The 126,626-nt window shown below is 35.8% G+C and overlaps 15 protein-coding genes and 1 non-coding gene across 25 annotated transcripts; 8 read left to right on the top strand and 8 right to left on the bottom strand.

Moving 5' to 3' along the window:
- Positions 1 to 5,455: 5,455 nt before the first annotated feature.
- Positions 5,456 to 7,144, bottom strand: LOC113773146 (transcription factor RAX2-like). Its single transcript, XM_027317702.1, has 3 exons — positions 7,009 to 7,144; positions 6,741 to 6,870; positions 5,456 to 6,284 (listed from the first exon to the last, which is right to left on the bottom strand). The coding sequence occupies exons 1-3, from the start codon at positions 7,142 to 7,144 to the stop codon at positions 5,456 to 5,458; spliced, it is 1,095 nt and encodes a 364-aa protein (XP_027173503.1).
- Positions 7,145 to 23,103: 15,959 nt separating this feature from the next.
- Positions 23,104 to 26,596, top strand: LOC113750007 (alpha-L-fucosidase 1). The gene is made up of 3 exons (XM_027293912.1): positions 23,104 to 23,903; positions 24,566 to 24,802; positions 25,703 to 26,596. Exons 1-3 carry the CDS (start codon positions 23,281 to 23,283, stop codon positions 26,454 to 26,456), a joined length of 1,614 nt encoding a protein of 537 aa, XP_027149713.1. The 5' UTR covers positions 23,104 to 23,280; the 3' UTR covers positions 26,457 to 26,596.
- Positions 26,597 to 26,839: 243 nt separating this feature from the next.
- LOC113773940 (protein N-lysine methyltransferase METTL21A) lies at positions 26,840 to 32,519 on the bottom strand. 5 transcript variants are annotated; one of them, XM_027318556.1, is made up of 11 exons: positions 32,415 to 32,519; positions 31,514 to 31,548; positions 30,149 to 30,215; positions 29,581 to 29,646; positions 29,248 to 29,341; positions 29,041 to 29,157; positions 28,716 to 28,816; positions 28,362 to 28,436; positions 28,175 to 28,267; positions 27,402 to 27,726; positions 26,840 to 27,315 (listed from the first exon to the last, which is right to left on the bottom strand). In XM_027318556.1, exons 2-10 carry the CDS (start codon positions 31,525 to 31,527, stop codon positions 27,412 to 27,414), a joined length of 942 nt encoding a protein of 313 aa, XP_027174357.1. In that variant the 5' UTR covers positions 31,528 to 31,548; positions 32,415 to 32,519; the 3' UTR covers positions 26,840 to 27,315; positions 27,402 to 27,411. The 5 variants fall into 5 exon arrangements, with proteins under 5 accessions (XP_027174357.1, XP_027174443.1, XP_027174483.1 ...); XM_027318642.1 differs by having other exon boundaries at positions 26,840 to 27,311; XM_027318682.1 differs by having other exon boundaries at positions 26,840 to 27,277.
- A 713-nt stretch (positions 32,520 to 33,232) lies between these two features.
- LOC113748984 lies at positions 33,233 to 34,881 on the top strand. The gene is made up of 3 exons (XM_027292601.1): positions 33,233 to 33,574; positions 33,742 to 33,862; positions 34,604 to 34,881. Exons 1-3 carry the CDS (start codon positions 33,290 to 33,292, stop codon positions 34,774 to 34,776), a joined length of 579 nt encoding a protein of 192 aa, XP_027148402.1. The 5' UTR covers positions 33,233 to 33,289; the 3' UTR covers positions 34,777 to 34,881.
- An 881-nt stretch (positions 34,882 to 35,762) lies between these two features.
- Positions 35,763 to 38,894, bottom strand: LOC113765440 (serine carboxypeptidase-like). Its single transcript, XM_027309654.1, has 8 exons — positions 38,566 to 38,894; positions 37,845 to 38,016; positions 37,424 to 37,543; positions 37,188 to 37,331; positions 36,956 to 37,106; positions 36,602 to 36,690; positions 36,240 to 36,498; positions 35,763 to 36,136 (listed from the first exon to the last, which is right to left on the bottom strand). The coding sequence occupies exons 1-8, from the start codon at positions 38,892 to 38,894 to the stop codon at positions 35,916 to 35,918; spliced, it is 1,485 nt and encodes a 494-aa protein (XP_027165455.1). The 3' UTR covers positions 35,763 to 35,915.
- A 1,229-nt stretch (positions 38,895 to 40,123) lies between these two features.
- Positions 40,124 to 43,711, bottom strand: LOC113765356 (serine carboxypeptidase-like). The gene is made up of 8 exons (XM_027309539.1): positions 43,319 to 43,711; positions 42,130 to 42,298; positions 41,754 to 41,873; positions 41,415 to 41,558; positions 41,177 to 41,327; positions 40,958 to 41,046; positions 40,597 to 40,855; positions 40,124 to 40,498 (listed from the first exon to the last, which is right to left on the bottom strand). The coding sequence occupies exons 1-8, from the start codon at positions 43,660 to 43,662 to the stop codon at positions 40,278 to 40,280; spliced, it is 1,497 nt and encodes a 498-aa protein (XP_027165340.1). The 5' UTR covers positions 43,663 to 43,711; the 3' UTR covers positions 40,124 to 40,277.
- Positions 43,712 to 46,037: 2,326 nt separating this feature from the next.
- Positions 46,038 to 50,422, bottom strand: LOC113764049 (serine carboxypeptidase-like). Its single transcript, XM_027308088.1, has 8 exons — positions 50,037 to 50,422; positions 49,260 to 49,428; positions 48,571 to 48,690; positions 48,036 to 48,179; positions 47,799 to 47,949; positions 46,985 to 47,073; positions 46,619 to 46,877; positions 46,038 to 46,530 (listed from the first exon to the last, which is right to left on the bottom strand). The coding sequence occupies exons 1-8, from the start codon at positions 50,372 to 50,374 to the stop codon at positions 46,274 to 46,276; spliced, it is 1,527 nt and encodes a 508-aa protein (XP_027163889.1). The 5' UTR covers positions 50,375 to 50,422; the 3' UTR covers positions 46,038 to 46,273.
- Positions 50,423 to 54,514: 4,092 nt separating this feature from the next.
- LOC113764058 (vacuolar protein sorting-associated protein 24 homolog 1) lies at positions 54,515 to 59,058 on the bottom strand. Its single transcript, XM_027308099.1, has 6 exons — positions 58,721 to 59,058; positions 58,528 to 58,604; positions 56,782 to 56,884; positions 55,633 to 55,754; positions 54,994 to 55,179; positions 54,515 to 54,893 (listed from the first exon to the last, which is right to left on the bottom strand). The coding sequence occupies exons 1-6, from the start codon at positions 58,830 to 58,832 to the stop codon at positions 54,834 to 54,836; spliced, it is 660 nt and encodes a 219-aa protein (XP_027163900.1). The 5' UTR covers positions 58,833 to 59,058; the 3' UTR covers positions 54,515 to 54,833.
- A 2,763-nt stretch (positions 59,059 to 61,821) lies between these two features.
- Positions 61,822 to 71,573, top strand: LOC113764064 (probable xyloglucan endotransglucosylase/hydrolase protein 32). Its single transcript, XM_027308111.1, has 5 exons — positions 61,822 to 61,837; positions 69,477 to 69,680; positions 69,810 to 69,910; positions 70,000 to 70,217; positions 70,971 to 71,573. The coding sequence occupies exons 2-5, from the start codon at positions 69,479 to 69,481 to the stop codon at positions 71,329 to 71,331; spliced, it is 882 nt and encodes a 293-aa protein (XP_027163912.1). The 5' UTR covers positions 61,822 to 61,837; positions 69,477 to 69,478; the 3' UTR covers positions 71,332 to 71,573.
- A 3,669-nt stretch (positions 71,574 to 75,242) lies between these two features.
- On the top strand, positions 75,243 to 75,334 carry TRNAY-GUA. Its single transcript is given in 2 exon segments — positions 75,243 to 75,279; positions 75,299 to 75,334. It is a non-coding gene; the product is annotated as a tRNA-Tyr (tRNA).
- A 2,870-nt stretch (positions 75,335 to 78,204) lies between these two features.
- LOC113762996 (probable glucuronoxylan glucuronosyltransferase IRX7) lies at positions 78,205 to 80,769 on the bottom strand. Its single transcript, XM_027306673.1, has 4 exons — positions 79,975 to 80,769; positions 79,510 to 79,871; positions 79,145 to 79,395; positions 78,205 to 79,039 (listed from the first exon to the last, which is right to left on the bottom strand). The coding sequence occupies exons 1-4, from the start codon at positions 80,288 to 80,290 to the stop codon at positions 78,574 to 78,576; spliced, it is 1,395 nt and encodes a 464-aa protein (XP_027162474.1). The 5' UTR covers positions 80,291 to 80,769; the 3' UTR covers positions 78,205 to 78,573.
- Positions 80,770 to 94,778: 14,009 nt separating this feature from the next.
- On the top strand, positions 94,779 to 97,095 carry LOC113777140 (protein NUCLEAR FUSION DEFECTIVE 4). The gene has a single exon (XM_027322184.1). The coding sequence runs from the start codon at positions 94,979 to 94,981 to the stop codon at positions 96,758 to 96,760; it is 1,782 nt and encodes a 593-aa protein (XP_027177985.1). The 5' UTR covers positions 94,779 to 94,978; the 3' UTR covers positions 96,761 to 97,095.
- A 1,186-nt stretch (positions 97,096 to 98,281) lies between these two features.
- On the bottom strand, positions 98,282 to 102,235 carry LOC113761906 (signal recognition particle receptor subunit beta-like). Of its 2 annotated transcripts, none has more exons than XM_027305086.1 (7): positions 101,994 to 102,235; positions 101,659 to 101,816; positions 100,234 to 100,316; positions 100,044 to 100,130; positions 99,416 to 99,564; positions 99,194 to 99,325; positions 98,282 to 98,876 (listed from the first exon to the last, which is right to left on the bottom strand). In XM_027305086.1, exons 2-7 carry the CDS (start codon positions 101,804 to 101,806, stop codon positions 98,687 to 98,689), a joined length of 789 nt encoding a protein of 262 aa, XP_027160887.1. In that variant the 5' UTR covers positions 101,807 to 101,816; positions 101,994 to 102,235; the 3' UTR covers positions 98,282 to 98,686. The 2 variants fall into 2 exon arrangements, with proteins under 2 accessions (XP_027160887.1, XP_027160897.1); XM_027305096.1 differs by having other exon boundaries at positions 101,659 to 101,813.
- Positions 102,236 to 104,455: 2,220 nt separating this feature from the next.
- LOC113752315 lies at positions 104,456 to 110,361 on the top strand. Of its 5 annotated transcripts, none has more exons than XM_027296454.1 (13): positions 104,456 to 104,702; positions 104,816 to 105,002; positions 105,381 to 105,443; positions 105,549 to 105,654; positions 105,848 to 105,952; positions 106,034 to 106,110; positions 106,222 to 106,351; positions 107,245 to 107,317; positions 107,428 to 107,619; positions 108,590 to 108,710; positions 109,393 to 109,617; positions 109,690 to 109,742; positions 109,885 to 110,361. In XM_027296454.1, the coding sequence occupies exons 1-12, from the start codon at positions 104,626 to 104,628 to the stop codon at positions 109,735 to 109,737; spliced, it is 1,404 nt and encodes a 467-aa protein (XP_027152255.1). In that variant the 5' UTR covers positions 104,456 to 104,625; the 3' UTR covers positions 109,738 to 109,742; positions 109,885 to 110,361. The 5 variants fall into 5 exon arrangements, with proteins under 5 accessions (XP_027152255.1, XP_027152242.1, XP_027152249.1 ...); XM_027296441.1 differs by having other exon boundaries at positions 109,850 to 110,361; XM_027296448.1 differs by having other exon boundaries at positions 109,690 to 109,765.
- A 1,328-nt stretch (positions 110,362 to 111,689) lies between these two features.
- Positions 111,690 to 114,171, top strand: LOC113782690 (shugoshin-1-like). Its single transcript, XM_027328579.1, has 8 exons — positions 111,690 to 112,035; positions 112,131 to 112,168; positions 112,254 to 112,362; positions 112,465 to 112,488; positions 112,573 to 112,641; positions 113,368 to 113,446; positions 113,533 to 113,596; positions 113,838 to 114,171. Exons 1-8 carry the CDS (start codon positions 111,874 to 111,876, stop codon positions 114,133 to 114,135), a joined length of 843 nt encoding a protein of 280 aa, XP_027184380.1. The 5' UTR covers positions 111,690 to 111,873; the 3' UTR covers positions 114,136 to 114,171.
- A 9,458-nt stretch (positions 114,172 to 123,629) lies between these two features.
- Positions 123,630 to 125,317, top strand: LOC113778091 (protein enabled homolog). Its single transcript, XM_027323366.1, has 2 exons — positions 123,630 to 124,089; positions 124,177 to 125,317. Exons 1-2 carry the CDS (start codon positions 124,036 to 124,038, stop codon positions 124,960 to 124,962), a joined length of 840 nt encoding a protein of 279 aa, XP_027179167.1. The 5' UTR covers positions 123,630 to 124,035; the 3' UTR covers positions 124,963 to 125,317.
- Positions 125,318 to 126,626: the final 1,309 nt, after the last annotated feature.

Here is a 126,626-nt window from a genome sequence, read left to right as displayed (position 1 = left end):
ATACAAAGCCAAAAAAACTAGTACTACCTGACTTCTCACTTGCCCTTTTGGAAGGTCTCTTTGCCTTTTCAGTTGTAGCCAACAAAAGAAAAAGGAAAGAGATACAACGGAGGATTCCTCGATGTAGTAGCAGTACTAATGTTCAGAGGAAATGGTCCATGTGATCCTACTAGTATTCAATTCACTTGAAGAAAGAGATCTAAGAAGAATCCTACATTTCTATTAAAATATGAATGGCCAGAAGCTGAAGCTTCAGGGATATGTAGGAAATTTTATGCTTGTTTCTTTAGGCAAACTTGTAAAGTTATTATCCGTCGGGCCCTTTTTTTTTTTTGGTTAAAAAAAATTCAATGTCAAGACAGCATATCATTATCCAAAGGGAAAACTGTTAATGAATATTTTGGATTTTAATATTTACATACTTCAGGTGCCAGTCAGTAAGGTTCCATACTTTTTGACCTTTCTCACAATTTCAGTCGAAAAGACTTTCCTAGAAAAGAAGCTCTTCCCTTCCCCACAGCCACAGCTAAAAGACAAGCAACGGGATTAAACAACTAAGACTATAGCTGGCAAATGGCAATAGCAGCAGCAGCAGCCCACTAATTTACCCTTAGGAGGAGGACCATTGTACATTTTTGTTTGTGTCTTGCGCTCTCTAGAGCTCATTTGGGCTGTCAACACGTGTATTATTATTGTTATTAACTTATTATTATTATTATTTTCCCTCTCCTTTTTTTTTCGATGAATAATATAAAATGGGTTGCAAAGTTGCAATTGTTTAAAGAATTAAGAAAAGACACGCTAGTATGATAATTAACGTTTGGAGAATAAGATGTACAGATCTTTATAAGGTGAACTTTTCCTCAACAAGAAGAAGGTCGTACTATTAAACTCCAACGTTGATAGCTAGTTTGGCTTTGGGAAACCCAGACATAAACATGGGTGTGTTGCAATCTGACCAAGTGGGTTGGCAGGCACCTAAACTGTGGGAACTTCAGTAGGTCTTTCTTCTATAGTGTAAAATCTAGGATTTAGACATGTTACAAGTTGAGTTGGGACTTTCAAATGTACGTTCAACGAATAATACTTCTGTTTGCATTGCTATTTTATAAAATTTTTAGCGGTAAAAAAAATATACTGTAAGAATTTGATTTTGACACGAAAAAATCAGCAAGCTTCTAGATGACAAGTGACAATGCGAGGGAGTTCTTGTATTATATTTACAGTTTTGTTTTAATAATGGGAAACGTTGTGCACGGAGAAGAGATGCTGATGATCTTAAATTTTTCAATCCTCTCGACTTCTGCCTTTACTATCATAGATAGAAGAAGACTAATGATCACATTTACTACCACAAAGATTAGAAATCACAGAAACAAATATCAGGAAATTGTTTTGGCATTTCCATGATTTGTCTATAAGATCTTGGCATCGAAATTTACTTTTCAGTTTAACCCTTTAAACAAGTTGCAGTCGGGCATTCAATCTTGGTAGAGTACAAGTTACTTGAGCATTTGCACATGGAAAAGTTGGGACTCCATTCATATTAATCAAATATCTGCAGGTGGCAGTGGCAGGGGAGGAGGAACTGACGTCAGATGTTGTGGTCGTGTAATTTTGGACCATTTGGGCTTCTTCCCAACGAGGATTCTGATCACTTTGGCACAAAATCAATTGAAGATGTCTGTATCTTTTTATCATTATCTGTTGTTTGCTCACATTTAGGATTTTGACGTTTTAAGACTTGAAGTCATTGTCTCATTAATAAAGCTTGCATTTCTTTTTTTACTTTTTGATCAATAAGCTTGTTGCTGCTTTACTTCTTACTAGTCCTCACCCATGCCAAAATACTTCCTCTCCTCAGAGTTAGTATAATCTTTCTTCTAATTAATTGAATTTTCATCTAGTCTCAATCTCTCTAGTACTTTTACAATATTGGTCTCATTACTAATGGAATACATATAAATGTATTCAGCAACAAAGTAGGATTCCTTACACCATTTTATGTGTTTTATTAGTTAACACTTGACGTAGGTTATGAGTATCCAACACCTTGGAACAAATTGATACAAGACAACTCAGATGACTTTTAAGGGCTTCAAATTGAGAGCATACTTGCAAGAACATTAAAAAAGGAAAAAAAAAAAAGAAGAAGGAAAGAATGAATTTAACTCGAAACAAACTTCAAATTGAGAGCATACATGAAATGATATTCACCAACAACCCAACTCATATAATTTTTGTTTGTTTATTGAATTTTTTTTATAAAAGACATAATTTTATTGGCATGAATCTACACTAATGCTAGAAAATGCATCAATATGTCACGGGTGTATATAGATATGAAAATCATAAGGTTCTAAAATTTTTTCAGCCCATATGAATTGCTGTAACTTAAAGATCTATGCATGTTTTCTAATAGTAAGATCTAATTAAAAAAAATTATTTCAAGGTCAAAATGAAATTTAGATTTGACATGAGAAATTTAGATTTGTGAAATCAGATATGTAAAATCTCAGTTCCTGTACAAAAAAAATGATAGAAAAAAAACTCTCACAAAAAAATATTAAAAGACAACAAAATTTTCACTAGAAGAATTCAAGAATTCAGGAGGAAAAAACCCTCACTAAAGAATTCTAGGTCAGAAAAACTCTTAGCGACACCCTAAGAGAGACTTTATTCCAACAAATGAAAAAGAAAGTAGAGAGAGAGAGTGTGTGTGTGTTGTTGCTATGGGAAAAGACCAGATAAATCTAATCTCTCTCTTAGGGAGAGTCGGAGAAATTTTTGGTTGGAGGAATTTTTAATGAGAACGAGAAGAGAATTAGCATTAGAGAGAGGTTGAAGGGTAACAAAATTTTGTTTATGGGATTGAGTGTGTGAGTTTCGGTAATTGATGGTGAGATTCAAAGCCTATATATAATCCAAAAAAAGGCTAAACAATCACGTATTTTCTGGAGTGAAAACTGTAAATTTCTGTAGTGTTGTATCGAGCAGTTGCAATCGTACCAACACCCACCCCCAAAAGAAGAAAGAGGGGAAAAAAAAAAAACAAGAATCTGCTTCTTTTTTTAATTCTCTCACTCACCGCTAATTTTGAAGTTTCTCTAATGAGACAACTATGAATGTCTCTGACCACAAAAAATCTGGTCATTTTCTGATCAATCCAAAAACATCTCTTGTTTTCAGGTCATGTCGCGTGGTCAAACCAGAACCTTAAATCAATTTAAAGAAAGTAAAATCTTGTCTAATTTTATCAAAGACCCGTCTCCTATAAGTAAAGGAAGAAGAAAATAAAAGAAATTCTTCCTATACACTTCTGCCTAACATATAACTCGCCTACTCAAACACTCAAACTCGAAAAACTAGAGGCTCGAGCCGATCGAACGTGCGTGTTATGTGGAAATGGATAATTGGACCATGCAGATTTGCTTGGTCAAGGACGTATCTTGTAACATCAGCAACTTTCACTTCTATTTCCCTTCTTTCATATCCGTTTTTTAGTATTCATCACCTTTCACTATTCTTGTTGGTGCCTCGACTGAAAACTATTTAGGTAACTGTTCACTTGCTTGAATTTGACAAGAAAAAAAAAGTTAATAAACCTCGAGACAAACTGAAACCCATAAATTGCTACATAACCATTAATTGCACATCTGATATTAGCTGGAGAAATAATGGGAGCTTACGAATTTGCTAAAAGTAACAAAACCGTCCAATTCGCTCCTTTTCTCTGACAGTAAAATATGCATATATCATCAAAAAAAGAAAAAAAAAGGTTAGTTGTAAAGTGCAGGAGCGGTGCAGAAGTTAAGATTGACAGTCCTAATTAGCTGGCCAACATATTATTGTCAATTTGAACTTTCTGGCTTCTTCTTCTAAAGAGATTCAACACCGCAGTCCAATTACGGACTTCTCAAATGCATGTTCCTAGTAAAAGAAAAGTCTACTTCGATAACTGTTTTGGGCACTAGAAAGTCAAGCGAAATAAATGCACAACTTTCTTGATGCAAACATGAACACAAATTTTCGAATATGATTGGCACTTTTCGAGTATTTAGCTTGACTGACTTGCCTTTTAGTCAAGAAGAAATTGCAAAAATTATAGGGAGGGTAGGGGTTTACTTTAATTTGTCTAACAAGAAATCATTAATTGTCCCTAAAATAGATAATTATCCAACTGGGAATGTGTGGCTAGACCAATGTTTAGCTTACCTAAGCTGATAATGCTAAACAAGGGTCAACTCTATTTGGGACCCCCATTTGGTTGATGATCACAAAAACAATGGTCAATGATCAACCAATCAACCCAATCGGCAATTTCCAAGTCTTAATCCTTTGGGACCATGTAATTAGCTGTGGCCGACTGCTTGGTTCCGTTCCGTGATCTGCGTGGGAATCAACAACAGCAATCTTTGTTCCAAATTTGTTTATTGGGATTGCTTTTGGATTATTCATAAAAATTCACATGCACGTACAGAGGTAGATGCCTGTTCCACAACATTTTATGTATTATATTTGTATATGCGAGACTAGAGATTTAAAAATTGAGAGACTGGTCATTTTCTGTTCCAAAATAGAAGTAGTATTTGAAGTATATTATTGTTACAAAGGACCTATTATTTTCTTATTTAGTCTGGTTCTGACTCTTTCAAACAACATTTTTCTAATGGACTAAACGAGTATATATATACCTAAAAGGCGGTACGTTTATATAATTTTGTATTAGCAATTCTTGCAACCATTACAGTCTTACGCAACGCAGGTTCTTTCTATAAAGTATAAACCAAAGCAAGGTTGAAAATAAATTAAAATAAAAGATAAATGTGCTTCTTTTTTTTTTTTTGGAGGAACCAGAGTGCCTCAATTATGAACAAAAACCACACAAAAGAAGAAAAAGAAAGACTCAAAAAATGATTTGACAGCATGAAGATATTTACGGATAAACTACAACGACTACTATTTGTTTCAGTGAGGGATCACTGTTGCATGGTGGATTGTTACTAGAATAATGATGACAATTTCTCTCATGCTGCTGCTAGTGCTAGAAACATAAAGGGCAACATTTATGTCTGAGTTCTGACTGGATGTGGGGGGTTGTTGTTTTTGCAGTAGGATTAGTAGCAGTGATGTTTGAGGAGAAACCGTACAAACACAAACACATCATCAATACCCAAAAAGCAATGCACAAAAAGAAAGGCTTTGCCCCCGTACTGTCAAAAAAGAAATAGAACTTTTTTTTTTCCATTGATTTCCATCAATACACACAAACCCCAATAAACTCAACTCAAACAAGTCTCATCTGAATCATATTCATCTCTGCTCTGCCTCCAACCACGCAATACCCCGCCACAAACCCCAACCCTCCCATCACATTCCTTCAAATCTTACTGATGGTACTTGTACTACTGCTAATACTTACACCGTTCAGATTCTTTTTTATCAATAGTTGTGATCAGTAGTTGTAGTAGTACATAGCCTCCCTACTCTCATGTGTCTTGTTTTCATCATTGAAAAACAAGCTCATGTTACTAGAGCTAATCAGTTGCTTAACTTCCTCAAGATCATACTGGAGTTGAGTTGTACTAGTACTGTTTCCACAAAGCACTACACTTGGCTTCTGATCATGATCATTACCTCTTCCATCACCCCATGTAGTTGAACTGATTTGATTTCCATAGTCAACCATGAATTTTTGGTTTTCTTGATGATGATGATGATCATAACCGTTAGTACTGTTAGACAAATTGTAACCCTGATGAAGACTACCACCGTTCATATGCTCTTGTTTGATCTCCTTTCCATAGCTGATCTGGCTGCAACTTCCATCAGATGATGAACAACTTGCTTGATCAGTACCTCCAAAGATTAGCATATTATCCTTTCCAGGGTAAAACTGCATGGGACTAATCAAACCCTCTTGATTGTGCCCTTGAAGATAAGAATGATGATTAGCAGCAGTAATAGTAGCCATAGGATTAACGTTGTTGTTGTTGCCGTTGAACAGCAGATTTGGCTGGACTGAGGGAAAGGATTCAAAGCCTGTGAGACATGACTTTGCTGAGGTCGAATAATAAGGGCTGCAATCATTATATAGTTGAGACAGGCTAGAAAAAGCTTGAGATTGTGGTGATGAAGTTGTATGAAGAGAATTTGAAAATGGGGGTAGTTTTCTTGGGTCTAATGGAATCATCCCCATGAGCTTCTTCTTCAGCTTGGTATTCCAGTAGTTCTTGATATCATTATCTGTCCTTCCTGGCAACTGTGCAGCTATAATTGACCACCTGTATAATTATTAAATGTTCTTTAGAAACTATTTCGACAGGAAATTTTCAAGATAAGTTTCTCATCAGAAAAAAACACTGAACTTTTCATCTATAGTTGTTAACAAACAAGCATTGCTATCTAGTGGACTTCAGCTTGGCACGCATGCACAAGAATTGTCCAAAAATGGTAGAATCTTTTGACACTTTGCAATTGAAATATCATAACTAGTAGTAAGTTAGTAATATCTATTCCGAGTACATTTTTCTTTCCTTTTCCTTCTCTTTTCCTCTATTGGGTTCTTATTTTTTCTATTTTTGGTTGGACTTTACTGTTCTTCTGTCATGAGAACAGTTAACAATTTAGGAAAACATAGGAAGGATTTGGATCAAATGGGACAGCCTTAGGTTGACAAAATAGTTGCTCAAAACAGCAAATTTTCGTGAGGGGTGGTGATAGTAGATTTAGATGCCTACCTGCTTCCAATGCTTGCATACAAACTGCAGATTATTCTGTCTTCATCATCAGAAAATTCCCCATGTTTGATGTTTGGCCTAAGATAGTTAAGCCATCTCAACCTGCAGCTCTTCCCACATCTCTTCAAACCTGATCCAAAACCAAGCCAATCGCGTTCAGAAAATGTATCACAAACTACTAGACACCATTGACAATAACACACACAAAGTTTGAGGCATTTCCTTGACTATGTTCATATGAAGCTTGAGAATAATAATAAAATGTTACCAGCTTTTTGAGGAAGAGCAATCCAGTTGCCACCAGTCCCAAATTTCTCTATAAACTCCTTCAGCTTTGCATCTTCTTCAGGTGACCAGGGTCCCTTCTTCACGTTGGCCTTATCACAGCAAGGAGCCCTTCCCATCTCTCTCTCTTTCTTTTTGTTGATTCTATGTGTCTCTTGTCTCTCTCTCTTGTTTTCTTGTACTATTATATCTATTGCATCTCCTTTGGCTTCTTATGAGGAAGCTCCCTCTTCTCTTCCTTTCTTCTCTCTCTCTCTCTCTAAAAAACTGGACTCGGTATGATGTGGTCTTAGTGGCTTTTTATTGAGAGACTTGGGTTTACAACAGTTAAAAAAAGTGAATATTTTATAAAGGAATATATACAAGTCAAAAGGATAGGCCTGTTTAATCAAATTTCTCCGCCAAAGTATTGGTGAATTAGTAGCTGACGGAAGTTTCCACCTCTAAATAGTGAAACACTACATGCAACCTTGCTCAGTCTCTTCCTTTTGGTTCAAGAATCAAAGTCTTGCAAGTAGATCTAGAAAATTTAGCAGTATATAACAAACTGATAGAGATAGCTAGCCAGGTCAGTAAATTTTGACAATTTCCAATTGATAATATAATTTATCTTCTGTTAAGCACCTCTAAGGAAAAAGTCCCAAATCGATTCTTTAGAAGATCACTCAATCTCCATGCATAAAACCAAACATATACGTACGTCCTCAAAATTTATACTCCGAAAAGGAAATAAAAAATAAAATGACTGATTAGGGTTACTACTGTTTACCATATACATATATGGCGAAATCCACGCGCGGTCTGCATGTCAAATTTTTTTTTTTTTTTTTTTGAAAGTAACAAAAAATATTCAGTGATGAGGGAATTGGTCAGTTTGCATTGTGATGGATGAGAATGATCACCTTCCATGATACATCTATTAGATTCCAGGTAGCTAATGTTATTATTATGATCAGGTGATCAATTTGCATAGACTAATCAATGCCACCTTTGAACTGTCACCCTTGCACACGCCAGGCAAACCATTTTACTGGTCCTTGATCATTAATCTACCATGTCCTTCTCAACAAGTACCAACCAGCACCACCAGCTACCTAAGGTAATCTCACTCACCAACAAAAAGATCAGCTACAAATTTACATGTCACACTTACTTAACTTTCAACGTATACGTACGTACCCACTGATCAATCAATTCGATTCAAATCCAAAGAAGAGTTTTCCTTCTTGGTTTCATTTGAATCATGCATGCCCTGTTCTTCGCCATCATACCACTGATCTTTCCCAAAATGAAAATATTCAACCAATTCAATTCTCACCGCTTTGGAGGATACAAACTAGAGAGGAGTCGTTTTCAGGAGGCAAATTCTGGCGTTTGGTTCGTTACTATTTCGCTCCTTTGTAGAAAGTTGAAGCAGATAATGCATCAAGAAAGTCGTCGTTCCCAATTTATTCAAGACTTTTATGTAGCGAGCTGAAATGGTATAGTACTGGTGAGTAGAACCTTTGGACCAAATAATTTAAACTGGCAAGGCAGAGTAAAGTCCTCGGAGTTTGGCTGTGGAAGACATCGCCCGCGGACATGTCATTTTCATAAAATTTTAATTACTCAGTCACATAATTATAATATTATTAAATAGACGCCTTGATTAACTAGAACATATTAAGACCAAAGACCAACTAATTACGGCTAGCCCAATTTTCTCTGGCTTCACAACTGAATACTATAATTTAACGACCCCTAAGTGGTCATTGGACCTATAAATTATTACATCTCTAAGTGGTCATTCAGACCGTAGATTAATTTATGTATACCACGGTGTCATGTCTTGATTGGGGAAGATTAGCTGACTTGTCGACAAAGTGAAAATAAATTGAAGTGACAGATAAAATACTCATTGCATCGTAGGGTAAAATTCATGGCAAAGTACCATTAATTACTTTTAGCTGCACATGTTCCTGAAACACTTGCACCCTAGTATGTATTTGAAACATCAATGGCCATGTGGTTTCTCGAGAATTTTGAAGGTTGCTCGAGGATTAGGTTTCTTTATGCATTTTTTAGTTCGCTTCAAAAAATGAGAGAAAAATGATCGTATGGTGCTATAAATAATCTTTTTTTTTTATTTATTGATGATTTTTTTCGCACCATCATGGACATGGGAAATGAGGGAGAGGGAGGTTCTACCGGAAGAAATCAACATGAATCGCATTTTAAGTTATAATATGATTTGGGCCCGTAATTCTTGACTTAAGATGAGCTTTGTTCTGTAATTAAAAAGGTAAGCACACCTAGTTTATGTACCAAACCCTTCTAGTACTAGCTATATCCAGGACTTGAGGATCTGTTTAACCACTTTATGCATTATGAATTTAGAAAACCTTATCTAGAAATGTAGCCTTTTTCTATGCAATTATGAAAATGATCTCACTTGTGGCTCAGGATATTGGCTCATTTGAATAAACAAATCGAAATATTTTGATACTAAAACATCATGTATTGACCTTTGAGTTATTCGTATTCGAGAGAGAGATGTAGCTGCCTCGTGCTTAATATGGTATTTTCTCATTTTGGTGTCTGGTGGCTAGAAAACATGCTTTTTAATGCCCATATCTCTCTTTTTTCAATGCAAATGATTGTTTGCATTAAACCTTACTGTTGACCTTTCTGCTACAGCAACCACTATTCCTGCTTGCAATAGATTTTGTTAATTACTCATTGTTTGTCCTTGTGCTACGTACGTACCACAAGAAATCATATAGCAAACCAAAAAAAAAAAAAAATCTAATTAATCTTTGTACTGTTGTCCAGAAAGAACTGCTAACACTGGTAGTAGGCGTTTTGATGTTTAGTTTACTTCCAAAAATAATAATTTTTTTTTAAAAAAAAAGTAATGTTGCCTTTTAAGTAAATCAGTAGACTTTCATGGTTCTTGGGTTCAGATTCTGAACATTTCCTCAATTTGTCTTTAATAATAACCTTTACCAGTTCAAACATTTTCAGTGTTCGTTTCCTCAATAATGGAAGTTTTGAAGTGGACAAAATTTAAAAAATAAAAGTAAAAAACGATTGAATTGTCTTATTGCTCAGTCTAAAATCTAAATCACAAGCTGCTATTGACTTCACATGAATTATTGTTTACAACCAATTTACTTTCTGCAAATACTTTTGACATTGTGAAAACCTTTTACTTAAATATTCATTCAATGGGTCGGAAGTCGTAAACTGAGCTGTTGAACACTCATAAGCGATTATGCCATTGCTACGCTTGCACCCTATCCAGCAACTGAAAGTAACATCACCCTACCTTGTTGAATTCTACTGCATGTATTCTTTTCACGTTTGCTTTCTTCATTTCCATTTCCCTCTGCATTTTCGACGTGAAAGATTCGTTCAATTGTGGGTGGAGAAAATTAATTGATAGTGGGGTGGTCAAATTAACTACATACACAGTAATTGTTAATTAGCATCGATCATGAAAAAAAGCTACATTATTGTGGGATTAAAAATTTTTAAAAAAAAACATAAAAAGCAAAATGGGCATCAAATGAAACCCTCAACTTATCTTCTAGGAAAATTTTATTATGATGTCACAAATACAGCTAAACTCTAAGTATCTAGATGCTATGAACCTAAACATGATTTAGATTTCGCGACGTACATAAATAAGTGATTACAAGCCTTAAGTTGATAGACGAATGACTACTTAGGATTTCAAAAAGGAGATGAATTCATGGCACATCCTAATATGATTGTTTTTCTTTCTTCGTTTACTTTTCTGGTTTCTTGTATTGTTTACTATATATATATATATATTTGTTTCTTAATTACTAAGTTGCATTGCAACAAATGACATGTGTATGACAGTTAAAAAAAAAAAAGACATGTATGACAACGGTTTGAAGTACGTGTGTGAATGATCGGCCTATTTGAACACAAAAAGTTTAGTATAAGCTCCATAATTGTTCAAACTTTAGTTTAGGCTCTAAATGACTGGCGTGTGGTTTGAAAGCGTATGAAAATGAGAACATGCAATGAACAAGAGAAACTTTCAACAATATAAGGGAGGAACACAAAGAGAAATCACTTTTTTGTATTGGTAGACGTCCAAATCATAAAACAATAACAACGAAAGGGGTTTTCTTTGACTCTTAACAAGAAAAAGAAGCCACAGATCAAATATATTGGTCGTCTGTAATCCATATTTAAGTCATTAATTTTCTGTCTTTTCTTGTGAGACATCGAATCTCATATTTGAAAACCACATTATTAGAAAAGGTCCTCACAAGTCATATCTGTAACGCTCTAAATTATTGTGGATCGGATGAATAAGAAAATGAACCGAACAAGAGACAAGTGTCCTCATCGCCATTGACTCTTAGATGGCAAAGATGCGGACTTGTGATGCACTTTCTTCTATGACTTCTCAACGGTTGGCAAACTAAGATAGAAAAAAGTTCTTCTGCAGGCTGTATTTGTTTGATTACTTTAAGAAGGCTTTTATTAATTAACCAGCGAACGTAGAACTTACAACTTTGACAATGTTTTACCTTTGCACTTCTTTGTCTTACTCATACCTAACGCTTGATAGTTTTCAAAGTACTGAATTTCTTCATTTCCAAAAATATTTTCTGTTGGAAAAATCCTAAACATAATATATATAGTTTGCGCTTGGAGAAAATTGGCTTTGAGCCTTGAAATTGGTTTCTTTTGGGGGTAAAGTAAAATATATAGTTTATCATCTTGATTTATGTCATGATAAACTTTCATTGTCACTTGTCAGCATCAAAGTTTAGGCTGTATTCTGGTTAGCCTCTTTCTTGTAAAATGACTGACACCCACTGAAAATAAAGCTTTTGAGTTCTTGTTTTCTTGTGGAAAAAATTTGTTTGTCCCCCAAAGATTGATCTCCAACCCTTCCCTCGAACCACTTATTCGAGTATGGCGTTGTGCAATGAAGGGTTTCGTCCTAAATTGCAGATAATATAATGGATATTAACCTTTCTAAATTGGTAGTGTAAAGATTCTTCTCTAATTAAGAGTACCTTTAGTTGCATGCAACATATGCAACCTAATTAAACTAAATTTAAATTTAAAAAAAGTATGCGCCATCTATTTAGACTCAATAATATTTAAAAAAACAAAACTTTTCACACTCGCAAGGTTGGAAAGATTATTCAAATATAAATGCTTAGTATATTGCAAGAAATGATATCTGAACAAGATTGTTCCGTCGTTCCACCAGCAATATTTCATATGCACTTCATTCTTTGAAGAATGCGATTTCGTATGTATTCCAAGTAAAGGATGTGGAAGTTCTATCGAGCCTCCTCTTACGTTGTGGAAACGAAACCCCGTCCCAATTATTGGTGAAAGTAAAAAGTTTCAAGAAGTGACGCCTTCGTGTGATCCAGTTCTCACTTCTCATCGGGGCTGCTGCATCATCCAAATGTCCGAAGACTGGAGAAAGATTTTGTTTGAATTGAATGGAGAATTTGTAGAAGATTCTTTTGGATCGATTGGTGTTTTCTATTCCTGGAGGGAGGGTGAAGGCTTCATGGCATGTCACTATGAAAAATGTCGTGGCAGTGCTTAGCTCTCTTGCTTTCTGCCTCTCGCAAACAAATAGAGAAAATCCACTTCTAAACCCATGTGCAGTGGGTGGTAATAGATAGATCTGTCAATAATGTACCTCTAATAATACTTGTTACTTCTACAGTTAAGAGAAAATTGCAAACCCATAAAAGTATGCTCCTACAAGAAATTAAATACAGATAGTTTAGAATTAATTAGTTGTTAATATGCATAGTGATATATAGAATCAGAAATGATTATAGTTTTGGAAAAAATTCGTACGAATATATATATATTTTTTGTCTTGTTTGTTTAAATTGCAATACAGACTATAGTGGATGTTAACGATCGAATTACTATACTAATTAAGGGGCTCAGGTATTAACTAGTTCATGTTTATAAAGAGCTTTTAATTTTGACGTGCAGTAGTAACACTTCAGCCAACATATATACGCATAAAGGCATAAAGAACTATATCATTCATTATATTACTACTTGTTTAATGGGTTTGTGCAAAATTCGATATTGCTCTCAATAACTACTTGAAAAAGGAAAAAAAAAAATGATGTTTGAAGTTAAACGCTTTACATTATTATTTCATGTGGTGAAAGGTAATATTGTTGTCACAACTTAATTTCTATAAGCATGTTAAAACTTAAATAGAAATATGCATGCAGTATCTTATAGCACTTAGTTAAGCATGTCTATTGATTTATAAAACGTTTACAACTATGCTATCACTATGTAAATTAATGAGATAAGTGTTTTTTGTGTTTATTCTTCCCTTCTTCTTTTCGCACCCTCCTACATTTATAATTTGTATTAAAGATATCTCCCAATATACTCCAGCATTGTTTAACAATAAAGTCCACTTATACGCAGCGACTGAAAATTACTGACATTTTCTAAATGATAGACACAAACAAATGAATTTCTAAAATTAAAGAGGTAGGCATTTTCTATCTTTTAGTTTGTGTGTGTGCTTTAGTCGTATATCGCTTAATATAGAATTATTCTTGACGATATTCTTCATGCAATAAATTGCAGCTTAAGATGCTTAACCACTAAGTATAGTGCTTCACCAATTGGTGGCTCAATTAGAGAAGATTTCATAATATATAGTACAAGGATTATCATCCCTACTTATCCATTAAACGAGAGTTCATAATCTATATATCATCCCTACCCCTTTCTTTAAGAAAGATTTCCCAAGTCAGAGCTTGACCAATTGATTAAAGAATATAAGTTGAATAGTATTATTGTCTCTTTCCCATGAAAATTGCCGGGGTTGATAATTTCGCAATGTTAAACACAAAATCATGAGTAGCAAAATATGTGCACCGAGAAAAAGAAATACGTGACATTGAAAACAAACAAAGAAGCAAAGACAAGAAAGAAAATTGGGAAGAAAACAAGAAAAAGAGGACAAGGAAGAAGCATTAAAAAGTCAAGGTAAGTCTGGGACTGGGATTCGATGGGACAAGAGAGCTCCGCTGTCCGTGATGACGTCATAGGTTGCGTGTTGTTTCGGAGTTGAGGCCCCTCCCCCACATGTGCGCAATATTATGCTCTTCCCCGCCGGGAATATTTTCAATATCATCCCTACTTTTATTTTCGTACGGACCCAATTTTTATCTCTGGCCCAAACGTGTGACTATCACGCTCCGGGCCCCAGCCACAAAATTGAATCCTAGTTATATTTTTACATTTAGTTGTACATTTTTTTTAGAAGGAAAAATTACCAAATGCCAAAAAAAAAAAAGAGAGAGAGATATTTTAAACACAAATTGCATTTACCACTAAAGGATTTTTCGGTTCGTGGGCCATTGTAGAGGCGGCGATTCTGATTTCTGAGCTCAATTTGTTTGGGTGAATTTCACTCTTTATCCCTAAGATTTGTGCTAATTGCAAGAACCTCTTTTCTTGATTTATAATATCACGGGAGAATTGGTCACGAGAATTACAACTAAATCAACTCGCGTTCTTTCAAAATTTAAACCTTGAGATGGAAAATTTTTGTGTTTGGATTGTATTTTTCGTCATTTTTCATAGAAAAATTACTGTAGCGATTTGATATATGTGAGAGAAAAAGGTGATAAGGAAATGTGATTACGAAAAACGACAATATTTTCCGACGGAAACAAGCAATCCAAACATGGCCTTTATTTTTCAAAATTCTTTTAAAACTTCTCACACACATCAAAACCATCATCGTCCTTCTTCAATCGCATTTCTCTCCTTTCCTTCAATGGTTGGTGATATAGGAAAGATACTAATAGGATTACGAACATTTCCGCTAGCCTTAACAAAGAATTTTCTCCCTTAGTTTAACCCCATGTTGTCCCAATTTTGCACAATATGTTACGTCACACTCAACATCCCAACGACTTGAGGAAGGTTCATTTGGAAAACACTGTGCTACCAATACTTTTGTGGCTCAAAAAATTGCTAGTGAGAAAAACAAACTAGTCCCATGTGAGTGAGTCCCCATCGCGGATGGATAGTTGATATCGAATTTCACGGTCTTATAAAAAATAAGTAATCATAAACAACAGATAAGAGTAGTAAGACCAAGGCAGCAATTGAATTCAATTTCCATCAACGGATGTTTGTTGCTTTGATCACGATTCACGAGCCACAGTAGATCATCAAGTCCGATGTTGGAATTTGGAGGGATATGTGATATGAAATGATATGTTGTGTTAAACCAAGAAAATTGGCTCTCAAAACTGAAAGGTCAATCTGCAAATGCATACAATAACAGTAGTAATAATGAGGAGGTCCGATTAGTTGACTGGGGCTGGGGCTATTGGTGTTGAATTTTGAACGAATCAAATCAATCATATCAATCAATCCATTTCAATGATGTCTGAGTCTGATCAAGTTGGTGGATTTTTGGTTTCCTTTGAATATCGGAACCATTGTCAAGTGTCAACGGGTTATGGGTCGGGCGTCACATTTGCTGATCCATCTTTCAAGTCGTATATGAATATAATCGTGGAATACTTCTACTGGTAGACTCTATTATTACTCTCTTGCTAGTTAGTTGCTTGTGCACAATGGATATAAAAAAAAAACAAATCATGAGAATGGTAGTTTGGGTTCTAATAAGGCCTTGTTTGGATTATATTTTCTTAGATTTTTTGTAGAAAAATTACTGTAACGATTTGATATATGTAAGGAAAAAAGTAATAGAAAAATGTGACCACGGAAAACGACGCAATTTTTTGATAAAAAATGACAAAATGACTGTCCAAACGAGGCCTAATTTTACTACTACATCATAAATCCCATGGAAGAAAAGAAACCTCTCTTCCTTCATATATTAACCAGAGGACCATTTTCTTTCCACTTTTTCTGAATAGAATTTCCTTTATAATAATGATGGTTGTAATCTAGGAGTAATATCTTGATCTAATTGTATTAGTATTCATTCATTTATCCGATATGTAGCATAAAGTGCATGTATTCTATTTTCGTGTAAAATTTGACATTTTCGATGCCTGCTGTGTTTGACATTCTAAAAGATCCGATCTTGATTCGTTTACAAAATTGTTGTGCATATCCAAAGAGGATTTAATCATATACCCATCAAGTTTATCAATAAGTCGGACCTGATTCTCTCTCGACATATATATTTGATTCAAGACATGACACTCGACAAACTCACCCTAACACTCAATCGAGTATTTTTTTTTCCAAGCCTGGCTACATTTTTCTTTCTTGCTGTGGATGATTTATAATCAAATTTATCTCTATGTGAGAAAAACTTTGCTACATTTTAGTCGAGAGCTTCCAAACAAAGAATTGATGATTATCTTCCAGGGAGACCCCATCAGCAAAAAGAGAAAACGCCTAAAGACAAACAAAGTAAAGAGAAAAACACTAATGAGTCCAAGGGGTTCCACCAACACGTTCAAACTTCAAAGAAGTTGATGCTTTGCCCTGGTCCCTTTAACTCACGAGCAAATCTCACCCATTTTTTTTTAATATCTCGTCCAACCTGTTTCATGGGAGTTTATTATGTATTCTGTCTTCGTGCAAATTTTGACATTTGCATGCCTGTTGTATTTGACGTTCTAAAAGATCTGAACTTGATTGGTTCGCAAAATTCTAAAGCAGATACAAAGATCTGAACTTGATCATCACATATAAACCCTTAAAAGTTTATCATCAATATATCTATCTATCTATCTAGTTCAAGACATGACAATCGACAAATTCACCGAAAAACCCGTTGAGTATTTTTGCCAATCCTGATTAGAATTTTTATCACAATGTGAGAAACTTTAGCTACAGAGTTGTAGTAAAGAGCTTCCAAACAAAGGTCTTCGTTACTTTCCAGGGACCCCCCAACCTAAAAAGAGAAAACCTAAAGACAAAACAAAGGAAACAGAAAAACAAATGAGTCCAAAGGGTTCCACCAACATGTTCAAAGTTGTTGATCTTATGAAGACATACTTTGCTCTGGCCCCTTGACCTGCGAGCAAATCTCACACATTTTTGTTTGTTGAATATCTCATCCAACCTGTGTCATCCAATCTGTGTCATGGATGTTGATATGTATCTCTCAGTCAATTATTGACTCTCAATCACATAAAACGATTATTGGATCGTGATTCACGAACACAACATCGGTCGTGAAACGATTATCCCGTGGCGGTCATGTTTAGTGATAGACTTGTCCAAGAATCGCCATGCACATTTGATTGTTGAGTGGGAATTATTTTCTAGCCTCGTGCCAGGTTTTTCTTCCATCCCACTATGTGATCAAACAATCCCTCCAGTCTCATCTATAGACCTCGAAGGATATAAACGACAACCCTGACTTTAAATGCATGTGACTTTCTTTGATAATAATCAAAATGCACCCCGAATTTATGGAAAATAAAGCACCGTATATCTTCACCGAAGAATAGTTGCTTTGTGCCTTTACATTGCACAAACTAAGCTCTAATTATACTAGGCAAGGTAACCCCTCTATTTAATGATCATTCTTTAATTTTTTTTTTCCTTAAAAATCTCAATGCAACAATCATCACATCACACTTGTGACGTTTGCACTATGTTATTTACTGATCAAATTATTATTTTTTAATAAATTTTATATACACAGACTGACGATATATATATACATAGGATCAAATGCATGCTATACGTGCAGAACATAACATTCAACGTGCATCCAAATCTATCTATGTATACACTCACTTTATCCTTAGTTTGTACATCGCGCGAGTTTCTTTTGGTCCGACTCCAAACATGATGGGCTGCTAGTAAGTCAAAGGCAAAGGGCCGCTTCAGCTTGCTAATGGATCCAAGCTTCCCCGTTTTATGGGCCTAAGTGTGTTTGACTATTCGTGTATGTATTGTAAAGCTGGCCCAATAGCAATGATTCACTTGCCGTGCTTAACCTAGCTGTTCGAAGGATTTGGTATTTTCTATTAAAGATGTAAACGAGTCTAATCGAACAAATATCCTAGTGTTTAAATTTATTTAATTATTTTAATGAGTTTGAAATTTTATTTAAATTTAAATTGTTTATTTGTCGAATCGAGTTTAAACGAACTTTTTATCAATTTTTAATGTTATCAAATATAAAACTCTGTTCAAATTTAACTTGATTAGTTGGTGAACCAAACTCAAACAAACTCTTATCAAGTCGAGTTTGATTTGAGTATCGAGTAGTTAGATTCATCTTTCAGCCATATTTCCTACAATTGCTTTACAAGAAAATATTTAAATACATTCCACATGTGGAAAACATTCATCCATACTTGAAACATTGTATTGGTCAAGGAAAATATTGAAGTGACATATTTGAGTAGGCATATGTTTGAAGAGTAAGCAGGAAGTTAAAAAAAAAATGGAACAATATGCTCTCCTGCAATTTGAGTGGCATCAAAGTTAATTTGTTGTAAATAAGAACAAACACCATCTTGTTAGGCTAGTTATCATTACATTGGTCAAGCAAAATTTGGAAGTGCTAGACATATTTGAAGAGTTAGAAGTAACTCAAAAAAAAATTGGAACAACATGCTCTCATACAATTTGAGTTGTAACAAAGTTAACATGCCGTGTAAGAAAATGTACCACTTAAGAAAATGTACAATTTAATCTACCAACACCAAGATTATAAAGAAGCAAAGGAGCCCAATGAAATCTGCATATCTTGTGGGGAAATCATGAGATTTGAGTGTGCAATGCTTGAATCATAAGACCTAAACCTTGAATTTGATAATTGATTTGACATGATTGCAATACATTGTACATGATTACCACTTAATGATTTATAATGATGACAAACAAAAAAAAATCCTTATTTCCTACATCAAACTTTTGAACTCATTGCTCATAATGGATCCTAGTGAGGACATAAAGTCACTCTAGATGTTGGATTGAAGGTTCTAATACCTCCGCCAGCATAAAAAACTTTTGTGATCTCCTAGGTAGTGCCCTTGTCATTTCGATAAGGGGTAATTGTAGAAACCTCCTCTAAGGTTTTTACAATTGCACTCACCTCCTCTAAAATTTTAAAAATAGCACTAACTTCCCCTAACATGAATTTGGGGTACATAGTTGATGTAAGATAGGGTGAATTTACTTATATACCCTTAGAATTTAAGGTTGTTAGTAAACAAATTTGGGCCAAAAAAAAGGGCTTCAAGATAACTAATTAAACAAGATTAATGGTTATTTTTTCGCCTGATTAAACACTGTAAGTGCACTTACAAAATACTGTCATAAAATGGCGCTAATTGATGCTCCAATATGATGTTATTTTGTGATTGACAGCACTTGAGAGGACAATCTAAGTTGTATATTATCTACACAGAGAGAAGTAGAAGCAAGAAAAATGTATGGGAAAAAAACCTCTAAGCAAGACACTATAAGAGAATAAGTTCTAGTGATTTTGGTTGATCTCATTTTATCTTAAGCATTCATGAAACGGAAGGAGAAAAAAAAAACAGAAATCAAGCAAATCTAAGAATTTTTCGGTTAATAATTTGCGGGAATTAAAAGACAATAGGTAAACAATCCTTTATCATATTAAGTTAATACAAAAAGTTTCTTTAGTAAAGGAGAGTTTTTGGAGTTGGTTGTATACTTTATGTGTTTTAGAATCTCAGATTTTTTAAAGTATTTTCATTACTTCTTCTAGTTGTTGCTACTGTATTTGTTTTCTTTACTCTTGTATCCTCTTTGATTTCACTAACTGGTTTGAACTTTTAATATTTTTCATTATTTTACTAATACAACCTCACAAGAAACAAAAAAGGTACAACTGGAACAAAATTATTATCTCATTTCTCAAAAGATTTTTTTAATGTCATTTTCTCTGACATGGGTTGAATCTTCTATCAAAACCTTAAGTTCAAGGAAGATTAGTGCTATTTTCAAAATCTTAGGGGAGGTGAGTGCAACTACTAAAAACGTCAAGGGAGGTTTCTGCAATTATCCCTTTCTGAAATTATCGCTAAATGCATTAGTGTAGTGTAGAAGTTTATGTAGACTTAATTTTTTGGATCCTTCTGTTTTTTAAAAACTAATTTTTCAAATACTATAAAAATTTTTAAAAAGTACTATAAAAGATATTCTAAAAAGTAGTTTAATTTTTTTTATGTTTAAAAAATATCCTAAAATATATTTTAAAAATTCTACTACTCTTAAATATTTCAAAATATTTTCTAAAAATATCCCAAAATATGCTCTAAAAACTCTGTTACAGTAAAATTTTTCAAAAATATCCCAAAAAATAGCTAATTCAAACGAAGCCATAGTTTGTGATCCGTGTCAGTAGCAACGTTCACTGCGTTTTGATCCTCCCAACAGAAAAGTCATAGTGTAGTTTCAATTCCCAACAAATACGTGACCCCCTTTTTCCATTTAAATTAAGTGTATACTGAAGAAAAAATTGGCATATGATTGTAATTTACGTTGCCATCTCCTTCAATCAAAGAAAGATATTCAGGAGTTGGACCATTGGTTGATTCCTTAAAACTTGGGACCTTTGGTTATCAATAAAGCAGCTCAACATTGCACCTTCTGTTGTGGAGTTTCACCTGTTACAGTAACACTAGATCTTAGCCAAATTTGATTAAACAATTAGATTTATATTGTTTTCTAATATCTAGTGCAGTCAACCCCCTCTACTTGGTCTAATTGCCCAGAAACTGGTCTCCTTGCCTGGAAAATGATCAAGAATCCCCGCATCAACCCTGATGAACCTTCAATCCAAAAGCTCAAATTCAAATTCAAGCACCCCATTTTGTCAAAACCCCAACAAATTAGCATCCTCCACCTCCTAATTTTCACTCTTCTTCAATCCTCACCTTCACTAGCTTCCCTGCACCCAAAGCCGCCCCCACTCCCAATTCTCCCAATCCCAAGTGCACAGCAGCTCTCATGGCAGCTAACAGAAATGGCCCTGTTCCTGCACTTTGGAACCAACACTTTTACGGGCTCAGAATGGGGTACAGGCCATGTTGAATCAGTCTTTAATACTAAATTAGATGCCAAACAAAGTGGCAAAGATTTTGGCAAACCTGAAAGCACCATGATGGGTTCTGCCTCTGGCCTTCTGAGTATACTGATTATTCGGTTAAGTCTAGTCCTTGGAAGAATGGGAGTGGTGATGTTGTGGGGAGCTAGCTAGGCTCAAGAATTGCTGGAGTATTAGCTTGCATTTACAACTAATTGTTTTCTTGTTACACATAAAAGTTCTCTATAAAAATATGGAAATCTATCTTTCAAAATTTAAAATATAGCACTGAAAACCAACACATAATCTCATGAGTTATCTAAAACTTACCAGCAAAAAGGAGATGCGAAAAATTACATATGAAAAAATACCACTGAAAATTAGCATTATTCTCAATTTTGTGTGCGTAGGCACTGGTAATGCTTTACAAGACAAATTCCGCACCACAAATAGAACAATTTGGTGAAACCGAAAAGATCCGGGGGAACCTGTTGGAAACAATCTACTTGCTCAACTAAAATAGGAAATATACATATATATATATATATACTGTGTATAAATAAATAAATATAAAAATATAACAAACAAACAAACAAACAAAACCCCAAAAAATATAAACAATAAAAAATTAAACCATTATATCTCCTAAAATAAAATACTAAACACACGCACACACACATAATATATCGTATACCTATATATATATATTAATACAAAATTCAGTACAACTTTGAGTACCATAAAATAAGTCGCATAAACATCAAACAGTAAATATTTAAAAATTCTACTGTAAATTACAGTGATTAAACTCTATAATTTTCATGTGCAATCATTTCTATTTCTTATAAAAAAAAATTTATATGCATCACCTTACTTTCAATAATATCCATTTAGTACTAACCTATTAATATAAAATCTCTTAGCTCTCAAAATTAATACTATCCTTTACTTATTTAGATTTTATTAATTAAAAAAATACAGCTCCCATCTATTTCAATCACATTCATTCATAACTAAATCAATATCATCTTTACTTATAGAAAAAAAAACCTACTTAATGAATAAACACATATTTTACCAAGCTATAGTATCAAATTATTCCAAATTATTAATTTATCTCATCACACAACACCCAAACTATATCAAAATTGACCAAAAAATATCTATTATCCATTTATTTTTCAACAAACTTCCCATTCTTTTGTATCATTTCCATGGACTTTTCCACTGCAACAATGCACACTTACTCATCATAGCTATCCAAATTATGAAAATATCATCATCCTAGAATACATAAACTACCAACACCCAAAGTACAATAAATTATAACACTCTCAATGCAATTCTCCACCTAATTTTCCATCCTATCAACTTTAAAAAATTAATATATATTCCATTAATTTAAATAATATTTACTTATCACTAAATTAAAATAAAAAAACAAAAGTTTTTGAAACCAATATTATCCATCAAATCTGTAGATCGTATTAATTTTAAAAAACACAATACAAATCACATCAATTTTACTATATCTATTTATAAATAAATCAATCCAATATATCACTTCTCTATCCACTATTCCAACTCTATTATCATACAAGATACTCTAAATCTATGTTATTAAATAAATCTTACATTAGCCTAAGTGCACTCTCAAATTAGGATGTATATATAAAAAAAACACATGCTTTTTGCTTTCCTATTCATAATCTATTTCTTGCACAAACATCTTCTTCATAAATAAATGCTCTACATTTACATATACTATCTCATATTTGCTTAATCTACAATCACTACTATAATATTCAACAAAATAATAACCCTCTATTTATGATTCTTTCTACTTTATTTTATATTCCTCATCACTCTACAACACTATAATATGGGCACCCCGCGATAGCCGCGGGGTCCAATGCCTAGTATGATTGTAATTTACGTTGCCATCTCCTTCAATCAAAGAAAGATATTCAGGAGTTGGACCAATTGGTTGATTCCTTAAAACTTGGGACCTTTGGTTTATCAATAAAGCAGCTCAACATTGCACCGTCTGTTGTGGAGTTTCACCTGTTACAGTAACACGAGATCTTAGCCAAATTTGATTAAACAATTAGATTTATATATATTGTTTTCTAATATCTAGTGCAGTCAACCCCCTCTACTTGGTCTAATTGCCCAGAAACTGGTCTCCTTGCCTGGAAAATGATCAAGAATCCCCGCGCCAACCCTGATGAACCTTCAATCCAAAAGCTCAAATTCAAATTCAAGCGCCCCATTTTGTCAAAACCCCAACAAATTAGCATCCTCCACCTCCTAATTTTCACTCTTCTTCAATCCTCACCTTCACTAGCTTCCCTGCACCCAAAGCCGCCCCCACTCCCAATTCTCCCAATCCCAAGTGCACAGCAGCTCTCATGGCAGCTAACAGAAATGGCCCTGTTCCTGCACTTTGGAACCAACACTTTTACGGGCTCAGAATGGGGTACAGGCCATGTTGATCCATCAGTCTTTAATCCCACTAAATTAGATGCCACCCAATGGGTCAAAGTGGCCAAAGATTTTGGCTTTTCTAAAGTTATCCTGACTGCTAAGCACCATGATGGGTTCTGCCTCTGGCCTTCTGAGTATACTGATTATTCGGTTAAGTCTAGTCCTTGGAAGAATGGGAGTGGTGATGTTGTTGGGGAGCTAGCTGAGGCTGCAAGAATTGCTGGAGTGAAGTTGGGGCTTTATCTTTCTCCTTGGGATAGGCATGAGTCTTGTTATGGCAAGACTCTTGACTATAATGAGTATTATATGGGGCAAATGACTGAGCTCCTCACAAGGTATAAAGTCACTTCCTTTATGTGAGTACTTGTATTCTTTGTTACCGTTTTTCCGGGATTGTGCCACTTCTGGGTGTTGTTGCCTGCTGTGCGGGAGATATTGCGTGTGATTTTAATGCTGTTTTGGTATGTTATTTGGGTTATTACTGGATTTGTAAAGTTGGTTTTTTTACTTGATCAGCTGATGTTTAGACAATTATTGAAGCTATTTTTCCTCTTTGGTTCCCTTTTTCTGGTTGAATTTTTATCTTTTTCTTGGTGTGATTTAGGTTGATTAATGGGTATCGTTTTCAATATGCTAGTCCGGTGGAAGATGGGTGGGTCATTTATGCATAACATGGCATTCTGGTTATTTAGAAGTATTTTGTGCTCAAATAGGAGCTAATGCGAAATCATAGGGTAAACGTTTGCGTTATATCATTATCAACCTCATTAGCCACGAAGCAAACTATTTTATGGAAGAATTTTGTCTACTGGAGTGTAACAATTTCGGAGAGGAATTTGCACCTTTAGATAATGTCTACAGTTATAGGGATTGCAGTATGCATAACTCGATCTGAACTTGATATGGTTCTTTATAATTTAGACCATAGCTAAACTCCTTCCTCTTTTCTCTTTTTGTAATATCCCTGTTACTTTGGTTTACTGTAACCGAATTGCAGATATGGTGTGGTGGAAGAGGTTTGGTTAGATGGAGCAAAAGGTGAGGGGGAGAAGGATATGGAGTATTTCTTTGAAGATTGGTTTAGTCTTATTCATCAGCTACAGCCTAGAGCAGTCATTTTCTCAGATGCTGGGCCTGACACTAGGTGGGTGGGAGATGAGGGTGGTTATGCTGGGAATACTTGCTGGTCCCTCTTTAACTGCAGTGCTGCAAAGATTGGTGATACTGATCCAAAGTGAGTCCTATTGTTTTGATCTCACTCTGCATTTGATATTATGCTTACTTTGAAGCAACAAACCAAGTCTGTGCTCCCCTTTGGCCCCCGATCATTCCTTTTTATTTTTCCTTTCCCTTTTATTTCAACCAATTCATTTTTAAGCACTTGTGGTGCGTGTGCTGCCATTTGATTATCTGTTTCTCAGCTGATGATTGCTTAATCTTGCTTACGCTCAGTGGAATGAAAGTCTTTGTGCTGTGGCCTGTAGAAGAAGTTTAATTGGCTAATATTGCAGTTTCCGTGCAATTTTTTCCACCGTTAGATTTCATTTTAACAGAAAATTAAATATTTAAATTTGACATTTTGATATGTCTAAATAAAACCAACTGCATGCATCTAAGTTGGAGCCTCTTGATTTGTATTATTAAGCTTAGCGGCCTCATGTCTTCTGCCATATAATATAGAAGGTGCTGGCAAGTGACATGTGTTTCAGTTAGCTGTTCAAATTTTAGTGTAGAATGCATGCAATCGGGGTGTTTCCTCATCAACTTTGATTGGTATAGGATTTGAGGCTTTAGTTAAGGGGACTTGGAGTATATAATGGAGAGCTTTCAAAATGCATATGAAGGAATTTCCTGTCATCTTTTATTTATGAAGGATATGTTGTTATCTTGAATTTCCTGTTACTCTCACTAAAGTAACAATGCATCATGGTTTTAGGAACCAGCTTATAAAATTGAGATCTGGTTTGGAATAGCAATAGATGTCCCTCTAGTATCAGCAAACAACTAGATACAGTGTAGCAGGCAGCTAATACAAGTCATATATTTGAAACATTTCCATGCTGCGTTTTCTCAACTTTACCGATGCTTATTGGAACTTCAGTGGATATTTCACTGTCATGCACATGTACAACAGATATTCACAGGAGGGAGACCCCTTTGGCTGTGACTGGGTTCCTGCAGAGTGTGATGTATCAATCAGGCCTGGTTGGTTCTGGCATGCATCTGAAGTTCCAAAATCTGCCAGAACTCTTCTCGATTTGTACTACAAATCAGTTGGTAGAAACTGTCTTCTGTTGTTAAACGTACCCCCAAACTCTTCAGGCCTGATATCTGATGAGGATATTCAAGTCCTTCGGGAATTCAATGAGCTCCGAAGCTCCATATTTTCCAATAATCTAGCAGAAGGGGGTCTTCTTTCTGCCAGCAGTGTCCGAGGAGGTTTAGCAGGTACTAGGTTTGGCCCTCAGAATATCCTTGAGAAAGGTATCTTGTCTTACTGGGCTCCTGATAAGCAGCAAGCAAACTGGGTAATATATTTAGATTTTCAAGAACATGTTACTTTCAACGTCTTAGAAATTCAAGAGCCAATTCATATGGGGCAGCGGATTATCGAGTTCCATCTAGACATTTTAAATGAGAAAGGACAATGGCAGACGGTGATAGATGGCACGACTGTGGGATATCGAAGGCTGCTACAATTTTCTATAGTTGAATCCTATCACTTGAGGCTTGTTATAGACAAGTCTCGAGGAGACCCTCTGATTGCTTATGTGGGAATATATCTAGATTCATTTTCCATAGTAGGATATGCCACTCATAAAAGATCTAATTCTTTCTTCAATAAAGCACTCAAGCCCTTCAGCAAGCTAAAGCTATCCAGTTTCTAACTCTTTCCCTTTGTTTTGGCTTGCATTTGCTAGAATGTACAGGAGCTGATATTTTATCACTAAAAGCTGCTGTTAATTGTGTTGTATATCTATACTTTTGACAATTACTCAAGGAAATCTCATCTACTCTTGTGAAGTAATTCACTCTCTCTTTTTTTTCTTTGAGAAATAAACCAAGAGAAACCTGCATTAACTATTATTTGATCTCCTTTGGGAGCTTTTGGGAAGTCTTCTTCAGGGGCATAATTGAAAATGAACGCCTTTGGCGACTAATGCACATATTTTTGGTTTGTATATGAAGTAAAAGCTGAACTGAGACTGACTTATCGCTAGATTAATCTTGTGTCAGACATTTGAATGGGTAGCCAGGAGGAGGATCTTGATGCATCAACCAAAACACAGACAGCCCTCCAGACGCTCGTACCATATCAAGTAAAATAACAGAAGTTTAAACGAAAGGAAGTTTTGATAACTGTAAATGTAGCATTTACAGGAATAAGATCATATACTCATTAAGCATTAGCAGCCATAATAAGTAAGCATTCCAAACTCTCTTTTTTCACCATATATTGAACATTGAGGTAGATGCAGCCTACAGATGATTGACAAATGGTGAAGCATCATCACAAGGATGAGGAATCCAATTTGCTTAGGCCTGTTCATTGATAATGGCAAGTAATTGCAGAAACTTTTCCAGTTGCAGAAGCAAATCTAATGGCCTTGTGTTGGAGGTAATCCAGATATGGTAGCACGGAACAAGGTCCAGTGTCACAATTCAATAATCTATTGGAGCTCCATTCTTTCTTCATTGCTTTAGCAGTCTAATGAAGGAAAAAAAACACGCCATTTTAGGTGCTGCCTACAAAATAAAACAAATTCAACTTTTGGACTACAGTAAAGCTAAGGAAGAAACATGCTGTATAAACTTGGATTTTTGAAACAAACCTCATATCTTCTAGGATATTTTGATATCGCGAAGCAGCCGAGCAGCCATAGCACCATATCTTCTTGCTTCCCATTCACTAAGCTTTTTATCCTGGAGATCGGGAACTGGGACTATGCGTCCACTGGCATTTTCAACTTCAACCTCAGTCACCTCATCAACTCCACAACTAGCGTCGCAATCTTCATCTGATCCATTTTTAATTGGTCCAGTTTCAACCTCTTCAATTGGTTGATCAACACATTCTCTTGTGATTTTTGTTCTTTCTAAAGGCTTTAGGTTCATAATGTAAAGTTGTATACTTGGGTGTTGGTACTTATTGTCCATCTAAATGGAGAAAAACACGCCTTCGTCAGTATATGAGAATGGACAGTATTCTCTTTCAGGCATTAAGGTCACACGCTCAAACTGATTAGTCCTTTTTTTTAATTACCAAAAATGATCTTAAAAGGATTTCTAGGTACAAAATTAGAAAAACAGCTCATGATAAAGAGTCATCTTCAAGTTAGAAATCTGAAACCAAGAATTGCAAGGTCAGATTTTGATGATCCAGTAAAATTTCATAAGCCTATTTCTGGTTGCAAAATCACCCATTTTGAAATCTTCCTTGCCGGATTTTGATCTTGCTGACCAAATTTAATGCTTAAGCTTAATACTGATACGTCAACTGAAACCCATCAAGTACTAAATTCCAGCATACTCAATGACCACAGACAAAAAGAAACAGATAAGATCATAAAACGAGTAAACAATCATCCTAAAAGACAGGACATACCTTTGCTCTAGGGACAATTTTCACCTCAAAATTTCCCTTCCACATTTCCATCATTCTTTCATGGACATTTGTCGAACGAATTTCATATCCCAACTGAAAATGAAGTGGCAGCATGACTAACAAGTGAATTCATCACTCATAAGACAAATTGGCTTCTGAAAAAGAAAAGTACGAAAGATAACAATACCAAAATTGTGGTTTTTGGTCCAGACAACGCAAGGATAGTTTGTAAAAGTGGCTCCAAGAGATGCTCCGCATAAACCTTTATGAAAATTAGAGAACCTCCAATTATGCAGTTGAAAAACTAAAGCAAGATTGCAGTTACTCTTCTCCATTTACTCTGTAATGAACAGTAATGACATCTAGAGGAACAAAAGACATCCAGACGAAATGACGTAAAATGAGGGACGTCCAGAGAAACTGGAAAAAGTGAAAATAAAAACAACATCAAAATTTTTTTTCTTACGCAATTTGTTATCTCCAAAAACTCAAATTTAGCAAGAACAGTTGTCAGATGAACTTAATTTAGGACGAAACATACAACATCAGTGCCAATGATGTAGTCGAATGGCGGATCAACAGCCTTTATATGATCTTCATTACCCCAGTTCAGCTCTGCCACCCGGATGGAGCCAAAGGAATCTGCAAAATCCTGATTCAGATTAGGTCCAAGCATGACCTGTACCTTTTACATCAGAGACTTAAGCACCACTAGATTTCTATGAGATCTACAATGGGATGAAAAGAGTTAAGCAACTAAACTTTTGTTTTTTATTAAAATCAGAATGAGAAAGCACATAAACAGAAGTTCACAGAGAGACTAGAAGGATCACTTGAATGGTCCAAAGACCCAAAGGCGAGGGTACCTGATCCAGAATTCATCTGCACTATACTAGAAGTATTGCGTTCAACATTTCTGATAAGCAATGGTAGAACCTCAGTTTGATCAGTTGAAGTGACATCACATCCAAGTAATGCCATGCCTGGAGAAGGGAACCCACTTCAGACTATCAAGGGATAAGATATAAAAGTAATCTACACAATGAGAAAAATGGCAGGCAAAAGAAACTCACCAAACCCTGCAACTCCACAGCCTGCCCCAAGTTCAACCACGCGTTTTCCTCTCAGTTTAGATGGGGAAAACCTTCCCCTTCTACAATTTTTCTCCTGGATATCTCTAACTATTACATTCAGGTTTGCAAATACCAGCTTATTAATTGAATAAACCAACAAGTGGACTCATATCATGGTCAAATGGAACAAAAACCAGAAGAATATCAATAACGTTTTAGCTTTCATAACTACATTGCTGCAGCATTGTGGCTCAACATAACACTGTAAATTGAAATGCCATTGTACTTTGGCTATTCAGATAAGCAAGCAAGTGAAAGTGACATGAATATTACCAGAAATTTTGCGAATACCATTGATGCATCCCACACTGTGGTCCCTAAATGCTTGGAATTGGGATCCTACAACAATACAGACAATACTAAATCTGAAAATTAAGCTACCAAGATCCAGGAAAGTACATGAATGCTTTTGAAAAGAAATAGCAGTAGAATTGAAATAGTGAAAGCAAAAAGAGGTGCAAAATAGTTAAGGCACAATAAACTAATACTCAAAGGCAGAAACTTGACATAGGCTCTTGAACACTAAACAATCACTGCATACAATCCTCAAAAGTAAACCAAGGAAAACATAATTCAACCAATTGCACCTGTCTTAAAATAAAATATTAAGTTCCTCTATCTGTGGTAATAAATTCAGGAAAAACAAGTATTTCCAATTCCATTGAATTTTTGCATAAGAAGAACCGAATCAGATACAGTTCCAAAAATCAAGATTAAATTCTCAATTGAATTTAAAGACTCAAAATGACAAAAAGCACGTAAAGTTATAAGAGGAAATGACACGTTTGTGTATCTAGAATAACAAAACAAAAATTGCAACATTGTGTCAAGAATCTAGTACCTGAGAAAATTGAAGTTGGTGGCCAAGAACTTCAAATAAAATTGCTGAAGTATCTGGAGAATTTAGCCTATAACAGATAGTAAGTATTGTGTAAGCCTAATTATTTTGAAGATTAATACAATGGAAGGAAGAACACAAATAAAACCTCCATGTTCAAATCACATGAACAAAAAACAATTAGTCAGAAGTCAGAACCCAAAGGAATATACTTCACAAGCTGCTGACAGCATAACTTTTTACTTTTTTGGGATGACAAGCAATTAGATATGCTCAGGACTAGCTAAGAACGATCTATAAATTCTGACGGCAAAAGAATAAAAGCAGGAAATAGCATAGCGGAGAAGTCTAGGATACCAGACAAAATTGTGAATTTTTCAAAGTTCACTGACTGTTGCATGTTCTCTTGTTTGAAGGTATCAAATTCATCAAAATCAGTTTTCCTTTATTTTCATGTTCTATAGGTGCCACCTTTCATCATATAAGCTTATTGCAAAGCTCTTATCACATTTTGTTAGTTTTACAATGTTCAATACTTCAATACACTATGGGAGACCTGGCTTTATTGTTAAAATTTCCTTTCTGTGGCATAGTGTGGTAACCAGAAATCCAAATATAGTGTCAGGATTTTGCCTGCCACTTATAATCCTTTAAGTAGCATCTTTCAATCCATAATTACATAAAACCAAGAACCACAAATTTTCAGTTAAAGGTAATCCCTTGTCATGTTCCTTCAACTGTCATTGCTTCTCTCTTTCAGAGCATATAACTCACAGAGTACGTAATCCACCTCAAAGCAACTTAACAAGAACGGACCACTCAGTGAAGTTTTATTTCTATAACTGCAACACCAAATTCAATCCAATTTTAGAAATCTTAAGTAGTCCATGCTACTTAAAATGGAAAAAAAAAAGTTACTTAACTCAGTATTGCTAAATAGAAACGGCATTTAAATTTTTGAGGTCATTCTTCAAATAATAAGAAAACCTCGCACCCTGTAGATTTCATATCATTCTAGTCTGTCTTGAGTGCAAATGATTCAAGGCATGGAAGATTGCCCTAAAAGGGCAACAATGTGCCTTATCAATGCTAGATTATTTCACCTTAGAGTACTTTTCTTTAACCAATTGGATAAGCAAAATATCCTTTTCTTTGAAACTATTTGGAACTGAAGTGCAAAGCAAAAAGGAAATATGACTCCAATCTCATTGGACAACATCACCAGAACCTGATTGACTACCAATATTAAGAATTAAAGTCACACGAATCCCCATAAATGTGCATATTCAGATGATATTACACGTCACCATGAGAGGGTTGAAATAAAGAGACAAGTAATAACTCAACCAAGCATGATGACTGCTATACCTGTCAGGCTCCATGGACCGTCACCTGCGGCTTAGCTGAAACATAGAGAAGAAAAAAAATCAGATCAAATTGAGTTTCTGCCTTACATCCATGAGATTCCTGAGCAACCAAAGTTCCTTTTCCCTTAAAAAAAAAAAAGTGTTTGGTTTCCCAATTGGTTACTGATATTCACGTCTGCAGGACTGAACATCTCTGTTAGATGACTGCCGACATAAAGTTCCAACATTTCTTCTCCAAATTCCTTTGTCATAATCACAGTCTTCACAGAGGTAACAATGGGTACATCTATTGGCAGGGGATTGGAGGTTTCATGAGTCTTTCACAGCAACGACCAACAGCATTGAAAATTATGATCTTTGAGGAAGAAAAGTTCGATTAGAATAAAAAGGTCTGAAACTATGAAATCTTTGTTTGAGCTGAGTTGATGAAGTGCTTTATCATTCAACCAAACAATGGAAAAAAGCTAAAATTATTTTCAACTCTTGAAAATTACTAAATACTCTAAATCACTTTTATTTACTTGCACAACCCTGAAAAAGAAAAAGACTAAATACTTTGATCCAGAGAGAGAGAGAGAGAGAGAGAGAGAGAGAGAGAAACAGTATCCTGGCACCATAGAGATACTGAAGTTCTAAAAACATGTGTTGCAAGAAAAAAGAAAAGATTCATGTAGGATTGGTAGAATCCAGCACTGTTCTTCCGACAATGAGAAATAGATGCCAAATTCAAAACTGAGTTCAAGTATTCGCTCATCCCACTATTTAGATTCCAAAGAAATTCTTGTTTTTGCTGGAGAATTTAGGAAAGGATAAACGGGGTTCCCACTCGGGTTTCTCCAGAACTAATAGATGGCACCATTAAAAGGAAAAGTACATATTTATATACACAGATGCCAATATACCTAAGCTGATACTTTGAGTCTGTCTGCAGCTTTGCTTGCTTATTTTTCAACTTATCAGCGGCTGCCCTGATCAGAGGGAATGCAATAGCAACTCCCAAAAGGTTTTGTTATGCCTTCTTATCAGACCGAGGTCCCATCAGGCTTGGCACAATTACAATTACCTCTGACAAATACCTCTAAATTCTACTTCTTGCCCCTTCAATCATACTTTTTCTCCAATATCCACCTCCATACTTTAAGAAGTTTGAGCTGAAGCATTAATAGGACACCAGCTTTAATGTACTTCTAAAATTTGTCTGGCAAAAAAAAGAGGGCAACTTTTGTCTGGCAAAGTATAAATTATTATTGTGCATACTTTTAATCCATTGTAGATACATGTGAATTTATAGAGTTAATTGGGTTTTGAGCGGAGAAATCTAATATTTTGAGAGATATGCGTTTTTATTTTCGCTTTAATTGTGTTAAGCAACTCCTACTTAAGCTCATGCATTGTCTTATTAGTACAAAATTTATATTTTGTAAAAAAGCATTTAATTCAAGTGTGACTCAATCATTAGCTGTTTGATGTAAGTAACCTCCCTAATAATGCAAATTACCCTGCATTTGTTTTTCTGGGACACAATCGGACAGAATTATGGGAAAGGACCGGAGCACGAATTTAGGCAGCCAGCCACTAAAGTACTAAAAGCGTTTCAATCTGAAAAAAGCGTGTCCGCCAGAAGACAAACAAGAAATAAAAGCGGGAGCTAAGGCAGAGCAAGCGGAAATTTTCACTCGAGTCTTCTATTTCAAGTCCCAGGTGAAAACGGAGGGAACTTTTCAGTTTAGAACAACCTAAAAACTCTCCTAGTCATTTTCCTGCCTCCTGCGATAAAATGAGTTCTGAGTACCCAGTTAGCCAAACAAATCCTAGAAAAAGACCCATTACAGAAGTTGATGAGCCAACCACTCTAATCTGCACAGTAGTAGCCATTGATCACACCAATCTCTACTACAGAGTTTGCTCTGTTTGTGAGAAAACTCTCCCTGAAGCCACCCATAAGAATGCTACTATTAATCCTTGTTCTTCTTCAGCTTCTTTGCCTATTTGTAGATACTGCAACTTTAAGAATGCCTTTAATCCTGGTTCCTCTGGTTCCAAACGCCTCTTTAAAGTTCTTGTAAGTAATTCATTGGTTCAAGCTTTGTTCTTTTTCTGTTCGTATAATTGAAAAATGGGTACTTGAGAAAATGACCAAAAAAGGTGGGATTTTTGTTTTACTTTCTTTTTCACTGGAGTTTTTTGGACTAATGTGATACGGGTTCTTGGATGATTTGGATTTTGCAGATGTCTATAGCTACGGATACGAAGGTATTTGTGGTGGTAATGTTTGACAGGGCTGCGAGGGTTCTTTTTGGTTGCTCTGCTGATGAGTTTTTTGATTTTGCCAAGATTCACCCTTTTGCTGGTACTGTAAATTTTATCTCGCATTTTGTGCAATTAATATGCATAAGATTAACAATTTGTATTCTGAGCTCATACACGGAAGTAACTTGTTGAACCATGACTTTTATGCTTACATGAATCGTTTTCTGACTAGCTTTATGCCATCTTTTTCTTGTACTTGGCATTTTCAGCTTTTTTGCTACTTATGTTAAGAAGAGGGAATTTAGTTGAAACATGGCATCGTGTCATTCGACTCATTCCTAAACCCAAATTGTATATATTCCAATTAATGATTTAAAAACCTTGATTGGCTTTGCGAAGGTGTCATGATAAATTTTGTTTTCCTGATTAGCCAAACTGGAACCTATTTGTTATTTTCACAACAATTTCTGCAATTTAGTTGCCTAGTGAAGATCTTAGATGTTTGTACTGCAGCTCATGTGTGCAATGCCAGAAATTGAAAAAACACAGAGATATACCTTTCTTAGACGGTGGAATTCTATTCAAAATCTGGAAAATTGAAATGTTTTCAAGATTATTCTTCTCAATCACAGGTTATGAAGATAACCAGTTACTTCCATAAAGTGTCACATCTTACCTTTGTTTTTAAAAAAATGGTTATTGATCACTATAACTATGTGCATTTCTTTTAATTATGAAGCTTGCTTCCTGACTAGACAGTATACTCGCATATGTCATGATGCTCTAAAGAATTGAGCCGCTCTTTGTGACTCTTGTTGTTGACTGGGGTATCTTTGTGCAGCCACAACTGCAGGCAAGGTTCTTGAGGGTGAGATGTTAAGAGTGATGCTGTCAAAACCAAAGAATGGAAATGCACAGCATCTACGTGTTGCCTCAGTTGTTCCCTTACAGTCTAGTTTTCAGCCAGCAATTGTGACCTTGAGGAAACTGTATCAAGTAAGAGGTGGTTCTTAAGTACATCTGCCCCATTTGTATATGCTTCACCCATGGAGTGATTTTTAATTATTTTTCTTTTGGTATGCCACTTTGCTTTACATGAAATTTCTGGATTAACTTTCATTTTTGTTTCAAGTTAAAACAAAGTTTGTTGATGAATATGATCAGTTGATTGGAAAATTCTTTTAGGAAGGGAAAGAATGAGCAACTACCGGCTGCTCTTGATCTCTTTAAATTCAATGGCACTTCTAGGCAATGTGATTGGCTTTCTTTGAATTTAGTGATTCCCTGAATCTGTGGAGATGCTTAGTCTTGAAAGTGGCAAGAAGCGGGTCTCAGCAATCTTGCCCATTTGGGTGGATTGAGACACAGGATGATTATGAGTATTTGACAGTTGCACGTATCAGAAAATGTACAGTTGATGACTTGATGAATTGCCTGAAGGCTTTGAAGTTGAACTCTGGATAGCAGACTGGTTTAGGCTCTTAGGATATATCCAGAAAATGCGAAAATTGGCTTGCCTAGTGTAGAGCAGTCTAAACGATCTTTAAAAAAAATTCTTAATTACCAACTCGACTGATCTTCCATGTTATGCAACATCGGTATGTTGAAAAGTGTCAATGATGTTATAAGTGCTTTAGGGGCTGACAAGTATTGCAGTGACCGTAGGGCTTCCCTCTTGATGCATATGTTTGATTTTAATTTGAGGAATTAGTTAATGGCCGGATTATTCCTTTAGGAAGAGAAATCCATGAACGGCTTTATAATTACCATCACTCACAGAATGCCTATAGTCACCATTTATGTTTCCAAGCAGTAGTTTGTTTTATGTTTTGATTTCAGTAATTCTGAAGGTAGATCTGTTCCCTTTAACTCTATGCCTGTCTTGTTTTGGAATTCAACGTGGCATGACAAAGGCTAGTGGGTGAACATTGTATTTCAGTTTCCAAACAGTTATTGCTGCACATAATGGTAATTCTAAGCATCTTTTGGATGGATCTCTGTAAGATAACAACCAAAATCTCTTTGAATGTTTAAAGTAATGTTTAGATGTCATTTTGAAAATAAAAAGTGAAGACATTATGTATAAACTTTACATATTTTTTCAGCTCGTATGGGATAAATCACAATTTAAGTGCAGTTAACGTCCTTCTCTGTCAAAGCTTCCCTTTTATCCAGCTCTCTAACATTTCCAGTGCTGCTTGTGGCTGATCCATTGGGACCATGTGTCCAGCATTAAGTACCTTAAGAAAAGTAAGTGGACCATAGCCTTTTCGCACTCCTGCCTCGACACCATTTGTTGTAAATGAAGTATTAGGAGCAGCTAAATACGCTTTCTGACCAGACCATTCCATGGCCTGAACCCATCTTGAGTTTCCTGACCATGTTAGAACACAATGTTGTTAGTTGGCAGTTATCTTTACTGTCTCCCTTGCAATATGATAGTTAAATAATTCAGCTGAACACTAGATAAATCTTACCAAGCCAGTTGCATACTAGATCATACTCTCCTGCATACACAAGTAACTTGATTCCATCTTCGAGTAATGCTGGAACATCTACTTCAAGATTTCTCATCCAGTCATCAACCATTGCATCGTACACGGTTGAACTACATGAAACCCATTCAATGTGCCCAACACCTAGAGCTTCTCTCACTGTGTCCTGGTTCAGAAAATTCTCCACATTTGAAAAATCATAGCATAGTTGACCCTCACACTGCTTTCGGATGTCATAGTACTGCAGCTCGAAGATTAAAAGAAATCATGTCAGGAAATGAATCTGTGTGCACCTGTTTTTTGATACTTCTGTTATTGGAAAACTTAGGAAATTGCGTTCTTACATTTATATTTCCAGCACTACTCAATATATCATCGAATATTTCATTGCCCAGTTCATACGCCGTCTCACAAGAATCTGTGCCACTAGTGCCTGGCATTGAACTTCCAGTTAGTAAATAGAAACAACTGAGGAATGATCAGATTTTTTATCTTTTCCTTTTTTTTTTCTTTTTAGGAGGGAAGAGTTGGGGGGGGGGGGGGGGGGGGGGGTGATGGAGAACGGGATGGCAAAAGGGGTTTACGAAGATCATTCTTAGACCCCAAGAAATTTCTTTTTTATCTTCTTTCTTTACTCTCTTTTCGTTGGGATTGTGTTTTGGAGATATTAGGTCCAATGAATTGGGACTGATGATTACCGCAAGCTTCTATTGCCTCTTCGCACTCTGTGACGGACTCCTGCATGCCGTTGTAATATGATTGACTGATTAATTTATGTTCCAAAGCATAATCAGGCAATCCCTTGTACTGGATTAGTGGGTTTGTGAGTCCATTACCAATAGCGAAGCCCTGCTCAACCATGAATGAATTGTTAGAATCAAACAAAAATTAGTAAAATGCAGCTGAAAAAGTTTGCACTCAGAGGCACACCTTCAAGTTTATAAGGATTCCTTCTTTATTCTTGTTTCCTTGGTTAACTCGTCCAGCAAGAGCAGGAACATAATGCCCTGCATATGATTCTCCTGTTATGTAGAATTCATTCTTTGTATACTCAGGGTGCTTCCTAAAAAAGGCCTGTCAGAGAGGAATGTTCTTGTCAGTAGTAATACTGCACCATCACTATAGTTCCTACTTCGAGAAATACTACATCATTAGTAGAAGCCAACCTGGAGGAAGTCATACAGGTCATTGCTGACTCCTTTTTCGTCATGGCGAATATCATCGTTGCTGGAACTATAACTGAAGCCAGTGCCGGTTGGCTGGTCGACAAATATGATGTTTGATATCTGCAAAAGTTGCACTAAATTGTGAATGCAAGTGATTAACTAAAAAAATAAATCAGGATCCACAGAATGGACGTGCTGCGATGAGACATATGCCTGCGGAGGAGAAAAACAGTCCAGAAAGCAAGAAAAGTTAAAAATTGGACTACAAGTCATTTGGATATGTATGGATATTCTAGTATGTAATATCTGCAATTCAATCAATCAATTCTATTTACCCGTTTTGGTTTTGAAATGGAGAATAATGGGGCTAAATTCCAGACGAAAATGCGCAAAAAAAAAAAAAAATCCCACACCAGATTACCTTGTCCCAACCAAAATTATTCCACACAAGGGAGAGGCCATCAGTTATATGAAAAGGGCCGTTTTCATAGAAGAGAGCTAATTCACTGCTGCATCCCGGTCCTCCAGTCAGCCAGATGACAAGAGGGTCAGAGTTATTCTTCCTCCTCGATTCAAAGAAAAAGTAGAACATCCTGCGTGCAAATTAATTTTGGACAAGTTATTCGCATGTTGTAAGCACCAACTCAAGCGGTTATAGTTCGTACATTGAACATAATTAACTGAAGCCCTTAAGCTGATTCCCCCGCTCTTCCTGCTCTTTATAAAGATTAAATTGATCACCATCCATTTAATCTGATTTGTGCAAAGAATCCATTATATGCATGGCTAGCTAGTCTGCTACAGAAGTCCACTTCTTGATTATCAGGATCCCACTACTTCTACCCTCATGACTACGTATTTGACTACTTTTACCTTCAGGACTAAGAAGGTTGGTTGCTTTGGCTGCAATAAGATTTGTACCCAACAAAACTTCTTGTGCATGCGTGCTACTGTACTAGTGCCAACTATGTTCTCCTTTAACTGGAGATATCTACTGCAAATTTTATTGAGATTTTTTTAAAAAAAAATAAATATTTTCTTATAATGGAGTTTGGCAGGCTTGTTCCCGCAACATAATCAAAGAAGGAAAGTAAAGGGGAAAAAAATAGCGTGCAATGTGTTTCAACATCGGTAGTCTATACCTTGCTCCTACAGTGTGGGGAAGGTTAAAGTATCCAGCATGATGACCCAAATCTGCAACGCTGGGGTCAGGAGCACCAAGAATATTAAGCTTCAAAGGTTTTTCAACAATTCTTGAGTCATTTGCTGCAGCAAAATCATTCGCAACAATGTTAACGTCCTGCTTTGGATGCAAGTTAAATCCTCTAATGAGCCCTTTGGCTGGCGATACTCGAAATTTTGGCACTAAATAAGGGAGAGCTTTTTGATGGTTTCCTATTCTAGCTGAAAAAGTTGCAGGACCAAGGAGAAGTATGCAAAGGAGAAGAAGAGGAAGGAAAGCATTTGCCATTGTTGTTGATATGTACATGAAAATCTTAACTGATGGTATATATATAGCACTTATCAACAAACTAGTTGACGGGCTTCTCAGCGTCTTGCATGTCCCTTTCATTCCATCCGCGTTATACAAGAAAGAAGTCAATTAATTATGGAATGGACAAAGCAAAAATTTATTGTTCTTGCTGGCATATCAAACCAAGCATAAAAGGACAGGTTTCTATAAGTTTCTATATTATTGTTTAGCATTGTTTTGAAGTTAGTTTCTATCAAAGTTTCTATATTGTAATTTAGCTGTTATTTCTTTAATTCAATACTTCCACAAGAAACTCAGCAGTACTTTAGTCAAGTCAAGTCAAATTTTGAGTAATTTTATTGTTTAGAAATCAGTATTTTATAATTAGAAAATTTCTTGTGCTTGTAAGATTTGTTTACCAAGTCACTTAATCTATTATAAATAGGGAGTGTTAATATTATTATCTTTTGAGAACAGTGTAGGATTGAGAGCCTGTATAATTAATGATATATTGTTGTGGTGTTTTAAAATTTATGACCTCTTAGGGATTTATGGTGATTTTGTTTTTAGTTCTACAATTCTGAAAATGCAAAAAAAAAAAATAATAATAATAATTTTATTGTTAAATAAATTTTAACGACAGGATTGTTGGTCTGCTGGGCTGCTTATTCATGAATCAGGATGATGGTTATTGCATTCTTCCAACTTATTGAATTTTTTAAATTCTCAACTTAGCAGGCACGTAACAACATGGAGTGGTTATTATTAGAGGAACCAAAAACAAATTAGAAGTTTCCGCATTTTCTGTCGATAAAGCAGAAGCAGTAGCAGCTAGCAAGACAAACGGGAAGCAGTTCAGATTTGTTGTTACAACTTACAAGGCGTTCAGATGGAAGATTGTCAGCTGTCTGTTCAATTAGATTGAACAAATAGTAACGTCAACTCAACTTGATGGTTTAAGAAATCAAGACTCTGATTATGCCATCTAATTTTGATATAAATGGAAAGAAATTAGAATGAGAATCATCTTCGGGGCTTGATATTTTTGTTTCAATCGGGGAATGATTGGTTTTGGGCAGATTTCATTTCACTTGTGCCTCTCGGATTTTGGAACTCGACCTGATTGTATTGTCAAATTATTCTCATTTTGGTAAGAACCATGATCAGATTAACGTGAGTGGCGTACTTCCCTGTCTGAGTTTGGGGATCAGTAATGCATGCTGTCATGATCTTTATATCTATTTTTATATCTGCTTGACTTCCATTCCCAATTGCATAAATATATCAGTACAAAGATTGTGATGAAGCATTTCTGCTTGTGTTTCAGGTAATCCATCAACTAGTGTCTCGATGGAGAGCCCAGACTGAGCACTGGACCTTTCAGAGTTTGCCTTGTAGCCACCTCTGTATCATATCCAATGCCGCTTCTGGCTGATCCATGGGAACCAAGTGGCCAGCATTGTGTACTTTGAGAAAGATCAATGGTCCATACTTTTTTTGCAATCCTGCCTCCGAACCGTCTACTGTAAATGGAACAGTAGGAGCTGCTGAGTAATTCTTCTGTCCTGACCATTCCATAGCCTCAACCCATCTGGAGTTCCCTGCTCAATGTCAAAAAGCCATCATGTTTGTCGAATTAATTACTTCAATTCTTGGCCAAATCATATCGGCTAAATCATCGATGAATCTTGGAGCTTACCAAGCCAATTGCATATTAGATCATACTCCCCGGCGTAGACGAGCAAGTTGATTCCAGCCTCCAGCAATGCTGGAACGCCAACTTCAAGATTTCTCATGATGTCTGTGATCATCTCCTGATGCACCGTTGTACTGCAGGAAACGAATTCAATGTTTCCAACTCCTAGAGCACTTTTAACTGATTGCTGGCTCAAAAAATGCTCCACGTTTGAGAAATCATAGCATAGATCGCCCTCACATTCTTTTCTGATATCATAGTACTGCAAAGTTCAAAGATCAAAGCAATGACAGTTAGCTTTAGGCCCAAAGCCATGCCACTGATTCTTAATGATCTAAATAACAAAACAAATTTTCTTTCTCACATTTAAACCAAAGGCAATTGATAGTATGTCGTTGAAGATACTTTCACAAACTTGAAACGCAGTCACACAAGAATTTTCACCATTAGTGCCTGCCATAAGATTACAAATTCGATAACTTTGACACATAATGATTCAAAAACATTGGCATTGCTATGTCTTATTTTCTTGATACTATGCATCTAGAAAACTAATTAAGATGAACCAGAGGTTAGAAATTACCACAAGGTTTTAATGCCTTATCACAGTCTGCCACAGACTTCTGCAAGGTGTTGTAATCTGATTGAGAGATTACTTTCATATCCAAAGCATAATCGGGGTAAGCTTTGTACTGGATTCCTGGATTGGTAAGCCCATTACCAATTGCCAAACCCTGATCAATTATATGTATATTCTGCCAGTCAAATCCAAATCAAGGGCAAAGTTGGGTAGCTAAAATTTGATGAATTTTGGGACGCACCTTCAAGTTTATATAAGTTCCTTCTTTGTTTTTGTTTCCCTGTAGGACTCGGGAAGCAAGAGCAGGGATATAATGCCCTGCATACGATTCCCCCGTTATGTAGAAGTCGTTCTTGGCATATTCAGGATGCTGCTTGAAAAAGGCCTGTGATAGAGGAGCAATCATTCATATTAGTCCAATCTAGGCCATGATTTTTTGGTGCCAAATCACTGACTCATTATTGAACATAAATTTGAAATGGAAAGACAATTGCAAATGATAAAAATTCATTTTCGATTGGGAAATGTTTTACATCATTCAATTTCCAAGAAAAGCAGATAGAAATAAGAAGAACCCAACCTGCAAAAAATTGTATAGATCATTGCTGACACCAAATTCATCATGGCGAACGTCTTCCTCGCTTGAACTGTAACTAAAACCAGTCCCAGTTGGCTGGTCGACATATATGAGGTTTGATACCTGCCAAGACTTTCTACCATGAGAATATACAGCATGATCTTTTTTTTTTTGGGCTCTTTAATTGCCTATTCTGGCGTTACTTCGAAAATGCAATACCATTGTCATAGTCTTGTTCTGAGAACCAAAAGATTCTATGAAGAAGCTCCTCTAGATACATATATTTTCTAGACCAAGTTAACGACAATTCGTACATGAATAATATGATCAAAGAATTGGATAAAAATGAAAGGGTTAAGTGGAAGATAGGATCGAATACCTTGTCCCAACCAAAATTGTTCCAGACGAGGGAGAGGTTGTTTGCTATCTTGAAAGGGCCATTTTCATAAAACAATGCTAATTCACATCCACATCCTGGTCCTCCCGTCAACCAAATAACCACAGGATCAGTCTTATCCTTCCGCGATTCAAAGAAAAAGTAGAACATCCTGCAAACCAAATAACCATTATTAGTTTTGGAAGCTTCCCAGCAAATTTGCTTCTTTAATCCATCAAGTTGCTTAAACAATTGTTTGTACCGAATAGCACAACATGTACTGATATAATATTACATGTATTGGTCCTTTTTTTAAATTTAATTTTTCTGTCATGCAGAAAAAGGTAGCAATACAAACCATTTTGTGCTTATATGCAAATCTTCAAAAGTTCTTTTTTACATGCCAAATCAAATGATTGAAATGGCAGAAACTCAGTTGGTACATTGACAATTAATCCATTTTTTGTCAAAACATAGCTATGCTGGTCTAGTGGATCCATAGAGGGTAGCGTAGACGAACTGGCAAATATTTAGTCACGAGCCGAATTCTCGAGGGGGGACAAAAGACAATTAATTAATCAAAAGTGACTGATGTCAATAGTGCAAGAATGGAATATTATAATCCAATGATTAACGATTTTCTTTCCCTTGTAATATGAACCGATTTCAAAAATAAAATGCTTAATTAAGAACCCAATGTGGCCTAATACTATTTTATTGGACTAGAAAGAGACAGGTTCATAAAAGTGATAAAACTAAACATTTTAGAGTAGAATATAGGCTGAAATTTTAACTTAATCTAGAGCGGGTGTTTCATGACTAGGAAAGCACTAGTTTGACAAACCATCATAGAACTATGAACCTAATCAAACACAACATCCCATCAGAATCACCTAGAGACCTTTTAACAATATGTATAAAAGAATGTGATCATGTTCAGTTGTCCTACTATTTCTACATCCACCACCCCACTTAGCCTAGCTAATCCTGCTCTTATTGTAACCTCTTAATCTGGGGAGTGGGGACAATAATGCTCACGAGTCATGAATCATAATCAAACAAACATGTCATAATCAAAAATGACAACCATAAACTCAGTTATTTAACTAATTAAATCTTTTTAACTAAGACATTTTGTATAGCCCCGAAATAAACATCACTTTAATAGTGTGTTAATCATACAATTATGTACCTTGCAGCTTTAGTGTCGGGAAGCCGAAAATAACCAGCATGGTGTCCCAAGTCTTGAACAGTTGCCCCAGAATCACCGAGAACGGGGAGGTTTAAACGCTTTTCAACAACACTCGTGGCGGCGGCGGCCGAGTTATTCCCGGTGTTAATGTTGATGTCGTGTTCAGGAAACAAGTTGAGTTCCCTGATCAACTTTTCCGCCTGTTTCTTGGGGAAGTTTAACGTTGAAGACGGCAAGAGATTTTGGTCATTTCTTGTCGCTCGAATTGAAAAGGTTGGAGAAGGACTGCTGAGAAGGAGAATAAGGAGAGAAAGAAAGTGAGGAAGGAAAGATGATACTACCATGATGGCTTTCTGGATTGGTTCTTGTATTGTAGAGATGATTTGTGTGGGAGGAGAAGAAGTGAATATGTGAAACGGCTTTTTCGGTTAGTGATGATTGTGGGTTTATATATATTTATTAGAGGTGGCAAAATGGGCGGGATGGGCGGGATTTGCTTGGGTTTGAGATCGCCGAGTCATATGGGTTTCTTGGGGAAGTTTAACGTTGAAGACGGCTTTAAGAGATTATGGTCATTTCTTGTCGCTCGAATTGAAAAGGTTGGAGAAGTACTGCTGAATGAAGGAGAATAAGGAGAGAAAGAAAGTGAGGAAGGAAAGACTGATACTACCATGATGGCTTTCTGGATTGGTTCTTGTATTGTAGAGATGATTTGTGTGGGAGGAGAAGAAGTGAATATGTGAAACGGCTTTTTCGGTTAGTGATGATTGTGGGTTTATATATATTTATAGTGCTTTCATCGATCATTGGGATTTTGAATTAGTCTATTAGTGTGGTCACTCGTCAGTAAAGCAATTAAATTAAAGAACAAAACACCAATCAATACAACAGATCTCCGTTTATCCGTCTCCCAAATCCAATTGTATCCGCAATAATTGGTGGGATTAATTTGTGCCAAGTGTTGCTTAAGTGACAAGGTATAAAGGTGGCAGGTGTTAATTTCTTAAAAGGAAAAATATAATAAATAGGGAAAAAAATATTGCTAAGGGGCAATAATTATGAGTTCCTACAAATGTAGCCGATAGAAAAATCTACAATGACTTGGAAAAATGTAAATTGTTGTATGGTAATTTTGTATTCTGAATCAGCCACGTTGAATATCCGGCGCGATTTTTCTCTTAAAATGACCATCTACCCTACTTCTCCTCAAAAATAACCCGCAATTGAAGGCGTGAAACATTAGCGATCATGGATCACGTCTTTGCCAGGTTTTAGTGTAAAATTTCACCCATCTAGCCGCAATTTTTAGTTCTGCACCGTGAATCACGCCTCTAAGCTCTCTCATTTCTGGCCCTCCTCTCTCGAGGAATTCCTAGCCCTCTTAGTTGGGATTATAGTCATAGATTAATGCAAACCATTTTTAGACATTTTTCAGACTTTTAATTGAGTATGATTGACAAACCAAGAGACAAAAACAGATTAAGAAATTGTCGTACCAGCTTAACCGTGAATGGTAATGACCTATCATAAATTTTGTTGCACGAGTTGTTTGCAGTTGTATGACTTTCCATTCATAAGGTTCAGGCATCACAAAAAATTGGGATTCCCGTATCCCTCTTTTATTTTCCACTGATGATTCATACCATCAATGGTAGGATTCCTTGTCATACGTATAAATGCTGCGACCAATTACACCATGTTTCATGCATGTTTCAGATTAGATACTTTTCTTGGACAATGATGATAATGTTAAACATTAGTGGTATAATCTTGATTAATGATTAGTAGCTGGCTGTCTCACAGTTGGCAAATTCTAAATCTGCTAAAGAAAATGTGCTTGAACTTAACAGTGTTTTTAGTAGCAATCTATAATAGCGGTAGTACGAATGAGCCATGCATCTATAAAGAAGAATTTCATACTTGTGTCATTCATCAAAAGCCAGTTCATTTATTTTGATGGATGATTTCTGCCAATTAATGGTTCAGGAGCTATCTACTCTATAGTAAAATATTTTAACATATTTGCTGTTAGACAACACAAGTACATTGTCGGATTGTACGAGTTCTTGTGCCTGATTGCACATAATCACAAACAAGTGATAGAGGTTGTCAACTGTACAGCTCTTTTAATGAATAAGTGGATGTCTTTGTTTGGAATTACTAAACCAACCCATTCAAGATTCTGTATTTCTAATTATCAAATTGGTGTTTTTATCATGTGGGGTATCAATATCATAAGTCAAATGACCTTGGGTTCAATTGATGGATGTCGTTTAGGAATTGGTTTCGTGGTTGGTCTTGAACTCCTAGAAAGCTGTGTTTACATCGTATAGTAGGTTTTAAGGCTCGCAGGTTTTGTGCTGCAAAACAGCCATCAAGTTTGTTTCGCTAAAGAGTAGTTTTGCCCCGGACTTGGAGCTTTTCCTTGCGTTTTTGCTGCTTATGATTTTTCCTTTGAGGCTTCCGGATTTACGTTGCTGCGTATTGCTTTGGTACTTAATTTTCTTGGTTTCTCAAATTTAAGAGTTATTTTGAGTTCCTAGGGCCTTGCATGTATATATTTTTATAATTCTAGATTGATTCTCTTTCTTGTTTTTTCATGTTTTAGAAATTAGAAACACAGGAAGAGATTATGACAGCCCATCTGAAAAGATGTTTAGCATACTAGTATCAGCTTCAAATTATTTGTTGACTAGCAAACTGCTTTCCCCATCAAGAATTAAGACCAAAAGATCGATGTTGATACTTTATGGGATGATGATCATAAGCTCTATCTCATCCAAATTTCTCAAACTAAATAATGCAAGAATGGTATGAAAATTGACTATAATATTGTATTCAATTGGAGTTTTCTGCAACTTATGCTCAGAAAGAATATATCATCCCAATAAACTCCCAAAATTGCTGAAAGATAGTGAAGCAGCAGTTGAAGTCAATTGTGTAGTTAGGCATAAATCACTGGGTGCTCAGCTTATCTGCTATCCCAGTCACTGGAAGTGTGCCCTGCATCCACTTCTCTATCATAACCAATGATGCTTTTGGTTGATCCATTGGAACCATGTGACCAGCATCATGGACCTTAAGAAAAGACAGAGGTCCATGGCCCTTGTGTAATCCAGCTTCGACACTATCTACTACAAATGGAACATCTGGAGCTGCTTCAAAATCTTTCTGCCCAGACCACTCAATAGCATGAACCCATCTTGAGTTTCCTGTCCAGAGTTAAAAATTGCATGATTTAAAACTGAATGTATCCATCTTTCAAATTGTACAAAATTTCAGATGAGTGAAGAAGCTTACCAAGCCAGTTGCAGATGAGATCACACTCCCCAGCATATACAAGTACCTTGACTCCATCTTCCAGGAATGCTGGAACACCAACTTCAAGATTCCTCATCCAGTCTGTGATCAGTGCTTGGTACACGTCTCCACTGCATGACACAAATTCAATATCCCCAACACCCAGTGCATCTCTGACTGATTTCTCATTGAGGAATTTTTCCATGTTCGAAAAGTCGTAACATAGATTAGAAATACACTGCTTTCGGATATCATAGTACTGCAGCTCCAAGAAAAATGCCATGTTAATTAGATGAGAAAATTGTTCGTGCACCACTTTCTTTAATGCTTTGCGATACTCTATAATCAAAAAATTCGCTTGCTTACGTTTATGTTGCCAGCGATTTCCAATATACTGTTGAAGAGGCCATTGCAAGTACTATATGCTTGCCTACAGGAAGTTCCACCATCAGGGCCTGACGTGAAACTTCTACTGTTAGTGTTCAAACTACTAAAGGCATAATCAGATCGAAGGTCTTCTTTAGTCTTGTTCTATTGAAATTTGTAAGGGATGCAAATGAAAGGGAATTTATAAAACATTCCTAGAAAAGATTCCGCCACTTAAATTTTTAAACTTACAGAAACTTGTAGAGAATGTCAAAATGAAAAACTGATTCAATTTCTACCATTATTATGATACTACATATGTGAAGTTTCTAATACAAATATGAGGAGAGCTGTGTTTAATAAACACGTATACCACCCGGTCATGCCACCAAAATGATACAAAATTGATGAAATTAATTTGTCCCGTATTACTTAAATGCTTTTTCTTTTTATCTTTAATTATTGTACTTGCATCTTGACATCTATTTTTCTTAATACTTTTGTTCTTTCTTAGAAGAAATCTTTGTTTCGATTGGAGTTGATTTGCCCTGGTCTTGTCTAGTATATAGGATCTCAAAATGGTCAACTTCTCGCACTCTCTATTAAAAATCAAATGTGGATTTTCATTCACAAAAAAAAAAATTATTCCAAATTTGAACCATCAACTATTAACTAATGACTACTGAGCGCAAATTCATGAACCCTTTTTTGAGAATCTCTTGTCTCTTCTTTAGTTTCGTTTTTCTATTTCTTGGCTGGGGATGGAGGGGTAAGATATACAGCATGACCAGAGAGGAATGAAATTGAGAATTACCACAAGATTTAATTGCCTGTTGGCATTGTGACACCAGGGGGCTTAACGTGTTGGCATCTGCCTGTGTAATCAATTTATTGTCCAAAGCATATTGGGTGTATGCTTGATACTGGATTTCTGGATTAGTGAGTCCATTGCCAATTGCAATACCCTGTTCAAGCCCAACCATTAATTAACTATGGCCTTCAGACCAGAAAGAATGGAAGGAACCCAAAAAAACCTGAGATTTAGACAGACCTTGAGGTTAATACCAGTTCCTTCCTTGCCTTTGTTTCCTCTTTGAATTCGAGAGGCAAAAGCAGGGATGTAGTGCCCAGCATATGATTCTCCAGTTATATAGAAGTCATTCTTTGCATATTGAGGGTGCTCCTCAAAAAATGCCTGATGCAGAAGATCAATTAGCCCAACTTAGGCCAGGCTTTACCTTTCTAAGCAGTTCAGATTTATCATTAAGGATGTAGAATAATAGCATCACTGACTTTATTATTCTATGTGAACAAGTCTGACCGACCGAATCAAAATGAAAAAATTTTTGTATGAATGATAGAAAAGGCTTTTACATCCCTGTAAAATTGAGATGGTTTTGTAGTTTGTTGAAACAATTTTGATGGTAGACAAAGATACGCTACATTCACATAATGAGCCGTCCAGAGTACTATGCAATTTTTGATGAGTTGAAAAGTTAGTGGCAAAAAATGTCAACACTTGATTTTGGCGGATGAACACTCTAAGATTTTCCAAAAGCAATAAATGAAAAGAGAGAAAAGCCAACCTGAAGGAAGTCGTACAAATCATTGCTGACTTCCTCTTCATTGTGGCGGATGTCGCTTTTATCAGAACTATAACTGAATCCTGTTCCAATTGGCTGGTCGACAAATATAATGTTTGATACCTGCCAAAAATGACACTTGCGGTAAATTCTACTATTTACTATAGGAGATAACAATACCTACCACGATTGCAGGTACTCAGTTTTCTGCTCCAACAGTAAGAAGAGAAAAAAGTCAAATAGACTAGTAACTAGTAGATTCTGCCAATGAGAAATGTTTTTCCGGAAAATGCAAGATATTTTTGCAGCTTCATGTAGTTCACAATTTGCAGGCTTGGATCAACCATCAGAGTTTGGTACGTAAAAATTCCATTGCCAGACATTGCTTTACTACCAGAGATTGTGTTTCCAGTACCATAAATGGTGTAAGGTTGAATATAGATTTCAATGGGACAAAATTCAGATGGTCGTGAAAGAGACCCTTCCTTTGACAACTGTCAGCCAAAACATACATCAGTATCACAATTTATGTAACACTGCAAGGATTACTAGCAATATAACAAAAATTTTCAACGCCAGCATTGGGAAAATCAAGCAAGGGAACTGATTTGCTAGCCAATTAAGACTTGAAAAGATACGAACATTTTGAGCCTTTGATAGAATTCGTAGGCTAATTGGAAGGGTAAAAGTACCTTGTCCCATCCATAATCATTCCATATCAGAGACAGATTGTTTGCAATCTTGAAAGGGCCATTTTCATAGAACAAAGCTAGTTCACTACTGCATCCTGGTCCTCCAGTCAACCAAATAACAACAGGGTCGCTCTTGCTTTTACGGGATTCAAAGAAAAGGTAGAACATCCTGCATATCATTTTTAATCCAGAGATCAAATTTCTTTGGCACCAGTCTAAAGAATGAAGTGGAAGAATTATCTTCCCAAGTCCTAACCAAGAATGTACTGGTACATGTTGCAGTTATGCACTCTACCAACTTGCCAACAGTAATAAATGAACATAACCACCAAATACAATGATTCTTTTTTTTTTTTTGAAGGAAAATACAATGATTCTTGAATCATCTCAAATGCCAGTCAAAAAAAAAATCGACTCTGCTGATGTAAAGGCACGTTGAAAGGAAATTGAACTAGTAGATGCGCATGCAAGCTTCTTAACACTTTCAAGTCTAAACCATCACAGCTAAGAACATAGCAGGAGAAAATAAGAGCTGCCACGTAGACCGCCATTCAACCTCAGAAAGTCAGGAAATCCACCAATCATAAACAATTTTCACATTGTCTTAACAAGATAAGAACTAGTACCCTGTAATAAAAAAAAAAACTATGAAGCTGTCCAATCTTTCAATCCAATGACCCCATTTAGTATAACCTCATATAATAGCTCTATATTTAATTTGATTGTGAACAGAGACAAGTAGACAACGGAGCCATGGATCAGAGAGTACTACTATACCTTGCATCCTTGGAATGTTGAAGTTTATAATACCCTGCATGATGGCCCAAGTCTTCAACTGTGGCCCCAGAATCACCAAGACAAGATAAACTAAATTGCTTTTCGACAATTCTTGATCCAGACAAGTTACCAGGACGACCAGGGGAGATGTTGATTTCAAGCTCAGGGAACAAGTTAAGTTGTCTAATGAGCCTTTCAGCCTGAGCTTTTGGGAAATTTAAGGTTGAAGAGGACAAGGAAAGTTTCCGATGACTTTCGTTAGCATATGCAAAAGGAATTAAGGTTGGAGAAGTGATCAAAAGGAGCTGAAAAAGAGAAAGAAAAAGAGGAAAGGCCATAATGTCTTGGAATGTTGGTTTTCTTGGGAGGAAACTGAATTATGAGCTTCGATCGATGGGATGAATTTATATAGATTTTCAGGCTTACAAGTTAGAAAGTTGAGTAAGGAATGTGCATTGTATTAGTTGGTACGTGGCTGTTGGGATGATAAAAAGAAAGATGAGAAGAAAGGAAAGGAGGGAGAAGAAAGTGGAAGAAATTGGCGGGGATGCTAACGGCCGGTTAGTTATGATGCTGTTTGAATTGATTTACAACTTTTTGGGATCTTGTAGACTTTTAAAAAAGTATGGGGTCATATCAAGCCAAAACAGAAATAATTTAAAATAGGATGTGGTGACAGAAGAATGGCTTTCATTTTTGCCAATGGCAGCATTAGTTTTGAGATAAATGGATAAACTACCTCAACTACTATAAGGCCAATATGAAAGTTAACTTTATTGTTTTTTGAAAAAATTGTTCAAAGCATCCCTTGTATTTTTTTTTAAATGGATTTTTTCATTCTTTACTTTTAAAATATTAACTTTACGTCCCCTATAAATTTAAATTAGTAAAATTTAGTCCTAACTTAAGTTTTCGATGACTTTTTAGACCTGAAATCACCATGTGATGCATATACAGTGATTTTTTTTAGTGGCAAAAATTAATATAAGTTGGATCCAACTCCACTTTTTTAGGAGAAAAATGAACATAATTTGGGTCAGATTCTATTTTTTTTAGGGACAGAAATAAATATAGATCAGGTCATTTATTTAATTACAAGTGGGATATAGCTTTTTTGTCCCTTAACAATGATCATATGTAGGTTGTGCGATGAAATCAAGGTAAAAAGTAGTTGAAAACCTAAGTTAAGAACAATGTTTACCGACTTGATTTTGTAAGGGATATAAAGCTACCCATTTAAAAGTGAAGGACGAAAGAATTCATTTAGCAAAATGTGAAAGATGTTTTGAATGATTTTGCCTTGTTTTTTTATCTTACGCTTTCTTTTCAGATTTTTCAAGTTATTTTTAGCTATTATGCTCTATGTTTTTAATTTCTATAAAACAGATATTAATATAGGAAAAAACTTATGAAGGCCAGTAGCTCATGGCTCATGCATTGTCTAGTTTCAATTTTCTATGGTGAAAAGTTCATTCGAGTGAAATGAGGATTGTTATGGTTGCCCTCTAAGAAAAGCAACAGAGAATGTGCATCCCACCTTACGCCCCACAACCAAATTCTTCTAAATCTACACTACATTCCAAGAGTTGTTAAGCAGTTTACTCTATGGAGTACATAATCATCAATGCACTTTATGAATTAGATGCATAGGAGCTGTTGGTTACTGGATCTTATAGTCTCAACCTGAGATGCTTCATTGAATCCAAACAATGCATCTACTGATCCATGCATGAATAAATTGGTTCACACATTCAAGAACTACATTCTTGGTCTTTAAAGGTCCAAGTAAATGTCTCCTTGAACTATCTCAAATGATATTCTTTCATATGTTCATTTCTATTTGATGCTACACCACCCATATCAAGTGGTAATGTCTCAGCTGGCAAAGCGATGGAGAGCCATTTTCAACGCCAGCCATCCCATTTTCATGAAAACTTGAAAAAGATGAACAAAAGCTTAGTTCTTTCATATGCAGAAAAAAAAAAAAAAAGGAGTTGTAATTAATATATTAATAATGGCTTTTATTTGGGAGAAGGTGTGGGTTACGTTAATCTGCATTAGCTCATATAGGAAACGGAAAAATGAAAAAGCCATTTTAGTAACCACTAATGAATTCTCAATGAAAATATAACATGATTAGTGGTCATGATCAAAATTAATAGGTTCGTTCAAAGAGCTTTTGCTCATAATGATGTACTATCTGATAACAGGTGGAGGCATAATGACATAGAAAGATGACACTACATATATAATAAAAAGATTTTTAAAAAATGGGGAGAAAAGAAATAATGGGTCCGTGATATTGGTTAATCAAGCGCAACAAAATGTGAGGAAGAATATTAATTGCATTCTGTCAAAGAATTTTGATAAGTAAAAAATCAAACCCTTATCATTCTAAACTCAAACCGTAACTAGAATATAATCAGACTACTAGAACATCTATGAACAAATTAGTTGAGATTCTAACCAACAAATGTCCAAGATGACTTAAAAAAATTGTATCCATTGCACCGGCGACTTTCAGAATTAAAAGGGCTTGTAAATCTTTATTAAATGCATCCTCCATATGAACAAGAAATCAATGATGTTATGAATTCCAGTGATCATATTTCAATCTTGATCACAATGACCAAGAACTGCCCGTATTCAATTAGTTCGTTTGGCAACTTTCTATTTCGAACTGTTCTTTTTAGAAAAAGTTTGAGTGAGTTCGGCCATCACCTAGCATGTCCTCGGAACCATAAGTGACTTATAGAAGTTCTTACAGATCATTTATCAATACATAATCTTTTATGAGAAAGTAATTCGTTCTTACCAATTGAGATAACTTGTATTAGCGAACTCTTCTATCTATCTATGCTATATGTAGTTCCTGAAAGTTTTCAACTGGAACATGGTGTATTGGCAATAATTTGACATGAGGCCATCTTTCAGTTTGAGCTCCCCTCAACTTTCTCATGTTGTCCTTTATCGTTTTCTCCAATTGCTTTATTCAACGTTAAGGTGCTCTTATGATATTTCTTGCGTGCTTGCTTTTTTTTTTAAGCCTTCACGAAATCCCAATGAATGAATCTCCAGTTATCATGTTACTCTGATTATTCTTTTGGCTTACTCCTCTTAGATAAATATCACATTACTCATGTAATCCTAATGAGTGGTTGTCATGTTCTATCAAATTGATCTAGATAACTGCCAAAAGTAGAAGGTTTTATGTTTATTAGGAAAAGTGTCGTACATGTAACAAAACACACACATAAAAAGGCTAAAGATTGGCTTAAATTAGATTGGCTTCAAGTGTCATACCAAGAAAAAGAATAATTCTACACTTAAACAACAAACACAAACTAAAAGATGATTTTAAAAATTACTTTATTTATGTCTATCATTTAGAAATATCGTGTTTTTCAGTCACTATGTGTAGGTGGACTCCTTAAAAAGAGTAATTTATGCTCACTCAGAAATTATTGTTATAGGCAATGCAATCTAATTGAAGACATGATATAATGGTCTATAAATTGCTAGTTTAAGCAAAGGTATTTTTGAAGCTTGACCCTTGTAGTGGCTTTCAAGACTACACTTTTGTGTCAACAAACCCGATACATAAACGGACTAGCCCACCTTTACCTACTTGATTGCATTGGTCTCTTTTAAACTGCTACCGAGCTAAAAACTTTTTGCGTTTACCTAACTTGATTAGATTGGTGTCTTCCAAACAGCTACTGTGGCTAAAAATTCTTAAAAGGCAGTTAGAACTTGGAAACAGAAGTCAACAGAACAAATCTTGTAACCTTTAGGACCAAAATTCAGAAAGGTCTTTAACTACCATGTAATCCTGTCCAGTTGCCTGTTGAAAGTAGAAGCAGAAAAGCAATATAAACTGCCCTTTTAGTTAGTGGACATCAAAGAGGGCAAAACTCTTCTTGCGTCACCGTTTATTTACTTGCGAAAAATTGCTTTGAAAGTATCAATTACAAGCATTATGTGCACTTGTCATCAAAAATAGAATGGTTGAGGCTATCCAGTATTGGTACAGGACTGAATTTTGTAGGTGACAAATTAAGCTGAAAGCAAGAATGCATAGCGAAAGAGTGAAGCATCTGCATTGGCCTGGTTACTTTTTTTAGCTTCAAAAGTGCTCAATCAAGAATAAGTTGTTGTTAATTGGTACTCCCCAGCTGCAATGTTGCCACTTCACTGAAAAGGAAAACTGCCAATCCCTCCTCTTGATTTCCCTATTAATATGTTATAATAATAGGAATAACTTAAAGTCTCTGGTAAATGACAAAATTAAGCGTCTCTTTTAATCTAAGATTTGTCGGTTCAAGCATTCCAATTCCCCGGTACATTTTTTGTTATTCCAAACATGTCGTGTATGCTGCGCCTTCATTTGGCAGAAGGATAAGACTTATTCTGGTGCGTATTACAGAATTGAGGGGTAAGCCAACAAACTAACAAGACATTGGAGTACGACAATCCAATTTTACAGAATTTAAGGCTTTTTTCATTAGGAAGTGATGCCAGATTTTAGATCGTTATTCTCCCGTAAGGTCAAAGGGCACGGTGAGAACTCTCGGTAAAAACTTGCAACGTGCATTATCATATATACACAACAGCCAGGGTTATCCTTCTAACAAGAGCCCATTCTTGTACAACACGTAATGTTTTTCACAACTTCTGTCTTCCGATCTGCGATAGGAATACGGCTGCAGCATCTCAAACGTTGGCATGCATTAATCAATACAATACTTCTACATTCTCAGGGACACAGGGATGTGGGCAGACAATGTGAGGTTCAAGTTATGATCTAACTTTGGCGAGACGCGCCCTAATTTCTTCAAGCTCTTCCTCATCATCCTCCTGCAGCATGACACCAGAAGAAATTCTCCTTTTAACTTATTTCAGAAGAGAAAGGAACAAGCATGGCAAAGAATTAGATCAAGTATGGGTCGTTTCGTACCTCTACATCTTCCTGGGCAGGCTGCTTCAACCTCTCCTTCCTGACTGCTTCGGGAAGCTGTGCAGCAGTCTCACCAGCAATAGCAGTTAAGACCTTATCAACTTCTTCTTCAGTCTCCTCTTCAATGTCTTCTGAATCCAGGGCATTGTCCACGGCATCATTCACAAGCTCTTCTATGACACCAGCCTGCAGTAACATATCTCGGAATAAGTATGATGAAATTAAAACAAAATTTCTTTTTATTGTAGGAATAGATTACAAAGCCTAGACATGATTTTAGCCTACAATTGCTTTTTACCAATGCAATAGACTCAACTGCAAAGCGTTGACAAGCAAATTCAACTTTCAGCTGCTACTACGACGTTTTGCATTACAATCTACTAAGTTTTATCACTTTAACACAAGAAATTTGGAGTCTTTGAAGATATTTATAAGCGCACTCCTATACTAAGGATAGATAAGCCTAGCACCATATATCTGAAAAGATCACCACGCGTAAAAGATGACTGATGGTTCAATAAGAAAAATGAACACGACAAGCAAGTTACGTCTAGCATATCAAACCATCCACATGTCAACAGTCGGTGGACAAAAAATAAAATGATCAACCAGCTTCAAGGACACAAATCAATGCGTTACCTTGGTCATTTCTTTACTAAATTCTTGCATTGTTATAGCCACCTCAGGAGCCTTCATCAGATTATTGACAAGCTTCATGACCTCAGCACTCTTTGATAAATGTCCCACAGTGCGAGCAATGGCTGCAAGATCCATTGTGAATGAAAGCTCAAACTTGAGGTTTATAGGTGCAAAACAGAATCCAAAGTTAAAAGAAAAGGAAGCGGTCACACAGACACACATTTAGAAAAGTCAAAGCAGACTAAAAAAAAAATGACTTCTGCTAATGCAAAGATCCACAAGTAGAAAGGAGTTCAAATACATTTAGATCGTCAGATAACAATTGATCATGAAGTAGGCTTGTGGAATCAAGGGGAGAAAAGAGAGGGGGGGGGGAGGAGAGAGAGAGAGAGAGAGAGAGAGAGAGAGCATAACAAGCAACTATATATGGGTGCTTTAAAATATCTTTTAGGGGAAAGATTTCTAATTTGTAGGATGTTATAGTCAAATGAACATGCTTGGATAAGTATAAAAATTCATATTTTGAAACTGAATTTGGGAAACTACAAAAATCTCTGTGAAGTTTCTAAGATTTTGCACCATTCATGCAGTGGCTAACTCAAAGAGGTTTTTGTGTCTACATACCGTGCCAGGCCAGTAACTGTGTACTTATTTCCAAATAAAATTACAAACAATCCCCACTTCTCACCCATCTTATAAAACTCTTTCAAGAAAACCAATCCAAACAGACCCAAGATTCAGAAAAGAACGAAGATCCAATTTCGGAGTAATTGATTATTAAATGCTGACAGCATTTGAACTTAAGTGAACTCCATAAGCTGCTATTAAATCAAATGTCCTTTTCCTTCATGCAGTTTAAGCCAGCATCAGGATCTCTTACTCTAATGATACCATCATGATTTAGTGAACTTATTGCAAACAATATTGTAATTTAGCTGGCCTCTTTCCTCACCAAAAAAGGTAAGAGGGACGGGAGTACATAATCAGTCAATATCAATTGGTTGCAGCTGTTTGCCAAGTAAACATGAGACCCAGTTCCCAGGTGAAGAATGCAAAACCAACTCAATGCACACAGACGAATATTGGTTCACAATAAAACCTAAACATACAAGAGGAAAGAACAGTCATAAAATAGAAGCAGGATCATACCAACACTTTCTCCAAGATGCATTGATATTGAATTCATCTGTGCCTTATTCTCGTAAAGACGGTTCACTGTCTTTCTAGATCTCACAAGTTCTTTAGCAAGGGACTGAGATGAGTACAAAAAGAGAAAGAATGTATCAATAAAGGCTGCGAATTGTTCATTTACTACAGTACACAGCACGCAATGACAACAGTAATAACCTATGACAGAGAGCTCAAAATGTCATAATCAATGTGATATTGAGAATACAGAAGATGAACTGAAATATACAGCTACAAGCAACCTAAAGAAAAAAGTGTAAAATTCCACCACATCTCAAAGTCTACCTTCTTCTGTTTAAGTTCATGGGGCATTGCATCCTATTGAAGCTGCATTCATATCAATGACTTACAAAGGCAAGCATTGATCCATCCACTTAAATGTCAGACAATGAGGTACAAAACTAAAGGTTTTGGGTAAGGGAAAGGATATCAGTTTAGTAGAAAAACAAGCCAAAAACGTCTTTTTTCCCTTCAATAACTTCCTAAAGAGCTTGAAAGAGCATCTCCTTTTACTTTGCTCATAATCACTTGATACAGCTCCTAATCTGTTCCAGAGAATTGGTGCACAACAAGAACACTTTGCAGACAAACAATACAAAAATCATTTTGACACATTATTTCACCTCATCTCAGTTTCATGATGTGAAAGATTGTAAATGAATTGTAGCTAAGCATTGTGAATGATGGGTTTTTGGGCCTTACAAGTGAAATACATTTGATAGCTGCCACAAGAAACTTCATTTAGACACTCCTTCATTTGAAAAACATTTCTTGGAACATCCAAACCAGGATGAAGAAAAATGTCCAACAGCTCAAAATTCAGAAGTCCTAAGAAAGGGAAAAACATTCTCTACTCTCCTACACACCAATCAAGAAACCTCAAATTCTCACCAGGTGACACCTTAGATCACTACTCAGTTTTCAGTCAGATGACTAGGGATATTGTAATAACAATGAACCAAAATCCTTTGACTCCTAAAACCATGTAATAGAAAATCATCTTGCCATAATTTTTGTATCATTGCAAGCTGTAAACATCAAATTGTACTATTTCGCCTCAAATCCAAACAAAAATCTAATTTTTATCAACTATGACATCTGCACTTAAAATTTCTCTTTTAACACCTGGTTGTGTGGCACGACTTGGCCAAGCCATCAATCCATCGTTACCAAACATAAAGAATTAATCACTGAGAGCAGATGCACTGCATGAGAATTGCACCACCACTTCAGCAGGGGTTAACACAAAGCAGCACAAGTCCTAAGAGTATGAAGTGCAGTAAATAGCATTTACCTCTGCATAAGCAAAAATTTTCTTTCATCTAACAAAAGGGAATCAATCAATTAACAAGCTAAACTACACAAAAACTGGAGTATTTACACCTAGTCTCCATTGCACAAAATCCATTTCAAAATTCAGTCTCTGCTGCAAATTTGAGTCAACCAGTCCTGTAGGATCACTTTGTAAACACAATCAACAAACGGCAATAAAAAAAATTCACTAGATCATGCAAAATAGAAAAAAAAAAAAAATCGATCTTTCACATGTAAAATTCAATGGTTCCCATAAATTCAGTAAATTATCAGAATACTCGACTAAAATTCAAAATGGTAAGAATATAGATAAAAATAAAACAATAAGCACAATTACTAAAAGCAATACCTTGGTGTACCAAAAAAAGAAAAAGAAAAAGAAAAAAGCAATACCTTGGCAGAACCCATGTCATTTCTCTTTGCTGCTTCTTTAATTGCTTTCTGCACATTCTTCTCTTCTCTCTGTATATCTAATCACAAAACAAAACGCCCCAATCAATCAACCAACAAATTTTTTTCCCACCAAAAAAGAAATGCAAAACCCAGATCAGTAATCACATCTTATGATCAGAGTCATCATATATACCTCGGATTTGGCGCTCGATATTGCGACACTCTTGACGGAGACGACGCTGCCAATCTCTCAATAACTGTTGCGGGTTAGGCTTCGGCTTTATCATATTCATCACTTTCTCCATCCTTTTCCTCTTTTTTTTCTGTAAAACCCTTAAACCAGATTATCTCTATTCCCCTGCAAAACGATCGGAACGGGATTTGTTGCTATATAATTGCGTGTTTTCTCTACCCCAGTAGAGGAGGATTCCGATTCTTTAACTCGGTGATGGGTTGACGATGTTGATGATTATGGTGGTAGTGGAATTTCTGAACTTTTGGCTTTTCTTTTTTTTCCGAATATTTTTTTAATCTATTCCTCCAAAAAATTGATCAATTTTTTCCCCTTTTTTTTTTGTTTTTCCGTACAAGCTTCAAAATTTATTAGCAATTAGGAATTTATGACTAACTAGTGTGACGGTCAGCGGGTTCGTGAGTGGTTTCGTTGGGTGACTTCGCTTTAAAATTTTGATTTGGTTCCTCGACGCTTTCACGCGCTGTCTCTTTGGAGTTTGACCAAGGTAAAAGCTTAAGTATTGCTTCCAAAAAAAAAAAAAAAAAGCTTTGGTATTTGACGATTTCTAGAACACTATCAGTCATAGAGTGCATTTGAACAGGAGATTGTTTTGAATAATTTTTTTGAAAAAATATTATAGTACTTTCTTTTTAAATAATGTATGTAAAATAAAAAATATATTGATAATGTAAACAAGTCAATGTGTGTAAATAAAATGTAAATAATATGTTAAGATGAGGAAACATTTACCTAAAAATAACTGGACAAGTCCAAGATTGATGTCAAGTTTTTGTTACACAATTTAGAGGCAATTAAAGTAGAAATTTAATTTTATTAAGGGGATAAGACTCGTTATCATAAATTGAGAAATTGTAAAATCATCCATGAGATGGGTAGAAATGTAGGTAAAAAACTTCATTCAATTTTGTATAGGAGAAGTTTGGATTCAACATTTAATACCATCAATCTCTTATTAATATGTCGTATATTCTAAGGATGCGCCTGATAAACTGATATTTGAAATCTGAAATTTGAATTCATTAAAAAATATAAGTTGTTAAGTATTAAATCTAATACATTTGAATGCATATAAGTAAATACTTTACCACTTTTTTTGGAAGTAAATTTTGTTTATAAAATTCAGTGTCACTTAATTAATTCAGATGTTATATTTTTTGTTATCAAACGCATCTAAATATGTTAAAATCTAAATTCATTAAGTTTAAATGCTGAATTTGGTTAAATTTAAGTCATGCAATATATGCAGGAATTTGTCCTAACCTTGAAATGGGGTAAAATTCCCTTTTCTAGAATTTCTAATTACCAAAAAAAAAAGAAAATTGTAATACTCAAAAATGAAAAAGGTAGAGAGAACCTATTTTGCTTGGAATAAAGACAATCCAGGATTATACCATAGTTTGCACATTAATGTAAAGAGTCATTAAACAGAGAAGACGCCGGTTGGCCTGTTTAGTGGCCCACAGTATGGACTTTGATGAGGCCCAGTATGTCTTTTCCTTCAGTACACAATGCCCATTAACCCATTAGTATGTCTTTAGCTGAGGGATGTTGGGGAGGAACTTATGCGAACTGTCATCAAAGTCCACGTGCTGAAGGGTTTTAAGATACTATGAAAAGCCCAAGGGCCAACAAGCCGTTGTCAATCCGAATGACCCATTGAGTAACTGGGAGCCAACGGAGCAAAATGAGTTGTTTATTAGAGAGATCCCTTCATATTCCAAGAGTAATTATTTTTCATCAAAGGTTGTGTTTGAATTGCATTTTCCGTCATTTTTCATGGAAAAATTAAGCCATGCTTGGATTGCTTGTTTCCGTCGGAAAATATTGTCGTTTTCCGTGATCACATTTCCCTATCACCTTTTTCCCTCACATATATCAAATCGCTAGAGTAATTTTTCCATGAAAAATGACGGAAAATGCAATCCAAACACAACCTTACTGTAGCGATTTGATATATGTGAGGGAAAAAGGTGATAGGGAAATGTGATCACGGAAAACGACAATATTTTCCGACGGAAACAAGCAATCCAAGCATGGCCTTTCCATTTTCCCAGTGAAATACGTGATGATTTTTATTCTCATACGTAGCTTGTCAATTGGGCTATGTGAGCTGAGTTTTAGCATGTTCAAATTTAATTCGCATAAAATATCACTCTTTTGAAACCAAAGTTCAAATAAGCTAGGCTTGCATGTTAGTACATAGCCTATACTCGCCTCATAAAAAATATCACGTTTTGAATTTATTTTATATGAATCCAAACTCATGTCATGTATTTTTTGTATTAACCAAATATAGTTGAATGAAGCAACCAATAACCGATAAATGTTCTATTACATCTAAATAAAGTTGCAACATCGACAAAATTTTGAACTTTAACTACAAATAAAAAAGGAAACAATTACCATGAATTTAGCTATATGAAATGCAATCATTTGATTGGATTTAGATCAACAAGGGATATTTGATGCTACCACACTGAGTAGAAGTGTAGCAGAGAAAAAGGGAGGTAACAAACTATATTTTAAAAATTCTAGTATTTTAGTACAACACACTAAAATCTAGATAATCCATTTCACAATATCACACATATGTATATATAAGCCCTAGTGTACATACGTTTGTGTCTATATGCGTGCGCGCGAGCGTATACATGTATCTGCAAATTGAATTTTAAGTGGGTTGAGCTTAGCCCAAACTCAAGTCGCATTCAAATTGAGTAAAAAATTTTGATCCAAATTCAACTCAACTCACTTGTGCGAGATTCAATCCAATAAATTTAACACCGAGCGGGCAGAGCTCGGCCAATCCAATTCTATTGACAGACCTAATTGTAAGACGTTTTCCCACATTATTTCATCTTTGAAGACAATGTAAATTGTATAGGAAAATTTGCCAGATTGGTCCCTAACATTTGCCAAAAAAACTTTTAAAATCCTTAACATTTAAAATCAGCCAGAATTGCCCCTAACATTTAAATTATGATCCATTTTGGTCCTAATGCTCGTATTTGCTCATTTTTTTTCAATTGAAAATAGCACGCCTCTCTCACGTGAGTATATTTCCAAGGGCAAAATCGAAAAACACACTCATAATTTGTTTGAGAGAGACGTGTTATTTTCGTTCGAAGAAATGAGCAAATACGAGCATTATGACCAAAATGGTTTATAATTTAAATGTAAGGGATAATTCTAGCTGATTTTAAATGTTGGGGACTAAGAAATTTTTTTTGGAAAATGTTAGGGACCAATTTGGCAAATTTCCCAATTGTATATTTACCCAAATTCTAACTATATTCTATTTTTAAGATATTAATAGTTATAGTTTTGTGGTTAGGCTATATCATAAGAGTTAGAAGTAGGAAAGTTTGTAGAAATTGGGAGCCAAATTATCATAATTCCAAGATCACATTGTGCAACATTGCCCAAAAAAGGGGCACAGTTTATGTGCGTAAGTAAAGTATAATTCGTCCTATTGGGACAAATAACAACATGATGGGCACACAGGAAAATAAAATTAATAAGAAGACTTTTTGAAATAAATGTTGATAAGAGATTAAGAGTAAATTAAAAAAAGAAGCAATCGCTACTGTGAAACAGTGCTTCTGGTGCTGAAACTAGTCTCGCAAATTCCGCTAATTAATGAAGAGAATTGGTAGCTTTGACACGTGAATGACTTGTGCAGCCTAAATTGATTAACGTACAAGAATGAATCAAGATCTTATTGGTGGCTTAATCGTACAAGTCAGTACCTCAAATTCTCATTTAAGCTGACATAATCAGATTCTTCATTTTCATTAGTAGCATCATTAACTTACCAAAATGATGCCAATCGTTTATTTCGGACGTACATTTCCAAAATATAAGCCACTAATTCTGCTTTAAGCATCCCAAGAACCAGGCCAAAGGATAAAAAAAAAAAAAAGAAATTCATTTTCCAAACGACAGGTTAACAATCCACGATTTGAGGATCAATATTGAATTCAAATACCAGAAATCAACAACTTAAGATTCATGTTTTCTCGTAATATGGGATGTCTCTGTTTGGATTAATATACGAAAAAAAAAAAATCACTAACTAACCCATGCTTTGTCCTTCATTTCTTGAAGCCGCAGCAAATTTTGTTTGAACCCACATTTCTGATCTCTGTCAACACAAAAACACACACCGGAGATAAGTGTTTGAGTGTTCCTTTTATTGTTGTCGGGATTGCAGATTGTTTTGGTTTTCTTAATGGAGCCCAAGGCCAGATTATGATGAACAAAAATCTAATTCGGCATTTGTCTCGTACGACCCTGCGTCTGATATCAGCATAACTATTTCCGAAGAGACAAATTTATCAGTTGATCGTTGCTGATCTAGGCCCCGGATCTTTTTTGTCTGTTGAAATCTTTCTTGACGTAAAAAGTATATTTATAGCAACCATGGGAGAAGCTGACACCCCTGTGTTGACAAAAAAAAAAAAAAAAAAAGGAAGAAGCTGACACCAAATTATTAAACTTGCCGAACCAGTTCATCTAAGTGCGTTCATATGTATACCGCATAGAGTCAATTAACTTGCATATTTCTTTCGTAGAAGCTACAAATTAAGGTAGGGGTGATAAGCTCAAAATTGCTCACATTCAGTACAGTCATGCAGCGATGGATGTCACGTCGCACAGATGAAGATTGAAAATTATGAAGAAAGATGTGTATGGTGAACTTGGGATCATTTACAGAATTTAATTTTCACATATTCAAATCAATTTGCAACCAGAATATATATATATATATATATATATATATATATATAGCTTGTAGAGGTGTTCAAAATGATTCAGAAATTCGAAAATTTGCATAATCTGATCTACTTTGATTCGCGTTTTGCAGATATCTGATCCACTCGATCATACGCATATTAGAAGGTGATCAGATAGACATCTGTGATCCGTGCATGCACGATCCTATCCATTTAAACTCTTTATCTTTCAACTTATTCAATCAATTTTGATATTAAAACTATATATTAATGTACACTAATTTCACCTCCTTTTTCTCATTTCTTATGTCTAAATTCAATCATCGATGACAACTTATATATGTGGTCTTAAGTGTTTGAACATACTGTCACAAAATTCGTGAACAAAATATTTACTTTTACTTATTTTGCTAAATTAATGAACAAAACTCATTTATCCCCCCCCCCCCCAAAAAAAAAAAGAATGATAAAAATTGCTCGTATTATGACAAAATTTCTTAATTCATTTAGACTAATATCGTCTATATAACTAACTTACACATGAATTTTTGTAACATTCCTATACGTTTACAATCCCTTTACTAGCTTGTCGATTATTTAGATTGGTCACTGCAGGCAAAATAACAGAGAATTATTCAACCATTTGATTTGTGAACCTCCTTGGATTACGTGGTTTAGGCTAAACTACATAGTTTAATTGGTTCTTCTTTTTTCAATTTTTTTTTATGTTGAGGCAAATGGAGTCGGCAATGTATAGTTTCCCCCAACTTTTATTGAGATTGGGTGGTTTGACTCATAATTATTTCTATCCCCAGGCCTTTACTTCAATTTTTTTTTTCCTCCAAAACGTCTTCATCCTTGATTAAAAGTTTTTTTTTTTTGTTTTTTTTTGTTTAGGGTAGACCATTATCTACATTCATTATTGAGCAATAAGTGACAAAGAACAATCATGTGCAGAACAAGCCCTGAGGAGGCATAGGTTACAACGTTGGTACTTGGAAGGGGGCGATAGCCTTAAATGATTTCACGATTTTCATATCTTCAGATTTGAGCCAACGTTGGTACTAGCAATCAACCTAGGATGCTAAATAACTGTAACTTCACAATCCCTATCGTCGTTTTCCCATTTCGGGGCTCTAACTGTGCATTTTGCGCAAGTACTGGTTGGGTTGTCATCATTTGATTTGATCTGATTAATCAAATTTGAAGAGGAGTCGATGTTCATCCCTTGGACTAATTAATCAATTCCAAGCTGTAATTGCCACTATTATTTCTCCTTTCTTTCATGTTAGCAATAAGTACGACACGTTAAATTTTACTACCACTTCCGAAAGTGTGTTTTTTTAATAAATCATTTTAAATATAACAGTTACCCATGTTTGGATTGTGATTCTTTGAAAAAAAAAAATTTTATGTTTATAATGAACACATTTTTTTCAATCACATTTTTACTTGACATACATCAAATTGTTATAGTATATTTTTTTTATAAAAACTTTTAAAAATAGCAATCCAAACGGCTATGTTTTTCAAACTAATTATGCTCGCGTACTTGTGCTTTAGTAGCTTGAAGTCATCACTCCAAAACCATTAGGAACTCTTCTTTGGTGTGCAGTTTCAAATTAAGAGGAGATCATGAGCCTTTACCAGCTGCAAGGATAAGAAAATGATGAGTTTTGAACCCTAAACTTTAGGAAAACAGATTGGCATCCTACCCAAAAAAAAAAAAACACTTCTGGCCCAATCCAGATTAGATTGGTTCACATGTTGCTTCGATGATGTTAGCTTTGATGGCGCTAGTAAAGCAATATCTTTATCTTAGAACTAATCTAGTTCCAAGCAGAGAAATGGGGAAAAAAAAAAAAAAGAAATAGTTTACCTGAAACCATCTACTTTAATCACCCAAAGAATTAAAAAAGAAAAAAACTACCAAACCCAAAAGTTAAATCCATCAAAAAGAAAACATTTAGAACGGTGTTAGCAAAGTCGGCAAGCATGCTATGTCCACCCTATAAAATCATTTTTTCTCTTCTGCATTTAACTACTTTCAAAACACTGCAATTGCTTCCACAGGCTACTCCATCATCTGTGCTTCGCTCTAGAAATTAAGAATAAAAAAATACTTAAAAAATATATGGAATATTTTAGATTGAGTAAACAGTCAAAAAAATTCTTTCAAAATTGGACAAACACAGAGAAATAAAGCTAGAAAAGCTTTTCTTATTAACGGCTCTGCTCATACAAAGTTGAGGAGGAAAACTTTAGAATTAATCTTTCCTACACTGACAGTGTATACACTGTTAGCATTGCATGAATGATAACTATGCAAAATTTGAATTTGAAACTCAACTTTTGCACACATGTCATAAATCCAACCATGACAGTGTATACACTGTTAATGTATATAAGATTTACTCAAAACTTTATCCACAATTGAGCATTCAATTCTAAATAATTCGATCCATTTCTTTTGAAGAATAAATGGAAAAACTTATCGAATCATCTGATAACTTAATTCATCCTAATATTGAGTGCAAATCAAGATCACTATTACTAACAGGAAAAATGCATCTTAAGGCTTCTCAAAGTGTCGGCAGAAAGGACCCATGCACTCATAGTCAAGTAGGGCATGGCCGGCCAACAGTTGAACAAACCATTTTGTCTAAACTCCAAAATTCTGTCGCAGTCTATAAAATACGCTTGAGAAAAGATAGCAAATTAATTATATGATTTTGATGAAAGTTATAGCCCACCCAATCTAGTCCAATGATTTACATTAAAGTATTTTGCTGTGAAATATACGCAAAATCCGTACAGGAAATACATTCAAGTTGTAGCTTCGAAGTCTTTTAGACTTTATAGGTGGCGGGTTCAATCACCAATCATACCACTCGTGATTATATTACCTCCATCTTTCCCACCCAAAAAAAAAAAAAGAGAAAAGAAAAAATTGAGAGCAAAAAGCTTGATGACGTTGCATGCTTAATTATAGATGTCTTAAAATCATGCAAAAGTTGATGGAAGAAAAGCTACTGTTAAGTGTCATTTCATTTGATAAGGTCCCAAAAAAATCTTAGTTCTAACTAATTAGGAAACAGGATGGACATCTTGAACAGAAACCTAAACAAGATCGATCTGCTCAAACGTTGCCCGTGAGTTATTGAGATTTCCAGGAAAGTAGCTTTTGTGCCGTGAACTGCTGGATCAATTTATTGCTTCTACATAACTTCTAAGCTTAAAAAACCCCTTCAACAAAAATGGCCATAATGACCCAAATTTTCAGCTTCCATGTCTGCAAATTTTTCCTTGTGGGACTGGATAATGAAGATGGTTATTTGACTAGTACGATATGCTTTCACACTTAGAAGTTGCAAATCGATCTTAGCGCATTCTTTTCTCTTTTTTTCGTAAATAATTTCATGTACCATTTGGAAGTGAATTTGTACATAATTCATTCCCAGTGAGATTAGAATTTACGGGCTGCCAATGGACAACAATAAAATGGTAGACCGTTTTTGCACAAATTCTACTGAATCAGTACTACAGGAAGACCTTATTTGAGGTTAAAAAAAAAAATATCTTCTCATATGTCCCTATTTGTGTATTAAAATAGCAGTGGCATTAAAAGCAATGTAGGGAAAATGCATATATTAAATGTATATGGCAAGGCAATGCTAGGAAAACAACAGCTCTGCCCACTCAAAATTCTATCTCTGACTCCATAAAACCCAACGAAATTGCTGAATACCTTACATAGCTAACATGGCTTCCAGATGGTGTCTCAGGAATAGGCAGAAGTCATTCATCCATTCTAGTCTACAAGTCTTCAATATCAAGAATGGAAATTAATGTCCTTGTTTTTAGATAGGTGGTGATAAGGAAGTTCAGGCTTCAGACTCCTTTATGTTGGGACATACACAAGAGATAGGCTAGATGGTATGTTGGGACATTATTGTGTTTCATCTAAAGAGGAAAAAGAATCAGAAAAAATGTTCTATCTTGTCAACAATTGAAATTTAGGAATTAGCATGTCCACTTCTCATGTGCTTGATAAAAAAAATGTGTAGACTATTGCATTTGGATAGGTTCGAATGAAAGTTGTAGAGTTCGATTAGTATTCCCTCGCTCATGTCAAAAGAATATGAAAACCCGTGAACTTTGAATGGTAACAAAATTCAATTTAATCCTTGGATTGGATGGTAGTTTTCTATGTTTGTATCCTCGCTTTACAAGAAGAAATCTAAGGGTTTCTTTCTTTCTTGGATCTTTCATCTTTAATGCAGAATCTGAAAGCCAACTCCTTGTAATTTCGAATTTGTGGGGACAGAATTCTTTCGTTAAATTGATGTATACCCCATTGACAAAATCTTCGTATAGATTTGAAATCTTCGTATGTACCGTAGTCATCAAGAAAAAGTGAAGAATTACAAAAATCTTGAACGCAGAAAATCTACACCCCATGTTTCAAATGTCTGCGAGCCCTTGATTTGTCACGGGGGCAGAAAAACGGCAGCTATATCGAAACGTGTTAGTTTGTGTTTATATTTCAGAAGAAGGAAGTTCAGACCACGCCCTGCTGTTTGTTCTTTATTATTGTTTCATGAGATGGGCAATAAGTAATCAATCTGGAAAACAGATATATTATTGTAAAGTGGTTCTTTTAAGTAGTGTATATCTTTACACCAATAAGACAGCAGAAGATAATCCTCCGAGGTAATTTGAGTTTTGTTGATATACAATAATGCTCCAGCCAGAGACAGTACTGTGACCGGCGAATTAGATTTTATAGGGAATCCCATCACAAGTAGATAAAAGAGGTTAATTAAAGAGTGTAATTTGTTCCATTTGCCTCAAGATTCTAATTTTAGTAACTTCCAAATAAATTAGGACAAGTGGTCACTTTCTGAAATTCTTAAAATAAAAGTTCAATAGTAACGTTATACTAACTTTCAAATTTTCAAGATGGTGCCAATTTGCAACCTAATTTTATTATATTATGGAATAATTTGCAACCCAAAATAATTAGCTCTGAAGATTTTTTTTTTTTTTGGGAAGAAAATAAGGTGTGAATGATGAATTACTCATCCAATATGATCAAGAAAAGCAGAGTGGTGGAATTGTAGCTAGGCTTTGCTCAGGAGTTTATGAATCGACTTATAGTTTGCAAATTAATAGCAAACTAGCAAGATTTTTAAGTCTAGAAGCATAAAATCAAGATTTCTGAATTTTTTTTTTTTTTTTTTGGTTAAAGGCAAGAGTTTCCATTCCACTGGCATGACCCATACATACAACTATAACAGAGTTGGTGGCTCACACCAAATTAACTTCTCATGAAGCATCTTGCATAATAACGTTCTCAGGATTAACAAAACTAATGGACTTGATTAAAATGTATCTTAAGAGGCACTTTTGTTGCATAAACTTACTCAGTTCCTCTAATTAGGTCCTTCTAAATATTCTAACCAAGTTAAAATTAGTTAGATGACAAAATTTCTGATTTTTATCATGGACTCCATAATCTGCTCCACAACTAGAAGCCACGCACGCGTTGAGCAATAAACTACTACTAGGCAACTAAAAAGAGATCATCTAAACCGAATTGAAGTTCCACTTCCATCCACACAAGTTTTCTCGTAAACAAAAGGAAAGAAAAATGGAAACGAATAAGATACGGCTTGATAGTTTCTTCTCCAGCTTGATATTTAACAATATTGAAAATTTTGCAACTTTTGTCTCTTTGTGCGACCTCCTTAGTTATTACTTCATTTCTATGGCAGAAGTGTAGGACCCCGATGCTTTCTCCTTATTTATAGCTCCTTCAATGCCTTGCAATTCCATTCCATTCGAGGACAAACACACAAGTTCTCCACTACACTTTATTCATACATCTGGTGCATTATTAACAGGGCACATTAGCTCCAATTTTTCGTACGCATTTTTGTGCGCTCTTTCAAGAGTTATGGCCCTGATTCTTCTCTCGTTTTTCATAGTTTTCCTGCTCCCTCCAACCAACGCTCAGGGCGATCGACCTTCCCCGGGCTACTACCCTAGTTCAAGAGTTGCTTCACTAGGGTTTAACCAGGGCTTTAGGACCCTTTGGGGTCCTCAGAATCAAAGGATCGAGCAAGGCTCTTTAACAATCTGGCTTGATAGAAGCTCAGGTATGATTAGGTCCTACACAACTTAGATCATCATGTCTCACTTGCACTTTCCTAGCTAGCTGCACCTTTTTTGGCCTCTCTCACAATGGTAATATCATTGCATTTTCTTTTTTCACAAATTGCATGCAGGCAGCGGATTCAAATCCCTCAACCGATATCGATCTGGTTATTTTGGTGCTGCCGTCAAGCTCCAACCTGGTTATACAGCTGGAGTCATTACATCTTTCTACGTGAGAATTTAACTAAATTTATACTCCTACGTACCAAGTGCTTAACTAACCTAATTAGTATATTAAGTAAAAATTGTGCATAATGACAGCTTTCAAACAACGAGGACTATCCCGGGTACCATGATGAGATTGACATCGAGTTTCTCGGGACAACTACTGATAAGCCATATACATTGCAAACAAACGTCTACATGAGAGGAAGTGGAGATGGAAACATTGTAGGCAGGGAGATGAAGTTTCACCTTTGGTTCGACCCCACGAAAGATTTCCACAACTATGCTATACTCTGGAGCCCTAACGAAATCATGTCAGCCGCAGTATACTTTATAACACATACATAATACCAATTGAGTTTCTCATCATTATAACACTCCCAATTATTTTTCCTCTATTTCCTACTTTGTCAAATTACTTTATACGTACTTGATATCACTGTTCACTCATGCATGTAGGGCTAGGGACCTAATTAATTTTTCGATGGAATAATAGCATGGCAAGATATGTCCATATCGAACATTTACTTCAGCTTAGAAATAAAAGTCTCGGAGGGGTAACTTTTATATATATATATATATATATATATTCCAAGTCCAACGTCAGATCAGCCCTACTTCGATATTTTTATGTCCTAAAATCAGTTTTGTCCGTCTCTAGAAAGCACAAAACTTCTTCATGCTGCTGAGGAAGAGTAAATATACTTGAATTGACAGGTTTGGTGAAAAACAAAAGAAAGAAGTTGCTTATATTACTCTAATTTGGTGAAAGAAAAAGGCAGTAGTAAGTGTGACCTACAATTCTTGTTAGTTGTGTATTTACTAATCTTGAAAAAAAAAAATTCTTTAGTCGATTCATGCATCAAGTAAAGAATGGCATTTAGTTGTGACCTGACACGGATTGAAAATGACCAGTGAAAATCACAAGCAATTTACACGAAGCTACATTTTCTGAATCCTCATGTGCTTCATCGCCATCATACATAGCAATCATTCATGTTCATTTTTTTTAAACAATTTTTTTCTTGTTTACGTGTGTGACAATTTTCTTATGATGTGATTCTCAGATTTTTTGTCGACGACGTGCCAATTAGAAGATACCCAAGAAAAAGTGATGCCACATTTCCTCTAAGACCTATGTGGGTGTACGGTTCGATTTGGGATGCATCATCATGGGCCACCGAGGAAGGAAAATACAAAGCTGATTATCAGTACCAGCCCTTTGTTGGGAGGTACAACAATTTCAAATTAGGTGGTTGCACCACCAATGGCGATGCCACTTGCCGCTCTATATCTGCTTCTCCGGCGGGTCCTAGTGGGCTGAGCAGCCAGCAATATGCAGCCATGGCATGGGTCCAGAGGAACTACAAGGTTTATGATTATTGCGCAGATCCTAGCAGAGACCACACCCATACACCTGAGTGCTAGGTCTTATTGGAGGGAAAAAATCTAAATTAATAAAAGAATATATCAAGGTCGAGCCTCAGGATTTAGAAGGTCCAAATTCCCGTTTTCTTAAATTTCACTCTTTCCTTATTTAAAAATTTCCAAAAAAAAAATGAAGTTGTTTTAATTGTCTGGAGTGTTTTGAGATGGGTCCACTTGCCAAGAATAGATGCAAGAGTAGTTGAAGCGTCCAAGCCTCCAAGATTGGGAAGCGGAATCCATTTTGTTTTCTTTGTGGCAATAAATATTTAATGTAATGATCATGTTATTGTATTTGTAATATAGCTGCAGTAGTTGATAGAGAACGTAAGAAGTAATGACACCCAAAAAAAAAAAAAAAAGATCAAAGATGTATGTGGTGAATTGGGAGTGTCTTCATCAGGTTTAACTGTAGATGAGCTCAAATGTATGATTATCTTTTCTTGGTTATAATAAAGAAAATTTGCGAATTCATTTGTGGAAATCACATTCCTCCAATTTCCAAATCCTTTAGAAAAGAAAAAGTACAAAGATTCCAATTATGTTACCATACTCTGTATAAGTCATTAGCTGAAGCAGCCACTGGACAGGCCAAGTTCCATGACTGAAGTCCAATTTTCCTTTGCACCATCGAGCAACAGTAGCCTTATCAGAGGTAAGAACAGCAGCCACAATATTGACTGCAGACGCAGGGATATGATGACACATAGACTGATTCTTGGTTCCTCCAAATATTGATAAATTACAGCAGAGAAGACAAGTCTTTTAACCTATTGAATCTGGAAATGAGTTTGTCTATCCATTGCAGCTCACTATGCCATGTTAGTGGAGCTATAGGTATCACGCAGAGTTAGTAGAAGTTTTTGCCACACCTTGCTAGAAGCGGAACAGTTTAAAAAAAAAAAGAAAAAGAATGCTTCATAGTTCCAGCAGTGTTTTGACAGGGTTCACAAAGCTCAGAATCTATCTTCATCCCCCAGGCCCCAAGCCTGTAATCTATCTTTAGTTGTCAACCTTCCCTTGCATTAAAAAAAAAAATTAAAAGACAACACAAATTGGTTTAATTGGTAAGGCCGGATCACTTTATCACAAAATTTCGTATGTTTGAATCCCATGACTATGTTGTTGGGCTACTGTAAGAACCCTTATAAGCAACTTATGATTCCAAAAGCATGCTCTGACTCTTGGTCATGACTGGAGTTGAACCCATTCAAACTTTTAATTTACCCAAAAAAAAAATTTTTAAACCAAAACGATAAAGGGTAGCATGGCACAGATTTTTGACCCCAAATTAGGTGATGCAGGTTAACTCAATTACCAGGCTGCCTGAATAGAGTCATAGCAGACTTAACATAAAAGTGAATTTTCCAGAAGCAGGGGCAGTCCAATACACTTCATCCCTATCACCAGGACTGGGGCCAAAATACTCAACTTCTATCATGTCTACCTAACAGAACTCTTGTTTATTTTGTAGGCGGCATCTTGGAAACAAAGAGTGTAGAAAATCGTCTCTCAGAAGTCAGAATTTTCAATGTCTTCAAATTGCTTGATTCCAAATCTATACAATTGGATACGAGATAGCATAGTAGGTTTGTGTCCCCTTGACTTTTAAACTGAAACTTGGTAATCAAAATATACGGTGGGGCATACGATTAATGAATAACGAATATTCAAAGAACAAAGACATTTACACGGTCGGAAGATCAGAACATCTTTGAGAGTGTTAAGTTGGATTTATACAATTTTTCGAGTAAAAGATGTTTCGTAATCTCAGGCATTCCCATGAAAATAAATGTCAGCAATGTTGCTTTCCTAATATTACCAATTAGTACATCACTGCTAAATTCCATTACTGAGAACTAGTAATACAGTTAGTATTCTTGGTTGAATTATTGAGACGACAACAAAGATAATTCAATCAAGAATACGACCACAATTCTAAGAAATACGCTAAACAGTAGTTCGATTTTTCCTCATCCCTACGTTTGATGTCTGACTAGTATTTAATGCCATACGACTTTTTCATCCTAGTTGTATCGTACAAGCATGTTTTTATTTTCTAAGGTTGGTATCTATCAGAATTATGGACCATGGTTATGATGCAATGTAGAAGGAAATTACATGCACAAGCAGCAGGAACAGAATTATGGACCACGGTTTGTAATTTTTTTTCTCTTTTGTGGCGTTTTCAATGAGCAGAAATTTTGTATCTGCTAAATATTTTATGCTTCTTGGCTCCTATTGGAATAATGGGAGTGTCGGTACAATTTGATACGACTTGTTCAGTAGAAAACTAGAAACCTGGATCCTATTTTCTTTCTTCTCGTGTGCGTTGTTCATGTGGGATTCAGAGACAAAAATAAAGCCAAAGGCTTTCAAGATTTCTGATGATTTGCAAGTTAAATCTCAATGGATCCATCGATTCTCGAAATTTTATCATCCAAGTATAATGTTCATCATATCTTTGCGATTATTCATTATGATCCCTACTTCTTCCCTTAACACGAATAATTTTAGCATCCATGTGTTTTTTTTTTTCCTTTGCTGGTTCCTTCAGACCAATTCCATACAAGACGCCTTAGAGTAATTAACTAGGAAAAAGGTAAAAACCTTTGGAAAAAAAAAAAAGGAACAAAAAACTTCATTTGCAATCCTTCCAACATATTTCATGGGAAAAAAATTTTTGGGCTTGGCTTCTTGGTGACAATGCTGGACACAGGAAAATTCCTACTAAAGATAGCCGGAGCTTCGGGCCCGAAGTGGCCACATCGCTTCCTGGTGACTATACTGACGAGAGGAGATGTGGGTCGGAAGTAACCACGAACTTATTGGGCTATTCACACGTAAAAGCCACAAGTTGGTAGGTGTCACCAAGATTTAGCAAAAATTCATCAATTGCCTTTAATTGAAGATGATTTTAAAATATTAGATATTGATGGTTTTTTTTTTCCACTTAGGGTGTCTCATCTTTTATTTGGCCAGACTAATCCCTAAAGCTAGCAAAGCCCCATCCAAGGATGCTAGCGAGTTACCTCACGGGAGTCGAATCCAAAACCTTGCAGTAAAGACTGACGACTAGTCCAGGCCGAACTACCCGTGGGGGCAGATATTGATAGTTAACAATATCAGAAAATCCCTTAATCCATCTTCCTTTGGACGACTGTGATTTTTACGTCTCTCTCTCTCTTTCTTTTCCCCTCCAGTTGGAGGATGTTCAGAAATTCTCAAGGTGCTTTATTGAACATGCTGATGCTTAATTCAACATGCTTATATATATATTAAATCTAGATGCAGGCTTGCAGCATTATGTGTAAGTTTCGAATTTTGAACTTACGAGCAGTTGTATAATAGTATCATACTTTTTTATGTTTGAGATGTTAAAAAAAATAGATTTGGAAGAATTATTGGTTAAGAGCGGTAATTTCCTATTTTTCTTCTGTGCAGTTTCTGGACCTGTACCTTAAGTGGATTGCCATTAAAAAAAAAAGGCGGATTTGGTTCAAACTGAAAACGGCCCACCTATACGCCGAAAAAATTGGTAAGAAGAAATAGTCCAATGGTTTTTTGTTAACGGACCAGAGCTAGAAAGCAGGCTAGAGACACAAATTTGCTTCGTTCAGGTAGTTACTTTGCTTCTTTATCTTTACATTTTGCGTCATTTAGCTGCTCATTTTGTCACCTATGGAAGCTTCACGGAACAACCCCCACATTTAAGCTTCAAAGCAATTGTCTACTATTAGTCAAAAGTTTGGTAATTTTCGTGTGTTCTCTGGACTTCTTCCTTCTATAATCACGCGGATTCTACGTCCAATCAATCGTATTCGTTCATGGACCAAATCATATAGAGCCCAACAGGCTGGCCGAATTTAAAAGTCATCCATAGGATGTAATTTTTCAGCGCAGGTATTGCGTCTCCGACCTTAGCTCAGTTGGCAGAGCGGAGGACTGTAGTTGTGAAACCGAACAGTTAATCCTTAGGTCGCTGGTTCGAATCCGGCAGGTCGGAGTTTTTGCTTCTATAATGTTTTTCTTTTTTTTCGAAAAAAAACTTTTTTTTTTTGCTCCCATGTCTATAAACCACCTTTATGTTATGGCTTTTAGTTGACCTAACCTCTTTGTCTTTGTCATCCTTGCAGTGGATGATTTTATCCTGTGGCACTTCATATTTTATTCAAAGGAAAGGAAATAATTTCTAGTGCCTCAACACATTTTTGTTTGGATAGAGTATTATTTGAAATATTATTTGGAATAATTACTGTAACACTTTTTGTAATGTGATGTATGTGAGGTAAAAAGTTGATTGGAAATATAAAAAGGTGGGTTGAGAAATGTGTTTATAATGCAAGCGAAATATTATTTAGAATAATATGTATATCCAAACGAACCCGAAGGGTAACCCAAAACAGAACTGCAAAAGATTCCAGCCAGGCCAATAACACTAGTATGTATAAGCAGAAACTTTTGTATAAGCACTCGTTGTAGAAAAACTAGAGGTGGCAAAATGGGCGGGATTTGCTTGGGTTTGAGATGGAACCGAGTCATATGGGTTTGGGTCCAACCTTACCCATATGTGTTTTGGGACTAACTTGGGCGGGATCACTTTGGGATGGGTTTAGATTGATCCCGCCCAATACCCAAATCTATTTTCTACATATTTTTTTTTCTTTAATTCATTTTTAATTTTTTATATAACTTTAATATTTTTTATTTATTAAATTTCTTTTAGTTTTATTAAATAAACATGCAAGTGCTTTATACTCAGGATTCTCACCAAAAATTGTGTTAACAAATAAAGGAAAAGATAGATATACAGCCATATTCCAACATATATCAAGATGGCCAAGGCACTTAGGGTGTTGAATATTTATGCTCATCATTGTCCGAGGATGACAGGTCTAAACTGACTAAAATGCTAGAAATTCTTGTGGATAATGACTAGGAAGATTGCTAGATTATATTTGCTGGTATGATTATAAAAATTGTTAAAGATACTTTTTGAATCAAGACTCCGTTTGGATTGGCTATTTTTTCAAAAAATAATTTTTTCAAGTACAATGTTATAGTAATATACAATAACTCAGAAAACATCTCATCTATATTAGTATATCAAATATTTCAAAAAAATTTATAGTAAAAATTTTTCATATACACTGCTACAATACAATATTTCAAAAACACTCCAAAAAATAATTAATCCAAACGGAACCCTTGCTATTTGAACCCAATGGGTACCCAAGTATTTCCCAAAATTTCCCATCAATTAATGGGTACAATTGGGATTTGTCCCATTTTAAACCCAATATCAAATTCCAGTACCCATCCCGTCCAAAGTCCCCATGGGCATGGATAACCCATTGAGACTTGGGACAAATTACCACCTCTAAGAAAAACTATTGTAGTAATTTAATATATGTAAAATAAAAAATAATTAAAAAATATAGCAATCGAAAATGAAGCAATTTTTCTTTCAAAAATAGTGAAAAATAGCAATCCAAAGACGCTTTCACGGAACTTTTGCTGGAAAATATTATTGAAAAGAAAAGAAAAAAAAAAAAAAAAAGAAGGGAACCCAAAGCTTCTTGAAAAGGTGCCTGGATAGGGCCAAATTGGCAAAGTTGTGCTTGTTGATTCCTATGTCCGTGACCACTACTGACCCGCTGACCCCTGGGTTGAAAAATCGGTGGGCAATTCCAGTGGCCACCACCACCGCCATACCCCACCGCTCCGTCACAAATTTTCACCATAAAGGCACTCTGACACGTCTCAGCTGTCACTTTGTTGGACCTTTTAAACCCCTTTGTCTGACAAAATTTCTGCTCTTTCTTTCCTCACTAAATAAATATTGATAATAGTAGTAACAAGCAGATGCAGGCAGGCACAGCGCGAGTGCAGACTGCAGAGCAGATTCCAAATCCCCAAAACAGCCATTCATGAATTTACAGCAGTATGAATACCCTTAAATACACTACTGGTACTGAGGACTAGTATTTCACACGCCTCACAAACTCCCATTCGATTCCTTGATGCATTGCATTACTTGAAACAACATATATCAATTCCTCATAAACCACCTTTACGTTCTTTGCTGAATATATATTTTTTTACCTCAAATACATCAAAATTGTCTTTTTTTTTTGTTGTACAAAAGTTTTAAAAAATAGCAATATAAACAGGACTGAACCCTTCGATCGAAGACACTTGATAACTTAAATAAATAAGACACTTGACATAAATATAAAGATGACACTGAATTACCACAAAAAAAAATTACACTAAAGATCCCGTGTAATTGTATGGAACCTGTCTTTTTTACGAAAGTTTGGCATTGTACTATTATAAATATACTAGAGGAAAACCGTACAAATTGTATATGACCGAATTAGGTCCCTGTTGGCAAATTTCTTTCAACACAATTGATGGCTAAAATTGAACTCTCATCTGCCTCAAACACCAACTCTAACCACATATTCCAATGAACCACAAAAGATGATGTCCTGACGCTTTAATACCCAACAATCAAAAAAAGTTCTCTTGAAAGAAATTCTGCATTTATTGCATTTCTATTTTGACTTTTCAGCTTTTGTAAACTGCGTTTCTGCATCAAATCTTGAATCAATAAGAAATGCTATACATTTATTATTTTGTACTACAACTTTTCAGTTTTCACATGGCAAAAGCATACGCACCCATACATTTAACAACATATTATTATTCTTTCCTGATTTTTTTACCCCCCCCCCCCAAAATTTGGATCTCCTACCTACTCTATAATCCCAAATATCTCATAATAAAGTGTCAATAAAAAATATTTTAAAATATTTTCTAAACAAATATACTCTAAAAACTCTGCTACAGCAAGCTAATCCATTAATAAAAGATTAATACTACCATTCCTCTTCTCACATGTACAATAGCGCCAAACCTCAAAAATTATAGTACCACCAATGCCCGATGCCACCTCCAGAAACAGCCCCACAATTGCCAACATCTGGTTATTCTTTATAGAGCATATCAGCTTCATAGGGAATAGGGACCCACACCTACAAATATTCATTAGATATAATCGACCTGTATCTACACATGTTCCCCTGAGTCAGCTGGCAAATCCAAGAAACCCTTAGCTGTCTCCAATTCATACAATCACTTCCATCCACGTCGAGTACACAGCCCCTCTTAGCTGGCATCTATGGGGCTCCGTGGTCCATGGACCCCGCCCCCAAACCCATTCCGCCACGTGTTACGCTCTCATTCGCTCGAAACCCTCCACTTCTTCTGGGACCTGTCGAGCTTCCTTGATAGGGCTTCCAGCACCTGCCACGTGGCATCCCCATCCACCACCGGATCGTTGAAAAGCAGGGCCCTCCTAACACTCGGGTCCCATAGTTTCCTCTGTATGGCGGTTAGGTTAGTAGACGCTACGTGTTCCAGAATCGGTCCTAGCTCTGCCACGTCATTCTCCGCCACCGTGAGGGATATATCCGCCCACGGCACGGCGCCTGGGAAAGGCAACCGGATACCATCGGCTATTATGACCGGCACGCAACCGAGTGCCACGGATTCAACAAGCCTCGGACTCCATGGGGCCCACCCTAGCGGACACAAACAGAACGTTGACCGTACGATCTCTGACTGGTAACCGGCAAACCTATGCCTCTTTAAGTAAAACTTCCGATCGTTCCCGTATTTCCGCCATATCACCGTTCTCACGCGCCTGAACCGAAAGTGACCAAAAGTCAGGGGCATTTTCAAAATTTCAGCGAACGAAAAAAAAAAAAGATAGAGAGATAGCGTTTGTTGGGTTCAAATTTTTTCTTACTTGCCGTAAAACCGGCCGCTGACATTCTTAGGATGGACCTCCATCTTACCCCGGAAAAACGCAAAAATGTCCCGCCGGCCATTGATCGGAGACTTGTCCAGCGTCTTCCGTACACTTTTCGGCGAGATATAGGGAGGTATAACGATACGTTCCACGTCTTGACATGGGTGATCATAGTTGACTCCGAAAGTTTGTAATATTATCGACTTTTTCAAAAACTCAGGTATCCCGTCCGCCTTAGCTCTATCCTCCTATTTTCACATTAAAAAACAGAACTTGTTAACATTCCTTCAAAAATAAAAACAAAAAATACGTTCAAAAAAAATGGTGGTCTCTTTTCTTTTATTCTTGTTTCTTTGGCTTACCATGGCGTGAAAGCAAGCGCCATAATCATGGGATGCAACAAAAATGTGGTCAGAGCCAAGGCTACGATTCCAGAACGGAAGCTCAGAGGAAATAACCTCAATAGCCGAGGCGATGAGGCTTCGTGCATGACCGATGGCTGGGAAGCCATTAACAGTGCTGAAATTGCAGGAAACATATACAGGGACGAAGAAAAAATCAGCCTCCCAAGGATCAAACGTACGGACTTCACTAGTTAACAAAGCTCTGTGGATAGCCACCTCAGAGGCAAACAAATGATTGCTACACCTTCCGTCCTGTAGCCAGTCAGTATTGTATTTAGAGGGCAATTCATATATGTACACCTTCAACCCCCTAAATTTCCCTGAAAAAATTAAGGAAAGATTAGAATTTTTAAATCAAGGAAAAATATTTTTGTCAAACATTGGGTTTTTTTTTTCAAGGGGGGGGGGGGTTCAGGAAATTACCTATTGAGGTGGAATTAGTGGATTCGAATAGAGCACGAGAGGCTTTTAAGCGAGGAAGAATGGTGGTTGTGGAGAGGGAAAGAGCAGAAGGGGTTGGTTTGTGAGTGATGAGAAAAGAAGAGAGGAAGTAAAGAGCAAGAGAAATCCAAAGAAGCCATTTGTAATATCTGTAACAAAAGCTTTTTTCAATGGATTGTTGTGAAGCTCTTCCGCCATGTTTGGAATAATTAACGTTGTTGTGATGGTTTAAGAACCTCATCCTCACGTAGAAACCTCTGTTTCTTGTGGGTTTTTTATGAAGTGATGAATCTGCCATCTTCCCCTGTTTCTTCTCCTATCTTAAACCCCTCCACTCCAGAGAAGAAAGGAGAGGCCTGTGAAAGGGGTTGGGTTGGATGATGTATTTGGTGAGATGGGGTTTTCGTTTTTGGTGCAGTTTTGGTGTGTGGATTAAGGAACAGAGATTGGTTCGTTGAAGGATCGTTTTTGCTTCAAACGGAAAAAAAAAATGATCATCAGCTTTTGGCCTCAAGAAATTCTTCTGTATTTACTGAAAAGAATTGACTTGCAAGTTACAAAATAAAAGAATGGGAGTTTGATCTAGTCCTAATTCTTAAAACAATTATTTTGCTAGCTATGATTTACAAAATCCTGATTGTTTTGGTGTTTCTCGAGGAAAAAAATAATCATGAGATAGCATGCAACAGAGGAGAGAGAGAGAGAGCGAAGAGAGAATGGGGAGCAGATTTGAGAAAGGTTACATTGTGATGGAGCAGAATGAACCAAGGCATTGGTAGCGGGAGTCTGTCTAGTGTTTATTTGATATTTCACGCTATTCTTTAAGATGACTAAGATGCCCTTTTTGTGTATGGACGTATAGTGAAATGACAAAATTACCCTTTTAACTCTTGTATTGATTAAAGATTTTGACTTTCATAATGTATTAGGTTGCCACTCGTTTTTAAACACCTCAATTTATTGCATCATTAACTATTTCTATATTAATAATGTATGATATAATAATATGTTAGTAGTTAACGGTCAACTCAAGTTGTCAAATATATCTTTTCTCCATAATCAATTTAAAATGAATTACTATAAATTAGGTGTTTGGATTGAAGATTATTTAATTTTTTTAAATAATTAATATAGTACTATTCTGTGATGTAATATATGTTAAATAAAAAAATTAGTTTGAAAAATAAAAGAATGATTGAAAAATATTGATGTACTTTTGTAAGATTTTAGTCCAATGTTGATTATTGACATTTAATAAGAGTGATGCTATCCTCTATGAATTTGATTTCATAATTTGTTTGAACTATAATGAGGCTGGAAAATGAAGCATGTTTTATCCATAACTCATTACAAGTCTCTTGTCCCTATAATTTGTACTGTTGTATACCCATAGAGAACTCATATCACCATAGCATACAAAGTATGGAGTACAATCATCATGGAAGAGCAGAAGTTCAGATTCTTAAAATGAAAAGGAAAAGGGAATGGGATGAACTAATTAAAAGGGCAAAGATGGGAGGTAGGTGATGGAAATGACTACTGACTTAAATGAGTATGGTGGTGTGCATCACAAAAAGTTTGAAAAAAGTTAAATATGTCTGCCCAAAAAATTCATTTTCAGAAATCCTAGAAAGTTGAAATATTCTATGTCTGGAACACATAAAGATGCAGTCTGAAAAAGGAGAGTTCGCATTTGTTGTGTTTCTTACTTTTTAAGTGCTTTTGGTGGTGCTGTACACAATCCATGCATTTTTGACGAATTACCCATTAATTAAAGATGTTTAAGATGCTATTCTTAATCTTTTGTTTTGCTGCTTTTGGAAGGCAGGTCACCCATCGTAATGTTCGATTAATAGACATCCTCTTAAATAATACAAAACGTAGGAGTGATAAAACTCATGGATAGTACTGCATTATCTCAATTTGAATTTAAATTTCAAACTTTGCACGTAATACATATTTAGACCCGCTTATGTGTATGCTAACAATGCATGTTTTACTTCCCAAAAAACAAAAGCATAAAAGATTTATCCAAAAGCCATTGGAATAAAGCTTCCGGCAAAGTTTAATTTTTTTTTCCAAAAGATCTTTACATTTTTCGCAAATACATTTTTCAAATGTATTTTTATTTCATATATATCACATCACTACTGTACATTTTTTTTTACAAAAAATTCAAAAAATAACAATTCAAATGATAAGTTTCTGTAAAAAGATCAATATAACTCCTTAAAATTGTTTTCATATTTTCAAACTAATTGTAAGAAGAGAAGATGCATATAGGGTCTTTCACTCTTTCTTTCTTAATTTTCTTTGATTTTTAATGGTCAAAATTAGGGCTGCTAGCAAGTCGAGTCGCTCACAAGTAGCTCGCAAGCGGTTCGATCAAATGCTCGACTAGAATTTGGTTTGTTCGAGTTCAAGTTCGAATAGTTTGATACATATACCAAGTTAAGTTCAACTCTCCATTTTGTGCTACTCGAGTGCTCGCCGAGTAACTTGATTATTGGTATATTATTTATGTTATAGTTTTATTTTAATTATGAAATAACTAATAAGGGTTTATATTTTAGGTAATTTACCATAAGTGTTGTTTACTCAATAAAATTTATAAAATGGCAAAAATGGATTATTGGAAAATCTAAAAAAGAAATGAGGATTTTAGATAATTTATCATAAATCTTCGAGCCTTTTTTTGAATTTTATTTCGAACCCTAGAGCTTGTTAAGATTTGACACTAGTCTCGAATCTTAATGAGTCGAATTCAAATTTGGAAATGCATATTGTCAAGTCGAGTTGAGTTAAATAATTTTCTACTCGCTCGACTCGAGCTCGAGTTCGAGTAAACTTGTGTAACATCGAGTTTGACCTAAGCATAGCATAACTCAAATTCGACTCGTTAACCCCCTAGTCAAAATTCTTTAGACATAAAGTTCTGAACATACATTCGTGATGGTATATAATTCTTATAGGAAGGTTACTTTTATGGAGCAAGATAATCATACATCCTATCCAAAACCATCCTCTATAGACAGCAAGTAAAAAATGTCTTCAAATACTTGCTTAGCCTTCGATCCGATCAATCAGGAACAAACCCCTCATCCATTTGCAGTGTACCAGGCAAACATCCAAAACTAGCACCTATCCTATCAGTAACTTGTTACTATTGATTTTTTATTTTTTAGTTTTCTAAATCTTCGTTTACTGATTGTGCAGTTTGGTAATGTTAATTCCATCTCAGCTTCCACCTAATAAATTTTGTTTTGCGTAAAGTCTTTGATGTAAAATATGCTCCTTCGCCAGCCCGTCTTCCACCCACTTAAAAATGATATTAATAAGAAATAGAACTTTAGGTAGGTGTTAGAAATCAAGCAGTTCAGCCTCTCAAAAAATGAAAATATCATACTAAACTTTGACCCAACAAAAAAGAAGAAGAAGAAGAAACCCTTCCATATTATGATCAAAAGATGAATGAAAAGGTCGTCATTGAGTGAAAACTGATGATTGCATCAAATTCACTAATGTTGAAAAAAAAAAGGGGGCGTTCGGGGCAACCTATTAAGCTGCTTCTGCACGTTACGTTTAATTATTGGAAGCTACCCTCCTTGACTTCGTCATGAAGAACACCCAAGACACGGTAGCTCATTTCTCATGATATTCTAAAAGAAAAGAAAAAGGGAACATTGGATGTGATTTTTTTTTTTTTGCATGTGAACTTAAAGACTAGAAAAGTCTGAAAAAAAAAAATTTTTAAAGCTCTTTCTGGCTGCTTATACACTATGGGACAAGATTGGAATTTTCTTCAGGTCAAGAGAGTGATTAATGGATTTTGACGAATGGAATAAACTTCTTTATTGCGTTCACATACTTTGGAAGTGAGCCGTAGAAAAAATGATCTTGCCTTCGCAAAATTCCATCTCCATGCAATGGTTCTTTGTGGTCCGCGTGATGTGATAAGGGGAAAGAACTCATGAATTCAACAGTAAACGGTTTTCTTATTTTGATCAAATTTGAAGCCAAAGGAATGAAAGTTTTACGATCACTTTCCTTTCCACTATGCTGCAGATCTAAACAGCTATTATGATGAAGTTACGTGTGCTGGACTAAATCCACCAGAAGTCCATCCATTGCATTTTTCTTACGTTTCTTTCATTACAATTCCTCCCTACCTATCGGGCTGGTCCTACTTGTTTATCAAAACCTGTTAGCAGACATGCATAGGAGCTGCGGAGGTAGAAAATCAATCAGCGTCTACCATTCCTTGTGAGTATCAATCATACTCATGGTTGTAATTCAATAAATTTTTATTACATCGTTCAATAATTTAAACTCTTAAAATTACTTGAGGTCTGATATCTATTTTTACACATTTAATGGTAAATTGATACGTAACAATATAGTACCCAAAAAATCACTAAACTTTGGCTTAATGGCCATCAAAAAGAGGTTAATTCTCTCTTTAGATTGTAGGTTGGAGGTTAAACCACACATGCAATGAAAAAAATCAAAAGGAGATACCAGAACACCCCTTTGGTTTATTAGGTTCTGTTTACCTCCTAATCCTTTATAAAGCCTCCTTAGACTCCCCTTCCTGTAAAATAGAATAGATTAGATTATAAAAATGTTAAAGTTGCGACAGAGAAAAAAAATTATCATCCAACGTTGAAACGAGACTACGACACCCAAAAGATCCCCATATTTGTTTGTTTTTCATGTGTGATTGTGTGTAAAGGATTTGTTTGCTCACATGATAAGACCTCTTGGTATAGAAATAAAGAGCTTTATGCAGTTACGTGGCTATGAAATTAATGTGGGTCTTACAAAAAATCTTGAAACAATCAAAGTGATGGTTTTGCGGATAAGTACTAGAATAAACCATTCAAAGCGGGGCCTTTTCTGGACAGCTAAACCACTTAGTCAGCCAACCGTCCTCCTGGCTCCTCCTCCTCCTCCTCCTCCATATCTAAGTCGAAGTCCAAACTCCAACCTTAAAAAAGAAGGGGAAAAGAAAATCCAAGCGGAAGTCATTTTTTCCGTAGAGTTTAAGGAACAGAGACAATTTATGCCTTATCTAATACGAGTTTGTTATCAGATTGCTGCTCTAAGAAGGAATCTCCGAAAAGGACCCGCCGGCCTTTTTGTTTCTTAATTTATCTTTCTGTGGATCATTGCTTGCTACGTATTATTGTCTGGGATAATTGTCGATTTTAGCTGACTCTAGACACCGGTGGCTCTTTTTTTTTTTTCCCCTCCTGTTAATCTTTCTCTAAAAGAAAAAAAAGGTTTATTAGGTACGGATGAGGACACAAACATGACGACTTATGCTGTCGAAGCAAGTTAATCCAGCTAGCTCTAGATCAAGAAATAGAAATGAGAGATGGAGGAGTAGTTTCATTATCTTGAAACAAGTTGTAAAGCTGCAAAAGAATTTTTGTCAATTGGTAAATAAAATATGCCCTATTAAATTGGGATGTATGATATAATTGGGATTCCAAATTCTCCATATATTTTTTTAATTCGAAATTATCATTTATTGTTTACCGATTTAGTTGATAAGTGAGTTTGTTTAATAATTACTGCATGATTTTTTTTCCCCCTCTTTTAAAGGAACATGGGTGACTATCTTTAGACAAAAAGGAGAGATTGAAGTCCATTGCCAAATATAGAAAATTAAAAAGCTCTAACTTTAGTTCATTTTAAATGAAAAATTGGCTGTAAATTGAACAGTTATACCATCTCATCATGCTTGGTAAATGCATTTAGAATTTGGGGATAAATAAATAAAAGGCACATGAGAATCAACAGCTTATCCCCTTAATCACTTGAACCCTTGTCTTCTCAATTACAGGTGAAGCGTTTTATCAATAAGATTACGCTTTGTTAATCACATACACTACCAGTTAATTGTCGGAGAAAATTGTTGCTAATTCTTTACTATATGTTTTTTTTCTAACTTTGTTGGATGGGGACCAAAAGAAAAAGAAAACAGACAGAGACAAAAAAGGCCGCGGGGACTCTGATTTCGGTAAAGTTTGTCATAATTGTGGAGACCGTTTCATTGGATTTTAGAATGATTCTAATTTGTCTCGTTATTTTTAATAAATACATAAACTTTGTAGTGATTTTCTTACCACACATTCCAAATTCCAATCACAAAGATCTCATTAGTTTCAAAATCAAGACCTTACAAATGCTGTTTCGCAAAGAGATAACTGAAATTACAAATACATTTCTGGTCAGAAAATTAAAAAGCGCGATGGAATGAAATAATTAGAAAAGAAGGTGGAATTTTGACTTATTTGTGATGAATGAATATCAAGAAGCTTTAGTATCAAAAACCCCAGAAAAAAAAATCAAGAATCTCTGACATAATTTGCAAAAGGGGGTGGGAGTGCTTCCTGTAAAAATGCAATTATGCAGTAAAAACTTGTGCCAGAACGACATCAGATCGGGCAAATCATCATCAGATGGATCACCGCGCTGGTAAAATCAAGTCATTTGCCTTTGGGGTACTTTTTAATCAACCCCACCTTGAAAAGGCAAATTAAGCTCATCCTTCATGATTGTGGTCTTGGCCGATCATAGAAGCACTAATTAATTACTACATGATAAGATATAATCCCTCCCATCATAGTGCTAATCATGTTCTTGGTCAATTTGAACATCTATTTCGATCCCATCGAGAACTATCAGTCATAAAAAAAAAAGCATGATAATGCGGATTCTTGACGTGGCCAGTTATGCTTTGACACATTATTGTTTTTTTTTCTTTTTTTTTTTTCAATAGTTGGTTTTTTTCAACTTTTGGCCTTGTACGCTATAAAGTAGACATACCTAAGTCCTTAAACCACGGGTAACTAGGAGCATCTTTGGACCTTGAGTTATTCAGTTTCATTTTGAAAATGCAAAACAAGTATTTATAGTTTATATTCTATGTCAATTGTCATGATATATATATATGAGAGAAATTTTTAATTATCATTTTAGTTTTGAATTAATCTTCTTTACGTTGACAGTGTTAACCCAATCGATGTAAATGTATATCACGTCATTTCAATCTAAACCTCAAATTTTACAAATCAGTATGCATCCAAATCCATTAATTTATACACTGTCAGTATAAAAAATATCTATACTTTAGTTTTTCTATAATTCAGTGCTCGTGACGTTGTTGCTTGGATTGTCACTTGTTTGGATGCATTTAATTATTAAACATTCAGAGGAGATAAACAAAGTTCTTCAAATACTATATATATATATATCTCTGGGTTACTGTGGGTGCTCCATTAATTTAGTGGATCCAGCACAGAAGGCAATTTACTGGGGCGATTCTTTCTTGTCTCAGTTGAGAGATTGAGAATTAATTCACAGAAAACTCAAGTGCCAAAAAGACTAGAAACTAATGGTCTAGCTTAACACGGTTTTCAAATCTAATTCGTGGGTTTACAATGCCTGCTATTTAAGATGGACTGTCTTTAATAGACCAGACCAGACCCCTCCTATGCAAGAAAACAAAAGAAAGTTAATTCATACCTGTACACTTTTTAGTCATTGCTTCATGCTCGAAACAGCCCTCATCTTTTTCCCCTCTTTTGCCAACGATATGGATACCATCATAAATCTATGCACTTCTTCAATGTCTTAAGAACCAAATTGAATCCCTGGTTTTTTTTTTTCTCTTTGTTTTTCGTTTTTTTCCCCTTTTCTTTTTTAAGCGAACTTTTTTTAAAAAAAAAAAAATTTGCAATTTCACCCAATTAAGCAGTTGGAAGAAGTCCATACATTATACTGGAGTATATTGCAGCTCTTTTCAATTGCATTAATATGATGCCTAAAGATTCTTCCGGTCGCTGTCCTCCTTGGCCGCTACGTCGAGTACATGCAAGAAAACGGCATTTCAATCGCTCTGAAGATAAGGGGCAAGATGGCCCGTACAATTATTTCTGTGACAAAACAGCCACACCGGCTCACGTGATTTCAAGACCGTATGGGCATTCTGGACCACTGACTTCCTTTGTCCATCCCGTTCTGGCTCACAATTACAGGTTCCATGTTAGGAGGTGAAGAAGCATACTAGCTACTTTAGTTCTCATCACGTTTGATGATCAAGGGGTGAAGCCCCTGTGTCTCTTCTGTTTTGATAAGGTTTGAGAAAGAAAGGAAAAGGAAAAATAAACTCAAATAGGATCTCAGGAGAATAGGAGATGAGCTTATATATATATTTTACAGTTGCTATACAAATGCACTGTTTCATTGGGTACATGGAGATCTCTGCAGATAGTATTATAATCTTAATCCTGTTTAACTTAGAAGGTGAAAATTAAATGACATACACGCAACTAATCACTTAGGATGCGACTAGTTAACTTGGGGTGGGAGAGGTATGGAAAGGGGTGGGAGGATTAAAAAAGAAAAGAAAAGAAAGGGTATCCTTTTCCTTATGTTACATATATTCTCTAATTTACCTTCACTTTCATCTATTACGTAGTACTGAATTGGGCAATGCGGGAAATCTACATAAGCACTCGCCATTATATAATACTATTGATTTTAGTTACCATTATGGAATACTGATTTTGCCTTTCTTACGTACTAATTTTGCATTTTTAAGTATTCATTTCTTGACTTTCGATACAAGTTAACGGTGGCGAAATACACCCTGTCAATAATACTTGAGAAATTGCCTTTTAAAATGGTAACACTTGGGTCTCTTACTCAACTAGTGCCCTAGAAGCAATTGTTAGACAAATCCTTAAAGTTCTTTTGAATAGTTAATTATGAACAAATAAAAGCTATGCTTGATTTATTTTTTCCTTTTAATACTCTCTCTGTCCCACTTTGATAGGCTTGTTTTCCAGTTTCATCCGTTCCGAATTGTATAGTTTACTTTCCAAATGAAGAGTATAGTTAACTTTGAATTTATCTAAAATGCTCTCTTATTTAATGTAAGTTATTTTAGAGTATAACCTAAGTTATTTAATGTAGGTTGTTATTGAAATGTGCAATTTTCTATCAATATTATTGTTGTAATTAATGTAAGGCTAATTATTCATACTTTATTTAATATAAGGGTATTTTAAAAAGATAGTAATTTAGATTTATTATTTCAATAAAATTAATTAATTTTTCTTAAATTGTGTGAAAAAATTAGGACTATCAGAATGAGACGGTAGAAGAAGTACATAAATCATACGTAGAAACCAACTCCGCAGTAAATGAGTTGGCAGGTGGTATTTAATTATTAGAGAGTTGACGCATCAAATTGCAGGGCAAGTGTTAGGTTGTAATTGCAAATGCTGTGACAGAAGAACTGTAGAATCAAGCCCAGCAAACATCAAACAAAAGCGAGAAATATATGGCCCATTAAGAATATGCCTTGGGGGCAAGAAAGTCGTGAACGCCATCATAAACAGTATATATAGTATAATTTATAGTCATCTAGAGACCAGACGAACTGATACAACATCTAGGTACTGAATATAATGGAACTTGTGAGGCAGTGGGGGGGGGGGGGTCCTTTACCAGCCTGAAAGTCATAAAGGGAACAATAGAAAGGGTTGGGGATTCCCGTATAAGAAGTTCCTAAAACATCAAAAACATTTAGGACATTGGCCCTACTCTTGTGGAGAAATGAGCTGTACATGATGCACATGCACGGTGCTGGGGATGAAGCTTTTCTTGAATTGAAGGGTATATACATAATGCAGAACAAAGAAAGAGTTGCATGTGAGCAATTATTTGCAGAGAACCATAGAGGAATGGACTACTCCTTGCCGAGGGGAACGGGAACAAGTGTGGCCATGTTTACATGTGCTTAGCAAGTGTTCTTGTATAGTACGTAATTGGGATTTTGAGATGTGGAAATTAATGCAACCAATCATTTGGCTATTTATGCTTCTGAGTTTCTTTTTTTTTTAAATTTAAAATTTTTTAGAAGGTGAAGGGCGTTTTCGAATATTCAAAGATTACAAGAATGATATAGAGAAGGATTTTTTTTCTTTTTTTTTTTTAAAAATATCCTTCTACCCTTCTTTTTTTTTTTTTTTGTCGACACAGGAGTGTCCGGGTCAATCCTTACGGGGCCCGACTAATCCCCTGCGGCCCGGGCCCGGCGTCCCAACCCGGCCTGAACACGTTAAGTGCGCGGAGGAATCCAGCGTAGCGGAGATTCGAACTTGTGACCTCAAGGGTCACTGGTGAGAGGCGCTGCCGCTGGACCATTCACGCGTACTTATCATTCAACGTGTAAATATATCAACTTGGAATTGCTTTCCAGGGAAATACTTGTTTCTTTACCCCAATAATTTGGCCGATTCAAACGACCATGCCAATGGGCTTTCAAAGGATTGGGTTTTTAGGTCGGCTGCAAAAGGACTGACTGTTTAGGCGTAGGCCTAAAATTCACATAATTCTGGGCCACTGACATGGATGAGGTTATGAAGTTTTGATGGACTACTAAGTTTTTTTTTCTCTTTTTTTTTTTTGAGAGAGTTTCAAGGTGGGAACTGGGAAGCACCAAACAGTTGTTAACTTGTCCTCCATTGAGTGGCTAGATATTGCAAGAAAACTTAACGAAATGTCAAAAAAAAATTTTATGTTTTTTGCTATTTTCCGAAAAAAGTTTTTACGTTTTCCATGAATATATTTCTCGATTACCTTTTTACTTCATATATATCAAATATCTACGGTGTATTTTTCTACAAATACTCTTAAAAATGGCAATCCAAACAGGGCCTAAATCAGAGGAAAGCAGCAACTTTTGAAGTTCAGAAGATGCCACCTCATGTAACTGATGGAGAATTTGCATGACGAAAACAACTTAACCCGACATGTTCTCCGAATTGAACGTGAAAGATCATTCAAGTCTTGCATTTTATTTTTTGTTCACTTTAGCCAGAACTACAATAACCAAAGATGGTTTGATCTCAATCTGGTCCAATCTAGTTTGCCCCAAAAGGCCTGCTCTGATGCCTGGAGACAAATTGGGCCTTGCGGGCTTTTGTGTAGGTATTTTGGGACGTCCTAAGCTAATGAAACACAGATCATAGTCTACCATTGCTCAAACAAGATCTTTTGTCAATTAAGGAAAAGGGTTCCTCTATTCCAAATTGAGAAAGCTTGAATTTACTATGCCAAATTGAACCCAATTGGGTCTAAGATCAAAGTTTCTAATTTGGGCTTCATCCTTTTTCTTCCCTGCCTGTTTATCTTATACCTTAAAGACACAAAATTTTAAAAATTAGGAAATAAGTTGGTCAAGTGGCTCTAGATTTTTATTTTGTTTTCTGTATCCTGGTGGCGGAAGGAGTTGGTGCTATCCAATCCAGTCCATGGTAGACTTCCAACTCCAGCCACACAGTTTCACTATGTCAATGAAGAAGTGGAAATTAAAATAAGTATGAATTACTTTTCTATATAGTGATAATATATACAATTTTATCATTAGATGCATGATATATAATCTAAATTTTGTATTTATGTCGTGCATCCAATTATGATAGTGTATATACTGTTAATACATATAAGATTTACTCAATAAGTATTAGTAACTAATACGTGCTATTTTCTCCTTGAGTAACGCGAGCGTGGATGATCTCCTTTAGCTGCACCAATTGGTGGGCTACTTACCTTGAATGATTCAAGGATTAGTAAGTCAAGATTGTCATTACATTAAGCTGCGTCCGTGACTATGTGTCTCATCTTATACGTATGATTTCCCTTTTTTCTTCCTCTAAATCTTGCAGTGCAATGCTTTGTTCACTAATGAATAGATATGGAGCAGATGTAGTTGAGGATTTAGTGCAGTTGTACGATTATTGTATATTGTACATAGTTTGGGGTACACTTCTCAATCTATAAGCACAACCCTGTAAAAAAAATATACCCCGAAATTATACCAAAAGCTAATTGTATCTATTCCCAATCCCTTAATAGATGAGAATGAAGGCCGCACACTACTACCATACGCCTTGTAAATTGATTAAAGGCATAATTTCATAAACCCTCCTCAGGTTTACCTCAATTACAGGTAGTACTTTTTAGATTTTAAAAATTATGCTTACCTTCCCTCAGTGCTATAAAATGACAAGAACTTCCTTTCTTTAAATAATGAGTCTAACATCATTAAGGCAAGTAATGGACTCTAAATTGAAATTACAAAATAGTAACAAAAATTAGAGAAAACTAGGAAGACACTTTTACTCAAGTTACCTCAAATTCCTTCTTGATCCTACCACCTATTCCGTAACTAAATAGCTCCATAGTCACACACTCCTTCCAACCATTCCATTATTCCTCATTCTCTACCCTAGTCGCCATGTCTTTCTCAAAAAAAAAAAAGAAAAGAAAAAGAAAGAAGACCCTCTCGAAAGAACCTTCCATGCATGGCATAAGGTGTGGAGATGGTTTTGGTGACGTTTTGAACAGAGAATTGGGGAATTAGGGTTGATAGGAAGATAACAAAATGATGCTGATCTCTAGTTTTCAAAATATTTTACAAAGGTTAAAAGGTAGGAGATGGAAGGACATAAAATGGCAAGAAATATAAGTTGCTAGTAAAGTAGTGCATTCCTATCTCGAATGATCTTGAAAGTTTTAGTGTTTTGATTTCAAGGGAAGGAAAAAGAAGAGAAGACGATTGGTGTTTAAAGGATGACAGAAATCTTTATTATTAAGATTTTTTGGCGATGGAAAATTATCTCAGTTTCCGAACTTAAAAGGTATTGTTTGCAAATACCATAAGCCTCGAGAGAGGCCTGTGAACTATGAAATTATCCCTTGATCAGATGCAGGTGTAGGATTTGAACAACTCACAGACAAGACAACTGTAGAGGGATTGTGACTGTAAGTCCCACCTTGTGACGAAATGGCCTTCGACAAGTTGATCAGGTTTCCAACTTCTTGTAAGTTTGCAAAAATGGATATATACACCGTCACCATCCCTTCGTAATTAACCAAATCCAGTAGTCACATATGTCCAGTATCCACCGTCCCAGCAGTTCACGAGAATGTTGGAAAGTATTAGTCGCATTCAGTCACCAACATCTGCAGATGTCCGTTCAAGTGTGTGCATTGTACAGGATTAAGATGCATGAGGAGCTGTCGGGCTGTCATCGTAATTCATGAACTAGTAGTGCAACTATTTTAATTTAAGGAATCAGGATCTCTTCAGTTGAATCTGTCCACCTCAATCCAATTGTTATATATATATTTTTTACAATTTTCAGTATAAACTTGCACAACTTTAATGTAATCGCAAATTATTTATATGGGCTGATAAAATTCACATTTATAATCAGCAAAGAAATCATAATATTCCCATAATGGAGATAGGGCCAGAGGTCCACAACCATTCTGTAATGCAATCAACTGATAATTCTAGCATTATGGTGCAATAGTATGCACCACCATGTTATTATTTGGTTGTCCAACTCAACACAGCTGCTGCTCACTGAGTTCACGTAATTGTCCACTAACATGATGAAGTGGAGGACGATGGATTGATAAGTCCTCCTCTGTAACCAACTACAGTTTCATGGCATTCATGATTGGCTGCATCTCCTTTCTCGAAATTATGATGAACAGAGGCGAGAAGAATCGAAATACATCCCCTGCTGCCATCACTTTCCTTCTATCTAGGATATGCAGGTCGTGATCAATTGTTTCAGTTTCTTGTGTCGAAAATAATTTCTTGGTTATAAAACATGAAAATTTGTTGTTATTTCTTTTTTCTTTTTTCTTTTTGGGTTCTTCGGAACTTGTTAGGCCTTTAAGCAAGAAAAAGTTGGAAGAAAGAGTGTGTGTGTTTGTGCCATCAGAAGAAAGTAAACTAATGGTACCCTTTAAGCAAGAGTTCCAGGATGTGCTCGTGCAATTTCCAGATCATTTTGAGACTAGGGAACTGAGGACCACCAGTTTCTTGATTGCTAAAAATTAGGCGACTAAAGGTTTTACAAGCGGAAAAGTGAAAACACACCACACAAAATTGAGATTAGTAGCCCATGGATGCTGGAAATTATCCAGAATCACCGTTTCTGGAGTATTTACTTCTATTGCCATATGCGAGTCATGTGACAAAAGCGAGAAAATTAAGGAGCAACCAAGAATGGCAGCCCAGGCTCTCTTTTCTTTTAGCTTATCCTTAAATATGTCCAACATTTCTGTCTAAGAGGCAAATCCAGCCTGGGGGCGTCATATCTCAATATAGCCCCTATCTGAAACGGATCACTGGGGGCTTTTTTGCAATTAGATTCATTATAAATTCTCATTGCCTCATCTATCATCATTAATTTATCCAAAATTTTTTTTGTTTACGCTCCCAATTTATGCTATTTCTGTTTTGGCTTCTTCTGTTTCTGAAATCTGCTCATATTTTCTTTTTTGGCTTGTTCTGCATCCAAAATCAACCCCTATCACATTTTGCGTCAAGGCACAAATGGTTGCTCCTGTCTCATCTGGGATGTTTTAGGGTGAAAAGGAATCGCCCGTTTGGGTTGCTGTTTTTTTAAGTTTTTATAGAAGAATATACTGTAATGATTCGATGTATATGACATAAAAAATTGATTAAAAATATGTTCATAAAAAACGTAAAAATTTTTGGATGAAAATTTCAATCCAAATGAGGCAGTAGATGCATCCCAATAGAAATATATATACATATATCCGCACAGTTGATGTAAATAAATTTTGGCCTTGAATGTACATTTCTTTTTTCCTTGTACAGGGTACAGACTCATTTAGTCCTAAAGACCAGTTTACACATGTGAATAGCCGAGGGGCAATCACGTTGGCCCTTGAGTTGATGACAGCATTTCACAAGGCTTCCTTTGTTTTCATTGCCCCGAGGTAGCTTCTGCAACCCCACCCATTGACCAACCCTAGCCTAAGCTGTACATTTTTGCAACTAGCCAACCAACTTTATATGTCTGTGTGCTGGTCATCTGAAATTCTGCAAGCTTTCTACACATAGTCATAGAGAAAAGGATACATGGGGGGAGCAAAAATGAGCAATAGCAATTGCACCGGCCACCGTGGAGGCCATGGGGCTATCCCCTTTGCCGTTCATGTTGTTCGAGGACGATGGTTCTCACTTTTTGCCTCCTTTTTGATCATGGCTGGAGCCGGTGCAACTTATCTTTTTGGAACTTACTCTAAAGAGATAAAGTCTTCTCTTGGATATGATCAAACTACACTCAATCTTCTAGGCTTCTTTAAGGACTTTGGTGCAAATGTTGGAGTTTTATCGGGCCTTATTGATGAGGTAGTTCCAACATGGCTTGTGCTCTTGATTGGTGCAGGCATGAATTTTGCTGGCTACTTCATGATATGGTTAGCTGTCACCGGGAGAATTGCCAAGCCAAAAGTTTGGATGATGTGCATCTATATATGTGTGGGAGCCAACTCTCAAAATTTTGCCAATACAGGTGCTCTTGTTACTTCTGTTAAAAATTTCCCCGAGAGCAGGGGAATCATGATTGGCCTATTGAAAGGTTTCACTGGACTCAGTGGAGCTATCTTGACACAAGTATACTTGGCTGTGTATGGGAATGATTCCAAGTCTCTTATTCTTCTTATTGCTTGGCTTCCAGCTGCTTTGTCGGTGGTTTTCGTGTACACGATTCGCGAAATGAAGGTTGTTAGGCAGCCAAATCAGTTGAGCATTTTTTACTACTTCCTATTCGTGTCAATTGCGCTTGCATTGTTTCTTATGGTTATGACCATACTTCAAAAAGCAGTAGCTTTCTCACAAGCAGCTTATGCTGGAAGTGCAACTGTGGCTTGTGCTTTGCTCTTTTTTCCTTTACTGATTGCCATTAAACAAGAGTGGCTAATCTGGAAGCAAAGAAACCGTCCTGTTATTTCTAGTCCTACAGTATCTATCGAGATACCGGTAGAAATTGAGCCAAAGCAGACATCGGCAGCTCAATCTTCAAGCAAAAAGATTGATGAGAATCAGACAGCACTTTGGTACCAGAACGTCTTTAAGAAGCCAAAGAGAGGAGATGATTACACTATCCTACAAGCACTTTCGAGCACTGATATGCTCGTTCTGTTTCTTGCAACATTCTGTGGACTGGGATCAAGCTTAACTGCAGTGGATAACTTGGGACAGATAGGAGAATCATTAGGATATCCCACAAAAACCATAAAGTCCTTCGTTTCACTTCTCAGCATATGGAACTTCTTTGGAAGAATCTTTTCTGGTTTCGTATCCGAAACTCTTCTTGTCAAGTACAAATTTCCAAGAACTCTAATGATGACATTTGTCCTACTCTTGGCTTGCACTGGCTATCTCCTTATTGCCTTTCCTTTCAATGGCTCAGTTTATGTAGCATCCATCATAATTGGATTCTCATTTGGTGCACAGCTGCCACTGATTTTTACCATCATTTCCGAGCTTTTTGGCCTGAAACATTACTCGACGTTGTTCAATTGCGGACAGTTGGCCAGCCCCCTTGGCTCATATATCCTAAATGTTAAGGTCACCGGACCTCTTTATGATAGAGAGGCATTGAAAGATCTTGCCAGGAGGGGAATGACTAGGTCATCCGTGAAGGATCTGACATGCATTGGAACTCAATGTTATAGGTTGCCCTTTATCGTATTGGCTAGCATTACTCTCTTTGGAGCTCTTGCTTCATTGATTTTGGTTGCTAGAACTAGAGAATTCTACAGAAGTGATATTTATAAAAAGTTCAGAGATGCAGCAGAGGCAGATGATGATCCAGATATGACATTGCCAACATCCAAAACGGCCACTTCAAAGTAAGTAAAAAAGCATTTGTGGAGATTTATTTAGTCCTGATTTGGCTGCCATAAAAGGTGAAGGAAATGATTATGCTTTTACCTTTTTCCCTACCTTCTGGAAGGTAAAATATACTGCCAACATCATGATGGGCAGTAATAGATTTTTGCCATCGGCTACAGGTTGTAATAACTACTCCATATGTTAAAGCCATGAGGTTATCTTGACCCTCAGTGTCTTTCCTCAAATCCTTGAAGAAGAGGATCTGTACCGAAGTACCAGAGTTTATTTACATCAAACATATGCAGTTGTATTGCTCCATCAGCTCAAAAGTGTAAACCTTTTCAAGATTTTGTCCAGACTAATCTGCTCGTTGTTGATAATAGAGGCCAATGAAGTAGCTCATTGTTTTGGCCGCTATGGTACAGAAGTGGCCAAGTATTCTGAATGGGATGATAAGATTCCTTCATTTGATCATATCCAAACTAGTGCTGATGAACTTAAAGATTAATCAAAATGAGCAAAAGCTGTGTCATTCAGTAGATGTTTTAAATTTTCTGTTTTCTTTTTACCCGAATTGAATATAACCATTTGGACAAAAAAACACACACACAAAACAATTTACCTGACTGACGACTGATTGAATAACAAGCCCAGGTTTTAAATAATCATATGTCGGTGGAGTTTATCAAAATAGGGGTCACAATTTGTCTGTTTGTCTGCAGTCTTTCCGTCATTTGTTTGGAATCTCTATATCGATGTGCACTACTGGCGGTGGTCGTCCACAATTTCACTATTGGACAATACACTATTGGACGTCAATTTTCTGCCATAATCTTGTGTCTCTCTATGCCCGTGGCTGATGATAGCCAGGTCCCCAAGCAGCGCATAGCATACAGCAGAAAATTTGGGATTTGTCAAATAAATCAACTTTCTATTAGTGGGATAATGTCAAACTATAGCCTGCCCTCCTTAACAATGACTTGATCTGAAGTTACATGACATCCAATCCCTCGCCTGGGTGCTTTCTTGTTTTTGAAATCTTGTGATTAGAAGTGACGCGGGTGAACTGAACGCGTCTTAAAAAAGTAATGATCATCCCAGCACCTGAAGAATTTCATCTCATGGGTTTTGGGTATCAATAAGACAATAGAAGTGAATCTTACTTGGTATTTAGATAGAATATTATTTAAAGAGTAAATTTTATATAAACTATCAGCGTACACGTTATCACGGTTGAATAGGTGACACATGAACAAATTTTGAATTTGACAGTCATAATACAATATAAAATTACTGTAGCATTTTTTTAATGATTTAATGTATAAAAAGTTAATTGGAAAACATGTACGTGATACAAGCAGAATTTTTAAAATGTCTCCTATAATTTGTACTTCCATCGGATAATTTTCGCTTGAATTCTTGCCTGCAATACTCGAAATTGATACTTCCTTATCTCCTAGTAGTCTCTGAGAAGAGACAAACCTGAAGAAAAAGCAAAAAACCAAAAAGGCCTCTATATGGCCAGTGCCAAAGCACAAGGAATTGCAAAAACCCAATTTCTGATGATGTCCACTGCAGGAGTTACATTACCAAATCCATGCTCTAAATACTGCAAGCTCTCAAGTACACATGCTGGAAAATTAGAATAAGAAGCTGACTAATGATGCATATCATTCAATTAGGTGTCAAAGAATAAGATGTATGTCACTCAAAAGGAAATTCTTAGCGGAGCTACTCAAGCATTAGGGTGAGACATATTTCCTAATAACTGAAACAAGTGCAATGATAAAACACTTTCGGTGCACCATCATTTTCTCTTCCCTAAACTTGAGCCACCTCACCCGGTCAAATGTCCTTTCTCTCACCCATATCTCCAGCAAATTAAAACGAGGATGTACTTCTTTCACATCGAAGGAAACCACTCAGGGTACAACATGGATTCTCCAATCAAGGCTTCACAAGATTTCTAATGAAGTCTTCCAACTGACTTATCTCACCAGTTAAACCAGAAGCTTCTCCAATGACGACTTTGTTGTGACACTGGGAAAATGCAAAGGCTTCACCAGGTGTCCCAAGTGTATATTCATCAGTGACATCTGCCTCAGATACTGCTGTTCTTGATGTCCGAAGCTTGTCACTAGATCAGCAAGAAAATTAAAAAAACCACAACTCAGGTTCTGAAAAATTTAGCAAATAGACGATCAATGAAGATGAAAAGTCATTAGTGAAATTGAAATTGCTATTAAGTGACACAACTTAGTCACATCAAAATAGGCAACAGCATGCAAAACATTGCACAGAAATAATATATATATGTATTAATCTGAAACCACTTGATCAAGTTGGTGCATGAGATGGTTTTGACAGCCAAAGCTAATAATCATAGAGAAGCTACCCAGAACAAAATTTGAATTTAATTATTAAAAAGCCAAACAACAGATTTGATGAGCTTACATTTCTTTCTCCAGCTGTTTTCTGATGAAATCCTTTGTGTGTGCGGTGACTTTATCCACCTTGTTGCAGAGGATGAGAAGTGGAATCTTCCTCTTTACAACACTTGCAGCTGTAAGAACTTCATAGAGATACCTGGGCACATACCAAATAAGAAATACTAATACATTGGTATCTAGAATAAACACTGGTAAGAACAAACAACGCAAGGGCGGATTTAATTACTCTGAGGCAGCACGGCAGTTAGGTAGGAATTCCACAGCATCAACAACAAAGACAACGCCAGCTGCTTGAGGCAAGAACTCATCTAGTTTGGCTCGAAGACGAGAATGCCCAGGAACATCAACAATGTGAACAGGCTTTATCTTGCCCTTCTGCAAGTCCAGGATAGTATCTCCATTAAATGACACTTCAAAACTTACAAGGGAAATGGAAAATAATGTTGAAATGATTCCATCTCACAATATCTAACTGGAGAATCTACTAGATGACAGGTCAACTATCTTATGTTATTGAAGAGAGAACAACTAACATGTCTACATGCACCTTCACTATCACCAATGAGATGGTGACACATATTTTTCATGGTTTATCAAGTCAGATATTATGATATCTTTAGCACTTTCTGTGTTGTATTATCTAGACCTAGAGAATTTTCTATTCCTGAGATAAGAATGGGCAATAAGAGCTGACAAGGATAGAAAAAAAGTTAATATAAACTGGTGTGTTTTCTTGTGTTATTGACAAGATCAGATATCTTCTCAGTAAAAACTCAGCAGCAAGCATCTCCAGTGTCCTAAATGTATCTGAAGTTTCTTTATGCTCATGCATGCTTCTGGCGTAAGCAGGTTACCTTAGTTGTCTCAGAGTGCAGTACAAAGGTGCCTTCATTAGGTTCCATAGATGTCACAGTACCCAGATGAGAGGAGCCATCACGGAGCTTTGATAAAGGCAACGAACAATATGTCAATAGTGAAACACATCAAGTTAATGAAATTTAACACCAAGAGGTACCAGGCGCCCTAATTATACTAAATTCTTACTTGGTAAAAGAGAATGGTTTTTCCACTTCCACTGAGCCCAGTGAGCACAATGGTATTAGATGTTTTGCGTTTGAAAAGTTTAACTGCAATATCAACAAGATATGTATAAACTTCATTAGCTTCTGTGCAGGAAGAAACATTGCAAAAGTAATAAATATCACAAGAAAACATGCATCCTCCAATCAATCAATGCTCATAGACGTGGGGAAAAAAGCATTTATCATAGCAAATGATAGGCATCAGTTTTTAATTTTCTGCACAGAGTAAGTCGATATACTTGAAGTTATTACATGCTGGAAAAAACTATTCACTGAAAAAAGTGGGCACAAAGAGCCTATCTAGTTTCACCTAATGCAATGCTAAAAACAAAATCAAATGCCTTGTTTCAATCATATCCATAATTGCAATTTCATGCTTCACACAACTTCTCTTCACCAGAGACAATTTACAGTAGCCCAGACAGACAAATTAATGTTAAATGTGGCACAATCTCCTCTTTTGAAGATATGAGCCGTTATGGTTAAATCTAACTCAAACTAAAATAAAGGTACGCTTGTGGCCCCTCAAAGAAATCAAATAGGCCAAAAGAGCACATTATTATCAGAGCAGCATGCAGCACATTGAAAATATATGATAAGCACACTCACGCACACAGGGCTCAGATGTACACACTTGTATCCACAGACATGAAAGTTTCTTCTGAATCTCATAAGTCGATGGAAATCTACTGTATGGTAACTCCACCATGCATTTACCAGAACCAGAAAAGCTACATTTGGCAATATCATTAACATACACCATTTTCAGCATAACTAAGATGGTCTATAGGGCACACCAACAAACATAAATGAAGCAACTCTAAATCAGCAGATACGCTCCCCATCGGCAGGTTAAAGGGAATAAAAAAAGGTTCTAACTAAGCAAATACTTATAAGTATGCGGCCGTCATGCAAAAAACTGAAAAATGAAAATTTCATCGTCAACCAAACTGTTACCATTGCTAAACCTTAAGTAGGTGACAGGCCAGATAGATTATATCTTGCACCCTAATTTAAACCTACAGTTTCCAGCACTAATTACACATATCAAAACTCTAAATAGCATTCATTTGCATTTTAAATAAATAGTTTGATCTATATATCCGTAACACCACTTGCTCAACCTTTAAACCTAAATTACAAGAATAGGAAAATATGCCTTTCATGTTCCACTGCCTAGTTTGTGATCAATTTAACCGGTTTTGCAGACTGCAAATCTCATCAAGTACAACAGCGCTTTAAAGTCACACCCTTTAATTGTTAAGGCGTCGTGTAATAAACATGCAGGAAAATTGATATAGTTCATTCAACAAATAACTTTAGGGTAGCAGAATAAAGTACAGCAGAAAATTCCAATAAGCAAAGCACAAAAAGAAAAGGATATTACTGAGTATGAGTAAAAGCATGGTGAACACGACTACGGCAACGGCGACATAAAGTTGAGCTGGTGATGTCCTCTGAATCAATAACTGAGCTTCTCCTACCCATTTCTGTACATGAATCTTCACTTCTGTCTCTATCTTTTCAAAGTCCATCTCTCACCTACTAAACATACACCACCAAAGAATAGGGATTAATCTGCAATTCAGATTGCAGTTAAAAAAACCCTAGAATTGATAACTCTCTGCTTTCCTATCTATTAGGGCAATTAGATCCCAATTTCAAATTCAGTTCTTTCAAAACGACAATAAAGAGGATTTATGAGCATGCTATATTTTCTACCTCGACAAAAAGGGGTTGAAGTTGAAGGAAACTCCGATGCCGACGGCGGAAGACAATCTGCTCGTGCTGGTGAAATTTCAACCGAAAACAAGTTGGGAAGTTTAAGGGAACGAATAATGGGGCAATGTTGGGGTGGTGGATTTGGGGGAATACGGCAAAGGAGTAGTGTTTGCGGAGGTTGGAGGTGGAGGTGGAGGTGGAGGTGATGAGTCTGGTGACAGTGGCCAGGACCCAGTAGAGAAAAGATCACAAACGGATTGGTTTATTTGCCCCAGTTACCCAAACCCGTTTCTATTTAATATTTCACCCTCTATTTTTGAATTTTTTTTTGCAAGAATCTCTTTGTCCCTCCAAACAAGTTATAAATATTTATTGTTACGGAGGATTCAGTATAGAAATGCGACATAAAACCGAAAAGTTATACTAAGAAAGTTGTATTTTGTACATAATTAAATCTAGTACTCGCAAATGATATAAGTGATCCTGTTAAGGGACGATTAATTTCTTGTTAATGCATCCAAATTACTCATATGCACTTCGGAGATTAGTCAAATTTGTGCAGATACTTATATGTTAAATCTAGCAGCAATTATGGCACAAAATGACACAATGAAAAATATAAAAATTCGTCATTTTTAAGATGATTTTTTGCTGACAGTGCCTTTTAACGCATTTGTTAACACACCTAATATTCACCTAATTTACTATATATATACACATACAAACAACTATTATCTTCTTTTACATTTATATATTTTTCTTATTTAATCTTATCTACCCTCCCTTGTATTTATTTATTTTTTCTAATTAATCTCATATTTTAAAAATTCAACACAAGAAATATATTTTAACGACTGCCCATAAAAAAACCGTTTTAAGATTTATTGACTAGGGAAAGAAGGAAAGAAAGGGATTTTGTTGTTGAAGATAATAGTGACCCTAGTGCTCGTATTCCACGATGAAAGCAGTCAAGGTTTTGGACCATGCATGTTAGGAAAGTAAGCTGCTGAACACAGAATTCTTCTTCTTGCCATTCATCATCAGATGCTACATTTGATATTCATGGCCACCTTTGGCCATATGAAACACGATAGCCTCTCTCTCCTCCAAGATCATTATTACTTAGTTAAGCAGGAAATGTGGAAGTTGGTTGTTTGGTAATATTGGCATTAAAATTTCAGCATTAAGTTCTTCTGACATTCTTCTGCCTCTCTCCAAAAAACCATCCAGCAGATCAGACCATTATCGATTGGGATGGCAAGTGAGATGTTTTCAGGCTTTGCAATGCATCTGCTTCAAGCTGGATAGTTCTCAATATTTGGGAGATGCATGCAGGTGGAATTGATGTTTTTTGGGAGATGCTCGCAAGAAATAAAATGGTTTGTTTGGATAGTCAACTTATCCCAAATATTATTTCGCTTGCATCATAAACACATTTTCCAACCCATCTTTTTATATTTCCAACTACCTTTTTATCTCACATATATCACATCACAAAAAGTACTACAGTAATTATTTCACATCACAAAAAGTACTACAGTAATTATTTTAAATAATATTTTAAATAATACCATATCCAAGCTTCCCTGGAGTTGGGGGTAATGATTCAAAGCACTCTCAATCTCCTAGGCTCTCAAAAGACCATGGAATCAACCATGAATTTTGGAGGCTCTTATTTTTACTCAAATAGGCTGTGTGTCCATCGACTTTTCTAGTCTCAAAATCCACAAGTAGTTGGCCCAGCGGATTATGGAATGTAATTGGCGCGATTTTCACAAGCAAATTTGGAACTTGAGCACAATACTATAAGCATTCAATACATTTCAACTTCCAAGGTGTACATCATAATCATGCATACCACAGAAATTAAATAACGAAAAGTAGCCATTTTTCAAAGAAAAACTAGTGCGTTTTCTGTGAACATATTTTTCAATCATCTTTTTACTTCACATATATCAAATCATTACAGTAATTTTTTACAAAAAAATCTAGAAAAATGTAATCCAAACCCACTTTTTCTTCCTTTTTTTCATAACAAAAACAAAGTTTTTTTTTTGTTTTTAGGATTCTTAAGACCCAATTAATTGAAAGATAAATTTATGAGACGTAAACATTCTATACCTATACCTGTACCTACTCTACTCTACATTCCAGAAAGGGAGACTATCTCAAGAGGGACTTAAAGACCTTCCCAAGACCCTAGTGATCATTTGACCAATAGTTCAATGGTTGGTTGGAACATTAATGGGTCAATTATCTACTCTCAATTTCCCTTATTTCCTTTCTTTTCCAAAAGATACAGTTTTTGGAGAACACAAAAAAAAAATGAAGAAGAAGAAGCTGGTCTATAAGCAGAAATAAATTGGGCCTCAAAAACAATCTGAATGTCCCAAAAGCAGCAGACTAGGCCCAGCCAAGCCGGTTCCCCAGAAAATGATGATAAAAGACAAACAAAACAAAATTACTACTTAATATACTTTCCTTGCCGCGCCTTTCCTCCGGTATTTGGGGTTGTGATGAATTTTGGCGCCTCCGACAGTTAGTAGTTTTTGGAGGAAAATAAAGGGAAACCATTTATCTGTTCGTAAATTTGCCTTAGAAAGACCAACTGTGTGTTGTGGAAGAACGAGATATGGAGGACATTGGTGATTATTTGGACTTCGAATTCGATGAGCCCATCAAAGTTCCTGCCGCCATAAACAAGAAAAAGTAAACCTTTTTCTCTTGTTCTTCTTCTTTTTTAAATTACAAATTTACGATTGTCATAACTCGTAACTGCAACTTCGGTTGAATCTTGAATTTTAATGTTAAATTTTGGGCAGGAAAAAGGTCATAGGTTTGGATGATCTTGTAGCAGATTATTATCAGGAGAAAAGCCAGGTTATTGAAAGGGAATCCAAAAGGGCCAAGTCTGAAAAGCAGATATGTGATTCTGATGATGATTTGGATGAAGAAGATGCTAGACAAGTAAAAGAGTTTGAGGATCATGTTGATGAGTTCCAAAAGGATGTAAATTTACACCTTCTCATTTACCTTTTATTTTAATTAAGATGAGTGATGGAATTGTTGTGTTAACCTAGTTGAATTTTGCTTGCCCTCTTGAGTTTTTTCTTCACAGCTCTTATTTTTTATTTATCTCAACTACAAGCACGAATTTTATGTTTAGCGTCTCTTAAATTTCTCAAAGATTAAGCCTCAACTGTGAAACTGCGAATGGCTCATGAAATCAGTTATGGTTTGTGTGGTGTACCTGCTACTCAGATAACCGTAAAGCGTCAATTTTTTGGTGTTGTCATGTGGACTAGTTTAGGTCAATTTTGTTACTACATTGAGGTCGAGAGTCTGTCTAGTTTGGAGTGTTATTAAGCATGATCTTCTGTTCTGTAGATGGGTCAAATAAGCAATGATGATGACACACATTTTTGGGGTTTCCAAGTTTTTGGAAATCAGGTGAACTTTCCATGTTTAATTGAAGTTCTTTTTCATAGCGTGACAGTTTGGTTGGCAACCTTTCAGTATAACTTGTGATGTCATTTCTTTTTATGAAAGTTGCAGGAAGTGCTGTCTCCTGTGCGGTTTACTGAAATTGATTGTTGTGAACTCTTACAGTCTTTCCAAAATCACGAACTGAATTCTATGGTTGAACTCGAAATGGAGAAAGGTCTTCCTTGTTGCTTTCTTATACTGACTTTTAGATGATCTTACTCTAGATTAGTTTTACTAGAGCTACCAGTCATATTCCACTCAGTTTAAAATTTCAAGCTAGCTTGAATTTCACTAGGAACAATGTTCTTATGCAATAAGCAGTTTACATTGGATGTCGAAATTCGTTACTTCCTGTAATGGTATTGCAGGAGAAACGTTTCTTGAAGGATTACTAACAAATGGGTGGCTCTTGAAGTTGGTTTTTATAAGTGGTCAGTTGGAGGATTCCATAGCAACATGGACGTTCAATCTCAGTAAGTGAGAGTTTCTTCTGAAGAGATCAGGTCGCAGTGCTATTTACATTGAATTTAACATTTTTCAGTTACCTTATGCAGTGTTGTATTCATCAAAGGATGTGCTGAGAAGAAGTGCATGTGACTTATGGTGTAGCATCCTTCTGCACAAAAACAAGGTTGCTTATTTTCTGTTTCATAGCGCACTTAGTCAAGTTTTCTACATGCAGACAAACATGACTGTCTTTCTTTTGTTTGGAACTGTATTAAATGTCTTCGTTATTAATCAGCCGGACCATTCGAGTATCAAGTTGGAATGGGTACCTAGCCATTCTGAACTAAAAAAAGCGCTTGAAGTATATGGCTTTCAATTGGATTCTTCTTCGAAGTCATCATCTGATGTTGAGATGGTTCCTGCAGGTTGAAATCTACATCTTCAATGCTTTAGTTCTAGATATTGTATTCACACATCTTCTGTTTTAAGTGGGTAATCCTCCTGAGAGAATGTATAATTACCTTTACCGAAATAATACTACAAGTTGCATGAAAATTCACCAAGAAGATGGTTGGGGTTAGTGGATAAGAAATTAGGAAATCGAAATGGAGAAGCTGCTCTTGCAACATTCTTGTTTAGCCATGCAGCTCTGAATGAAATTATTTGGTTTTTTTTTTCTTTGTTAGGCATTTAATCTGGTCCAAGACGAACTACTATAGGGAGCTTATTAAAGCCATGGAATTCAGATTATGGTAAAGTAGCTGCGGCGTGGGGAACAACCCCTTTAGTGGGTGTCACAACTTTCTACTGCATGGCCTGTCAAACAAAGCTTGCCTTTGGCATTTAATTTTCTCCTACCAAAACATGCTTCATATACACTGAAAACTGGTGCCTTTCAGGACACTGCTCTGACCTTACCAGTTGTTGTGGCTATGTATATTCTCAACAGTGTAGAATAAGAAACTTGACTAAAGACAGTTCTTTTGAAATGATTTCCCTTGTGAGAGAAGGAAAGAAAAAATGAAAAGAGACACCGAGAGCACAAGGATGCCAAGGACCATATTGAAATTTATCCTGGATTTTCCTTATCAATTTCAGTCTTTAAGTTCACGCTTGTCTTGCTAAAGTGAATAGAAATAAATAAACAAAAGTAAAAATTCCAGGCTAAGCTATTCTGTGGGTTTTATGCTAGTGTTAAATGCTTAACTGAAAAATGGATTTTAGGTCGTAGGGTTGTTTTTCTTTGATTTGATTCAACAAGGTAGTAACTTACGAATTTGTAACCTTTTTTGGTGGCATTCTTGTCGATTCTTTTCAGATTCTGATTGTCCAGGACCGCCTCAGAATATTCAATACTGGATTAAATATGTTAGAGTTTGCTTCCAAGTAAGGTATGACCTAACTGAATTTTTTGCTGCTTCTAATATTTCAGCTATATAGAGAATCCTCATATTAAGTACTGCAAATCTTCTACTGGTTTGACTGTACTTTTCTTTTGTAGGAACACATGGGGAATCTTATCTTCATCAGAGGCAGAGGATTTGACATATATAATTATCACTATGTTTCTAGATCGCGTAATGTTGGGCCTCTCCGTGGTTCTACATGAGTGTCTGGTTGCAGCTATTAGTTACTTCAAATATGATGAATGGCAAGCAAGCTGTCACCAAATAGCAAAATGCCTTGCATTAAGGTTTTCTAGATGCTTATAATGTTTTAGTCCCTTCTGCATTAATTTAGAGAATTAGTATGTTTTGCTTTATCTGGTGCCTTTCCTTGTCATTTGTCTCTCTTTGGTTATCATATAGGAATTTTAGAAACTGTACTTGGAATTATCCTTAATAATGGGTATGGACGAAACAAAATTGGGAGATTTAAAGGTGCGTAAGTATTGTTCCTGACTTGGTTGAGTTTGATATGGTAAATCGAGAGAATATTCTCATCCATGTTTCATTATGAGACAGAAGGCCAAAAGTTTTGTATCCGACAAGCATTGTCAGTGTGACAACTAATTGCTCATGTCATGAGACAGAAGGCCAAAAGTCTCGTATGTGACAAGTGTTAATTACTCATATCAAGTATGGGAACTTTCTGCTTGTGGATAGGTTTGTGAAGTTATGGATAGTGCATTTAGTATGACCTTCCAAGGATGCTGCTTCCCTGTCCCAGATTATTTGAGCATTACAAATTTGCACATAGTTTAAGATATATCATCTCTATAATCATGAGACATGTCACAATACACCAAAGTTACCTTCAATTTACATTTTGTGATTAATTGTCCAGAGGACTAATGCATTCTCAAAAAGGGAATGTTGTTTATGAGTCTATGACTTAAAATTCTAGGTTATCTTTATTTGTATCCCACATCCAAGTCTGATACCTACCAATTGGTTCATGAGATTGTACATGAGACACGTAATGATCAAGTGGACATTTTCTGGAGAGAGTGAAGTGGATGGAGGTTAACATTGGGCAGAGAAAGTGCATGAGAATGTTGGAATTGCTTTTTTTTATGCTTTTAGATGATCTGCTAAGCAAAATAATCTGCTATGTTTAAAGCCATTGTCAGCCTTTTTCTTCATCCTTTTGTTTTCCTTCACCAAGTTTTTGCTACAGATAATTTGCTGATCTTTTCTTACTATGGATTTTGTTTAATGAAGACTGCCTGCAGATGTAAATTGCCTGAGAATTGTAGACAGTATCTCAGCAATTGATGGGCGTAGTAAGCACCTCAGAAGTGCTGTGGCTTTCCAATTTCTTGTGAAATGCTTTGATGCTAAGGTACAACTTGATGTTGGTATCACTGTTATATCAATTGATGGTCTGCATCCATTTGTACTTTTGTGCACAATGTGTGCGTGTTATCATAGAAGATACATTTCTTGGCTGATTGTTGGACATAAGCTGCCTTTTTTAGGCTTTACTTCAGAATAATTTTATTTCGTACTAACTCATTATATCTGAGCACTTAACCTAGCTGAAGCATTCATTAGCTTTAAGGGAAGACATCAGATTCTGACACTAAGACAGATTTTAGAACCTAGCCTTTTTGACCTGATCACTATACGACTAAAATTAATGTGAGAAAATCTGAAAACTGCCAAACTTAATAAGTATTATGTTGCTTGACTCTACCCAGATTGGTGGAAAGTATGTTCTAGAACTGTCAATCTTTAGAAGATTAACTGATTCTTTTCTAGTGCTTTATGCTTTGCTTAGCTAATTTACCGTTGCGGTCACCTTCTTGCTACCTTGATGTAGTTTGAATCTGGTTGTTTATACTATTGGTTGTCTAGCAGCAAGATAGTAATATGTCTATAATATTAGTTTGCAGTATGTGGTTTCTAGCTAATAGGCAGTTTAACTTGATGACTGCTTGCTGGTGTTCCTATTTGCTGCCCTGTGGTTTATCAACCAATTGTCCTGAATTTCTGCTGCTTTTCATCTTGTTACTTCATTAAAGGTACTTGATGCAGAAGAGATCTTGAGGTTGCTGATCTCAATTAATGTGAGAGACAACAAATGTAACCTTTTCAAGATGTATATAGGCTTGAGTTTGGCAGAAAATTGGCTTTTATTCGATCCCCTGTTGAAAGACAAACCAATCCTACGTGAAATGTGGGGTCTCTGTTTACGTAACTGTTCTTGTCAAATTACCAGTACGGATTTGAGGCCCTTTGCTTCAAAGGTAAGAACTTGATGGTCTCTCTCATTTCTTAATAAATTTATAAGTAGTACTGAAAATATATTGATATTGCAGGTCCGGTGTAAAGCTACATATCTTCTTCAAGGAACTTCCAGTAGATGATTAAGGTAGGCCTTCCTTGAGCCGCTAGGTATTGTTCTGGGAACTCTTCTCATCTGCTTTACTTAGTACAGCCAGAATAAGAACATCTGGCGTATAATTTGTCTTTATTCAGTAACAAGTCCAAGGCTGTTCTAACTCGCGAAGCAGCCGACAGGGGATTTGGGTTGTTTAGTTCAGACGAGACTCAGCTGACTCCTTCCAACACTACAGTTACTCAAAGCCAAGTAATACCATTTTCGCTGTCATCATGGTTGTTTTGGACACTAACTGTTTCCTACGGATCAGTGCTTGAAGAGTGTTTTTGGAAGGCAAAGCTAGCTGCCTGCCCTTTTGGATGTCCGGTGAAGTATGATGATGTCCGAGCCATTTTGCCTGTAAGCAAGTCTTTTTTGTGTAATTGTTGGCAATATCAGACCTGGAGATTAACAAACTGTGTCTCGGGTGACTGGGCAGTAGTAGTCCTGTGAACTTGCTAGATTTTTCGCTTCACTATTCTCGTAATCTTCTGAACTATACATGTCGGGTGATTGTCAACAATTTTTTGGCGAGATCATGTTGAAGAATGATGTACAGTGCAAATCAAGAATGAAGTCAATTTAATTTCCCGGATCCTTTCTTTTACTAGCTTGGCGTGTTTTATTTTCACATTAGTTCTGTAATGTTAAAAGAAGATTAAGATGGGCATTTGCCTTGTGCCATCGAGTTACAATTGATAATCCTGAAAGATAGCATAGATAATCCTCAAATATATAAATCCTCAAATTCAACGTAATTGTACTTTAATTACTATATGAAAGATAGCACCACAAGCCACTCAGATTTGTAATTTAAAGAAGTTGAAGTCGAAGCAGCAGTAAAAAGAAAAAAAAAATTGCAATTCTTGAATCCGTCGAGGAAAAGAATAAATTTATGTTTTTTTTGTTTGAACAACAATTTTTCTGGAAAGTATTCTTCCTCCTTCAATGCAGAAAGATGTGTTCGCAAAGAAACTTGTCTATTACATTACTCGCCAAAAGTTGCATAAATGGTCAAATTATTGATGCTAAAATTAAAAAAAAAAATCAAACTTCTTAGTTTTCTTGTACACTAAATACTAATTTCATAACAGTTGACACATATTAAAACATAAGCTAAACTTTTTCAAAAAAAAAAAAAAAATCTTTTGAAAATTACTCTTACACAAATAAGAGAAGATTTAGAACATGGAATCCATAATTATAGACCAACTATGGAAGTGTAAAATATGTAAATCTATCTTTTTCGTAGTAAATAACATTCAAATCATTAGGTTCAGTTTAGTTGCAAATCATTTTTAGGATTTTGCACACCTTTCAAATATATTTTAGGCCAATCTTAACAAAGTAGTGTAAAATTTTTAGAACTCCTTTTTCTTTTTCCTTTCTTCAATTTTGAAGTTTCAAAAACGGGTTAACATAGGCTCAGGGTTCGGAGAAAGCGCTCTGGCAAGTAGCAACTTTTAAATGTAAGAGGCTCGGATCCGTGCCAACCACCCCTTAGCTTCGGACAGCCGTTGGAGATCCGAACCTGCGCTCACTTTTCCAAAACTGTCTTTTCAATTTTTTTATCAGTGCTTGCTACAGTACTGTATTGCATCTTTGGCGCTTTCTCAATCTTTTTCTTTTGCTCCCCTTTAATTTCAATTCTCTCGTATCATTGTCTACTGATTCCTTCTGTTTCAGAGGGAACGATTAAATCTTTGGTAGGAAAGTTAAAGGGAAATTCTTGCTTCAGTCTTCTTTACAGACAAGTGTGTTCAAGAATTCTCCCTTCTGATTCTATTTCTATAGAAAAAAAATCTTTATCTATCTATATATATATATATATATATATATACATACACCACATTCATTCATTGATTTGGTAATTTTATTACACAATCAGAAATCCCAGAATACCATTTTTCTTATTTCTTGTCCCTTTTTTATTTTTACTTCTGGGGCTCCGGGTGATTTGAAAATAAACTTTAATCTTAAACATTTTATGATTTCTGTTCGAAAAATTTTCTGGGTTTTAAATCTTGAACTTGTCTGTTGAACACAAACTTGATTTTCACAAAATTGAAGTTTTGGTGTAATTTAAGGTTTAAGGTCACTTCGAGGTTTTATTTGGTACACAATGAAAGGGGATAGAATGGCAAAGAGGTCTTCTTTTGGGAGCGTCGTCAGGAGAAGATTGTCAGATATTACCAATTCTGCTCCACAGCCTAGATCTCCAAGCAATGTAGAAAAGCCCTCCTTGGATCCTTCTTCTAAGGAATATATTGATCATCTTGCCAAGGTAAAGTTTTTCTTGGTCATATTTACTTCTGCTGGTGTTCGTTGTACTTGGTTATTATTTTTTATAATTTGTTTGTATTTGGCTGTTTGAAACAGGAAAATATGGCACTGGTCAAGCTTATTCAAGATAAAAAGTACGCTTTAATTGTTGTTTTTGTGTTGTGATAAAAAGTATGCTTAGCAGTTTCCCTAGAACTTATTTCTGGAATCTAATTACAGTAAGGCGATTGAATTGAATGGAATTGAGCTCCAAAAACTCAGAATCAATCTTCAGAAGATGCAAATGCAGAATTGGAATCTTGCTCAAGCCAATAGTGTTATGATAGCGGTTAGTTTCTTTTCCATCAGTTCAAAAGTTAGTCCTTTTAATGCTCTGCAAGAAAATTTTGCCATTGTCCTCTATAACGTGTCTAATCTTCTGATTGTGCAGGAACTTAATTTCGGGAAAGAAAAGGTTAGCTCTTCTTATTGCAATAGTAATTAACGAATTCTGCTCATTTCTTGAAGGAGTGGTCTTAGAAAATTTATCTTGTTCCAGATGAAGACCCTACAGCACGAGATTTCCTGCAAGGAGGCACTTCTTAAATCAAGGAGTTTGGAAATCAAGGTAAGTTTTTTTCAATCAGAAGAGATTCCTTTAGTTTCAGTAGAATCTTTAGTTTCAGATGTTCACTGATCGGTACATGAATAAGCATTTCCCCTCCGAAGCTGGATATTGCACTGCGAAGCTAGATTTTCTCCTTTTTCAAGAGAAATTGTGTGACTCTTTCAGCTCATATTTGAAGTTTCACAAAGACTAAGAGATCCTCAACACAGCTTAAAACATCTTGTGCATTAGAAGATCATAGTTTAGCAATTTTATCACAAGAAAGGCATATGGTAGGAGGCCATAATTTAGCGTATCTGGTGTCTGATCTAATAATGCATTTGAAGACTTCAACTTAGCATTTTTATGGAATTATTTTTGCTAATTCACATGCCTATATTATGGACGAGTGACAACTGGGAGAGCTTCAAGTAGGACACTGAAGATGCATCTAAAAGTTAAAACAAATTTGTGATTGCATTTTCTCGGACGTTCATGGAAGAGATTTCCATTATCTCTCGTGTTCATGCTTTTGAAGGACGTAACCGAGTGGAAAAGTTGGACTTTACTGTTTAAACTTGATCAAAATAACAATTATGTGTTGTCATAGCTGAGTTTGATCTATGTATTACTCTGAAATAAAATTGAGAAAGATTAAAGGCAGGAAGATAATGGGGTTCGTAACTACCATTTTCATCAATCAGCAAGTCATTGTAGTAATCAGTTTATGTCACTTGCTGGCTTCAGGAGAGAGAGGTGATTCCTGCAGAAGAAACCAAACTTGATAATAGCAAGAGCAGAAGGCCCCGCTTCACAAGAAGTAGATGTAAGTGCCTAATACATATGATTTTGTTGCCCGCTTATGTATGCATTTTAGTTATTCAAGTTTGTTACTTGTCTATGTTTTTGCAGCCGTAGGCCATTGTACAACTGTATCCCATCAAGTTGCAGCAAAGGAGGCGGCAGAAAACAAGAGGTTCAAGTCCTCGCCCTGCATGATTAAGCATTTGTGACTGAAAAATCACACCTTGAAAGTTCTAGGCAGATAAGCTGTGGGGTGAAATTATCCCTAAGCTTCCAGCTCTCCTTAGAATCCGTACCCCTATGGCCATCTGTTACATTTTAACGATCATTTCAATATCTTATCTAAACAGTTATCAGCCTTTGCACATAAGAAGATGGCTTTTTCTAATCTCTATTCTACATTCTTGCTGCAGGCTCTGTTTAAGGAGGCAGTCGGCTAGTTCCAAAATGCAACAGCCGGAAAACAAAGAAAACTTGTTCGAATTAGAGGACGTGATGCTGCCAACTGCTGGCGTACCGACTGATTTTGGACCAGCTTCATCACCTTTTACTTACAAAGACTGTAAAGATGATAAGCAACATGGAGCTGAACACAGATCTAGACGACCAGAAAGAACCTCAATTGGTGGAAGACCATTAAGAAAGGCAGCTGAGAAGGTTCAATCATACAAAGAAGTCCCTTTAAATAGTAAAATGAGGAGAGCAAATTGAGCTGTATGAAATTTGAAAATCAGATTCTTGTGCTATATATTTGCTCTTCTGCACTCATAGATTATGGTTATGTCAATTTGGTTTTGATTTTGTGTAATGTGTGTATACTTCATGTCACCATCTATAACAGTACAGCAACTCTTCATTGTCCCTCGTCTTTTTTTTTTTTTCCCTAAGATGAAAAAACCCTCATTCTCCCTCATTTTTGATTGTGTAGTTGTAATACATACATACATACATATATTGAAAAAGGGGTAAATTTAGTTAGATCATTTTTTTCTTTTTCTTTTTCTTTTTAGTAGGTGGGGTGGAGATGGGGTTGCAGAAAATTATAGGCTGGATAGAAAGCAACATGGTTAATGTGACATTTTAATAGGCTTACTATTTAAGGTTGTTGTTTGCTAAATGTGAATTGGTTTGGGCTGATAATGGTACATTATTGTACTTGCCAAGAGTAAGTGTTTGAACTGAACCTTGTAGCCCATGCAACTATCTGTCATAAATAAGATTGGACAAGATAGCAGAAAAGGCTGCAGCGTTGGGCACCTGTCCCCGAATGCAACAATAATTACATGATCGTTGGCTCCATTTAAGTATTACCGTAGAACCACTGAATTCATGGCGGTTAAAAAGGGATTAAATCTCTCCTTTAATTGTAAATTGAGGGGTTCGAACTTCACTTATAATAAAAAAAATAATTTAAAGGAGATATTAAAGTATTCATTTGATCTAATCAGGTTCCTATATACAGTCTCTTTAGACTTTTTTTCTCTAAATTAAGACAGATTAGATTATGAAAATATTATCGATGCTATAAAATAAATAAGTATACCATAGCTTTCTGGTCAAAACAGGAAAAAGCTGATATGATGAGTGATGACCCTAGTCGCAGATCCCAAAACACTGTCCACCTGAATATGCATATAATTTTTGCTGGCTACACGAACGTGCAGGTTGTAACTTGTAAGACGGGGGAAGGATGGTTAGGCAAGTTTGTTTTTTTGGTAAAAGGAGTTCTGGTTAGACGAGTGAGTTCGTACGTGAATGTGCACTTTTTTGGGATAGAGCTCTATTGGCAAAAAAAAAATTTAATAGCACCGCAAATATGTTTTTGTATTACTTTTTAATATTTTTAATTATTTTTTTATTTCATATACATTACATTATAAAAAATCTTATGCTATTTTTTAAAAATATTATTCCAAATAATTTTCTATCCAAATACACTAGACTATTTTATCTGCATCATATTCAATCACCTTTTAATTATTTTACATGTATCGCATCATAGAATGTGCTATAATGTTAGCCTAAATAATTTTCAAGTAATCTTCCATCCCATTTAAGACTATTTAAATGTACAATTTATATTCCAATTACATCACTGCAATGTACTAAAATGAACCCCTCCCCCCCCCCCCCCCAAAAAAAAAAAAAAAAAAGAATAAAAGGGAGGATGGATTGCGGTTTTTCGTCGGAAAATTACGTCGTTTTCCGTGATCACATTTCCCTATTACCTTTTTTCCTCACATACATCAAATCGCTACAGTAATTTTTTCATAAAAAATCATGGAAAATGCAATCCAAACACAACCTTTATATTCCAATTACAAATCACCTTCTGCAATTAATCACTTTAAGAAAAATCTCAAACACTTCCCCTCCTCTTTTGCTTTAATAAGGGAGGATGAAATGCTTTAGTCTTTTTCATAAAATTCAAATGTTAATTGCTTTCACCTATTAAGCCAAGTGCCTCCAATCTTGTTTATACTTCTTGAACACCAAATTCCACAGGACTAGCACTCAGTTAGTTATAAACCCTTGTCAAGATTCCAGTTTCTGAATGCAACTTACTTCTGGAAATCCGAATTCCACATGACTGGGAACTCAATTAGTTATACTGATACACCCTCGTCAAGATTCAAGCCGATTGCAGATCTCCTGCCATAGAATGGGAAACAGTGAAGAAAACAAAGAAAGGATACATTTACTTTTCATACCTCTCATTGGTAGGGACAAAAGTAATATTAGTCCATCATTATACTGAGTCCAATACCACATCGAGACAAGAAAACGCGTTACATCATTTCTTGGGTCATCCACGTGTTTTTACTTTTCCCTTTTTTTTATGCTTTTGCTTTTGGGTACATATACATCATGATTTTTAGATTTTTGGCAAAAAAAAAAAAAAACATTTTTGAATAGTCATTACATTTTATGTTGAAACATGCTCATGCAGAGACAGAAATGTCCATTATATATAAACTTATAAAATCACACAGTCAATATGCACAATTATAATTCTTTATTCTCAATAAATTTTAAACTGTTGATTTAATTTTTTTTATTTAGACCAAAAAAATCGATCTGGAGCGATTATTAAGTATATCTAGTAGTTGAATCCAAAAATCCACTTGAACACACGAGAATTCCACTTGATTTTATTTAACGTGTCAAGTGGACTCCACTTAGTATGTAAATATGCAAATGGAATCCTTATATATATATTCACAAGAAGCTTCTCTATTGATTCTGGACCAACTACTAGTAGTTGTTTCGAGAACCGCCATAAAATTTCTAGTTTAGTTTAGTTTTTGGAGTACAATTAACATTTCTTTAAGAATAATGTAGCACAGAGTAACACCATACAAGAAATAGTAGTATTTTCTCGTGAATATGATGTATTTAGTGGAGTTCTTATTGGAGTTTAGTATAGATTTTTGGGCTTTGCTTTTGTTCGGAGAAATGACTTGGGATTCTCCCTTCGATTTTGATCTAAAAATTGACGACTCACCTAAATAAGAAGGCAGGTAGAGACCATAGGCATGGACTTTGGATCCCCAACACTTTCGCCTTCGAATGGATTCTACCACCACTACTATAGTACTACTACTTTTTTTGTTTTTCCCTTTTAAATTCATATGACGGGGGCCCACAAAGCTTCACAGAAAACACACTGGCCCACACGGATTTAAGACTCGATTTTCCTGGAGTCAGTTGCTTTGCTCATTGCCCTCTGTACTACCGTGAGATTGCGGGTGGGGTCCCCAATCCCCATATGGTGACCGGCAATTTGCAATTTTCAACTCTCACAGTTTTGCCCTGCTGCGTCCGGCGCACCTGCGCTTTCAACGGTTTGAATGGGTCGCGTCATTTCGTCTTTGATCTCAGCCGTCTCTTTCAAAAATTATATGTGTCTTTTTTTTTTCAAAAAAAATCAATTTTCAATTAAACAGTCTTTTTTTTTCTTAAGTGTTCGAGTCTTCAAATCTTACGAGGGAGAAAAGGAATAGGAAAGGCTTGACGGTCAGAACCTAGGAAGGAAAAGTTTTTGTTCTTAGCTCCACATAGTTGATGCTATGTTACTAAAACATGAAAGAATATGAATTGATAGTTTTGGTAGAAAAATTTTAAAATATTTTGTTAATACATTTTTCAAACGTCATTTTATTTCACATATATTACATTATTACACTATAATTTTCTAAAAAAAAAACAAACTTAAAAAGATGGCAATCCAAATGAGACTGAAGTCAATTTTTATGTGTATGACTTCTTAAAACGAAATTCCTAAAGTATATATATATATAGAGGCTAAGAGTTTATGTCTGATAAAAGAGGGTACAATTGGATAATCTTTCAGATTTTTTTATAGCCGTCCAATTGAAAATTTGAAACTGAGTTATCTATATAAGATAAACAAAAAAGAAAAGATTTAAGCACTATTTAAATTGTAAACTGAACCAGAGTCAATAGATTAAGACCTGTTAAGAATTTGGTGAGATTTTGGTGTGGTCTGCCTTTTGGTGGACAGTTTTACTGCCATTAATCCATCACTTGTTTATCCCTCTTTACATTTCAGTTTCTGCGTGAAACTTATAATTAACCTTCTAATACCAAAAATATGTGTGTAGACTGTACATAGAATATTATGTGAGATAATTTTTTTTTAAAAAAATACTATAATATATTTTTTATATAATGTATGTAATATAAAAATAATTAAAAATATATTTATCATACGAGCAAATAAATTTTCGTAAATAATTTATTATCCAGACACAGTCTTTACCACGCCCTGGAATGGAAGGGGACGAAAAGAAAAAGCTTTGATACAGTGACATGCAAAGGCTCTTCAGTTAACTCGCATCCTTTCTTCTGTGGCTGAACGAAAAAATCCATTTGCGTTTCGATTGACAAGGTACCACCTATCCGACATAGACGGGTTATTCTTGCTTCGAACACAAGCATTTCCATAACTATTGATGATGTCTCTTCGGGGACATCCGATGACTATTTGATGGTGGGGTTTTGATGGTTTCTTTGCCTAATTTTCTAGATACACAATGATACGAAAATGATTCTTGTAACGGGTGTTAATTTGGCTCGGCACTCGTAAGCATATTTAAATTACACTTAATTTATCATGTAATTTCACACATTCACATTTATTATTACTGTATTTTGACATTTTTTTTCAAATTAATTTTAATTTTATAAAAATATAACATCTGAAATCTCTCTTAACGAGTGCTACGTTCATATAAAATAAGGATAATGACATGTTTCATCCCTCACATTTCACAAAAATATTCTTTTCGTCTCTCACTTTTAAAATGAAGCAAATTCGTCCCTGACATTAAAAAATTAAAGCTATTACATTCCTGAACTTGATTTTCAATTTGAATCAAACCATCCAATAACCCAGTAATAAATTTCGAAAATAGAATTGATAGATCATTCGGTCAACTTCATCATATTCACATGACATTTATTAAACCAAAAAAATAAAAATTATAACATAAAGGCCATTCTTTGTCTTGGAATAGTAGAGTTTTTTTTTGATACATTTTTTCATGCACCGTTAGTATATCCGCTTGCGAATTTAGATGTGTATCATAAATATAAAATTTGGTGTTTAAATTTAAATTAAAATGATATGGTGATACATAAAACCGTCAGTGCATACAATGATAATGTAGAAAAGATTAATCTTTCTTTTTTATGTTATTTTTTTTATTTTTATTTTTAGATTCATTAAATTCCACATGAATATCAAGTTGAGTTAACCAAGTGATCTACCAATTACACCTCCAAAATTTGTAATTAGGTTGATTGGTGGTTTGATTCAGATTGAAATTTGGGTTCATGGATGTAATAATTTCAGTGTTTAAATGTCGAGGACGAAATTGCTTCATTTTAAAAGTGAGGGACGAAAAGAATATTTTTGTGAAATGTGAAGGATGAAACCAATCATTTTCCCTATAAAATAATGTCTTTTGATATGATAGTTTTGTTACGAGTGCCTAATATTGCATTTCAAGATTCTTAAAAAGGATCTACATGTTTGATGTTACTCTTCATCCTAGTTAAGATTGAGGTCCTGAAACTTTTTAATCAACCAAGATTCAAGGTTCTACAAAATAGTAGTGGAAAAAAATGGTATTGCATTTGTATAATCTTCCGTGTTCTGGGTGCTCCAATGATCCTTTCCATTAGCAACTAATTTTTTTTTAAAGAAAAAGATTACAATTCAAACAAACCCAATTGTTTGACAAAATTTCTCAAGTGCTTTGTAATTCCAAGAATTCTCAAGACCAACATAGAGTTTAAAGGCGAGAATCACAACTCTGACAGTAAAGGATTATATTAATTAGTGCGTTTTGATTGTTGAATTATCTCAAATAATATTTTACTTGCATCATAAACATATTTTTCAATATACTTTTTTTTTTATATTTTCAACTACTTTTTTATCTCACATACATCACATCACAAAAGTGTTACGGTAATTATTCCAAATAATACTCTATCCAAACACTTAAACTCGGACTGGAGAGTGAACCGAAAAATCCATCCGATTCACGGTTCGACTAGTTCAACTCCAGTTCAAAGGTTTAACAATTTTTTATTCATTTTAGTATTAAAAATATTGAATAAAACTAAAATATTTATCTTAGAGAATAAAGATTTAATTAGTACCGGTTGAACCTCTCGATTTTTATCGATTTTACTGGTTCAATCGACTCTTGACCGAGTTTGACTGATTCAATTGATTTTTTAGATTATTAATTGAATTGGATTGGAGGCATAGACAGTTCGTGATTCGATCAGTCGGTCTGGTCCGATTTTCGAAACACTGCTGCAATAAAGAAACTAAATGCAGCCTAAGGTCTTTTCGAATGACAAGTAAAACATCTGACCGAGTTAACCGTACATCAAAGAGTACTGAAGAAAAAAAAAAAAGATTTCATCCCAATTTGCACATTATACATGCACTTAGATTATTAAGAAAACACTGAGGATTACAACTATCAAAGCAAGCTAGGTTGAGCTGCTAACTTTACCAAGAACATAAAGCATGCCGTAAACATTATTAATATGTAGTTGTAAAATCTTTTATCTTGAAATTACTGATGCACATGCTGTATTAAATAGCCAAATTGTTCGGATAGACCAATAATTCACAATGAGCAGAATAACAAGTCGTCAACCTAGGAAGTAGTAAACTAAAAGTCGTTTTTAAATAATTAACTCAATACCATGAGTTAATTGGACACACTACTATATCTTAAATAAGTAAATAATTAATGTCGAGGGAGAGGATAATTAGTAGGTAGAGAGTGAATAACTTTTTCTACAAGAGTGAGTATGGAAGAATATTCCAATCATAGAGAAATGCTTTTTAATTTTCCATGAAAGAAGACTTCAGCCCTCGAATGGGTCTTTTTTGTGCCAAATTTTGGTGGGAAAATTTGGTGTTTCCCAGCATCCTTTTCTGACAATCGCGTACATACTTATGTTGACTGACAGGTGAAAAGAAGATTTTAAAAAATGGTTTTGAAAATGAAGGGAGGAGAAATAGATAGAACTTGAAAAGGGCAGGCTGCATTTTGAAGGGTTTGTATGCTATTCACTTCCACCTTCAACTTTATGTTGGGAAAAGCACATGGAGGCATCAGTACTCGAGTCAAATATAGCCATTCGGTGATGTTACACATTAGACTATCATTACTAATCAATTTCCTTGCATTGAGTTGATGTGTAGAATGTTTCCCTTTGTAGCCAAATTAGATTTTTCGGTTTGAGTTACAAATTAGTAGTGATTCATATATTGAACAAGTATTAACGCGCTTGCGGTGTTAAAAATCATCTCAAAATGACTATAAGATTTGACAAAGCAATTCTCGAATCTTTTTGGGGATAGATATAATACTCATTTCTTCAATTACATATATATATATATATAGCTGATGAGTATATTTGACGAGTGTACATCGGACACTTGTTGAGATGTATTCTGATATAAAACTTTAAACGCTTGGCAAGTGTCATTTCCGTTCAACTGGGAAATGGGAATCATAGCATGCTAAAGGTACCAAACAAGTGTAGTAGATTACTTATATATATATATATATATATATATATATATATTTTTTTCAGTTGGGGGTATCCGTGACCACCCGACTAATCCCATCAACCCCGAGGAAAGCGGACTCCACCGATCCTCAGGAATGTTACCCCGAGCTGCCCAAGCTTGGAATCGAACCCAGGACCGGCGCCTTAACTAAGGAACGCGAAGTCCGCCCGAGCAACCCGTGGGGGCTAGTAGATTACTTAATTTAAACTTGGAACTCTCACTCATTACTGTTGCAGAAATTCTAAAGCACAGTAGAGAGTCCAAGACATAACATGACGGTATAACCACTTCCACATAATTAATTAATCAAAGAAGTTTAATTGACGGGACATTTTTTTAAGCCAAAAACAAAAAAAGTTAGCTCGAATTTCTAGGCAAAAAGTAAAAGATACCCACCTAATTCCTCACTTAACTTTTTAAGAACGAATTTTATACATTTTCTTTCTGGTAGAAAAGGATGTGTCTGTGTACCTCATATTGGCGGTATAATACTCGTATGGTCTACAAAGTCTACGATATTCTGAGGACTGAGGAGACTGCTCATCTCATCTTTATATAATTGCATTGTACTATTCTAAAACAATTGCAAAATTTTTCTCCCTTGTTTTTTTGTCGGCAATAAGAATAAAATTGGAAAGTATAATGCACTGCAGTACCCAATCAATGCTCTTTTATCCAAGAAAATAAAGAAGAAAGAACAATCAAAGGTGGTTGTTTGTTTGTTTGGATGGAGTATTATTTGAAATAATTACTGTAACAACTTTTGTAATATGATGTATGTTAGATAAAAAAATGGTTGAAAATATAAAAATATGAGTTAGAAAATATGTTTATGATACAAGCGAAATATTATTTGGGATTTATCGTCTGGTAAAAAAGAATAGTAAAAATGACAGCAGTGTAGTAGACTAGACGTTTTCTACTGACTCGTAGAAGTTAAATTTTGGATTTTTGGTAGTCAAGTGGAATAATACTAGTAAGGTAATAGATATGTATGCAGAACCAAGTAAAACTTGGATCCATTCAAATCACTAGAATGTTTGTTAGAGCAGCATCATTTGGCCGTGGATCAATCGATAATTATATATGCTGTTGTGGGTTCCGCTTCAGCTAATGTCAAAGATTAACTCTCTTTTAAGTGCAATTTAAGTAACAAAGAAGTTAAAAGAACGAGAGAGGGAGTCAGATAGAAATTGGAGTGACAAAAAGGTAGAAAGTGTTCCATAGCCCTCAAGGAATGCTCCAACCCTAGTAATGCATATCCACTTCAGTTATCTTTCTTCCACTAGCAATTGATTACTAATCAATTTCCTTGATCTTTCTCGATTTGTCATAACCGAAAAAGATGTGTGCTCATTTGAGGGGAAATTAGCATACAACTATCAAAGACATAAACTAATAACAATCTCTTTGAATAACATCCCAATTCTAGCAGCACACGGTTCCATTGCTCTGTTTGTATTGTAAATTATTTGAGATATTTTTACTGTAACACGGTTTCAGATGTGATGTATGTGAGATAAAAAGATAATTGGGAAGATAAAAAGGTGTGTTGAAAATTATAATGATGATGTAAGCAAATAAATTTTGACAAATAATCCTCTATCCAAACAAACCCAATTGGGTTTGACTAGAATGACAAGTATAAACTTTGTTAGACATGGGAAAGAAACAAAACCAACTACCATCAGCCAACAAAAAATGCATTTAACATCAATAAACCTTGCAGAAACCTTGCAGGAATTTAATGTCGAATGCCAAAGTATCCCTTTTATTTTCTTTTACGTGTAGAATATAAACATATAGTTTTGTCTATAATAAATAAATAGTCGAGATATTTCTAATTCGACTCTTAAATTCTTAAAATTTTGTATAAAATAAAAACGTATATATATATATATATATCTATACACACACACAGAGACATAGTCGGTTTGGAGGATAGAATTGTCGTGTGATTGGTGCAAGACGATCAAGAGGCTGTCTTTACCCCCGCATTTGGCGCTGATGTGTAATTCTCAGTTCTGCCGTAGATGGACACATAGATACTCTACTCCCACTAGTACGTACTATATGTGCTGCGTCGAGCCATCTGACTGACTTGTTGAGTGTACAAAACAAATACTACTAAAAAACCCAGTCAGATCAAAATATCAAATGTGTTTCTTGGCCTTTGGGTCTCCTCCAACCCCGTAGGCTGCTCTTGGCCTTTTCTACATTTTTTCTCCCACTCCACAGTCTATACACCCACTCTTTTGGAGGGCGGGGGGAGGAAAATGTAACACAAACAAATGCGCAAGTAGCATGCAATTGACTACAGTACAACAAACAAGTCCTTATAAAATGACCACAATTATCACTCCTATTAATTACACATTCCTCTTTTAGGCCTCCTCCACCCGACTTCCCTTGTCTTTCTCCCTTCCAAGGCTTCAACTTTATCCATCATCAATTTAACTTGCTACAACTGCAGCAGCACTATGGAAAACCAGAGGGGTCCTCTTCTGAATTGGGCTTACTTCTACCAAGGAAAGGTTAGGCATTATTTATATCTTCAATCCATTCATTTGATCTGACGAGAATTGTAATGTGTACTAAAGATGTTTGTTTGGCTGAAACAGGGCATGGATGAACTGAGGCAATCACTTCTGCTGACTACTATGGAGCTGGAGAACGCAAGGCTAAAAGCACAAGAGGAGCTCAAAATGAGAGATGATCAGCTATTTCAGCTCAAAGATTTGCTCAGCAGAACCATCAAAGAAAGGGATGAAGCACAAGAACAATGCCAAAGACTTGTGCTTGATAAGCTACTGCTCCAGCAGCAGCAGCTGATGCTTCAGCGCCAGAATCAGCAATCAGCACCCCTCTCTGGAATTTCAAGCATCGAAGATGAGCCCAGAAGAGGAGGAGGAATGGACTCCAACAACGGCTTTTCTTCCTCCGACTGCGAAGAAAGCATTGTTTCATCGCCAATTATTGAGCAAAATCCGCCGCAGGAATTGACTCATCAGCTTCAAGTTCAACCACAACATCCCACAACAGAATTAGACCCAACATTGCCTATTTTGACAGACAGGCCATTGCCTGAAAAAGGGAAGTTCTTGCAAGCTGTTATGAAAGCTGGACCGTTGCTTCAGACACTTCTTTTAGCTGGCCCTCTCCCACAGTGGCGCCACCCCCCACCACCACTCGACTCCTACCAGATTCCACCGCCACCGGTGGTCGTTCCACCACCACCTACACCTCCAACACTATCGGGTCACTCCCTAAATCAAGATTCTTTACTCACCATTGCTGCCTATAACAGTAACATTAACAACTGTGGCAGAATGAACAGGAAAAGGGGTTACTTTGAAGGCTCTGATTCTTCAACTGAAGCCAAGTATCAAAGGCTCGTTCTTCAATGACTAGTAGTGCCGTTAATCTACTTCCACCCCATAAAGCAGAGTGATACAAGTAGTTCTTTTCTTAGAGGAGGCTTGGAGTACGATTTTGGAACCTGGGGTCAACTGATCATATACTAGCATTCTGTACATAGTTCAGAAATTCTTGAGTTAAGAGGCTGAAAAGATCAAAGTTAATCAGCTGTAGGAGAAGACTAGGGAGACAGGGATGTTTGTTGTGGTCCTGTTTTTTTACTTTTTAGCTTGTTTCTGCCTCAGTATTGGTTGGTTTGTCTGCTTCACCAATGTCAAAATTCCCTCTACCTTGTGCAAAGGGGATTTGATTTTCCAATATAATTCCAAGGGGATATTTTGCAGATCCGACGTGCAATTCAAATATTGTTGAGTTTGGTTATGTATGCAAGTAATAATGCAACAATTTTGGCGCTCATAATTTAGTCATGATGCAGATATATGATGAATAAGAAATGCATGCTTGTGATTTGCTCAAGCGAAAGGGGCTATCAGCAGAATTAACTTGACTAGCATGGTCGTACAAACGTTCACTCAACGTGCAATGTCTGATGTTCCACCAGCTATAGTTTCTTGACAATGTGTCATGCAGTGGGAGGTGGGAAAATAGAGTGGGGAAAGAGGGGTTGTGGGGGTTTGGAGGAACATCAAAATGTTTATGTAAACGGAACATCAAAATGTTTTTTTTAAAAAAAAGATCATGTTTTTTTTCAAGAACGTGGATTGGTTACATTGGAAGGTAGCAGAAGGCCATAGCCAAGAGCCACTAGGTCCACGAGAGCCTTGTTGTCGGGTCGAGTGGTTCCCACAAATCAGAATCAGGATCTACTACTTGTTTGTGATTTATTATTTTAAGTGGATTTGATGCATCTCAAATCATTTTTAGGTACATTTTGATCCAAAGTTTTCTTTAATCTGCTGCTACTGCTTTCCCCATTTCTCCATCCACCCCCACTCCCCTCGTATTTGGTTAGCTAATTCCAAAAAGTTCAGTAATTTTTTGTTGTGGCGGTCAATTACAGAAGTCCAAAGCAGAGGCAAATACAAGTGTGAGTGCGTGCTGCAGTTTCTTTCTCATGTTCACAAGGCATCCAATTGTTAATAGACTACTAGTATGGACGCAGGGAATAATCCAATTGTTTCGTCCTTTAGGCTGCTTCTAAGTGTTATTGCCATTTCAGAATATAGACTCGGGAAGTTTTCACTACTGCCTTTTCCTATGGTCCGAACACAAGCTACAAAGGCCAATTTTGCATTTTTCATTTCTCTTCCCTGTCACTATCCTTGTCACTAAAAACAACCAATTTCCAGCTCATGGAAGTGCGGAGCAAGGCAAAGAAAGAGCCTCTACTCAGAAGAAAAATGAAGAGTCGAGTCGCGTCAAGAGTCTGAGGTCCGACATTTTTAGTAGAAACATAGAATATCAGCCATCAGACATTTTTAGCAGTGAATTACTACATTCGATCATGCGCAAGTGTGAAAGAGGATAACGGTTTAGGCATCTTGCAAATGTTCTCGACTCCTGGGGTAAACACTTTAGACCAGAAACTCTCTTCTCTTCGTTGCAAAAAATTAACGGCAGAGTTTCAAAAATCCAATCCGCCCTGGTGGCGGAAGTTTCTGCTACCTGATGATGACTAGAAAGAGTCAGATGG

The sequence above is a fragment of the Coffea eugenioides genome, chromosome 1 (genome assembly GCF_003713205.1).
Source record: "Coffea eugenioides isolate CCC68of chromosome 1, Ceug_1.0, whole genome shotgun sequence".
NCBI lineage: Eukaryota > Viridiplantae > Streptophyta > Magnoliopsida > Gentianales > Rubiaceae > Coffea > Coffea eugenioides.
Note: the sequence above shows the minus strand (reverse complement) of the source record. Positions and strands in the feature narration are given on the sequence as shown.

What these genes read in the sequence shown, in the direction of transcription:
- LOC113773146 (XM_027317702.1), bottom strand. Translation starts at nt 7,144, where the DNA reads ATGGGAAGGGCTCCTTGCTGTGATAAGGCCAACGTGAAGAAGGGACCC. An exon ending in TGCTCTTCCTCAAAAAGCTG is followed by an intron (nt 6,871 to 7,008) that starts GTAACATTTTAT and finishes GTTTTGGATCAG; the next exon opens with GTTTGAAGAGATGTGGGAAG. An exon ending in TATGCAAGCATTGGAAGCAG is followed by an intron (nt 6,285 to 6,740) that starts GTAGGCATCTAA and finishes ATAATTATACAG; the next exon opens with GTGGTCAATTATAGCTGCAC.
- LOC113750007 (XM_027293912.1), top strand. Translation starts at nt 23,281, where the DNA reads ATGATCAAGAATCCCCGCGCCAACCCTGATGAACCTTCAATCCAAAAG. An exon ending in ATGACTGAGCTCCTCACAAG is followed by an intron (nt 23,904 to 24,565) that starts GTATAAAGTCAC and finishes ACCGAATTGCAG; the next exon opens with ATATGGTGTGGTGGAAGAGG. An exon ending in ATTGGTGATACTGATCCAAA is followed by an intron (nt 24,803 to 25,702) that starts GTGAGTCCTATT and finishes CATGTACAACAG; the next exon opens with ATATTCACAGGAGGGAGACC.
- LOC113773940 (XM_027318556.1), bottom strand. An exon ending in GACCAAAAACCACAATTTTG is followed by an intron (nt 28,268 to 28,361) that starts GTATTGTTATCT and finishes CTTCATTTTCAG; the next exon opens with TTGGGATATGAAATTCGTTC. An exon ending in AAATTGTCCCTAGAGCAAAG is followed by an intron (nt 27,727 to 28,174) that starts GTATGTCCTGTC and finishes TTCTCCATTTAG; the next exon opens with ATGGACAATAAGTACCAACA.
- LOC113748984 (XM_027292601.1), top strand. Translation starts at nt 33,290, where the DNA reads ATGAGTTCTGAGTACCCAGTTAGCCAAACAAATCCTAGAAAAAGACCC. An exon ending in AACGCCTCTTTAAAGTTCTT is followed by an intron (nt 33,575 to 33,741) that starts GTAAGTAATTCA and finishes TGGATTTTGCAG; the next exon opens with ATGTCTATAGCTACGGATAC. An exon ending in CAAGATTCACCCTTTTGCTG is followed by an intron (nt 33,863 to 34,603) that starts GTACTGTAAATT and finishes ATCTTTGTGCAG; the next exon opens with CCACAACTGCAGGCAAGGTT.
- LOC113765440 (XM_027309654.1), bottom strand. Translation starts at nt 38,894, where the DNA reads ATGGCAAATGCTTTCCTTCCTCTTCTTCTCCTTTGCATACTTCTCCTT. An exon ending in ACCTGTATGACTTCCTCCAG is followed by an intron (nt 37,332 to 37,423) that starts GTTGGCTTCTAC and finishes CCTCTCTGACAG; the next exon opens with GCCTTTTTTAGGAAGCACCC. An exon ending in GAATCCTTATAAACTTGAAG is followed by an intron (nt 37,107 to 37,187) that starts GTGTGCCTCTGA and finishes ATGGTTGAGCAG; the next exon opens with GGCTTCGCTATTGGTAATGG.
- LOC113765356 (XM_027309539.1), bottom strand. Translation starts at nt 43,662, where the DNA reads ATGGTAGTATCATCTTTCCTTCCTCACTTTCTTTCTCTCCTTATTCTC. An exon ending in CCCGACACTAAAGCTGCAAG is followed by an intron (nt 42,299 to 43,318) that starts GTACATAATTGT and finishes TTTGGTTTGCAG; the next exon opens with GATGTTCTACTTTTTCTTTG. An exon ending in GAACTTATATAAACTTGAAG is followed by an intron (nt 41,328 to 41,414) that starts GTGCGTCCCAAA and finishes ATAATTGATCAG; the next exon opens with GGTTTGGCAATTGGTAATGG.
- LOC113764049 (XM_027308088.1), bottom strand. Translation starts at nt 50,374, where the DNA reads ATGGCCTTTCCTCTTTTTCTTTCTCTTTTTCAGCTCCTTTTGATCACT. An exon ending in ACAGGCAATTAAATCTTGTG is followed by an intron (nt 47,074 to 47,798) that starts GTAATTCTCAAT and finishes GTTTCACGTCAG; the next exon opens with GCCCTGATGGTGGAACTTCC. An exon ending in AAATCGCTGGCAACATAAAC is followed by an intron (nt 46,878 to 46,984) that starts GTAAGCAAGCGA and finishes TTGGAGCTGCAG; the next exon opens with TACTATGATATCCGAAAGCA.
- LOC113764058 (XM_027308099.1), bottom strand. Translation starts at nt 58,832, where the DNA reads ATGGAGAAAGTGATGAATATGATAAAGCCGAAGCCTAACCCGCAACAG. An exon ending in GCATCTTGGAGAAAGTGTTG is followed by an intron (nt 55,755 to 56,781) that starts GTATGATCCTGC and finishes TGGATCTTGCAG; the next exon opens with CCATTGCTCGCACTGTGGGA. An exon ending in TTAGTAAAGAAATGACCAAG is followed by an intron (nt 55,180 to 55,632) that starts GTAACGCATTGA and finishes ATGTTACTGCAG; the next exon opens with GCTGGTGTCATAGAAGAGCT.
- LOC113764064 (XM_027308111.1), top strand. Translation starts at nt 69,479, where the DNA reads ATGGCCCTGATTCTTCTCTCGTTTTTCATAGTTTTCCTGCTCCCTCCA. An exon ending in GAGTCATTACATCTTTCTAC is followed by an intron (nt 69,911 to 69,999) that starts GTGAGAATTTAA and finishes GCATAATGACAG; the next exon opens with CTTTCAAACAACGAGGACTA. An exon ending in TGGAGCCCTAACGAAATCAT is followed by an intron (nt 70,218 to 70,970) that starts GTCAGCCGCAGT and finishes TGTGATTCTCAG; the next exon opens with ATTTTTTGTCGACGACGTGC.
- LOC113762996 (XM_027306673.1), bottom strand. Translation starts at nt 80,290, where the DNA reads ATGGCAGATTCATCACTTCATAAAAAACCCACAAGAAACAGAGGTTTC. An exon ending in CACTAATTCCACCTCAATAG is followed by an intron (nt 79,872 to 79,974) that starts GTAATTTCCTGA and finishes TAATTTTTTCAG; the next exon opens with GGAAATTTAGGGGGTTGAAG. An exon ending in AGCGGCCGGTTTTACGGCAA is followed by an intron (nt 79,040 to 79,144) that starts GTAAGAAAAAAT and finishes CTTTCGGTTCAG; the next exon opens with GCGCGTGAGAACGGTGATAT.
- LOC113777140 (XM_027322184.1), top strand. Translation starts at nt 94,979, where the DNA reads ATGGGGGGAGCAAAAATGAGCAATAGCAATTGCACCGGCCACCGTGGA.
- LOC113761906 (XM_027305086.1), bottom strand. Translation starts at nt 101,806, where the DNA reads ATGGACTTTGAAAAGATAGAGACAGAAGTGAAGATTCATGTACAGAAA. An exon ending in CATGCTTTTACTCATACTCA is followed by an intron (nt 100,317 to 101,658) that starts GTAATATCCTTT and finishes TTGATATTGCAG; the next exon opens with TTAAACTTTTCAAACGCAAA. An exon ending in TGCACTCTGAGACAACTAAG is followed by an intron (nt 99,565 to 100,043) that starts GTAACCTGCTTA and finishes CTGGACTTGCAG; the next exon opens with AAGGGCAAGATAAAGCCTGT.
- LOC113752315 (XM_027296454.1), top strand. Translation starts at nt 104,626, where the DNA reads ATGGAGGACATTGGTGATTATTTGGACTTCGAATTCGATGAGCCCATC. An exon ending in GCAAAATGCCTTGCATTAAG is followed by an intron (nt 107,620 to 108,589) that starts GTTTTCTAGATG and finishes TGTTTAATGAAG; the next exon opens with ACTGCCTGCAGATGTAAATT. An exon ending in TGAGGCCCTTTGCTTCAAAG is followed by an intron (nt 109,618 to 109,689) that starts GTAAGAACTTGA and finishes TTGATATTGCAG; the next exon opens with GTCCGGTGTAAAGCTACATA.
- LOC113782690 (XM_027328579.1), top strand. Translation starts at nt 111,874, where the DNA reads ATGAAAGGGGATAGAATGGCAAAGAGGTCTTCTTTTGGGAGCGTCGTC. An exon ending in TTAATTTCGGGAAAGAAAAG is followed by an intron (nt 112,489 to 112,572) that starts GTTAGCTCTTCT and finishes ATCTTGTTCCAG; the next exon opens with ATGAAGACCCTACAGCACGA. An exon ending in GAGGCGGCAGAAAACAAGAG is followed by an intron (nt 113,597 to 113,837) that starts GTTCAAGTCCTC and finishes TTCTTGCTGCAG; the next exon opens with GCTCTGTTTAAGGAGGCAGT.
- LOC113778091 (XM_027323366.1), top strand. Translation starts at nt 124,036, where the DNA reads ATGGAAAACCAGAGGGGTCCTCTTCTGAATTGGGCTTACTTCTACCAA. An exon ending in CTTACTTCTACCAAGGAAAG is followed by an intron (nt 124,090 to 124,176) that starts GTTAGGCATTAT and finishes TGGCTGAAACAG; the next exon opens with GGCATGGATGAACTGAGGCA.